This window comes from Drosophila erecta, unplaced genomic scaffold (assembly GCF_003286155.1).
Source record: "Drosophila erecta strain 14021-0224.00,06,07 unplaced genomic scaffold, DereRS2 tig00000021-arrow-pilon, whole genome shotgun sequence".
NCBI classification, from domain to species: Eukaryota; Metazoa; Arthropoda; class Insecta; order Diptera; family Drosophilidae; genus Drosophila; species Drosophila erecta.
Window position 1 is genome coordinate 10,855,785 of NW_020825198.1, and position 136,553 is coordinate 10,992,337.

A 136,553-nucleotide genomic window follows, 5' to 3' on the forward strand; every position below is an offset into this window, starting at 1 on the left:
ATCGAGCATAGATTCAGGTTCAATACGGATAATTTAATACCTGAAATATAATTGCTACATTGCAATGATTAACAGATAGTGTGCACATATCTACACACATCTAGGCAATGGCAATAAATGGGGATATGCAAATTTAATTGGTCTAACAGGTCGTAAAAATGTGTATGCATTTCGTTTTCATATTTTGGATTATTTTTATTTTTGCCACATTAAGGCGATTAACACGTGAAAGGCTTGTGGTTCGATTTCAATTTGTTTGAGAACAAAAGATTTAATTGATTTATATTCGCATGGTGCCTTATGACCTAAACACAATATGATTTGCGGGTAACCGCAAAAAAGTTAGACAAAGTTAATTATTAAATGGAATAGATTTCGTTTAATACAAAAATATGCAACAAAGAGAAATAATTAAAGCCACATATAGTTACAATTTACAGACTATTAATTTGGCTCGCAAAAAGTTTAATCTTGTTACATAAATTAATCTTTTTACAACATTTTTTCTCCAAGCCCCTCGCACCTAACTTTTTTGCGCATTTCGCAGCACAGACAATTTGCATATTTATGCAATCATTTTGCAAGTGCTATTTTAAAAAATTCGCATTAAAATCACTAGGAACAGTGTTCGCTTTATTTTGCACTAAGCGCTGGGGGATATAATTAAATGCCTCGGGTCATTGTCCAGCTCTGAAAGCACTTGCTGGTGGGATAAACTGCTGTCCACTTCACGGACGACTGACTGAAACGCTTAAACGGATTGTCACGGCAAAGGAGCCACGCCAACACACACTTGCACACACTCGGCCAACTTAACACGCATGTGTGTGCATACATGGGCGCCGTAACGTATGCAGCAGATTCGGTGAGGTTTGCAGACAATTGGGGGAGAAAATATAGACTTTAGCTTATAATTCCCTTAATTCATTTATATTTTTGTATGAATTTGACAAACAAAGGGAAACGGTTTCAGTATGCCAACTTTTTTAGTCAAATTAAATATTGTTAAGCGACAAAAGTAAGAAAACTCCTTTTGCTGAAATTCAGTACTTAGCAAAAATATTATAATATAAATATTAAAATAGCTTCCAGTAATCCCAGATTATAATAATAAATATAAATGTTAATAGCTACCTCAAATGCAACACTGATTTGTTATCAATTTATTGGGCATTTAATATATTGGGTATATTTTATATCAACTAATTGATTTATGGCTACCATTATACTGTGCCCTCGTGTGTTATTTCTGCTGACATTGTTGTTCCAGCTGGCATTGTAGTAGTTGATGCTGCTCTGGCCGAAACTGCTGTTGTGTGGCTCCTTTTGACTAACTTCCGACGGACAGCGCAGCCATTGGCAACCGTTTCCATTGCATTCGCATAGATTATTGCATAATTTCCAGGGGGAGTCGGGGGGCTGTGCGAAATGAACATCATTTGCAAGTGCAGATTGCACCGGGGGTCAGATGGCGATGGTGAACTGCTTAGCCGCCAGCCAGCTAATCTTGGCCAGGCAACGATGATAAATCGCTCAGTCCAGCCAGGCATGTAAATACTCCCAGTGGACTGGACTGCTACTGAGAATTTGTGTTCGGACCGCACCGTCGTTAAATTTAATTTGCAGTTGGCTTTTAATTAAAAGCGAACAAAGCTTCATTAAAAAAATAGTTTGCGCCTGCTAATTTTTACCATGTGATTTACATAATTCAATTAAAATGGAGTTATGAAACGGGCGCACATTTTGGCCAAATGTTGTCGTTAGAAGGGAAAATTGGACCAGCTGAGGCGGGGCAGGCAATCCGCTTTGACGACTCTGGACGCCACTTGGTTATGCAAATTATGAACGAATTGCGGACGGGCAGTACGCAATGGGTTTTGTTTGTTGAAGCGGCAAAAATAAATAGCGCAAAAAGAGCGGAAATGGCTTACTGACAATAGAGGAGATGATAGAGTATAAGAGAGGTTGCAAAACAGTCGCAAAAATTATTCAGTTTGTTGGAAATATGTTTGTCTTTAAACAACAAAATAAAGAAAATAAGTTTGGCTTCTGCTGATTTCCATACTTGTTTAGTTGCACTCAAAGTATCAGCTGATATTACGTTAAATCCTGTTATTTTAAATACATTATTATTCACAAATAAAACTTGGAAGCCCCCTCACTAAATTAGCTATTATTCTTTGAGTGTATGCTTGGCACGCAATTGTAAGCGGAGTAAAATGATTCTGCTGGGAGCACTTACAAAGGATTTAAGCGTGAATAGAATATGATTGCGCAAGGCAAAATAAATCATAATAGGATTTCCGGGCACTCTTTACTAAATTCCTCCGCCACACCTGAGTTAAAGTCTCATACCCCAACTTGACCCAAGCAAATGATAATCACAATTTTATTCCCATCCTTTTTAGTCGCACAAATAGCCAGTGTAATCTCCATCTTCATCTCCATCTCCATTGTCCGATGTCCGGCAATTTGACAAGCCGGACACATCGGAGCAGTACTCGATGTACAGGAACACGGTAATGGCTTGGGCCTATCTGCTGGCCAATCTGCAAACGCCCATCGCAGCCAATTTTCCCTCCTTGCAAAGTGTCGAGCCCACACACACAGAAAGCGACACAATTTACACAACATTGAGGAAACACGTTGCGATGTTGGCGAAGGGAAAAACTCAGTGGGGAAAAGCGTAACAGCAAGCTACGCACTCAATTACTTTTATTGTCTTACACACGCTCGGAAAATTCGGGCAGCGTTAGTTGCCAGTTGGGTGGCTATAAAAACGCCCACTGATGCCAATCAATCTGCGGAAAGCTTTCAGTGCAACTTCATCGACGCTAAGAATACGCTTTAATGGTTTTTCTCAATTCCTATTTTGGTCTTTAGAACTCAGCAAATTTCATTACATCAACGGCAAAAAGCAGCGAAATGTGAGAAAAACTTTTTCCCCAAAAACATAGAGGCAAAGTGCGGGGGGCAAAAAAAAAAAAAAAGAAGTGACAAACTTTTCAGCAAGGACATAATTTACGTGAAAGTTGAAAACGAGGGACCGCATGGCGTATGAGTGTTATTTGACTATTCGCTGCTAATGCACATCAGGCTGGCATAGAAAATCGGCTGCTATACATACTACGAGTATATGGGCGGAATATGGGTGGGAATCTGTTGCCACAGCTGCAGGTGAAGTGAAAGTTGACAACGCGGCGTCAGCAGAAAATTTCGCTTTGGCCTCACGTAACTAACACGCGACGCCCATGACGCCATGTTTTCAACTACGCATACCTATCTGTATGTTTATATATTTATATATATGTATCTATGTGTCTATAGGTGTGGTACATGTTGCTTTAGTTGTTGTTGTTGCCGCTAAAAGCAAATGCCAGGCAAAATGCAAAGCCAGCAGGACACATGCGTATGTGCTAGATATCCCGAGCTCGTATGTATAAATAAAATATTGAGCTACATAAATTTAAATTTTTGCGCGTTTCACTCTCCCCGATTTCCAGTCCGTCGGCAAAAGTTAGTCAGCAAAAATCAGTGCCATCAGCGAAAGTGGGAAGAGCCAGGATAGGTCGCCATGAAATGCAGTTCGTTGAAAACATCTTCGTTCTTTTTTTGACAGGTTTACTCAGACAACTTCCGATTCAAAAGATTCCGGTGCTAAAATGTTGAGACCCCGCAGATATGTACACCTGCGAAATGTGCTTAAATATTCAAATAACTTTGAAGCAATGTCAAATCACTTAAATGGTTTTTATGCGATCGACCTAAATATTTGCTATAAGCAATTCTAGACTGTAAAACAAGAAACAAAAAACTGCATAATAATATTAAACTGACATTTTCTTAAGACTTAACCTAAAGTACCAAACATATGCTATTTGTATATACTTTCATTAAAAATAAAAGTTTTTACTGTATTTGATGGGTTCTTTTTATTTAATAACTACATCTGTGGCCTCTGTATTTAATTAATATTTATAGAATATTATGAATATTTTTTTATTCTATTTCTATAAATGATTTAATTTCTCTATTTTTTGGATATATATAATCATGTTAGAGTTTTTGTTCTGGGTTTAGCTGTGGCTGCTGTGCAGAATTAATTAAAGCTGCTCCCCGACTTTGTCAAGGACCCAACTGAAGAAGGGGGTCGAGTTCTTGGGGGAGAAGCAGGTGGTTGGCCTGCTAATTGCGAAATTAATGATCGGACTGCGTGAACTCAAACAATGGCCACAAAGCCAACAGCAATCGAGTCGCTGGATTGCCAGCCACAATGGGAATCATCGGGCAGTTGAAAAGTTTTAGCCAAGACAGGAAAAGTTGTAAATGGCAATTAGCCGGCTAGGAAGTTGATATGGGTATGGTAGCTATATATATATACAAGTATATGTGCGATGCAGCCAAACGCGATGTTCCCTTTAACATTTATGGTATCGAGGTATCGAGTGACTCAGTCACGACTGACCCACTTGAAGCGTCCATTTGGCGGATTAGTTAATAATCAGCGGTAGCCAACTCATCACTAATCTCAGCCAGCTTTATGCTCGTAATTAACGGAAATTCAATGCCTGGCACATAACGAATTTGTTAACGCGAAAACTACAAGGAGGCAGGGTCAGGATACGGCTACAGAATTAACTCTCAGTCCAAGGCAAAGTAATTGTGAAAGCTTTCTTAGGGCCGGGCCAAAATCTTACAACAAAACGTTGGCAGCGCCACACACAGAAAGTGATTACAAGTGAGGAGCGGCGAAGCCAGGGGCACTGCAAAAAAAAACAATAACATTGGGAAAAAAAATACAAATAAAATTTGTAATCATCGAATCCATTTTAGAATGAGTTTAGGTAGCTTATAAATATTATCTATTTTATGACAAGCTGCAAAGCTCTTGAGCCCCAGGATTATATTATATTATAATATGTATAATAACATAGGTTTTCTACATAAATTTCTAACTTACTGCTGACATGTAAACATAAATACGCATACAGGGATAATTACCACTAAATTAACGAGCAATTTGGTGACTTATTTTTTTGCCAGTTTCGCTAGAACTACGGGCGTTGGGGCAGGAGTTTTAGGGGGGTTTGGTGGGTTGGGATGGAGCTGCTCGTTGGAGGAAGTACGCCCTATGCCATGAGCACTAATTACGCCCGGCGAACAAATGGCAGCGGCAATGGCAACTGTGGCGACAACGGAAGCTGCAGCTGGCGCAGTCTTGACTTGGTTAACAAAGCGCGAGCAAAAATAATAGCACCACCACGGCAGCAACGACAACAACATTATTAACAAAGAACAGGCTAAAGCAGTACGGCTACTACAGAAACTAAAAAAATGGACAAAAATATAGTGTAGTCTCAAATCCAACTTTAAAAATAAATAAGAAAAAATAAAAAAACAAGACATGATTTAAGAATCCTCCTTGGTGCTACTGCTGCTTGGCAACTTCGTTCATTGCCAATTTCTGTGCTGCTCTATAAGCCGGAAACCATAAAAAAGCAATTCGTTATTAAAACTGCATAACAGAGAGGCAAAATATCCAATGCGGGTAAAGAAGGTAAAAAGTTTATGTCCAAATCGAAGTGAAATTACCCTAACAGCTTGTTTAAATTGCATGGAAGAAAATGCTCTATGAAGTCCACATGGCGGATGAGTGATATGTTATTATAGGAGTTACAAGAGTTTGAATTCATATTAAATAAATAAACGAGTTTTTCGATGCTAATGCTAAACATGCTAATTTAAATAATAATAACAAATAAATAAAGCAAAAAATCGATTTCTCAATACATTCTTTATCAGAATTGATGCTTTTTCAAAGCCATTTCTTGATTACGTGCCTTGAAATGCACACATAAATAGCAAAATAATTAAAATTTCCATATCGCAGGATCCCCGAGCTTTTTGTGTTGCCCAAATGAAAAGTAGAAGAAAAACGCTGGGAAAATATAAAGCGGCAGGGCGAGCCGTACAATGCATATTGATAATGCACATAACAGCCATAAGTAACTGGCATCCAGGCAGACAAACGTGACCCCAGCAAAACCATGAGAAGCGAGGGAAAAGTGGAAAAGTGGGAAAGTGGGAAAGCAGGAAAAGCTGACTGAAGAAAATGTGCGAGCGGGAGAGCATGCGTGACGAGCGAGCGAGAGGGGGCGACACAGATGCCGGTCGAAGCAAATGACATGCAAATAAATGAGAACAAAGGGATAAACGAATGGCCCAAGCCAGTTGAAGTTGGCACTGCATTTGCTATTTGCCATTTTGCCATCGCCATCGCCATCGTCTGCAGTCCGTAGTCCATAGTCCGTCGCATTTCCAGGCATCGCAAACGAGCCGCATAATTTTTGCCGACTGCACTTTGCGGCCAAGGCGCCGGAAAAGGCCGCCCAGCCCCCATCCCTCATCCCTCATCCTTGGCCACCATCCCGCCTCCCACCAGGATCCTCTGATGGTTCCTGCTTTAATGAAGTATAACGCGACCAAATGAATGGCGTATTAAGCGAACGTCGCCTCCAAATGCACGGGGAAAAAATACTGCCCGATATCGATCTCGTACAGCTTTTATTACGAGTCGTCTTCATTCCCTATATATAAGTCTCTATATACCAAAAGATTTAAAACATAAAAGTAGTCAACAATATAATAAATTATAGTATTATTTTATCTTAATTGTAATAAGCTGGTAGGTAAGTCATTAGCATAGTTGTTTGTTCAATAGAACACTATGCAATGGAGTTTTTATTATTTATAGATTATTATTAAAATAGTACATCCGTATAAAGAAAGTTTACATAATTATACAATGTTAAGTGATACTTGATGATCGTAATCAGTGAAATTAAGGTTACATTTTGCTGGTAATAATAATTGTTCTATGTGTAAATTAGTCCTTAGGACATTAAAGAAAACACACTTTTAAAAAGAATATTAAATCGATATACTAAGTCGATAAAATAGGCCAAATTCATTAGGCATTATATGTATATAATTATAAAAATACCTATTATAAAAACTCGTTTCAGAAGATTTAAAATGCAATTGTGCCATAACAGCGCATAATAACTTTAGTTTGGTTAACAAAACCATCATTTAAAGCGGGAAATACATGAAATTAATAGAGTTTCTTTTCGTTCAGTGGCCGCATTGAAATGTGGGGATAAATCAAGGTGGGCAGCCGCCGTGGCAGAGGCTCCTGCTTCAGTTGCCGCCGTAATTTGTAAGTCGAGTGGGAAACAATATTTTTCCATCCGCCCTGGTGACCCGAGACAATAAGCATAAATAACACAGGCGTGGAATATGGCATATGTATGTATGGATGGCACGCCAGCTGTAATAGACAGCGAGTGGACTGGAATTTGCTGACTCTGACTGGCAGGCCATGCAGTAGATGGGATTCTGGCCGGGATCCAGGAGCTAGTCCCTCCAGACATCAGGACGTCCTGCTCCTTCGCACAGCCGCCCCCGCAATCCGGTCCTGATTAATGCTTGTTTGTTTGCATGGCCGTGTATCACTAATGGAATTCACATGTTGGGACATGACTGATTATGTACACATTAGTCGACTGATTTGCAATTCCAAGTGTGCCCGCGTGCGAGTGAGTGTGTCATGTCCTGTTTAGGGCCGACTTTTCCACTATATGGGCGCCGAAAAACAATGTTGCAAGCCGTAGAATTTGCGATGCGGCACTTCATCGGCGTCGCCGGCCGCGGCAGCTGACTGTATCTACGTGTGAGTGTGGCACGTGTCCTGGCGCCTTGCACAGGAGTCCGCCGCAAAAGGACCCTCCATGACTAAGCGCATTATCGGGCATCCTGGCCGGCGCTAATTGGCAGCCGCTTTGTGCTCACCGCCTTCGCCTGAAGCAATTTCGCTTGCTCGATAATTTGCTCAAGGCGGTGCGACACAAAGTGCAACATTGTGGCCTTCAGCATGCGCGCTTCGCTCAGTGTACTCGTATTCCCCATGCACGCTTAAGTGCAGTGCTCCTTTTTAAATGGTTTAATAAACATGCACCGCAGCCAGCGGTTTGCTCAACAAATTGACTCTTCTGAAAGGCAATTTGGAGTTCCATTTGCCGCAGTACAATGAGTGCTGCTGGCACAGGTGACAAAAGCTATGAAACTATAAGTACAAGTCGCTGAATTCGAAAAAACCGCTTATAGTATAAATGCTTAGTATTTAATTATAAATTTGAAGTACAATTTAGAGATACAATTTTAATTACAGAGTATTTGGGACAACCGAAATGTAAGATTGCGTAATACTTTTTAATACCTATAAATATTTTAGTTTCAGCTTGAATTTATAATATTATATTTGTTTAATATATATTATATAAATTAAATTTTAGTAAAATATTTGCAGTATATAATTATAATAGTTTGTCAAATATCTCTCTTCCGCTTTTTTGCTCTTTATTCAATGCTTTATAAAAAGTATTACAGTACAGGATTTAGTTCAAATATGCGCCGTTTTGTTCGATAATCTGTTTGAGATTTTTGACAATCTTATATAATGCAGTTTCTAGCCTTTTTTTATAAATAAAAGTCATGTTGTTTATTTCTGAAATATTTTTAGTCGCCTGGTTCCTTGAAACTCAGTTGAATAGAAATCCCTTTTTTATTTGGAACATCAAGCGGTACTCGAAATGCAAAACTATATAAACCGTGACTTGAGCTTCCAGCGGCGTCATTCCCGTTTAATTGAGCATGTAACAAGGAAAGCTTTAGCTTTTAACTCGCACACACACACACGTGCTTTGGCAGGACGAAGGATAAGCACACAAAGACACCCAAAATTGTGCCAAAACTCTGCGAACCACCCAAGAGCATATGTGCTTCGTCCATGTTTATGTTTGCCACCACCAGGACTTGTGTTCAAACTCCTGCAGGACCCTCACACACCTACACAAACACCGGGCAACACACACGTGCGTTTGGTATTGGTGTGGCAAAATATTCGGTTGGGTGTGGTGGTGTTGCAGTGGCACCTTTACCGCCCCCTCACCCAACTAATTGCCCACCTTTCCCCCCGCTCATAAAGTATAATCCCGCCCTTTCCCTATGAACTCCACTACAATGGGTAATATTTTTTCCGCTTTTCCTTAACTGTACGTAGCGGAAATCAATCAATTTCCTGCGTAGACTTTTCCATTCAGTTGGTTTTTTTCTTCACTCGCCGCCCTGTAAATGAAATGTATTGAATACTGGATAGTTGAGCGCAGGAATTGATTATTCCAGCAGGTGAGTCAAGCGGCTGGCATGGGAATTCTTATATAATTTAATTAAAATTGCTCGCTGCATTGTGGCCAGGAATGTGTCCGAGGCATTCTAACAAAGAAAACAAATTAGCAGGGAGTAAACACAATAATGAAGAAATATTTATGGCTAGCAAGTAATCACGGAATGATTTTGCATTTACGGTGTGTAAAAGGGATATTAAATCTGAAAAACAAATGTTTTTGGGTAGTAAAAGCACAGCAAATTTGTTAAAACAATTAGTTTTAAAATATTAGGTGTAATAAATTGACTCAGTCGCAGAATCAGATCATTAAGTTTCATTTTCAAAAGCGTTCTACTTGGTCAAAAAAATAAAATACCTTGTAAATATTCCTAATCCTTAAACAATAATTTCTATACCTGTTACTCGTAGAGTAAAAGGGTATACTACACTCGTTGAAAAGTATGTAACAGGCAGAAGGAAGCGTTTCCGACCATACAAACTCATAACTAAACGCATCTTAATCGGATTTTGAAGTGGCATACCTCTAAATGTTTCTGGAGTAATTTTTATTTTAATTTACATTTTAATTATTTTTATTTTATTTTATGAACATTTTTAGAATTTTTTTACACAATTTATACCGATAATGTCCAGAAAATGTAGAAATCTCACGTTTGCACTTCCACTAGCTGAGTAACGGGTATCTGATAGTCGGGGAACTCGACTAGTTGTCGAATTCATTTATTTATGGATTGATTTATACAAAATGTATACAAATTGAAATGTATTTTAAATAATAGTTCATATACACTTTAAAATGTGATTCAATACCAATAATATTTAGACCTTGGCTCTGGTCGCCTTTGGCCCAATGAAATACCTTTCCTCCAGTATCCCCTTCCTCCTGCACGCCCGCCTGCCCCTCCTGCTCCCCCATCACCTCCACTTCCACCCGCTCCTCCTGCTCCTCCAGCTCCACCTGATCCTCCTGGACGTCCAGGTCGCCCAGGAATTCCCTGGCCCGGTCGCCCTGGTATTCCGGTGCCAGGTCTACCCGGCTGGCCAGGATTAGCAAAGGAGCTTACATGACGAAGACTTCTCTGTTGCAGAGGCGGACCTACAGCGCCAATCTTCTTTTCGTCGGCTTGACCTTAAGAAGAACGACATTCAGTTAATCTGATTAGAAAGTTCGTTTTATAAGACACCTTTGGGTATCCAGCAAAGGCAACAAATTAGAAACAAGACGCACACTGTTCGCATTTTCAAGTTGACTGATCCACTTAGCGAGAAAAATTGCCTTATATATAGCACTCAGTCACTCTCTGTTCACAATGGAGAGGAAAACTCACCTCGCCAGAGCAGCGAACTGCTTAGCTCTGTTTAAAAGCAACTAATTTATATTTAACTGATTTTTGCATGACTAAAGTATCGTTTGGATACTTTGTTTATCGACATAAATTCTAGACATAATTGCCAAGAGCACAAGAGCTGTAGAAAATAACTCGATGTTTTTCGATTTTCCCACGCAGCTATTCTGCACCCAATACCCATTTTCCGTTTGTCAACGCAGCTCTGAAATATTTTGTTTGCTTTCATCGAAATATGTTTCATGGCACATCGCAGTCTTAATAAATACTAAAGAGCCATGATGAGCTGCTGCCCGAGCACAAAAGCCATCAAATCCGGCCCAGTGCCACGCCCCCACCACACTGCTGCCCCAATCCGAAATTCTAACTATGACTATGACGCTGACGAGCTGAACTGAGCTGAGTTGAGATGCTGAAATTCTGCGCTATGCTGTGCATTCCCAATGGATTTGCTCGTGCGTGTCGACAAGAATTTCAATTTGCAAACAATAAATTTGAGCAGCCAGTCGCTCCTTCGAGGGCGACCACTGCCAGCGCTTGGGGACCAAAGAAACCCGCAGAAAAAAACCCAACACACACACAGAGAAATATACGTATAAAAAAAAAATATAAAAAAAGAAGTTGCAAAATAAACGGACTTCCAGCAATGTTTAATAAAGAAGAAATATTTTGCTTTTCACTTTGGCATCGCGTTGCAAGTGACAAGTTGACAATCCACGCACTTTGTTCGAAAGCCCGGGCAAATGGAATTAGATGCCGAATTAGGACTAAAACAGCTTGAATTTGATTTCAGCTCGCTGGCAGCTGAGATCTGGAAAACTGTAGACGTTGGAGGAGGAGCAGCAGACAAGAGCGGAAGCGCCGAGCAAAAAACGGAAATGAATCAATTTCCGTGCTGCAGACCATTAAAAACTACAAAGCCCTCCAAAGAACCAGATGAAGTGCAGGAAAACGAGAAACAAGAGTCGGCACAGCAGATACAAAATATGCTTTTCTGTCTGGCGCCGTATGACCGATGACCTATGACCCGGCCAAGCCGCTTCGTAATGAGATTGTGGTACGCTGTACAGGTGTTATGTCCACTGGAAATATTCAAAGATTCAATTCTACATTATTTAGGAAACTTGGAAAGTAAATTTAACAATTTAACAGAAACATGTTTGAATTTATCGCTTCTGATCTGAAAGCATCATAAAAGAATATCTAGCTTTTTCCACCACTTTGGTCTCCGCATCGTTGGTGGCATTGGACAAGTTCAAGAAGATGGAGTAGATAACGTAGATGAAGCCAAACTCAATTGCTATCAAATTAAGGCCATAAAGATCATAAAATTAGTAACTAATTTACGAGGGAAGCCCTACCCATGGTCAGCAGGGAGATCAAAATGTTGGTCAGTGCTTCAATGGCGTCTCCCACGAAAAGTTCGTAGACCCACCACAAAATGAGGAAGACATCGAAGACCAAGCCACAGGCGCACCATATCAACCAGAATGTCATGAGCTCCGGTTTTTGCTGAAAATGAGAATAGCATGAATGCGCATCCACGGGATACTTTTGACTTTTGACGCACAAATGAGATGCCAGCTATCATGAGCAGTGTCACCCCAATCCAGACATTCAGCATCAACAGGTAGCCCCAGAATATCCAAATGTTTTCGCTTTCACTCAGCTTCTTCCTGCAGAAGAGACCTCGAGCACATGAATTGGTTAGAACACTGCATTCGAGTGCATTTATTGAGTGCACTTACTGGGCAGTGAGTCTCTGTGGCACTTTGATTGCGCTTCAATCGATACGACTTCTGATTTTTGTGCCAATCGACGACGTCGCATCATATAGAACATTATCAATTCGAAGAATAGAACTCCCACAATGTCCATCCAGCCAATGGCCATTCCGAAAGCATTCAAAGCATTCATCACGTTCAGCTTTTTCTTGTCCAATCACTCTCCTTTTAGTCGGTACTTAAGGGTTTGTAAAAACATTTTATATGACAAATTTTGCAGTGAACCAAAACGTCTGAAATGAGCATGTAATTTTGCTTGTTCAATAGATTATTGCTTCAAATGGCAAATGCGAAAATCTTATTGGGGTGGACAAACGGGAGTAAAGGAAATACAAATAAAAATCTTAGGAATGCATTTATAAGTTTGCTAAGTATGTGCATTATATTTGTAGATTTTATTTATTCAAGTAACTCTTTTAAATACTAAATGCTGAACTAAGAGTAATAAATGTATTTCTGCGAGTTTCATAATTTATTTGAAATAAATTGAGCCTCCACTTCGGTTCCTCCTCTGCCCAAGTTTTCTGTTGGAAAAACTTAAGCTGCAAGTGAGATGTTTAAAAAGGCTTTGTCGCACCCCAGGGATCAAAATGTGGTCCCACTTTTTCGCTCGAGTTGCAAATGAGCGCGAAAAAAGTAAATTATATTTGTCAACGGGGATTCCCCTCGTTTTCACTACCACACACACACACACACACACGCACTCACACACAGGGCAAGAGTAGTGTGTGTGCGAGAGCCGCCGCACGTATTTCATCAGCATGGCATTATATGCATGGGTATACGCTTATGTACTTACGTACACTATACGGTGGTATGTCTCATTTCTCCCCTGCATAAATAGATGCGACAGCCATAGCAGCGAGACTCGGCTGTCATTTCCGTTTCCGCTTTGATACCGTGTGTGGAGTGTGATCGAACATCGAGTAATTTGATTAGCTTTGGTTAGCAAAAGTACCTAGAATACAAAGAGTATTAAATGATAGAGCACATTCAATATTATAATTATTATATTTTTTATTATATTATTATTATATTTTTATTCTTCAATATAAAATAATTATATTTTAAGAAAAATGCTTGATAATAAATAAACTATAGTTTACTGGCATTATCTTTTCGTTGTGCCAAACTAAATACTTTGTATATTTTTCAAGTGATCAAATGCTCCTATCTTCAATTGCCACAAAAATGTTTCCCATTTTCGACATGAGCCCCAGCAACAATTCGCTCTTGGTATGGGCCTATGCCATCGGATGCTTTGATCTGATCAGCGCCATGCTCTTTTCTATGGTCAGCTTGAAGACAATATGCGATCACGTAAGGCTACCCTTTGCATCCTTGAATAGAATAGAAAGTCTTTGGAAATCTTCAAACTTTCCAGCTGAGTTGGCTGACAATTTTTGCCGCTGTCTTTGGCCTCTTTTGGATAACAATGATTGTGATGCTCCTGGTTGGCATTCATGGGGTATACTCGTATTTAAAAAGCCAGTTCATGGTGGCTGTGTGATGGTATCCTCCGCTTAATTACAGCGCAATGCCAGATGTGTTCGTGCCTGGATTATCTTCTCCTGCGTGGGAATCATGGTCGAGATGTGCCTGGTGCTGTATGCCGTTTTTAATGAGAGCTCCTTCCAAATGGGTCTGGTCAAAAATGGATTGCTGCTCATGCTGGGACTGGGTGAGTGCCATATTAGAAGTATCACCCTACAATTAGATTGATTTTATTGCCTTCAGTTGTGGAGTGCATTTTTCTGTACATCGTTCAACGCTTTTACGTGACTTTGGCTTTTTGTCAAGCGTGTCATAAAGCTTTAACCTCAAAGATAGCACAACAACAAGCTTGTATGGATTATGAAAGGCAGCATTCTAGCAATGGAGAGACCAAAAGACCTCATCAAACCCAAAATCACAGGGCAAACATAGTTCCAAACGCGCCGACTCAACCCATGAAGCTGGGTTTTAATCGAACTTGTGACACCAGCTCGACAACGTAAAATGAAGGCTTACATTTTATTTTATACCTTATAAATGTGTAAATAATATATACCTATATAAATATATGCCTTTAAAAATATGAGGTATATCATATTTATCTACAGGGCACGCGGCTCTTCGAATTCGAAGGCGAATGTATATTTCTTGATTTTTTTTCCTTACTCACTGCTGAGCAAATTATTTTAAAAGGATTTTGTGTTTAACATTGGCGTTCGCGTGTGTGGGTGTGTGTGCGTGGGTGTGTGAGTGGCTTGTGTAGGTGTGTGGAGGTCCGCATCCTGAGTGTGATAAAAGTTGAAGAGCTTGTCGGCGACAAAAAGAAATACTGCGCTGCTTAAAGCTCTAATCAAGGCACTCATTTTAATGTTTATTTTAAAAATATAAAAAGAAGTGCTCTAAATATTAAATTCCTTTACTTTCGCATTTGCTTCTGCAGTTTTTTGAGCACGGCTTTATCCCTTTTCATGCGCTCCTTGGCTTGTTTTTCCATGCGTTTCAGATCCTTGCGATCCAGTGGTGGCTTTTCCTCCTCCTCAGCGTATTCCACTTCACAGCCACTCCTTTCCCTATACTTCTCTTCATAAGGCGATTCTGATGCACTGTAATCAATCATGTCCAGATACAGTAGGTAAATGATATAGACAAAAGTCATTTCCACAGCTGAAAAGTACTTCAATGAAATTCAGTAATGATATAGGCTAATACTTAGACTAACCCAGTCCCACGAAGGGCAGCACTGTGATTTTGACACCCTCCCAGTTCACAGATATGGCCAAAGTCAGGCCGTAGAGCAGTATAAATCCATCTAGGAGTATGCCCAAGCAGGTGAACACCAACCAAAATCGTATCAGTCCCAGCTTCCGTCTATAGATACCCGCCAGAAGAACTATGATTATGAGCATCCAGAAAAGGGTGAAGATCAGGGCTAGCAAGGCGGACCAATGACCCTGCGAATACCAAAATCGAAGCACAATTTCCGTGAAAGGACTGAGGGCTAATTGTCTTACATGCCTGGCAAATACCACTCCTGAGATAATTGCGAATAGCATGGCGGATATGAAGTCCAGCAAGGCGATGCAATAGGCGCAGGGCACTAAATATCCATCAGAATTCGACCCCATCGCCCAGGCCGAGATTCATCACATCACTGGCAATGTTGTCTACTAAATCAAAGCTATAATGATGATAAGCACGTACTTGGCGATAGGAGAGGGGTACCCCCTTCGGGTCTTGGCCTGTTAATCAAAGCCGTTTGATTGCCAACATTCACAGACGCAGCACAGTGGTTTTACGGCTTGGGAAAGTGGAAAATACAGTGGCCAAAAGTATAGGCAAATACATAAATTAATATTCCTCAATATTCCAAGGAAATTTTCTGTATATACACATAAAAGAAACCCAGCTGGGAATTCAACATATTTATTTGCAAGCATTGTCGTAATTTTTTACATTTCCAAAGGAAAAATTACCATTTAATTTATACACACAATTATATGTGCCAATCCATTCCATTCAAATACGAAGCTCGAAAAACTAATTCGAAGTGTATTCCCAAAACAATCCAGACCAATGTGAAGTGCTTTTTGCCGACGAAGATATGAGAAGTTTGTGCGCTGCTCATTTATGGCATTTGTTTTGTCAGCATGTCCTGGAGATTGAATTGTCCTTTTTCCTGGTCCGTGACTACTTATCCGCCTCCAAGGCATAAGAAAATAAATGGAAAGCTGTATAAGTCAATTATTATCATTGCTGATAGGGGGCGGGTTTTGATTTCCGGTGAATAGAAATCCAAACAGCGCATGAAACACATTTATAATTTATTTTAGTAAGCATTGAACATATTGAAACGACATAAATGATTTTTATTATAAAGCTTATTCTCGCTTTTGTCCAAACTAGTTTAATATCCACCAGTACTCGTTTGACTGGTCCCCCTATGTGTTTCTGTTTCAGTTTCATTGCCTTTGCAATCTGCTGTGCCTAAGTAAAAATTTCATATAGTATGTGGCATAAGTCTAAGTTTACTACTTTCACCTTTAGAGGTCACATCATAGTTATCGCCCTCCAAAAGGATGTAGGAATACAGTCTTCTAAAGTATCTGAATACCAAGTACAGGCAAGTGACCTCGTAAACTGCAACGATTTTGAAATCAATATAAGAATTCTATTCAAACTAAAACATACAGATTCCCAAATACGAAATGGTCCAGTGCTTGAAATGCTTCGCATCAAAAATGGGAGACGAAGTAACATTCCATATCAGATAAATAATATCCGTAACAGTTGCAAAGCAAGTGAAAAGTAACCAAAATACGAGCAGAGTTGGTCGCCCCTAAACGATATTATATTAATAAAGTTTTATAAATAAATATTTTCCAGACTTATTTTAAACTCTTACCTTTGATAAACCTACAAACAGTGCAATAACAGTGAAAATCCAAGCTACTGTACTTGAAAAAGCCATTATGGTATACGTATTCGACTAATGCAAATCCAGAAAATTGCTAAAAATATTAAAAAGGGTATTTTAAAGTACTTACGTGCAAAATCATGACTGAAACTGAACTAAATGAGAAATACACTGAACGCAACAGTTCGCAAGCAGCAATAAGAAAGCAAGTTCTTAGGAGATTATCCTTAGGAAAACTCAACTCTCCCGACATTATTCGTGAAATAAATTTATTCTACTTCGATTAACCACACAACTGTTTTAAGTAATATAATAAAAATATATTTTATTTGGGTTGGAAAGACAAAGCCAACTTAAGTTACAGCATATGGACTTATTTTTTGCCTTTCTTCTTAGTGGGGCTTTTGTTCGACTTTTTCTTGTCTTTTTTGTCTTTTTTCCCGCCACCTATAAAAAGTCGATTTGTAAATATCTAATATTAGTTTTAAGTTAAGTTAGCTTACAACATAAGGTCCTCTTCTTTTTCGTTTCATCCATAATCTGATAGTATCGATGTATGATATATATGCAGGTGCTTTCAATAACTAAGATTATACTCAACATTGATATGGTATTTGATTTTAAATTTAAACTTAACTTACATATACCAAGGAATACTAGTGAAAACTCTTCAAGTCGATCCCAATCCACGGTTATTGAAGTCGCAATGCCCCAGAGTAGAAATAGAATATCGGCGATAAAGCCGGCTAAGGAAAATATAAGCCAATACCTAACGAAAACTGGCTTGCGCTGATATGGTAACCAATTTAATTTGAATACCATTAAATGAATAAATTGCAACACACCTTGGAAAGGCCAACCAACAACATGATGACAATTATAACCCAGAAAATGACACCCAAAAGCGCCAGTATAGCAAACACGCTGAACTATTTTTTTAATAAAATAAGTATTAAGTAATTTGTTTTTTAATTAAACAACACCAACCTGTTTAACCAGCAGAATCATTGTTTGGACCGTAAAATATAACGCATGCAGCAGATCGAAAATTGCTATGCCGAAACATATTTTGGGCAAATTGGAATTCACAGAACTCTTTTTTTTTGATTTGCTGTGTTTTTTCTCTGGTGCCTTCTTCTTTTTTGGTGGGTGTTTTTTCTTTTCGGCGGCCATTGTGTAGGCACAGGGCTAAATTCTCACATCTAATGATCATTCGATCGAGGCACATGGGATTGCAAAGAGAAATCTGTGGATAAAAAACTCAAAATAAAAACCTACATTATATTTCACTTTTTGAATTTCCGTTTGAATAGCCAGTGATTCTAAAACCGCGAACAGCTGACGCTACGCAGGGTGGCAAGGTAGTACTTCTAAGTTATCGACTACTGATAAATCAGTGTTGCAAAAGAGTCGAAGCGGCTTTAGGCGGTCCTCAGTGTTTATACGTGATTTATCAACTATTTGCAGTTAAAAACACCAACGCAGCATGCCCATTGTAGTGAAAACGTAAGTAGCCTGAGGTGCAGTGAAAGCAACTATTTAAGTAAGATGAAAGCTAGCAAAAACAAGCAGTATTCTACGGGGCACTCAAGTAGCGGCGTTGCCATACTTGCTTTAGCTTAGTGCAGCAAAGTTTATCGAACGACATCGATATCTTTGTTTAATTTGTTGAGCTCGCGGATTTGTTGTGAAATTGTTGCTCGATTTTTGTTTAAATGGGACCGCCGAAAAAGTCGAAAAAGGATCGCAGCGGCGGGGACAAGTTCGGTGAGTGTGGGACACATGGAAAGCGAACGAACTATGCTGTAACCTAAGAACCATTCCCAGCCAAAAAGCGGCGTGCCGAGGATGAGGCATTCACCCAACTGGTGGACGACAATGATAGCTTGGACGCCACGGAATCGGACGGAGTTCCGGGCGCAGCATCCAAGAATGCGGAGACCAATGACGAGCAGATCAATACGGATGAGTACGGGGCCAAGGATTATCGTTCGCAGATGCAACTGCGTCCGGATCACGGAAATCGACCACTTTGGGTTGCTCCCAATGGTCACGTCTTCCTCGAATCCTTCTCGCCCGTCTACAAGCATGCCCATGACTTTCTTATTGCCATTTCGGAGCCCGTCTGCCGACCCGAACACATTCACGAGTACAAACTCACCGCCTACAGTTTATATGCCGCTGTTTCGGTGGGCCTGCAAACCCATGACATCGTGGAATACCTGAAGAGACTGAGCAAGACCAGCATTCCCGAAGGCATCCTGGAGTTTATACGCCTCTGCACACTGTCCTATGGCAAGGTCAAGCTGGTCTTGAAGCACAACAAGTACTTTATTGAGTCACCCCATCCCGAGGTGCTGCAGAAGTTACTTAAGGATCCAGTGATCCAGAAGTGCCGCCTCATACGCAGCGAGGGAGAGGATTTCATTCAGGGCACTCTGGACGGCAAGGCCATTACTCAATTTGGAACCAAACTGCCACCAGGAGCCACGGATAAGCCAGCAGAAGATGCTGCAGCAGCCGGAGGAGCTGCTGCAGCCGCTGATGGAACCACGGCAGTGCCGGAAGATATCACAGACTTCTACGAGAAGATCGACAAGGAGGAGGAGGACGAGGATGAGGCCAATCTGAAGACCGTCTCCTTTGAGGTGGCCCAGGAGAAGATCGAAGTGATCCAGAAGCGGTGCATCGAGATAGAGCATCCTCTATTGGCGGAGTACGATTTCCGCAACGATACCAACAATCCAGACATTAATATAGACCTCAAACCCGCTGCCGTTTTGCGTCCTTATCAGGAGAAGAGTCTGCGCAAGATGTTCGGCAATGGAAGAGCCCGCTCTGGGGTTATTGTACTACCATGTGGCGCAGGAAAGTCCTTGGTGGGTGTCACAGCATGCTGCACCGTACGAAAAAGGGCCCTAGTCCTGTGCAACAGTGGTGTGTCTGTGGAGCAGTGGAAGCAGCAGTTTAAGATGTGGTCCACCGCTGATGACAGCATGATTTGTAGATTCACCTCTGAAGCCAAAGACAAACCCATGGGTTGCGGTATTCTAGTGACCACATACTCGATGATAACGCACACTCAAAAGAGGTCGTGGGAAGCAGAGCAGACCATGCGTTGGCTGCAGGAGCAGGAATGGGGCATCATGGTGCTGGACGAGGTGCACACCATTCCAGCCAAAATGTTCCGCCGCGTGCTGACCATCGTTCAATCTCACTGCAAGCTGGGACTGACGGCCACACTTCTGCGCGAAGATGACAAAATTGCGGATCTCAACTTCCTCATTGGGCCCAAACTGTACGAGGCCAACTGGTTGGAGCTGCAAAAGAAGGGCTATATTGCACGCGTCCAGTGCGCCGAGGTGTGGTGTCCCATGTCACCGGAGTTCTATCGCGAATACCTGACCACCAAGACATCCAAGAAGATGTTGCTCTATGTGATGAATCCCTCCAAGTTCCGCAGCTGCCAGTTCCTTATTAAGTATCACGAGCAGCGAGGCGACAAAACGATTGTCTTCTCGGATAACGTGTTTGCGCTGAAGCACTATGCGATCAAAATGAACAAGCCTTTCATCTATGGTCCCACCTCGCAGAACGAGCGTATCCAGATCCTCCAGAACTTTAAGTTTAACTCCAAAGTGAGTGCCAACTTTTGAACAGTGCTAGGAACATTTATTAACCACGAATTATTGCAGGTCAATACAATCTTCGTGTCCAAAGTGGCAGACACCAGCTTCGATTTGCCCGAAGCCAATGTGCTTATCCAGATCTCTTCGCATGGCGGTTCCCGTCGTCAGGAGGCCCAGCGTCTGGGTCGCATTCTGCGTGCCAAGAAGGGCGCGATTGCCGAGGAGTACAACGCCTTCTTCTACACACTCGTCTCGCAGGATACCATGGAGATGAGCTACTCCCGCAAGCGACAGCGGTTCTTGGTCAACCAGGGCTACAGCTACAAGGTTATCACGCATCTCAAGGGCATGGATACGGACACGGATTTGATGTACGGCACACAGGAGGAGCAGGGACAACTGCTGCAGCTGGTGCTGTCCGCTTCCGATTTGGATTGCGAGGATGAGAAGCTGCCGGGCGAGCCGGGCTTCCGTCCCAGTGGCTCAGGCGGCAACGTGAGACGAGTTGGCGGACTGAGCTCGATGTCGGGCGGAGATGACGCCGTCTACTACGAGTATCGCAAAAAGAATGTTGGAAGCGTGCATCCGCTTTTCAAGAAATTCAGGGGATAGACTTGGGAAAGTCACTAACCACTGTGAAGCATGAATAAAATTCTGACCAAAATTGAGGACGTTTTTTCGTGGAAACTGGGCTTTTAAGTACACTTTCTTATACTCTAATAACCCAAAACAATGGCTTCATTTCAGGCAAAACGCTGGCAAAGGCGATTGGGCCATTGTAGAGCTGCAAGGTGACCTGGAGGTGAGGAGCAACCAGGATATGCACGACCAGTTCATTGGCGATCTGTACTATAACAAATATGGCCAACCCGTGAGTTGCAATCAAATATAAACTGTATAGTTCGACGAGCACTTAAATAATCTGAATTCTTGTACACCAGATACTCATCATAGGCCATCACATTCTTCAGGGACGCGAACAAAAGTTGGATAAACCGTTTGCGGTGCTGGAAAAGTCCAAGTCCAATGAGGGCGAACGACTCCTGGAAACGAGCATGGCCTCGCAGGATGTCAGTATGCTGAATGCCACCACAGGAGCGGAGCGCACAGTGCTGGATCACACGATTGCCCAGGAGCACAAGAGTCGCCAGAGAACCGAGTACACTGTGCGCGCTGTTTGCACCAAAAAGTTGATCTTCAAATCGCGACCCAAACCAATTATAGCCAATGTAGCCAAATCCGTTTAGGTCTGTTTCCGAAAATATAGTTTTATTGAATTTGTATGATACGATTTTCTTGAGTAGACTCTTTATTAAACTATTTCCATTTCACGCTCGATACCCACGAACTTCAGCTGCTCTGTGGGTCCGTATCTATAGTCAAAGAAGAGCTCCTCGCCGGGCTGAATGGCCCGCTTGGCAAAGATCCCTATGCGATGGTCGCCGGTGACCATCATCACCTTGGCATAGCAGTTGGGATTGATGGAATGATTGGCGAACCGAATCTTGTTGCCCTTTCGAGTGGCATCCACAACAAAGTCGTTGTTCAGGTTGAAAAGGAACGAGCACATGTACTTGTCGTACACTTTGCCACGCCGATCAGCTTCATCTTGGGATATTATCTCGCCACAATATTCCGAAATGAACTCGTTCTTTTGCGCACCCTCCTTAAGAAAGATGCCCCAGCCGGCGATGTCAGAGGGAGCCATGAGCAGGTGTTTGTCTGCAAATGATGATAATCTGTTAGTTGACAGGGTAGAAAATCTACTCCGTTGCATAATTTGACCCCTTAAGATTGTAAACGATTCATGCAATCATATCTCCTTAGGAACCAAAGATGGAATACGGGTATATAAAACAAAGTTTCTTACGCAGTCCCCGCTGCACACACACGTTCTTGCACGTGATCTTGGTCAGCTTAAACTGATCCGCTCCGCAGGCCTGGCAGAGATCGGGATCGCACTCGCGCACCGCCAGGTAGCAAGGACACTGCTTCGTGTTGCACTGAGCCTTGCAGCGGCAGCCGGGGAAACGATTTTGGCAATCGCTGCTGCAGTTGCAGAACTTCTCGCAGAAGTTTTGCGTCTGAATGCAGGAGCAGTTCATGTCGCAGGGATGGCCTGGATGGTCGCAGGGTGTGTAATTGTACACGTGATTCGAGGATGAGTCCTTCTTCAGCTGAATCTTACGGCAATGCAGTGACCACAGGCGTTGCTTCTTCTTCTTCTTGCGCGGAGGTGTAAAGTCCTGTCGCAAATCCTCGAAGCTAAACTCGGCGTCCTCCTTCTGGGCAAACTCGTACACCTGGCGGCAGGTCTTGGTGAGCATGTTGTGTGCAATCGCACAGTAGTTCTTCAAGTAAACTTTATGCAAAACCCTATAAAGTGCTTGGTCAGCACCAGTCCAAACGCACTGCGTGCTGGTGATGTTCATCATGCCAGCTGGAGAGGATGAGTTAATGTTTAATACATGTACCAACCATTCCTGCTAACCAAAAACTGACCCATAATGGAGTTGATCTCAGCCACAGCGGCACTATTCACTGTCAGGCCATTATCCTTGCTATTCTCATGGTTAAAGTCCTTGTTGCTGAACTGACTGTTGCTGTCATTACTGTCCTCGGAGCTCGCCTCATTGCAGGAATCAATGGGCGGTGTTTTGCTATCAGCCGCCAGCTTTTCCTTCATGCCATCCTGCATAATAAGTTAACATTACTATACCATTGCAATCTGTAAAGTACATCCAACTTACGATCAACATGTAGCAGGAGTTACTGCAGGGATCCGCGAAGGTCTTCAGTTCCGGGTAGCGCCGCTTCTGCAGATTGGGGCCCGCATGTCCTTGCAAGCCTGCGAACAGAGAGCAGAGGGATTAGAATAACTCAATCGAGACAGAAATCACTTGATGTCTATGAAACGCTTTTGGATTAGCATGAGGGTAATCGGTTACATTTGAAGAGATAGACAGAAATGGTCGATGCCAAAGCCACGCGAAATGAGGTGAGCAACACCGAGTGGGCAATTTAGACATTTAGACATGACAAACATAGCCAATTATCCACTGATATGAGGGATTATTAAAATTATATTCATAGACAGCGAGATGAGGATGCGGAGGCGTTGACGGGCAAACGGCATGAGAGTGTGTGCGTGTGGTTATCGAAACAACAACTACAACAACGACTCACCCTGCACATGGTGACCTAAATTGCAATTAATTCAATACAACATTTTGGAATTTCGTTTTTTTTGGGTATAAGATAAGGTACAGATTGTTTTTTTTTTTTTTTGGCAAGATAATATTGTTTCCAAACAAGAAAAGAAAAGCAAAAACAAAACGTAAAGTCATTAGGTAACCCAGCTGGCAGCAGTTCCCATGGTTTAACTTACGGTGCAGGAAGCAGTCGTATTTGAAGCAACGCCGGCAGAAGAGCGTGTGAAAGGAATGCATAGTCCTCTCCCGGGAAACGCTCTCGGCCTTGATGCCATCAATGTTGGGTGTGCACTCCTGGGGGCGCTCCGGATCCTGATGCTCCGTCAGCTCAATGTACCTGGCAAAGGGAATTAGCATAACCAATCTATTTACTACCCAGGCTATCGAATTACATACTTTTCTTTGAGCTCTTGCGCAGTGCCCTTGTCTGGAAAGTTGGCGCTGATGGCCTGAAAAATAATGGGGGCAGGGAAGGGCAGCTTGTCCTTGACATCCTCCACAGCGGGCTTAACATCAGCATCTTCAGTCTCCTCCGGCTCCTCCTTTTCCTTCTTCTCAACCACAGTCGGATCCACTTTGCTGTCGGTTTTCTCCAGTTTCTTGGGAGATTCATCATCTGCATCCACATCCACTTCCCCATCATCATCGCCCGTTTTGGGTTTCGCAGATGTCTCTGTTTTAATGGCCGTCGATGACGTACCCGGAGCGGCTTCCTCCAGTTCCTTGCTATAGGAGCGCATGAGGGCGTGCACCAGTTCCACAAAGATGGCATCGTCCATGAACGAGGGATCCTTGTCGCCGTGCACCTTGCCATCGTAGTTTTTGATCAGCTCTTCTATGAACTTGCCATCCTTATCGAGGACCTCGTCGCCCATATAGGGTATATTGTGCAGCACCGTCTCATCCTCCACCATGAAGTTCTGCTGCGTTGGCGCCCACGTGTACATGGTGGGTATGGGGGTGACAGCATTGATCACGCAGATGGGCACCTTTTGTGGACCGCTGGGAATGCCATTGTAGCTGGTCACCTCCGCCCGCTTCACGCAGTCCACATGCGGCGGATCGTAGGGTTTAGCCTGCCAAACCTTCGACTCGCAGTACAGGTCCTGTACATTGTGGTTGTGCTCGTCCCTGAAGGATATATGTACATATAATTGAGTTGTTTTCGATTCCAGACATCTACCATCTCCTTCCCGCGCTTACCAGTTCTTTATCCACGCCTCCTTGATCTCGTCGGCGCGCTTGTAGCGCTTCTGCTGCCTGATTTTGATATATTCCGACTTGACACGCCTCTTCCACTCGGGCGGCACTTTTGTGCTATTCATAATGCCTTCGAAGCACTTTAAATTTGTTGCTTTTACGTATAAATAACCTGATTTTGCAACGTTTATTTTCCGCCTTTTTTGCAACAGCTTCCGCGCAGTGTGACCGTTCTACAGTCGGAAATATAACCTTAACGCATGGGCGTATGCACAAAACCATTTAAAGGGATCAATATTTGTACGGTAAATAATTCAAACATCTATGTCTGAAAAATATTTTATTTTATTTTATTTTTGTATTTGAATACATAAATATAATACTGCGCTTAAATGAGATAAATAACCCTGTTGTACTGGAAGGAGAAAATTAGCAAAAGACTATTAACACCTCTATCGTACGTCCCTGCACTTCAGTGTTGAGTAACGCGCCCCGTTCTCAGTGCTGTCAAACGTGGAATATCATCAAAAACACAAAAAAGGAAAAGAAAGCTATGAGAACCCCATCAAATAATAACAATATATACAATAATATTTAAACTGGACAAATTCAATATCATCAAGACGGCCACGAGCTTTGAGGAAATAGCTGTAATGGAACCGGCAGCCTGTGAAGGTAACTCACCGGCAAAAGAGAGCCAGCCGGAAAAACGCGCAAGCCACTGACTATGTTTACCAACCATAACTGGGTTTGTTTTCCTCGCTTCCCTTGCAGATCTCAAGGCCTTCGAGCGGCGCCTCACCGAAGTGGTTTCATCGTACCGCCCCTCGACGTTCCGCTGGCGCAGTAAGTTGAATCCGGACGACGAGAACAGCAGGGAGCAGTGTACAGCCCGTAATAACCGTAGAACTTCTTGCAGTTGTCCTCTCCGCCATGTCCATGTGCACCGCCATCAGCGCCTGGTACTGGCTGCGCGATCCGCGCACCACCGTCGTACCGCTAACGGAGTCCCTCTGGATCCATCCGATCTTCACAGTCGCCACCCTGACATTGAGTAAGAATCGGGTCACTCTCTACTGTACTCCGTACATAGGTCACTTTATGTAGTCAAAGGCGGCGGCCATTGAACCTTAGATTTTCTGTCTAGTATAGAGGCTAGTTTAGATTCCATTTCAAAATTGACTTTACTATTACCTAATCACATAATCATATCGCAAATCAAGTAGATACTATGTATTCTAGCTGTGAAAAGCATAGTGGCGAAAAACCACTCAATCTATGATATCAAACTTTTCTTATATTTAATCTGTGTGTGAAGTAGAATACACTACTTTATTATTTCTGGGCTTCCATACAGCTATAGAATATAAATGATGGCATGACAAACTACACACATTCTTCACATTTAAGCTATATTAGGTTTTCTTTAAACTTATCGTGGCTCTTCACTTAATCGAGTTCGATTTAATGCCCTCATTAAGTTGGTATTCTACCATATCGCCGTAATATTGATAGGGCAACTGATTAAGAATTTCAGCTAGCAAATACTTCCATTAAACTTATCTAATCCTTTTTTAGTTATAAACCTATTAACTGATATTGTAAACCTTTTACTCGCTCTCCAGTCGTCCTCTTCATCCTGGGCATACAGAAACTAGTCATAGCGCCGCAAATCATTACATCGAGAACGCGAACGGTACTGGGCGACTTCAATATGAGCTGTGATGACACGGGGAAGCTGATACTCAAGCCGCGACAGAGTAACAACAACAGTACATGAGCACCGGCCAGCTTCCAGGACATTTATTTAGTTAATTGCTAGTTCCCTTCTACTTTTCTTTTTGCCTATATGTTGATTCGGACACCCTCGCTTTGTAAGCGTCATTTTAAAGTACCTCTAATTTAAAGCCCCCTTCCCCCTACTTTTGTTTAATTATAGAAGCTCCATTGTACAAAAAACAAAAAGAGAAGAAATCAATTGTTAAGCTTTATGTGTTTCGTTAATGGCGTTACCCATCGCTGCCAAATACACCAAGCGACATTTCAATATAAATTCATTTGTAGCTAATGAGGTGCACCAAAATTGTGCAACGACAAGTGTTTTTGCGTATTTAGTGCGGTTTTCAGAGAGCCGCGTTCTGTATAAATAGCCAGTCCGAGCAGCTCCAAGGCATCAGAAGCAACCAAGCCATCTGTACATCAAGCCAGCTTTACCATGAAGTTCCTACTCGTGTGCACTCTCATCCTGGGCCTCGCCTTCTTCATGGCCTCTGGCAAGGATTGCAATGGGTAACGGCCGGTATCAGCTCTACTTAACTGCTTTCCATACTTTTTAGCTCTTCCCCAACTCAACGACAACGAGGCACCAATGGCTGGCGATGACCACCATCACCACCCGGTGGTCCGCAGCGTTCACTTCGCCGATGACGTGCAGGCTCCGCACAAGCACGATGATGTCGCCTGCTGCGGCTAGACTTCTCCATGTTGTGTAGGGCGTGACGACAACTTCATCGATCTTTAACCGCCTTTAACTTTTAATAAAGAGCAATATTGAACAAAGAATGTGAGAAATTGTTTGGATTTTCAAATATGTTCGGTCGTTCAAGTACAGAACAAAAGTTCAGCCACTTTTAAAATGAATGAAATTACCAGCACCTTAAATATATTATTTTATAACCTGGATTAAAATAAATTTTAAAGCAGCATAAAAAACATGTGGTTGATTTTGCGTGATATTTATTTTGATTCAGCATTATCTAGTTTTTTCTTCAGTTTCCTCTCGCTCTTATCGAATATATAAATCTTTATTTAGTTTGTGTGAATTTTCATTGTTCTTTCATTTTTTTTTTGGTACAAATTGTATGCGTTAAGTTTTGCCATTTTATTAATCCTTTATTTCTATTTGTAAATCTTAAAAATTATTATTATTGCGCAGCTCAAGTTTATTCTGTTGTAGATTTGTTTAAATACGTTTATCAAAGTTGACGGCGTGAAAATATATAAATGCATCCGCTCTTTAGCTTGTGGTTCAGTTGTGTGTAGGCATTTTAGGTCGTACAATTCGTGTTTTAATAATCAATTAGTTTATGCATTGTTTAGATCTTTACACCTCGTTCTACACATTGTCATGTACAAAAAAATACTCTAGATTTGATTTAAAAGTGTTGATTTTTATATTTATAATCTCTGCATTAGTGGAATTTAGGATTTATCTCTTACATTTCTCCCCAACCATCAGTTTAAACTTTGCGCTAATTTGTTTTTAGGTTACTTGGGTTCCTTGCATTACTTAAAATTAGGGCTAGATTATCAACTAAATATTGTTGCTGCTGATATATGTATAGGCGCGTCCCCACTTTGTCCGACTTCTTCGCTACGTTACGTGGAGGCGGCTGGAGTCTAAAACAGTTCGAAACAAATGCTGAAAATGCACACAGGGTAAAAATAAAACTAGAGGCTGCCTCCTGCTAGCACAACACTCGCACACACAATTTTTACAAATAATACAGAAGCCTACTAATTACATAAATAAAAGTAAAACCATTTAAATCGATACGCATACACACAGAAATTAACGTTAATGAACTCTCCGTCCACTCCGATCCCCTCCGATATTATGCGGCCAACAAACGCTGTATATTCTTCGGCGTGTTCTCCCCATTCAAGTGCTTCGTCGTGTATCGCAGGGCATTCAGCAGCGGCTCCGCCTTGATGGCCGGTTGCGCCTGCAGCAGTCGGACGCAGCCCTTCACGTCCACATGGGCGCCCCGCACGAAGGCCCCCTCCGGATGCACATGGTCGTAGAGGATCACCAGGCCGACCATCACGCGCAGCACCAGCATTTTCGTGTCCTCACGCTCGATCTGTTGCAGGAGTTTTCTGCAAGGAATGGTTCCATCGATTAGAATGCTGATTGTCACTGGGAAATGTTCACTTAAACTCACGGATTTTCCAGCATCCTCAGGCACACCTTGGCCATGGTGCCCAGCGTTTCCGTCGTGTTCTGGACATCGTCGGCATTGTCATTGACGAACTTTGAGGTCGCCTCGCTCAGCACCTTGAGCATGGGCGTGGCGTGGGCGTAGAACAAGGACATCCGGTTGGCCAGTTCCGTGCTGACCAGCATGTTCTCCGTGGAGTCCACACGCTGTCGACTGACGATGCGTCTGTAGTAGCTAAAATCGTTCTGTATGGCGGGGGTTTTCATCTGCAAAATAGAAAGTTACAAAACAATTCATAAAAGTATCTCTTTAAAAATGATTTTAAATATTGAACATGCTTGACAGCTTAAAGTTATTTTGAAAACAGATGAGATCTGGGATCATTTGGAAACTTCCGTCAAAATGAGCAAGCCGAACACTAAGGGATTTAGGAGCATATTAAAAAATATTTACAAAGGAGAAGTGCGAGGGTAAATTGAAATTTATTTATTAGTTTCCTAAACAATTTTTTGGGATGTTGATTCGCACCGCTCGCAAAAACAGGAAGAAGAGCTATGACATGGAGGATTCCGAATCGCAGAAGCCTGAAAAGAATCCTAGTCCTGCGCGAAAGGAGGATCGCAAGGAGGATCGCAAGGAGCGTAGGAAGGAGCAGGAAATGGAACGCAAACGGGAAGTGGAACGGCGAAAGGAAATCGCTCGCGAAAAGGAGCAGGAAAAGCAGAATCAGCAGAAGTGGCACAAGGAACTGGAGAAGGAACGTCAGCGTGAAAAGGAATTGCAGCGGGATCACCTGAGGCAGGAGGCATCCACTTCCTCCAAACGAGTGAATGCAGAAATCACCAAGTTCGACGACGAATTCGAGCGGGACATTGAGAAGTTGGAGCGCAGCATTTGCCAGCTGGATTTCCGCTCCAAAACGATGGCCACCATGTGGATGGACAAGCTGCGCCAGCCACCTCACAATGCAGCAGAAGCTAGATCTAGGAACATAATAGCATCCCATCTGCTCAAGTGCTGTGGCGATAACATATTCAAGATGGAGCCCTTCAACCATCCTCCGCCACCACAAAACTTGACCAGCATACGGGAGAAGATGGTGCGTTTAAAAGGAAATCCTTACTTGAATATTTTATTTGTGATATTTATGCCACTTTTCAGTACTTAACGCGCGATAGTACGTGCCACGGAATGCCCATTGCCAGGCCGAAAGAACCCAATGCCAATCTAACCCAATTGTTTAGCGATTCGTACGATGGTGGTGCGTTCCTCCGCCAGCTTCCTGTGCCACGTGATGGGGCATTCTTTATCTATCACATGCAGCCAAATTTATAAAAGTGAATTGGCTTTGGGAGGCAAGCCAGCTAAATTCAATTTGTATTTTTTATACCAAATGTGGGTTAATACTCTTTACGATAGTAAATAAAGCGAGCTCGAGTTGTTTCCAATTTGGATTCGGTTTTAGCTTTTTTGGCAAGGAAAAGGACTAGTAAGTTTTTCTTATAGCAAGCACTTTTGCCCACAAGATCATAGGTATTCAGCTTGCTAACTAACACTCGCTCTTGTTAACCTCTAATTACGGTTGACTTGAAAATCTAATTACTAATTACGCGGTACGTGACACCGCAATTTGCCTGCCGCCCGTGCTGCCAATGCTTCCAAACGGTTTTCCACTTCGGGCCAGGCCCAAAACAACGATGCCGCACTTAAGCTGTCAGGGCTGCAAAAAAACGTGCGTGAGAAAAAAAATATATACAAACTTAACAGAAACGCCGCCGCTGAATTTTTGAGTCAGTCAAAGTCGGGTTGCTCATCCAATCACCTTGACAAAGGCGCTGCAAACGAACATCATGCACTACTATACATTACTATACTATGTACGAGTATACATGCTTTTCCAGAGAGACTGTTGTGGAACCTCATATAAATACGTTATTAGCATAAATCGTTCTGAACAGTCAGAAATGAAGCCGCAAACAGGACGGATCGTGAAGAGCAGTTCGCTGAGCTGGGTGAGTGTTTCGCTAGATTCCATCCGACACCCGAGATGATTAATCTATTAATGATTACATTTACATTAAGCTTTATGCATTTATGCCCCTGATGATCGATGCAGTTGGCGGGAGCGCTCAGTATGCATCACCTTATGGCAATGCTTATGCAATTACCACATCCAACTACGCCAATCCAGATGTGCAATCGCTATGGTCGGGTCCTCCTATCATAGTGAATGATAATCAGTACAGTGCCCAGGAACAGCAGCAGTATCCAAAAGGCAATGGTTATTATGGAGCGCAACCCTCCTATAGACAACCATATCCACACTGGCGGAGAGAGGAGCCAACACGTGCCCCCAATCACAACTACAACAATGTGCCAGGCTACTATTACTATCAACAGCAGGAGAGTACGCCTTCACCACCACTCCGATATCCCCAATCTTTTCCACCTCAGCTCCAGCCATATCCGCAAAGAAATCCGGAGTTGGATACCAGCGATTCGCGTCGCGATGAGGAGCAAGTGGTCCAAATTGGCGGCAGTCGCTCCCTGGCCACAAATAACTATCCAAATACGTACAATAATAACGAGAATTTCTATGAGCCCGCTCAGCCCTGGAGGCGTCGTGATTTTCAGGCCAAATATGCCCAACATTTCGCCGAATATTTGCGTAAATTTCCAAGACGCCTGCAGCCAGTTTACAGCACCAGCGAAGCTTTCGATGAGAAGTAGGGGTAAATACCAAATTGAATAAATCCCCTCAAGAGCCATTAGGCTTTTCCTTGAAAGCGTGCCAAGAAAATAATTTTGTCTGCACTCGGAACAGATCAATTGCATCCGATAAAGATATGGATGCAGCTGCTGTAGAGTCACAAGCAAGTAGAGTAAATATTGGTTTATCCCCTTAAAAGGCGCTAAGAAAGTTCTTGTATGTAATGCATAGATAGTTCCCTAAGAGATTCACAATAAAAGTTGGTTAACAAAATTATTATACAAATTTTAGATTTTTCTAAAAGTGAAATACTCATTTTTGAAGCAAGATGTATGTTCTTTGCATTCCTCGGATTACGTTAAACTTTTAACATCTTTTGGCTGCTCAGTTATCTTGGTTAGCTTACGTTAACTTACATAAAGCAGCAATAAAGCCAAGTTTATTGTTTCCCCAATCACACTGGCTGTGAGTTCCTCTCGAAGCCCGAAGATTTTTTGCAATAAACTCGACATTAAAACGAAGCCAGTTACAAGCAGTCAATAAATTGTGCAGCATACTTTGGGGCGCACTGGAAACACTGGAAGCAACAAAGGCGCAGAAACAATGCTCTTCATCGAGGACCGGAAGTAGCAGTTAGTGGGCAAGCACGTTTGGGCTATATAGTAGATATTTATATGTATATCCGTGTATATGCGACTTTTACATGGGAAAATCGCTGAGCGCCAGGCAGCTGACACTTTGAGCACACAATGAACGTGCAGTTTGCAGCGTTTAACATCATCATCATCGCCATTACTACCATTTCCATTATAGTCGGGAGCAGAAAGTTGCAGACACACTAGACATCAGAGGCGACGGAGCCGACGATGGCGATGACTCCGCCATCCCTACCTCCATTGCCCCCCATTGTCCCCGATTGTCCTAGCTATAGAGCATAGCATAGTGCTCCAGTGCTCCCCAATCGATTTGATGAAAGTTTCGCCAAACGGAAGCGAGCCATGGGAAATGCGCCATTCACAGGGATTTGCCATTAAACAAATCGATTTTGTTTGACTCCGCACAATCAACCTGCATATCCAACTGCCACAGAAACTTGTGTAATGTTTTAACCCAGTGCGAATACGTTTGTTTGCATATTTGGGGCCTTTGGCAGGGGCAAACACTTCAGGTAAGGCAACTTAATTAAATGTTGGAGTTTCATTCAAGACACATCGATTTTGTGCGCATTTTTTAAGCAGTTTATGTTCGGAAAATAATCAGGTAGCTGTGCATTTATTAAACGGAGCAATTAGGAGCCAAGCAAAAGCTGGAAAAATGCTTATAATAGCATTAAAAAATGTTAAAAAATAAATAGAAAAATACTAAACAAATTGGTAAGCGCAACGTCCAATTTTTAAGTTATTAAAAAAATGCTGTATGTTCCTTATATTAAATTAGAATCGCATTACTTTTAAACTTAGTATAAATTTGTTGGATCCAAAAAATAACCTCTAGTTTCCTTTTTGTTTCTTGTGCTGCCTTGTAATTCTTTCTAAAACTCAGTTTCTCTGCTGGGACATACATTTTTAAAAGTTTATTATAAACCTGAGGTATTCTACTTTGATGACCAGCACTGTCAGGCCACCGGAGCCGACATCATTCACTTTACAACTTCATCCGGCCATCGGTCGTTTGTCGTGGGCCACTTGGCTTGCGTGTGCGTAAGTGCCTGCGATGCTCCACTGTGGCACCAACGAATGTGCACGGATGACCAGAAAGATTTTTCATCAATGGGCCGCAGCACGCGCCCGTCTTGGCCATCCAGCCAGTCAGCCAGTCAGTCAGCCAGCCAAGCAAACAGGCAAACAGGCAGTAAGGTGGGCAAAAAAGTCAGTCAATTAAAAATGCAACCACGCGCACAATGAGTTGGCAGTGGGACTTGGTTTGGCTTCATTTGACTCGGCTTTTAGATATTGCTTTGCTTTGGCTCGCCTGTCGACAGCGCCCACATAAGGCAAACAAACAGACAAACTGGCAGTGAAGAAGACTGAATTTAACCCACTAACAATTCTGCAGACAGGCGGAGATAAAATGATTTAAGCCTTTATGGGGCGTTGTATTGTAAACATTTGCTTCTCTGCGTTTTATGCTATTTAAAGGTTTACAGAACTAGCAGTGTGCTTACTAATATCTTATTCCATGTTATTTGCAATACAAATGAACTTTGTGTATAACCCACTTAAGATTTTATGCAATTTTGAACGCTCTGTTCATTCAAATTGAAGTGCTGTGTGTTTAAAATGCATTGGAGCAATGTTTTTGATTCACTGTAAAACGTTTGCCTGTAACTGAAGAGCCGCCTCAATCACATTTATATTTAATTCATTTAATAACCCACTCCTGCCCTGTCAAACGCGAACAATGTCATGTTGTCAGTGCCCGGTTTACCCACCACCAAAGGTAGCAGGCATTAATGGGTTAACGAGGTGGGCGTCGTACAGCCAAATATGGATTTGAGAGCTTGTAACACCCGGCTGTCAAAGCAACTAAACTGAACTGAAGTCAACTCACTCACCTTGTACTCATCGAACTTCAGTACGAACTCCAAGATCTCGGCCAGCTGCTTGACCAGCGCCTGCTGGGTCTCCAGATGCTGGGTGGGATTCAGCTTGCCGCCCACCAGCTGGCCCAGCAGCTTGGGCACAATCTTGTCCAGCTCCATGGAGTGCTCGTAGCAGCGCTTCAGCTTGTTCACCAGCGGCAGCACCGCCGCCCAGGCCTTGGCGGTCACCTCCGGCGAGGGCAGGGCGATGGCTTCTCGGATTTCCTTGCCGGCACCCTGTAAAGATACGCAAGGAACGAAGGCGGAAAGGCGTCAGTCAATACATTCGACTCGAACCAGGATTAAATGTGAGTTTGGCATGCGAGCCGCAGACCTGGAACCCTTGTACACTCGAAAAGTTTTGCAAATCCCTAACAGCTTTTCTAATTCGTATCAACAGACTCTGTGGTTTTAGGTTTCATGTTTAAAGTTTTCAAAGTAAGAAGGATAGAACAAAGTGTGTCCAAAGGTATTTGTTATCAATGCTTATACATTTTTAGTTATAGTTATAGTTTTGGTTTGCAGTGCACTGTTTCTACGCCTGCTGACCACATTTCATGCATTTGTTTTTAACTATCAGCGAACTGCGTGCCAAGCGACTGCCATTGTGGCCATCCAGTTTTCATCGAGGAAAACTGTGCGTCTTTATTTCTGCGGCACATGCAATACAAACAATAACGATGTGGAAAGCCGCGTGCATTGACCGACCGGCGCAGCGATTTTTATCGATGCTTTATGATCTACAAAAATAATGAAGTAACATAAAATAAAGGAAAACCCACACGGCACAGCGGAAAACTAAACTGGAGCTAACGAACGGCCATTGCATGATGTGAAGAGTTCATTTGGCACTCGTACACAATCAGCAAATGGCGTTGATTATTTCAATTGAGGTCTTTTGGCGTTTTTCAAATGCATTTCAAGTGGCTAATAATACGGCAAATATATTATTTTCAAGTGGCCGGCTAAATTGCCAGTGGTTAACCGCAACCAAATTAATGTTGTATATAATTTATGAAATGGAAATAATGAGTGCCATCACTTAAGACTCTCTCATTAGTAGTTATCTTGGTTATTTAGTAACATTTCATGTTCTTTTTCCGCCATTCAATATTTTATTTAATATTTAAGTTATCTGAAAAGAAAGTTCTGACCTAAAAATACTTTCTTACTTTCTTGCCATAAGTCCATCTAAAGGTTTATCAACTGTTTCAAATGTCTCATTTCCTTGCAGTAAATGATTTCTTAAGAAATGCCTAACCTGTGGGATTAATTTAATTAGTAAATGTTTGCTTTTGGAAATGTTTCTCGTCCAATACAAATCATTGCTACTATCAGATGATCCTATATGCTGCTATTAAATCAACTACAAAGTTGGTTAACTTAATTATGGCTTTCCATCCCGTTTCTGTTGGTCAAACAACGCACATAATTAGGTAATTACATATACATATACCCATCTGTTCGGTTCGCGTGTCCAACCGATTATAGGACTATTGGCACACATTATGGGGAATTAAATATAGCCGAACCCCGCCTTCGATTCGACCCAAAACTCCGGTTTAGACGGTTTAGGAAACATGCGAATTACACACGGCTCAGTGGCCTGCAAAGTTCAAGCTCATGATGTCGGAGTGTGAGTACCTCTATAAAGAAGTAAGAGCGTGTTATTTTTGGTTTGCACACCTCTTTGTACTGAAATGGACTAGCACGTGTTGTGTGTTTATAATTAAATCGCTGCGCATATCAACAAACACTCAGACGGAGGCAAAATGCAGCACTACACTGAAAGATAAGGGCGGCCATAACTGGCGCATCTGGCGGCACAGAAGGCAGTTCCATAAAAAGTAATTCTAGGCAAAAAATATCTTGAACAGCTTAACAGACGTCCAGTATTTCCTAAGTTATGATATGATAATTATTATTTTAACAGTGTAAGGTAGCAGCCGTGCATTCTACGCCAAGTTCTTTGCCATAATCATAATAATAAGAATGCAACTGTCTGCAGCTCAGCGCCAAGCAAACTCAGCATCTGTGATGTTTGGCCTTTGTTTTTGGTTCTCGGATGTGCTGGCATTTCTTTTCACTCCACATCATTTACACCTGTCTGTAAGTCAAGATCCCACGTCCTTGCAGCTTCCCAGAATGTTTAACGCTCGCAAACAAGTAAACAAAATGTGTGGGGGAGTTTAAAAAAAAGATAGATATACAAAAAGTTAAGGGGATGAGGACTTCTGTCGTTGACTTGGCCGCAATGGACCCTTGCACACAGCGAGTAATAAGATGAAAATATTTAAGCTGCAGCCCTCAACTTGGGAATTTTGTCTTATAAATATTTGTAATATAGTGAGTTTGTAAAGTGCCCTTAGGAAGTGGAACTTGGGTCTTTCAACTATCTGGATTTCTTGGTTTATAAGAGTTACGCTGCTTTAGGACCCTTATCTTTCATAAAAGTATTTTTCCCTGTGTTCATCCCGCTTTATTCACCGGCATTGTCTCGTTTACGCCAGTGACTCTCTAAGGACTCTTGAAGCCACCAACCAAGCGCACGGTCATGCAACGGAAATGGTTCTGGTTTTGGTTCTGGTTTCTGGCCTGGTCTGCTCAGTTCTGTTCTGGCCTGGTCTGCTCACTTCTCCTCTGACTCGGTGGGTGTATGGTTTTGAAATAAACGTGGCCTGTGTGGGCGCACTGCTGTTTGCCGGCATTCCATTCCAGAGATTGCTGACTGAGATTCCCGGCGAAGAGGAACACTTCTTGGGGTTTCCTACATGTGGCCAAGTGTCGTTAGGCAGCTCACTTTTGTTTATTACCCTTGCGGGGGGCATTTTGATTGGGGGTAGCAGTTCATCCGTTTCTTGGGGGAATAATAATTGATTGTGTATGTAAAAACATTCCACAGTGCGGAGACATTTTATTTCAAATCTGTCCGATGCACGTATGTAACTAATTATTATAGATACTATATGTAATATGGCACATGAAATGATAGAAATATGGGAAACGATCATAAAAATCGTACATGTCTAGTACTTTTGGGTACTTGCAATACCGACAAAAGAAATGTCATATTTAAACTAAAAGCGTTTTTAAATTCGTTTAATAAATATATTTTTTCATAAAGAAATCCTTTAATAAATTCATTTTTTTCCATCTACAAATCCTGTAATAAATTGATTTTTTTCTATATAAAATTCCTGTAGTAAATTGATATTTTTCCATATACAATTTATGCAGCAAATTAATTTTTTCCATATAACATTTATGTAATAATATGATTTTTTTTTATAAAATTAATGTAGTAAATTGATTTGTTTCCATAAAACATTTCTGTAATAAACTGATTTTTTTGTATATTAAATTCCTGTAAAAAATTGATTTTTTTCCATATAAAAATTCTTGTAATACATTGATTATTTTTCATATTTTTCGTTTTCCCCAATCTTCTTGGGGTTGTCGCCTGCATTTTATCTTGCGTCATGTGCATGTCAAACCAAAAAAAAAAAAAAATGAGAAGCAGCAAAAACAAAAGGCGTAGGTGTTTGTTGTGGGGGGAAGTCAAACTGAATCTGTAAGCCAAGTCACAGGAAACGGGATCGAGATGCCGCATTGCATTGCCGCATCTTCTGTCCAGTGAGCAATTGTGTTGATTCATCACTGCATCCCATCTTAAGTTCACAGCAAAACGCCGATGCGCTCCATTTGGAGGAGCACGTGCTGTCTGCCTCGGCGTTTTACCAAGAAAAGGGGGAAAACGAATGAGAATCACCCACAAGACCACAACAAACTTGAACTTGTAAGACTTTAATGCTTTTAAATGCATATGCTTGCTCGGATGAAAAGCAATCATAATAAGGCAAGAACCGTTTTCCTCGACTTGTAACTGTTTCTAGTTTGGGGCTTAATTAAAGCACTTGCGAGCAGCATAGAATCGCAATCAGTCAGCGTTTCACTTGCTCCACCATGCAGCAAACAGCAGAAAAGATGGAAGAAAGAACACAAATCACTCACAATGGCAACCACACAAACCCACATACGAGTACTAGAACTACACTCAGATGAATAGTTAATTACTTTGGCGAGTGTTGCAACTGCCGCAGAATGGCAGCGTTTTTAATTGAAATCGAAATTGGAGGCAGCAATGCGGAAATGCAGAGATGCTGAAATGTGCAGAGTATGGTTGTTGTGCCCCAGATAATTGCCATTGACACTTGGCAAGTGTTGCTTAGCATTAGCGAACATGATCGTGTTTTAATCGCAGCCCACACTGACTAACTAAACTTCGAACCTGCTGCACAGCGGCAGCTTTATCTTGCAGCTACAGCACTGAGAGAAAAAGATGCGCGATCGTGCAGAATTACAATGCTGAGTAAAGTGAGACATACTTTTAAAAGAGGTGTAGTTTTAAATTAACACCATTGTGATTATTCAACTGGTTGTTCACCTAGAAATAATTATAGTTTTTTGAAAATTTGACCTATTAAAAATGTTGATAATACGTTTTTTAACAATATGTAGGATATATAACACTATAATGTCTTGGGAAAATCAATTATTCAATATTCATTCCATTCCAAATTACGTTTTTGGCAAACATGTTAATTTCTGTTATGAACTATTAGTTATGAAGTCTGTTATAGTTAAATACACAATCAAAAGACTGGCTGAAACGATTGGTATAAAAACAGAATATTTTAGTGTAAATGTAATGTTTTTTCGTTGAAATTTCTCCTTGTGCATGTGCTTATCCCAAGTGGCGCTAAAGTGCAACTCCGAACTGCAATTGGACTTTCGCCCACAATGGAAACGCGTGACGCTGTAAAATAGTTGATGTCATGCGTTTTCGAAGCGAGGGGTCGCCGGAAAAGTGTGGGTGGTGTTGCAGCAGCAAGCGAATTGATGCCACAGAAGTTGTTTACATTCCTTGCAGTGTGTTTAACAAAAAAGAAAAGAAAAAAAACAGGGCCCCTGGGAGGGGAGACTTTTAACAAACAGACAGATACGCCAAACATGCCGGGCATTTTTTTGCTGACTTTTGCTGACATTTTCATTTCCATAAAAAAAGTATGCATGTATATGACTGCGCTTTTCTAATTTCCCTATGCTTTGCTTGCATCATCAAAACACCGCATTCGAATTCCCATCACGTTGAACTGAATGAATCGATGAATGAACCGCAGACAAACAAAAATGACAAAATATACTTGCTTGCGATAAAATTTGCGAGCCACAAATCAATGCAAATGAATTCCGTGAATTTCAAAGAACAAAAACAAAAATTTCACAGGGAGGGCAGCTCACTGATGACCCGTAATTTCATATAATTTATTTTTTAATAAGAAAAACTCAAATGAAAAGCAGAGACAAAGGAAACTGATTCCACAGACCCTCGGTCGCCATTCATGACAACCATGACTTACGAAAGGGTATACTCGTAAATAAAATAAAAGAAATTAAAATGAACAAGTGCAAGTGCAATAATGACAGTGAAGATTATGGCGATGTTGAGTCTACAATTTTCTTATAGCGCCCCTCAGATGACTAACCTAATGTTTGAAAATGTTTCATAATTTCCAACAAATTCTGTAGCTTACATATTTCTGCTTCTTGCTTCCCCACACGAGAATCTCTTAATAATTCAATGTTCAACAGGGAAAATAATAGTTTCCCTAGATTTTGCTCTAGTTTAAAACTGAAGTCTCAGCACAACTTATAAATATGTGGCGAAATTTGTATTTCATGGCCTAATGAAATTCAGATTCAGAATTCCTGAAACACTTTAAATAGTTTAAAAATATTAGTAAGCAAGTTACTTAATGTTGATTTCACTTTCAGCATATTTATTCAAAAATGTATTAAACCTTTGACTCAGATGTGTTCTTTTTTTAAATAAATTTGGCTCTTGCTTTGAAAATGATTAGTTTCAAAGATTTGAATGTGCACAACAAAATATTTAAATATGAGCTGTTTTTAGTCTAAGCACATGACCTAATAATATTTATTTATGAATAAACATGATATCTACCAAATTATAAAATAACAATGAATGATTTTTGATGAAAATGTAAAATTCTTAAAGACGTATTTAAATATGCCTTCCAATTTATCTTCAAGCAAATGTTCTTTAATATAAAGGTAATTTGTACTTATTATCAGGACTATTGCTTCATTATTGCACATTTTTCCCCAGTGTAGGCCCTGCAAAATTCTTTGTTGTTGTTGATGTTGCGTTACACTTGTAAAACTGCTGACTCGGACAAGAACTCGCAACTATGGCTTTTGTGACTCATTTTTTGAATCTGAGCGATCGTTGACTGCTGCTTTTGTTGAGGAACAGAGACAGCTAGAGACAGAGAGAGCACTATAGAGATAGAAAACCAGAGGTGCACGTTTATCGTTTCATTTTCAAAAGAATGCGACGATGCTGTGCATCATTAAAAGTCATTTGCAAGACAATAACATTTCGCAATTAAAACGATCACTTTCAGTTGATGCATCGCTCTATAAATAGTGATTTGCTAGTCTACCAATATTGGTAAATCCCAGATGATTATGGTTTGTTTCCACTGAAAATATGAAGTCTTCGCGACCTATTTGGTCATTACACAGAAAATGAAGGAACTCAACTCTGTGTGAATCATTAAGAGCTTTGCGAACCATATAATGAACAGAAACAATAAAATTAAAGTAATTCCGATTCTTTTGGTGCGTGCGTCGTAAATTCAATTACCATTTACATTTGAATAAGCCATAATAGCTTTATTTCTTCAACGGCCAGCCGATTTTACTTGTCACGAGCACGGACATAATTTATCAAGATAATCGAAACGACCGCAGAAAAACAGCAGCAATTACAACAGGCCTGCGATTGCCATAAAGATAAGATAAACCTGGCATTATCAATGTCAGGTGAGAACAAGAGGGGATAATGTGTGCCTTTTCGCTGGAAAGCACGGAAAATTCATGGAAATATGAAATAGCAATGCAAGGGATTACCCTCATCGGTTTTACATAACAAGTGAGTCACATTTTACAGAAAAACCTCAACGATTTTAATGCAAATTCAATGATTTAAAAGCCAAACTTCATCGAGAAAAACTTTCATAATTTCAGAGAAAAACTTTCATGATATTGAAGAATAACTTCAAGATTTTAGAAAAGAACTTTCATGATTTTGAAGAATAACTTGTATGATTTTAAAGAATAACTTCAATGATTTAAAAAAAACTTAAATGATCTGCAGCCGTTTGTTAAAAACACCCATTTATTGCTATTCGCAAACATCGATGGAAAACATAGTTCTTTTAACAATCCATTCGATTGCGATCCGTCAATAAAGTTGACATTAATTAATCTTTAGCCGTGAGTACGTAAAACAAACCAAACGATAGGCAAAATAATAGCATTTAATTAACAACAAAAGTTCGCTTATCGGTAGCCCGAGTTTGACGCACTTCATCCGGGCAGCCAAACAAATGTCAATGTCCCCAGGGGAAAATGCTGTGGAAATGGGCAGCAGGAGTGGGAAAATACATGTGTCACTCCCTCGTTCTCAATTAACTCGTGTAAATCACATTTCCCTGCACGAGGTTGGGGAAAATGGGGGCTCTTTTTGTGCTCCTTTTATCGATTAACAACTCTGCTGCAAACTCATAAACAGCTGTTGAAAATTGGGTTACCAGCGGCATAAAAAACGGAATAACTTCTGTGTTGCTGAACGGGGGAGAAAATAGAAATAAATCAGAGAAATTCCTGAAAAAATACTAATAATCTGAGAAATACCTGAAAAAACAGCACAGAACTGTATTTATTTTGTGCAAATTACACGCATAAATGGAGATGCCAAACAGTTGCTCGTAAAAAAGATATAAAATAATGTAAATACATTTCTGCACAGACGCCGGCAGTAAAAAATAAAAGAAAGGAAAAAGAAAAAACTGCTGAGAACTTTTCGCTGTGAATGCACTGGGTTTCTGTTTCTAAGCAGCTTAGTGGGACTCCGATCCTGCCCAGAAGTCGTAAATTGCCCGCTTGGCAAGTTTAAAGCCATTTCAACAAGGAGTGTATTTCAAATACATTAAACACATTGCTGTCCTGTCCAGACGGCCATAAAAACTAATTTTCGAGGCCATGTTTAGTCGTTTAAGCTTTTGTAACCCTTGCTCAAAGTCATCAAGTGAAATACAATACAAACAGCGATCCTCGGGGCGTTATTCAATTAAAGTAAATTCGGTTAAATGAAATCAGCTCAGTGCCATTTTAATAAATCACAAAAATGTGTCATGCAAACACACAGTGCGTTTCGGTAACGTATGTACTTATAATACAGCGCACTTATGAAGAGGAAAATACATTCATTATATACCGCACGTGCAACTTTCAATTTCGTTTATTTTTCATCATGCATGCAATATTTATTTTTTAATTAACCTATAATTTTGGCGCCAGTGTGCGAGCGCACTGAAATAAAAAGGCACATTTGTGCCTTAATTTCAGGCTACACGAAATTGTTTTAAGTGCACTCGAAAACTTGAGAAAATGATACTTGATGCGTAGCTGTTGAAACAAATTCCTCGTTGAGCTTTACACTCTAAATGTGTACACTTTAATTTACTTCCAATTGTTTACGTTTTAAACTTCTCTATTTTTGGCGCAAGTGATTTGCGGCTGATGACGTCGGAAATTCGAAAATAAATATATGTTAATGTTGGCCATAAACAATTTGGCAGGGGCCAAACATCGAAAACGGACTTGCGGAAAGTGAAATGCAATGAATGATGAATTTCAATTTAAATTGCGGCTAATTTGGACAATAAAGGTTACAGGCATTACCACATCGAATTCAACTGCTTTGGAAAGCATTTTTGATGTGATTGTAAAATTAAAAATAAAACCTCGCTGAGTTCCATTTGCGGATTGGCCTACTTTTTGGGAAATGCTGTAAATGTTTCAAATGCGGAAGTTGATGTATAAGGAAATGGATTGAAAATAATAGATTGATTAAATTGCTGACCTTAAAAGCGGTTTACGTGTTTGTTTACACTTTGATTTGTTTATGCTGTCGGTTTTTCTATTTTAGTCGAAACTGATTTGTGGTTTATGACGTGCATAAAAGAGAAAATATTTATACATGATGAGCTATACAACTTTTATAAATTATACACTTACACTTAGAAGAGCTAAATGCAATAGTGATTATTAAATGGATAGTCATTTTTGGGTAAGTGGCCATAAAACCTCTTTAAGGTTACTGATTACATTAATCAATAATACAGAATGCTTGATAGGTAATATATGCATATAACTTTCCCTTTGAAGAGAACAGATTTTGAGTGCTTGTCAAATGATAATTTATAATACTCAAATGCAGATCTCTGGCACGCACATTATGGCGATTATATCGACTGACCGACCAACTGAATGACCAACCGGAAGTTGGCTTTTATTTCCCGCTCTGTGCTTTTGCATTCGCGCACATCATTCAAGTTATTCGTGGAATGGAAACTGGAAGAGGTGGGAGTGCCGAGATGAGAGGTATTCTATATTCTTTATGGTATGGGGGAACGGAGGTATGGGGCCTATCTAATGACTGCTCATTCCGATTCTGTGATTGTTCTGATTGCCGCTGGCTGCCTGTCTGCCTTTCGCCCTCGAGTGTATAACTCTCATTAAATACTTAAATGTGCATATATTTATATTCATACGATGCCAAATCGTTTCATTTTTTATTTTTATTTTCTGTTCGTATGTGGAGCACTCTGTGAAATGGGTCGCCTGCGCATATATCCAGTTTAAAGTGGGGACTTCTCCCCTTTTGAGTGAAAGCAGCTGTGACTGAGTGGGAAAATGGGGAAATATATGACAAATTATTATATTATTTGACGGGAAAGTTTAAGCTGCCTTAGCTTAAAAAGTGAAATGAGCTGGATGAGTTTTGTTTTGGTGGGATTTTCTGATAAAATGCAGTATTTACAGAATGAAGTATATGTTTCTTCTTTAAATACCATAATTAAAAGATGAAAAATGTACCCGAAAAGGGCTGATAACATTTTAGTGACTCAAAAAACATTTAAATATTTAAATTTAAATGACTCAATTGTGTACAAACTAATTTTCCCTGAGAGTAAGTACATATATCAAATCTAAGGCCATAACAAACGTAATATAGCCATCCAAACCACATAAAAAGCCTAGCTGATATAGAGCACTTTGCACTTGTTTTCCATAGGGGTTTTGGGAAGCCAAGGTTGTGTATTGGATTACTCCATGTGTTGGACATATGTTTGTCTATGACGATACGGCCAGCTATATGTAATCGTTATCTACCCGGCTGTCAGCGGTATGGAAAACCACAAAAATAATGGCTTAGTTCACATGGTAAATAAGTATTTCGAAGCTGTTCATTTGATTTCAATGACTTTGGCCCACAAACCCGATAACTACATATACCACATACACTACACCCACACCATGTTGCTTGTTAATATAATAATATAATATAGTAATTTCACATTTGTTGCTGCTTTTCCCCGTTCCTCAGGTGAATGCGTAAGCATTATCATCATGATTATCGTCTGCTGCACCGAAGTGGGACTTTTTCTGTTATTGTTATTATTTTCGACCCTTTTGTTGACCCTGTTGTGGCTGGTTTATTACGCACACACAATGGGCGCCTTTATGCCGTATCTGGTCTAGGCCAATATTTAACAAAAGCGTCACTAACAAGTACTGATAAATCAGATAGAAAAGCCTATTACCGCTGGGAAAAAGTCGCACAATGATTGCGCTGAATGAAAAGAATGGCATTGTAGATGATTTTTAGGATTGCGCTTATTTTTGAACCATAATCCAGAAGAAATACTGTTTATAAAGGCAAGTTATGTTGAAAATGTTAAAAACGAATGAAAATGTATTATCAGAAACCCCATTAACCATGCCTTGTCGATTTTATCGCAATTAACGAATCCTTTTAAAGCCATATCCATTCGCAACTCAACTTTAAGAAACAAGAAATGCCGGAGGCAAAGAAAGAAAAGTTTTGATTTTTCCACTTTGCCGTTTTCTTTCTATTTATAGCAACCGACTTGCAGGAATAAATGCAACCAAAAAAAAAAAAAAAACCAAACAGAACATGAAGTTTTTGCCATTTTGCCAGCTTTTGGCGCCTGGCCAACTGTTTGTGTTTGGCGAGAGGGCGGAGGGGGATTTCACCTACTCCACAACCAGTTTGTTTGCCTTGACAACCAGTTGTGCCAACCCAAAAGCCACCCACTCATTTTGGGGGGTAACCAAGTGAAGGCGCGCACAGAGCAGTGCAATAAAAGATTGCAATGAAAACGAAATGCATAAATACAGCACGCAAATAAAGCGCATTTTAAATACCTCGGTTTTGGGTCTAGGAACTGAAAAAGATATAAATGCGGAACGGGAATCGGCGCACCGAAGGGTTAAATGCGCCACGAGGTCGTCTTTGTTGGTTTCGGTCCCATTTAAGTGGGTCAACACAAAGGAAATGAGCTCATTGGTATACATTTTCCAGTTCATTTGCGTTGATTAAAGCTTTTCGGCCTGACATTTGTTTGTCTGCCGCCCCTCATTTTCCCCCTACCACCACCCCTACCCCCTTTTCCCTTTTTCCGCTTTGGCCGTCTTTTTTTTGCGTCTGAAACCCAATTAATAATTTGCACACAACAATGTGAGTTAGAATGTGTCGCCAAAAGGTCAGATGCACACAGAAAAAAATTGAATGCTTTGTGGATTTTTGTAATCTATTTAAATAGATAAGAAATAATATACATATTGCATATATTATAGTATTTTCAGTTTCCTTTCAGACATTTTTTATATGAATTTTATGCTTTATAGATGAAAACATGTTTATCAGTTTTGCATAAAGTTGTCATATCATATGAACAAAGTCCTAACTATTTAATGCAGTCAACTTTTTTTGACAGAAAGCGAACTTTTCAAAAGACAGTTATTTGTGATAAAAGAGTAGTACATATTAGTTACCCATCATAGGCGTTTGTTTTCTGTGTGAGTAACGAAGTATGGGTGACTAATTCTTCCCGCAAAGAGGCGGAGAATTATGGGAGAATTATCGGAGTGCGAAGAGCGGCGGCAAAAGTTGGTTAATGACGTCAGTGGGGCGACGATAATGAAAGAAGTCCCATCCACCGGATCGGATCATGTGGGCACGTGCGTGACTCAGGCCATCAAAGAGACACATGGGGATATATTGGTGGAGCCACATTGGATCTATAGAAAAATGATCTTTTGCAGGCCTGTTAATCTTATCAGGGGCAGAGCTTCTCTTTTTTCCCCACTACTTTTACTAGACCAACTCGGAGGAATTGGTTTTATTGATGTTTGTGAGCAAATATTTATTTAACAGATAGATTCTCAGAGTGTATCTATATAAGAGAGCCAAAGGCGTAAAGTTCTATAGTTAACAAAGTAATAACGCTTATAGTCTTGACTTCCTAATCTTAAAGCGGCCTATAAAATTATAGAGTTTATTGCCAAAATAGCATGTACATAATGACAATCAATGGTTTATTAAAATACATTTATTTTTAGCAGTTTCACAGGGTGTGAGAGCAATAAAAGAGTGTAATTAAAGAGAGTAAAATGAAATAACAACAAGATAGCGCTCAGTGGGTCTCTTTTCTCACCCTGCCAAAGGTTAAATACTCAATTTGTTGCTCGTTTATTGTTGCTTTCAATTTCCCGGCGATTGTTGTTATTTTTAGCAAGTTGTTGAATTACTCCTCCCTTTACGGGGAAGCCCAGCCAGAATGAAACTACTTTAAATAGTTACAGCTTAAATAGTTACATTCTTAACTAAACATTGGCCAAGAGCACTGGAAAAAAGGTATAAGTGCCTTTCATATATATCATTTAAAATCTTATTATAATGATTGTTCACATTTAAGGGCAAATAAGGTATTGCAAATGGTTGAAAAAACGTGTTGGTGATCATATAGTGACTCGAACTATGGGAATCATTGAACAAATGTCCAATAACCGGTTGCAGGGGTTGCGGCTTAGCGGTTTAGCCCGTGGCTAATGACGCATGTGGCCAGGCCAGCTAAGACTCACCCGATAGATCTGTATCTCCTCCAGCACCACCTCCGATTCCCGGAGCACCCGCTCCACCTCGTCGTAGACGGCCCGCTCCGTTTCCGTGGGCGCGGCATTCTCGAAGTCCAGGAAGACATCGTAGGATTTGGCGGCGCAACAATTGGAGTCGTCGCGTGACAGCAGGCTCAGCAGCTTTCCCATTTTCTTTGATTAACTAATACTTGATGTGTGTTTTGGGGGATTTCGTAGTATTGGTTTTCCTTCTATTCTGTTGCGTTATTAGTTAACACTTGTCGGTTGTTTTTGGTATTTGTTGTTTTATTTATTTGGAGCACTGAAAGGGAGTGGGAACGCAGAGAATAAAGATGATATAGCAGCTGTTGCACCTGTTGTCACGAAACAAGGGACCTAATTAATGGGCTGGTTCCCCAAAGGGCAGCTGCTAAAGTTGCTAGGGACAGTTGATAGTGGGGGAAGCTGCATTCAGTTCAGGAACTTGTTTCATCTTTTGGTGCACAATGGAAAACGGCAGTTGCAAGGGTGGGAAAAGCGGTGAAAACAAATCCCTGCGTTTTCAATGTTTTCAGCCCCCTTCGAGGATGGAAAAAATAACACAGATGGTTTTGGTTCAAGGAAATTCTTGAATGCTTGACTTTGAACTAGTATACAAAATCTAACAATGGTTTTCTTTTTTACGAGTGTTTAATATTCTAAAGTGATATTCCATCGCTAATTCAAATTTCAATGAATTCAAATGTTAACTTTTTTTTATGAAATGCAATCATTACAAAACTAAGAAAATAATCGAGCATGACTAAGACATCTTTAAGTAACAATTTAATTTTAATAAAATATATTTAAATTATATGTCTACAAAATCCAAACAAATTTCAAAAAATAAATATATCATTTAAATAAAAAATCAAAGGAAAGTGATCATCTCTAACCAATGTTTACTGTATTTTTTTCGACCTCACAAATTGCACTGCGGGGGGTGAAGAGGAGAGCGAAGGAGAGAGGATGATGAGAAGACCTCTCTCTCTCTTTCTCACTCTCACTCTGTTTTTCCTTGGCAATGTGCGTTTGTGTGCGTTTCGCAGGAAATACTGCGAAATCGAAACAGATCGAAATCGGTAAACAAAAAAAGGAGAAGGAGAATCGGCAAGGCCAATTTTCACACTTCGCGCTAAGTAGGAAAAGGCCATTTTCCTGCTCGAGCAGCACATGTAAACACATATTGCGAAAAAAAAGAGCAACAAAAAAAACGGGCTTGTTTTTGTTAAAGAACTGTGGCCATGTGTGTGTGCGGCTTTTGTTTATCTGGCTTTTCCTTATCTCGCTCTTTCGCCGTCCCTTCTCCGCCTGCTTCGCTATTTTGCGCGCTTATCTTCACTTTTATATTATTTATACATTTCACCATGCAAAAGGGTTTCGTCTGCATTGGAATTTCTTCCTTTCTTCGTTTTTCTTCAGCACGCTTATCACCTTTTTTTCCACTCTGCGAACGTTATTATATTTTAAATTATTTGATTAATAGCGCAATGGCGCCTTCAACATTATTGGCAGCTCGCTGGGTATAAATGCTTGTATCAGTTGTTCAAAAACACACGATTTCAATCCAATTCAATTCGATGCGATGCGAATGCGATACACACGCCGCCGACAAAAAACACAACAACAAAACAGCAGTGTGACCGCGGCGGGGCTAGTCGAATAAAACACTTTCGAAAATATACTAAATAAGCCCGGCGAAAAATACTGAAAGTGAAGCAGAAGAAACAACAATTTAGTGATGGCAATAAAATGACAAACAATTTGAAGATAAATAAAAAATTATTCAATGGGGTATGAATAAATTAAAGCTGAAAAGTATAAAACTAACTTAACTAACTTGTCAAAATCAAATAATATATAATATAATATGATAATATAAATATAAAATCATGATACTAACTAACTCAGAGTTACTAACTTGTCACATATAAATTTAAAATTTTCTGATTTTAAAGAACATGTACAATTTGTTTAATTTGTTCTTTTTGTACGGACCCAACATAAAGTAACGATATATCGCACCGCAGCCGGCGAGCAGTGTTGCGAAACGCCGCACATATCGCTGTAAGCCCGTGCACGCCGAAAACAGTGGAGTTTTCTTGATTTCCATTTACCGGAGAGCCCGTTGAAAAATCCAACAAAAACACGACCCACAATGACCGAGGAGAGCAAGAAGAACCAGCAGCTGGACGAAGTGCAGCGCCAGTTGCTGGAGCACCTGGCCAAGAATGACACCAGTGGATTCAAGCAGCTGCTGGCCGGAGTGAGCAATGTAAACTTCGTGGACGACAGCGGGATGTCGTGTTTGGCCCACGCCAGCTTCAAGGGAAATCGCGAAGCGGTGCAGCTGCTCCTGGACATGGTGGGTACACATAGCTGCCAGGCATCCGCCCCTTGGGCTGCTGGCCTGGAAGTTCTCCAAGCTACCAGTTCATCGATCTAAGAAATCCCTAAGTAAAGCTTAGCTATTTGGAACCTATATGAGCAATAGGAGCTACTAGTGGAACCATCAATGGAGGCTAATTAGTGTATAGTTTTCGCATAATAACCGCCTTTTCTTCCATAGGGTGCCGACATAAACCTCAATCAGCATGGTGCCGATTATACGCCGCTGCATTTCGCTGCACTATCTGGTAATACACATGTGTGCCGGCTGCTTTTGGATGCGGGCATCAAACCAGGTTGCATTAATAGTGTCAACAGGACCGCCGCTCAGATGGCCGCCTTTGTGGGCAACCATGCATGTGTGGAGACCATCAACAACTATGTGACCCAGTCGAGCTTGGAGTACTACACGCAAGTGCATGGCCAGCAGACGGAGCCGCAGATACCGCCCAGCTTACTCAAATCGTTCCACGCCTTTGTCACCGAAATCAACCTGCATCCGGTGAGGATTGCCCTCAATGTGCAGTCGCTGGGACTACTTAGGATCCTGTCCAGCCTCCGCAAAACGCTGGCTTTGATGTGCGAAAAGGAGATGCAAAAGTCGCATGACCTCAATGAGCTGCTGGCCTTCAAGTTCCATTACCAGGGCTGGATTCTGGCCGAGCTAATACGCTGCGAGGAGCAATTCAAGGCGCAGCACAAGGAGAAAAGCGGCGAGGAGGCGGCTGATGCCAACAAGAACGACTTCATTGAGATGTTCGTGAAGCGGGTGCTCAAGGAGAACAAGCTGGGCCAGCTGGACTATGTGGAGTACACGTTGCGCGAGTGTGCCAGGGAGTTTCCCGTGAGGGAGTGCACCATCTTCCGGCAAATCGCCACGCAATTTGGCGCCAAGGATGCACCACCAGCACTAACTATCCTGCGAAATGCCATTAATGGGATGCGGGGCTTTGTGGTGGGTCTAACTAGCAGATGATTCTAAATCTTTTCTATATCTAACGTGGAAATGTAATTTTCAGGACGAGGGCAGCTACTGCAGCACCTGCGGCGCGGAGAAGCCGGACAAGAAGTGCTCCAAGTGCAAGGCAGTGCAGTATTGCGATCGCGAGTGCCAGCGGCTGCATTGGTTCATGCACAAGAAGAGCTGTGCCCGCCTCCTGGCCCAATCCCAAGCCCAACCGCAATCGCAAGCGAAGGGAGCCATCGACACTGCCGAGCTTCGCGAGGAACTGTCCAAACTGACTGCGTAATCCTGTGCTCCTTTGTAACGCCAATAAATGTAACATAAAACCAGGAACTAAGCATTTTCGCGTACTAACTTTTTGTTAGTACCAAACTGGCAGTTGACCACGCAAATTAAACTAGATAATAGTAATGAGAGGCAATATTGCAGGCCGCAGATTCAATTAAAGTCGAAACATACAAATATTAAACTGCCCAAAAACCGATACCCATAATAAAGTAATAAAGGGTAATATTGAAACACAACGAATTAACAAAACAAAATAGATAAAAGTATCTGAAATATATTTATTTTTTGTTTTAAAATCGAATCAAAAATTAAGTTTTTGAAAAAGCAGCATTTCGAATGCAAAACTAACAGCATTCATTTTCGAATGTTAAGTTAACAGCACTAGCGGCATTCGACAGTGTGTCTGTTATCTATTTCGAAAATTCGCAAGCGAACAGCTGATCGCAGTTGATTTTTCTGGTTTCATCTATTTGTTGCTAGTTGCTCGTTAAAACCCGTTTAAAACAGTCCAAAATGGTGCAAGTTTGGTATATGGATACTGAGGAAACCGACCAGCGGCTGGAGCACCATCGCAATCCACCTGCCTACTTGGAACTGGATGATCTTTACCAGAAGACCGGCGTGGAATACTTTAAGGCAAGTGAAATGAAACTGCGACTTAGTGAACCTTAACTGACCTTGGGGCGAGCTTATCGTCATTATTCACATTTGCAGATCAACGCGGACGAGTACCAGAGCGATAATACCCTCACGGAACTAAGGGCGAAACGTGGCTACACCTACGATGATGAGGCAAGATCGATGTGCCCCTATATAACATCTACGGAACTGAAGTAAACTACGTTTTCTTACAGATCACTTGCTCGGAAAAGTGCCTTCCAGACTACGCCAACAAGCTGAAAGCCTTTTTCACCGAACACCTGCACACGGATGAGGAAATTCGCCTGATATTGGATGGATCTGGTTACTTTGATGTTCGCGAGTGAGTCTTGTTTACTTACACAGCATTTTATAGTCTGATTATAGTTGTTCATCTAACTAATTAATATCTTTATTAATATATTATAGCAATGAGGACAACTGGTTGCGCATTATGGTTGTGAAGGGAGATCTGATCATTATACCAGCGGGCATCTATCACCGCTTTACTTTGGACACCAATGTAAATTATCCGCACAATCGAATATCCGTACTATTTCTTTAACTATTTTTATTGTGTTCCATCAGAACTTTGTCAGAACTCGTCGCTATTTTGTGGGGGAACCCGTATGGGCTCCACACAATCGTCCTGCTGATGATATGGACTGTCGCAAATCGTACATCAAGCATCAGTCGGAAAACTTTGTGCAATTCAACAAGGTGTAAAAACCTTAAAGTGTTAATATATGTTATCCCCAATTTGATATTTTGATATAAAAATGACGCTACGCTTGTCATATTATTTGGTAACATCTGCATAATAGCATACAATATTGGAAGCTGACAAACCTTGTTTTTATTGCTGAAAATATAATGTTCTTTTTATTTTAATAAATCCCGCCTAAAAATGGATTTCGAATGTTAGCTCCGAATTGGTTGCTGTCCATGCTAAGGTATTTTCGAACTCGAATCCGAGAGCGTAGAATTTGCAGTGTGACCATGCTAGCGCCAAAGAGAAAAACACCGCGATAGTACAAAATCCCTAGCGCCAGCGATAGTATCGAGCTAGCATCGACTCGCGTGCCATCGCTAGGGAGGAAAACAAAACAAACACTTTTTTACTTTTTCATCTCTCGGATCGTTCGGACGTGCTACGCGGTCTCGTCTGTGTGTGTGAGGTAGTGTGCGTGAGCGGAGCGGCGAAAAAGCACAATTGAAATTAAATCGAATTGTTATCTGTGGATTCGGCGGATACAATACAATATCGTATCGTTATCTTTTTAACAAACAAATCGACGAGGATTAATAAAATGCCGCACACGAGTGCATGAAGCGGCCTATCTGTGTGTGTGCGTCTGTGTCGATGTGTGTGTCACTCTCTTTGATATAGTAAACAAATTGCGTATAAAGTTTACAGCAAAGCAAAAGACAAACAAAATTATTTAAATAAAACAAAGTCTATTCTGCAGTGCGTGTAAAATATTTCGATAAAATAGCCGCAAAAAAGCAGCGGCGTCGACGTCAGCAGAGCGCGTGCTGCAAGTGTGTTGGTGAGGCGTATATACATACATACCAACGTATAAGTGCATATATAAGGTGTACATAGGCAGTGTATTTAATTAAGTGAAATCCATATAGTTTTGTGCATGCGAAATTGGAAAAGTCGAGAGGAGTTCCGCAGCAGCAGCAGCAGCGCAGCGGCAGAGGCGCCACCGACTAACGGATTTTCACACGCGGGTAAGTTTTCTGTTATTTTTTTTCCCCCACTATGTTCTTGCCCCAAAACAGTGCTAAAATTTTCATTACGCCAAAGAAGAAAAATTCAATATGTATATGTATGCTCCATCTCCAATCGCTCTCTCGTTCGCCCCGCTCTCTTTCTCTCTCTCACTGCCACTATCCAATTTAACCTCAACCGGTCTGCTGCTGCGGCGTCTCGTATGCATGTCGCCCATCTGTGCGCCTCCTTGTGTGTGTGTGTGTGGTCGCACAATCGAGGTCAATGCAATAGTGGCAATTTGAAAAAGTCTTTAAATCCCAAAGTTCATTAATTAAACTATATTATAACACATACGATGGCTAAAATATTGCCACTAGAATTAAATAAATAATATTTGTATTTTAATCAATGTAATATGAATTAATACTTTTTACCAACGCCTTTAAGTTTCCAAACACTTCAATAGCTTTTCATTGCAATATACAGCACAAATTTAAATTTCTAATTTGAATCTATTTAATTTATCAATAATCTTGCTGCTATGGTTCCGCCCTCCACTGTATGCATCTGCATAAGTGCCTTTGTGTGTGTTGGTGTTTCTGTTTGTGTGCGCTTGTCATTCGGCTCGTTAAAAATGCGCTGCCGACGTCGCAGTTGGCGTTGGCGGCTTCTTCTTTAACTCTCGCGCATTATTTCGCAAAGCTCCAAAGCCTGCTGCTTCTTCTCCGCGTTGTTGTTGTTGCTGTTGCCTGCCTTTCTTTCTTCTATATTGACAATTTTTACAGCTTTTATCTGTTGTTGCTGGGACGCCATGCTTAGGAGCTTGTTTCAGCTGCTACTTTTTTTCCTGTGTCGCTCGACTGGGTTGCCGCGGTTTTTCTTTTTATTTTCGGAAGGGGTTGTCGCCGCTGCTCGTTTTTTCTTTCCGTTCCCGTTATCTATACACACGGTTCTCGCTTATGAATGAGATTTGTTGGCGGTATTTTACAACGCTGTGTTAATGAACTTTTTCCCATTCGTTTTGTATTTCATTGTTTTACATTTGTATATATCTACTATTTATACTTGCTAATTACCCGCACGCACTTTTTGCGCTTTGCAACACTTGTTAATTTCTCGAAAATTACCCCCCTCCACACACACACACACTCTCATGCAGAAATGCACTTGTTTCGCAAACTCTCTCCCATTCGGTTCTCTCGTTTTTGGGGGTCTCCCTCGCCCCCTCTCTCTTTCTCTCCCATCCCCCATCGCACGCATTTTTCGGCAATGTTGCATGCTCCAAAATACAAATACCCAGCCATACAAAAAACCACCTTGCTGGCTGTCTCGCTCCCACAGAAACACACACACACATACAGACGCACGCACTAAAACCCGGTTCGTCGTTAGTTTTAAACTTATTTTGGCATTCTTTATGTGCACTGCATTCTCGACGTCTCGTCGAGTCTCCCCATCCTCTTCGCCTCCGCTTTGCACTTCTCTTCGCCTTTCCTCTTCTCTCCCCTCCTTTCCTTTCCTCTTTGCTTTTGGTCTCGATTTTACGACCCAGACCCGCATTTCTAGTAGTTGTTGTTCTTGTTGCAATAGTGCAGTTGGTGTTGCTGTAATTGCAATTGTTGTTGTTTTGGGCGCACTAAGGGGAGGGGGAGGGGGTAGCTGAGATGTGAACTAGTTCACAGCGGATCAGGTGAAGCCCAAAAGTTTAGATGACTGTTAATCAATTAAACCATCGCTAATCGAAGTTTTCCCAGGAAAATAATTTAAGAAAATTAGTTTTTAGCTATGCAAAACGAAATGATTGCTAAGAAATGAGAATACCTATGAATTTCAAAGAGGCAAATTAAAATGGAATGCAAACAAAAATAGGAATTACACAAATACTGTTACAAAATAAAATATATTTATAAAATGTGTTCGTAATTAATTGATAATTAGTATCCCCCACCAATTAGCCATGAACAAAAAAGTGCTGAATGGAAAGAGGTAAAATATCTGGTAGGTTGGAACTAGAATGCCCGGTTTCTAGATTTATCGCTGTAGATTTGGCTTTGGCGTTACCTTTGTTTGTTGCCGTGTCAGCTCCACACAAGCACAACTCACCCGCACACACACACAAACACATGTGTCGATTTACCTGAGTTTGCAGGTGAGTTTGCGTGTTTGTATGTGTGTGCGTGAGTTTTGGGGGAGCTGCTCGATAGCCGAAATTCTCTTTTCGTCTTTTCGTGCGTTTTTGTTTGTGCAAGTGGAGCAACAAAAGTCGACGGCTTTGCAGTACCGCTCCGCTCTTCCTCTTCCTCATTTCTCCTGTCCCTTTTCACTCCATTCTCCCCTCCCCACCCCCTGGCACTTGCTTCGACATCCGCAGTTTTCTAATTTCGCTTAAAGGGGTCAAAGGTTCAGGAAATAGTAATTTTGTTTAAAAGTAGACACAGCCAGGTATTGATAATTATATTATATTACTGATAAATATATTATAATTTTGATAAATAAATTATATTGTTGATACATACATATATTATATTATTGATAAATATATACAAGCAGGGGTTATCTTTTCCGTGGTTTATTTTTAATTAGTCTGAATTAAAAGTTGGTAACTAAGCGTACTACAACCAGTTAGGATAGGTTAGTTTGTGGCAGTTAGTTTAAAAAGGCAGTAAGTTCATTGTTTGTTTAATTCCCATATAAATTAAACAACGGCCCCATTCTGAATAGATTTTTTTTAACTTTTCCGATGCTTATGAAAACTTTTCGCTTAAGCCAGAGCATTTGCCAGCCTTTTCAGAGTTTCTACCACACAATGCATATAGATAGGCTTCTGTAAACTTGTGCAACTTTCAGATGACAACTGGAATTGGTTGGCGATGGCATGTTTTGGGTGTAATGCCTGTTTTTTTGGCTCAATCAGCCGCCTGCATTGCAAGTGGGGGCTGTGTTCCTGGCTATTTCATTCTGCATTCCGGGGAAGCAAACATATTGCAGTTGTTTTCTATTTCGTTTGCTGCACAAGTAACACAGCCCACCACCACCCCCCGCTGTCGACACCCATGCAATGCTCTATGTACAGCTTGCAACAACAAGGCATCGCAAGCCGAAATGCAGTTTAAAGCGCAACTAAAACTAAACAGAGCTTTCCACTCCAAGTGGGTGTCTCTAAAAGGGGTGGTGGGTAGTGGGTGGAGGGGGTGGGGTATTTTCGGTACTATATACATACATACGTGCACATCGGAAATGTGTGTATGATGTGTGCGAGTGTTTGCTTTTCCATGTATGGGTAGTGTGTTGAGTGTAGTGGATTTTATATCAAAAGTACAGTCGCTTATTGCTGCTGTTGTTGTATTTCATAGTTCGTAGGTATGTATGTGCATATACATATACGTATGTATGCACATACAGAGGTACATAAATTGCATGTTCATGCCTCAATAGTTGCATGCAGCGTCCTCCGCAGCATTGTTGTTTTTGGATGGGCAGAGGAGAGGGCCCGAGGGTGATTGGCGAAGGGGTTTCTGTAGTACCTAAGCCCAAGCCGATGCACCAAACTAAACTCTCTGTTGACAAGTAAAACAAAAGCCCAGCTGCAGCAGCAATAGCAACAAACATCGAGAACAATGAATCAAAGTTCGCAAGCGATTCAAGAGCGATTGTGATGGCGATTACGATAACACCCAAAGCCAGGGAAGATTCGGCCAACTATCGATGCAAAGAACACCTATATTCTTTGTGTTCCGTAAGTGTAACTCAAAGATATTACTCAGTGAAGACTTAAAGTCTGCGTCTAAAAAGTACAAATGTGCTACGAAGAATTTGTGCCCTTTCCCAGAAAATAAACAATAAATCATGGAATTCTTGTAAGTACTTGAGCAGCAAGTCTAAGAATTTTATTAAAATCCCCCCAGCGGAGGGAAAAGGTTAAATGAAAGGGCGAGCCAAAGGAATTCGCTTATTTGGATTTTCCATACTTTCCACCTCAGCCCAACCTTTAGCCAACCCGATTTTCCCCATCTACCCCCAGCCCACATTTTCTGGGAAGTTGTTTTCCTGTCTCCTCGGTTGTTTTTACTTCACTTATACATATATTCTTTATGGGATCCCCACTTTCTGCCTTCGTGCTGCGGATGAGTGGGTGGTTTTAACTTTGGCGCTGCTGCTCCTGAAAAAATCGATTATTCGCGACCAAGAAGGCCGAGCAACTTAAATTTAAAGCAGAATGGTATTAACTAGGTACATTTGTTTTATTTTGTATCACTTTATTTAGGATGTAATTGCAGGTAAACCGAAAAGTCATTGGAAACGGCGCTCTAACTTTGTTTACTAAAGTATTATTGATTTAATATGCAGGAAGTTTGTCATAAAAATGTCACGTAAATATAGTGCACGCAATAGTAGAAACAATAAAAAAAAAGAAAAATTAACTTATTGATTTTGTAATGAGCTCGGTTTTTCTGGCATTTCAAGGGGGTTTCCCTTATTTTCACTTTGGGTGGGGGACTTTTCGTAAGCTTCCGCTTATGTATAAAACTTTTTCGGCAGCCCCAGCAGTAACAACAACAACAACAACAACAAAGGCACCAACAATAAGAAGACGAATACAACAACTATGGCAATATGAGATGGCTGCTGCTGCAGTGGGTGGATGGGTGGGCGGTGGTGTTGAGTGGGTGGCTGGGTGGGTGGGTGCTTCGGTGGGTGGATTGTTGGTTTTTTGTGAGGGGTGGCGCAAGAGGGAGGAGCTGTGCGGAGCCCGTTCCCCTCGACCTTTGTTTGTGTATCGGGTGGCGTTAGTTGAAATGCAGACGTTTTGCATTGTTGTTGTGGGTGGGTCCTGTGCGGGGGTGGCTGTGGGTGGTGCTCGGGTGGTCTGTGGCGGCGGCTCTGTGGCTGTAAAATGCCCCGAAACGGTACAGCTGTGCATGCACATGTATATAAACACACGCAAACACACACATAAGCCAGAGAGCGAGCAAGAGAGAGAGGAGCATGCAAAAACAGATACATATACAAAACAGGATAAGGGGGCGTGGTGGTGGGGCTGGTCTAGGGGACTTTGGGGAATGGCACGACAGAAGGGGTCCTGCTCCTGCTCCTCCTCCCGCTGCTGCTGCTGCTGCTGCTGCTGGTCTGGTCGCCTGGCTTCCTTCCTCGCATAGTTCAAGTATGCATATAATATCCGGGCTCGTCGCTACCCGAAAACGAAGGCAACAGCAACAACAACAGCAGCAGCAGCAGCAACATCATCCGATGAACCACCGCCCCCCCGGAATCGCCGCCCAACGAAGGCCTACGCACAGCTGAGGTCGAGATTATAGCAAATATCGTCGCTCTGATGACAGCAACCTCTGCAGATTGGGAAATCACTTAAGAATTAAAGTTCATACTTTCGGTCATTTAATAAATGTTAGAATCAAATTCGCATCGACTTATCAGCGGTAGCGATTTTATACGTATTAGTCATCATTATTGTATTTTGTTCTTATTTCAGTTATAATTGTACTATACAAGGTGTAACTTATCATCCGAATTTCTGTTTTCAAAGTCGCTTTCTTTAGAACAATTCCATTCCATTTCTTTGAAATCTGCTGTATTTAGGAAGCTACATATGTACATATATTTAAAGTGAACTCTATCTCAGAAACTTGCTGATAAGACTCAATAATAGACATACATACATATATAAAAATAGTAAATGAAGCGAACTCTACCGATTTGGATGCAAGATAACCTGGGTTTCCTAATTTATGGGCCGGATTTTCCGTGTTATTATTTTGATACCAGCTGTACAGTGGCGTAGTGTTGGAGGGGGTGGTAGTCCGTGTGGTTGGGTGGTGGCTGGTGGTCCAATGCCCTGTGTTCGATGTGCTTGAGTGGATTTCCTACCATTTTCGGGTGGCCAGTGGGTGCCAGTGGGTGGCTTACACTGGTGGTACCTTGTGGAGTCGAGTGGCACAAATGTGTCGCCGCGAATGTGTGAAGCCACCAACCCCTCCGCTGCCCCCTCACCCACCTCTCTCTCTATCTCTCTCTCTCTCTCTCTGTAGCCACTGGCGGTATCCTGGGAATAGTTGCGTAATCTATGCGATGATATGCCTAGACCATTGTGTATCAGTGAACTTGCTGCTGCAGGTTGAAGCGAATATGGTTTATGCGTTCGTCGGGTGATTCGGGGTCAGCACCCCCAAAAATATGCAAATTTCCACAAATTGTAATGCCGAAAATCCGAATTGGTTGATGCTGCTCGTATGGTTTGTGTTCCTGTGTGAAACCATGAAACCTTGGACGGGAAATTAGTTTTAGCCACATATACTCGTATGTAGTAGTGACCCCAGGCCCAAACAAACTACACGCTGCATTCGACCATTAATATTACGCAATTTTAATGAAAATGCCAACGACGACGGCAGTGGCAATTAGCGCAAATATCATTGGCAGTTGGGGAAATTGTTTTCGCTCCAAAGGTGGGCACCTCAAAATTCAATATTCCGCAATTATTTATGAAACTGGCTTAGTAGTCTACCCAGGCCATCGGAAATCCAACTATAAATTGAAAGCGCAACTGTACCACCCACCTGCAAATGCAGACTGGTGAGTAATCCTAAGCCGAGGGGTTGGGCTCTGGGTGGTTTGGGCATTTGTGGGCGGTTTGGGGGTGGTGTATTTTAGGGTGGAGTGGGCCGGTCGCCACTTCGATTTTGCGCGTTTGGCAATTATGTGGACATGTGTCTTGATGTGCCGTCTATGTATATCAATATATATTTATATATATACAGCTCCACTTCAATAGCTCCAACGACTAGCATCTGCACTTTCATTTCAGGGGGATTTGGATTACATAGATGGGAGTTTTTCTTTAAATTTTAAGGCTTACCCGATAATGGATTTAGTTTTGGTCAAGAAATGGTTCTTTTAATTGCAGCTTGTTGTCTTTTAAAAGAAAAATCTGCGTAAACTATTATGTAATACAACTTTTACAAGGCATTTACATTCGGGAGAACATGCATATTATTATATTACTTTATTGATATGTGTGTGTGTGTTTTCAGAAGTTTTAAATTACAAAAGTTTTTAAGTTATGATGACAGATATTATTGAATTTTACTGCGAAGTTGTTTAGGCACGTTGCAGTTATGCGAGTTCGACTGTACGTATATCTTGTGAAAAGATTTATATGTGCGCTGAAATAGCGATATCTCCGCCCCACAGAACCACCCAACTCCCGATTTTCGGTCATAGTTTTGTGCCACCAGAAACACGCCCAAAACCGAAACCAAAGGCAATAGCACCAACAACTGAAACCAGAGCAGCGACCATTGTTGGGCGCCGGGGGTGAGGTGGTTGAACCGCCCCCCACCTCCTGTCCCAGCCCCACCCACTTCGCCTATCTGCCACCCCCCTCCAAATGCCCCACACCCCCGCTGAAGAGTTGCCTGCATAAAATATTTCTAGATACACATTTTTGTGTTAGGGCAAAAGGCAAAAGAAGAAGCAGGCAAAAAAAAAAGTTACCCAACATACAGACAGGTCAAAAGGGGAGAAGGGGGTGGGCGGTTTTTTTTAGGGGGCGGCGCGTGGGTGGCGCCATCGGGCTGTGCTGCTATATGGGCATAACCTCAGGGGGCGTAACCGGCGAATAAGGGAGCCCAGACGTAAAGGCTTTCCACGCTCTTTTCCTTCCTTCCTTCCTTACTTCGTATTTTTTTTTTTTAAAGCCCATTTTAAAGGTTCGCTAAAAGTTTCTAGAACAGCAGCCGCCTACGTTTGGGTTTTTCCCAACCCCCTTTTGCGGCGGATTTTCCTTTCCCCTTGGCGGGGGAACCGCATTAAGTGAAGTAACTTGTCGAATCTGTTTTTCTTCTTGTTTTCATAATGGCTCTTTTTTACTCGAGGGTTGCATTATTATCATGGAAACTTAAGAACAACTCGGAAGCCCTTGCCAAACTTTTCTTATAAGAGTTCCTTGAAACTAGTTGCCCATCAAGTAATACCCATTTAAGAAACCTATAGGTTCGTATTATTTGTACAAACCGTTATATTTGTGTAAGACTTCTATAAAATGCAATGCTTTTTATACTTGTTCGAAAAATGTAATCCAATTTTCCCATGTTATTTCGTAATTCATGAACCTTACTTAAAAAAAATACCACACGGGGAGGATAAATCAGTTCACCCCTATACAAGTATTTAATATTATTTATTATTAGCACTTAACCGGACTTTAAATTTTAATATAATGAATGTTTACAATTGGCTCTTAGGGTTAATGGGAATTATCCTCTGAATAGTATAAATGAAATTGAGTCTTGTAATGTCTTGTATGTTTTTTAATACTCAATATCGCAGAATTAAATTGTATAGATATAGAGGGTGATTTATTAATATCTTTTTATAGCTTTTAATACACAAACTTCCCACGAGGCTTAGATATTATAGTCACATGGTTTTTGTGTTTTTTAATATGTGCGTGGTGATTGAAAAATTTGAATTTGTAAGGGTTGCAGGACAACGAATAACCGGTATCATTTAGTCGTGCAGCTTAACTAACAAATATGTGGTATTCTGGTTGCTTTTTGCGCTGTTTTCGGTGGTTGAAATACGTTGAAAGTGCGTGGCATTTGCAGGTTTAGTCCATGGGTGGGTGTTTGAACCAGAAAGGGGGGCGGGGCAGTTGGAAATGCCACCCACTGTCTGCGTATGACAACTCAGCTTGTTTCTGCGAATCGTTGGGATTTTCTTAATTTTGCAACCATTATGTAAACAAGAAAACGGCGGTTCCCATTCCCTTGACGGTTCGGTTCTTGCAACACATTCACTTTGCGATGGCAGACATTATAACCATGTAGTTAGTTGATGGCGAACTTTGCTGCTTCTGCTGCTGGCACATCTGATTGTCGATTCCCACCTCAGTTTTGAAATTGTTTCTCTTTCTTCTGGTTTTTTGTGTGAACCCATTTGTTGTTGTTTGCGCTATTTGGTGGCTCTTTAATTGCCTGATTAGCTGTCCCGATGCTTGCACACACAGCTGTACATATGTAGTGCCCACTGTACATAGTATACGATAGTATATATATATGTATGTATATACACGAAAGTAGAACCCAAACGGCGGAATCTATGTGTGAGTGTGTGTTGCGTGTGCACACAGGCAAACATTCCATGTCCGTGTATATAAGGCTGCTCTCGCTCTCCCTCGCTTCCTCTCGCTCTCACTCTCTCTCCCCCTCTCTCTCTCTCGCTTTTTGTATCGGTCTGTCGCCTTCTCTCCCTGTTTCCACCTATACGGCAACCTCCCGCCCGCCCGCTCTTCTTCTTCTTCCGATTCGACATCTTGGGGCTGCTGCGCTTCGGTAAATTATAATTTATGCACATCCCGATGTGGTTAACATTTTTTAATGGCCGGTTCTGAAGCACATTTGAAGAGTTTTGAAAGGCATCATCTCAGCTGCTAAATATTCATCATCATAACTCACAAGTTGTGATTGTTTGCGGTGGCTTATACTTATACTTATCCCAAATATCTCATATCTTATGTGATCTATGTGAAAAGTATCAATTCACTTGTCTGCATGTTTAAGTGGCCTATATTCACGCATTTGTTTTTTTATATTTCAATTTATACCTCTCTGTTTTTTTAAATAATAAATACACGCTTGTTGGGAAATATACCAGGCACCCTATTTACAAATAATTTATAAATAATATACATTCGTGCCCTTCCATTCACTTGAAAACCAATAACATAGTTGATTGTAATCTTTGAAGATCTAAATGTTATTACATTGTAGATACGGGAATGTGTAACTGATGCATAAATGGTAAATCGTTTTTATACTATGGGTTAAATATGTTAGCATATCTGTTATTAAATACATGCTGTTGGCCATAAAATACGTTTTCATTGTCGACCTGCAGTTTTTTTTTCGTTGCTATTTAAATGGGCAGCTGTCAGCTGCTCTGCCCCCTCTCTCTCGCACAGTGGCCGCCCTCTCTTTCTGACACACTATGCAGTGCCTCTCAGTTTCATTTAGTTTTGTGTTTGGTTTTTGTGTTTTTCTGCTATCGCCCTCTCATTCGGACATTTGCTTTTGGCCGCTTGAGGCAATTGACCGTTTAAATGACTTTTCTGCCGATTGTTTTTTTGAAAACGCTTCTTATTTATCTTTGAAAGCTAAAACAGAGTTCCCATCTTTGATTATGAATAATTTATGGGTTTATTTACGATTTTCATGGTCGTAAAGTTGAATAGCAGTATAGAAAATGAAGTACAGTTGCGAAACTTCCGAAGTTATATTATTATTTACTATATTTTGATTGCTAGTGATAAATGCACTGCTACAATAGCAGCGGTAACCTGTTAAACAAAGATAATAGTAATGAAACTTGGTAGTAATTATCAATTAGCACTATAGCATTGATAGTAGTAAAAATGTTTAGTGATTAATTGCAAAACACGCACTACATGTGTGTGTCTGTACTGTATGTACATTATGTATTGTTTACTTTACGAAAGATAAAGCGCTGCTGTAAACAGTTTGCAAAAGCCTACATCGATTTCCTCACTTTGTGCTGATTTTTCATGGTCAGCTCTTGCTGACTAATTATTTAAAGGGTATCGGCGATAATTATTGTTGGCCAACACCGACAAGAAGAAGAAAAACCGCCAGGCCAATTTGGTTGTTTGCTGACGATCATTTCACTCAAGAAAAAAATTATAAAACAAAAAAAATACAAAAAACAAAAGGCAGACGGCTAAAAAAAAAGTGGCAAAGCTACTTTTTGTTGTTATTTCTTTTGGCTTACCTTTTTTACCTGTTTATTTTCAAAGAGTGCCATCTCCCTCGCACGCACAACCCAGCCACTAGTACATATGTTTGTGTGTATGCTGGCCATCTATATGGTGTACATATGTATATACATGCCAACCCATATATATATATAAAGAGAGCGAGAGAGAGCGCAAAACACGCGCGCGAGCTCGTTACACGTCATTAAGTGCAAAAATAAGAACAAGCGCATAAAAAAAAGGAATTGTGCCGCACATAGAAGGCAGCACAACTAATACTAGTTTTAGTAGCAGCCACTAGTGGTTGTATTAGTCGCTGTAGTTGCAGCATCACTTAGCTCGTTACCGTTATTTAGCTGCATCCAGCGATTTCTCTTTTCATGCAGAGTTCACCGACCTTGAACACTATTTTATTCGCCAAGATCAGATAAAGATACACGAGACTCTACAAGGCTGTGCTATAGATACTTTGAGTTCAATCTAGATACATTTGCATGATCCAGAGTTTTGTTATAGAATGGCCAACTTATGTTATAAGGGTTATTTTTAGATACCATTTGGGTGCTGATAACAAGACCCTAAAGAAATTTAAATGAACATGTGCACGTATATAATCCAACTTATATAACTATATTGTTTCTGAGAAAACCCCATAATTATGCCATAAACCTTATGTTTAGTTTTAGTTCAGCAGTAGCTGGACAACGATAGTAAAGCGAATCTGTCAAGATTAAGATGAAAACTGTGAATCAGCCCTCCTAACAACAGTCAAATTGAAAGTATTACGTACTCTTCAGACCCTAAACACACTCACACTTATGTACTTGGTCCGTTTGTGTGCATGTACATATGCATGTGTTGTACATACAAATTTGTAAGTGTCGCCCTGCTTATCAGCTAGAGAGCTAGAAAAAATGTTTTCTCTTTTTCCATTTTTTTTTTCGCTGGCATTTATTTTTATACGCCATGCATATGCACAGACAAATGTACAAGTACTTGGACTACACTGCATATAATACATATTCAATCGCATATGGCCGAACGTACTATTTAGATCCAAAGGGTTCGATTTGCCAAATACCCAATCTTAAGATTGTTGGGGATACTTATCGGTATTGCTACTCTATGCAGGAAGTGACGTGGCACAGATGTAATTATGTATGCCGCTTGGCTTGGGTAAATAATCACAACAGTAGACGGTCGATAAATGGAAAGGGGTTGAAATCTAGAATTTTATGTATAATCCAAAAAGATGTATGGAATGTTTTGTTGCTTAAGATTGCGGCTTTCTATATAAACAAGCTTTACTAAACTGGGTTTTTCTAATTTTGTATGACTAAACCTTCTTTGTCGCATGTACGAACTTCCCACTATACTAAACATTTGGGAAATAGAGTGGTTAAGTAGATATCTTAAAATGTACCAAAGATTTATTATATTAAGTTACGATACTTGTGGCAGATGTTTAGTGGGCAGGTAGAAAGTATCTCATAAATTCCTGAAAATTTGTATCTCAAAGGTTGCTCGCCCCACTGTTTCCGCATACATACCTTTATGAGAACGTACTCTATACACACCTTATGTGGATTGATAGCCGGCTTGTATACATACCTATATGTACGTATTATATACCCCTCGACTACACGATTAAAGACTTTGTGACCCCCAAGCATGCAGTTTGCAGGCGAAAAACGCGTGCTAAGATACAATTACACGGTAATATGTCTGTGCACATAGGCGAATAAAATAAAATACAGAATTTGCATATTTATATACAATACATAGGTCCCCCTTTATTTATATATGTATTGTATAAAGGAATATTTGTATGTGGTGGTTAGTTCAAGGCTGAAGTTTAATATATTGCAATGCCATGACTTTGATAAGCCTATTTATAGACTGCTATATTCACTTCATTTACTAATGGCAAACGAAACTGAAATCTCTTAGCAAAATTGAATGAAATTCACGAATATTTTCCGCTTTTTTCGCACTTATCATCGTAGTATGTCATAAAAAAAGGTTAACTTTGCGCACGTGTGCAAGTGTGTGAGTGTATGTGTGTCTGTCCGCGCGAGAGAAAAGTATCGGCTAACTGGTTTTTGTTATTTCTTTTTGGGCGCTGCTTTTACGCGTTACTTTTCGGGGTTATTCTTAACGCTTCTTAGCGTTTCTCTCTCATTTCCATTTCCATTCCCATCGTGCAGCATGCCATCTTTGTTTTGCCAACCCGAAACACCAAATAACCAAAAACCGAAAAAAGGTAAAGCACAAAGCCTAAAAATAGCCAAAAACAAAAAGCAAAAAAAAAAAACCAAAAAGCAGGAGAAAAGCATAGCAACGCGTTGGTAATTTGCTTGATTAAGTGGAATTTTTCCAAAGCATTCGAAGTGCAGGCGTCAATTGCTTGGCGAGCAATATAACAAAAAAGCAAAGCACAAAAAGAGCGAGCAAAATAAAACCAGGAAGCAAGCAAGAATTAAGCACGCTGAAATTTTAAATGTGCCAAATGCAAATGCGTAATGATGTACACGCTGCACAGGGTGAATTGTGAATTCTGAATTGTAATAAATAGATCGGTTGCCTTTTTGGCTTGCCGTTTCTCAGCCAAACAGTCAACGGCCACCGAATGCCATAAAATACATGCTGCACACTCGTGGGCAAGCAATTAGGATAGGCGTTTTCAATTTATAGGCAAAACATTACATTACATTACATGACCCTTTACTGTTTTAAATATTATAGTAAATACTTAACATTCTTCATATTATGTAATTGTCTACCACTTCTACATTAAATTTTTGTGGAAGATTTCACCTATATAATATTTTGAAAAAAAATGACGAGAAATATACAAATACACGACAAAACAAAAATAAATTGCTTCTAGATCGAGCAAAAAGATAAAAGTTGCCTTGACTTCTGACTTTATGAACCAATTTAAGTGGTAAATGTTTATAGCCCTTACCCAATTTATTGGACTCAGGTGTAATAGCACTCACACACACGTACACAAAGAACGGCAGAGGGGTGGAGGGGCGCATGGTTGGATAGACAAAAGCAGAGACGGTGACGTTGGCAGCGACGCCGGCAGAGTCGGTCGGTCGTTTGGTTTCATATACAAGTTGAACCCATTGCCTATGTGAAATTCGGGAGTGTGAGTGGAAAACATGCACATTCATGGATCGGACTGCTTATGTACAACAAAAGTAACAACAACAGTAAACACAGCAAAGACGCAGCGTGAACAAGGAGAAGAGTGGAGAGGTGGGCAATTGCATATTTCGCCATATGTATATATGCAATCAAATATTTATATATAACACCGTATACATGAACGTATATAACCCCTACCTGCGCAATTGGGTAAAATTGCAAATTGACATGATATGTAAATTGTTAAAGTTTGGTTAGTTTATTAAACTGAAATATTATAGATGGAAACCATCATTATTGGTAAATTGATTCCGTGTTAGCCTCCTTTAATTAAAAATGCTTGTCAAGCTAAAAGGGGTCTATTTTTGACGAAAAAGGCATTGGGAAAGTATGTGTATACATATATGAATGTAAAAAATTTTTTTTTATTGTGGGGTTTTTGGGCTTTTGCAGGGTTACCATCTATAAAGTTAGCTAGACTAACTACTGCTTGATTGGCTGCTGTCATTGTATAATATTTTAAATACACTTTCTCCATCTGTTTCCCGCGTGCAATGCTTATCTCTGGAAAGCAAAAAAAAAAATATGTTGAATTAAAAATAAAGTAAAAACTGCTTTTCTTACTGATGGAGGCGAACAAAGCATTAAATGATGCTTTGGCATCGCGACTACCTTGCTTCTTCTTCTGCTGCTCAATTTTTTTTCTTCTCATTTCACAACAACAACAGTAAACAAAACCAGTTTGAAAGTCATTAATTTTTAGCTTGTCTTTGCATTGTTGCTATTGCTCCTTATGTATTGTATTTACTGTTTATTTAGTTGGCCACACTGGTCAAGAGCACGAAGAAAAACAGCTGTTCCCAACCCCCTTCGAAAGTTTTTTTTTTTAAACTTGCCAATTACTCAGCAGACATTTTAATTTTGTGTATACCTAACTGATAAGCAAGAAAAATAAAACCAAATCATAATGCAAAGAATCTGTTTCCATTTATGTAGTTCTGTCTGGTTTGTCATACAGTGCAGGCAATTAGTTTGTGCCTAATGTTCAGTTAACCCATTTAGAACTTTTGGTTTTTATGTATGACATTCGTCATTTGTTCGCTGTTTTCAGTGCTAGCAAATTGCTCAAATTCTGCTTATCGGTTGTTATAAATAAACGCAACGAGAAAAGCGACAAGGTACAGTGGGCTTTTTTTGAGGGAGTTGTCATAGGGCACTTAAGTTAATTGCAACAAGGGGGAAACATTTCGCAAAACCCTTTTTAATAGCTCCATTGAAAAAATGTAAGACAGATATTTCGATTAGATTAGTTTAGTTTGGTACTTTTTCCAAATCACTTTGTTTGTATAGATTTTTAGGCATTATTTTGTGGGAGATAAGGTATATAATTGCGAGGCAATGGGAAATAAACAGTCTGCAGTTATCTTGGAATATTCTAGATTACAGTGCTATACAATATGTACATATATTATAGCTAGTATATGTGAAACTCTGATTCATTTTTCTTGATATTGTTGACCCATTCCCCTGAGTTATACATTTGTATCAAGATTATGTCAACAATCACCATAATTCTTCTTGGTTATTCTAATGAGTAACTTGATTTGTAAGAAGCTTAAAATTTTAACTTTCAAGATAAGGTCGTAAGTTAAAGATTTCGAGACAGAGCCTTCTAAACTCACCACATATTTCACATTTCGGTGCAATAGAACTCTTTAAATGCAGTTCGATAGTTTCTCCACAGTTTTCGATGACATCAACTTGACTGCAGTTGTCGAATTGGCCTACGTATGGTTTTGGGTTTGGGATTGTGTTTTTGAGCACCCGATGCACCACCCTCCCAATTCCGATTCCAAATCCCAGCATGGATGAGTAAATATGTACGAAGGTCGGTCGCCACTGTCGCCGCCCTCCACCCGCCGCCCACTGCACCCCATCCCATTCCACCCCACCCCATTCCACTCCACTCCACCCCACCCCATCCATGTACAACAAGTCGTGCTCTTTCGCCTGCTCTCTCGCTTTTTCTCTCAGCAGCCAAGCAGAGACCTACCTCCCTCCTCCCTCCGCCCCTCCCCCAATCCACTCAACTAAACCTCGTACACCCGTGCACTCCAATCCCCCCTCACCCGCCTCGCCGCCCATGTACAATGGCATAAGATATAAGATATGCGCATTTCTTATAATGTCGAACCGAAACGTGGCGAAATAAATGTTTGTTTGCCAAGCTGCGTCTTGCGTTTTGATAATTTAAAATGTTTTCATTCTGTTCCAAATGACTTTTAGGCGGTTTTTACTGAACACTCATATAGACTTTCTTGCAAGAGTTATTGACAAAGACCTTGGGTACTATTGATAATATTGCAGAACAACAACTTTTTACTACTATTCTGTGACTGCAAGTAAATAAATATCAAATCTAAGTGGGCTGCCAGAAGGAAAAGTGGGTAGATTAAGGTTTTATAGTGCCTGGTAACGAAAGCTACAACGTTCTAAAGCAAGTTATAAATCGTTTCTTCTTGCATGAGTTTAGATATCTGTAAATATGTACGCAGTTAAATATGGTTTTCGAGTACTAATATGAAATCAGCAAAACGCTGGTCGCAATGAGCCTTGAAAGCTATATTTCACAGATTAAAGATATGCATTCTTCTTTAAAATAATCAAAGATGAAGTGCTTTGTAATGCAGATGATTCAACAATTCAAAGAAAGTATTTAGTTAAGTCTTTATCTGCAAGGTTGATAACAAACTAATATGCAAATGCAGGGGTGGGAGATGGTGTGGGTGTAACCGTGGTGATTGTGGGGTAGTGGGGGGATGGTGCTTTTGGGTGGCCAGACCCCAAAATACGCCGCCCGCTCTCCTCTTACTCTCATTTGGCGTGTGTGCGACGTGCGCTCTCTTCTTCCATCTTACTCTCGGCTCTCCCGCTTCCTCCTCTCGCTCTCGCCGCTAGCGCTCTCTCTGTCGCTCTCACCGCAGCCACACTCAAACACATTTCGCTTGCTTTGCTGTTGCTCTTCGCTTTTGCTTGTGTTGTTGTTGCTGTTGCCGTTGCCGTTGTTGTTGCTTTTGTTGGTGCTGCTGCTGGCCGCGCTATGTACACAACTGTACTTTTGATTTAACCTTATTTCTTTTGCTTGTTTGCGTCGTCGTCGCTTGTCATTCGCCTCTAAGTTCGTTTCCCCCCTCCCCCATCCGCTTTTTATCTCCTTCGGTCACTTTGATATAACCCCAATATCGCCTTTGCTCACTTAATGCGGATATCTTGGCAGTTATCCCCGTGAAATCCTATCGAATTTGCATTTGAAAATCGGTACATTACCACTTCTGCTTCTGCTAACGACCCTTAAACTTGAACTTGAGCATGGGGTACACCTGTTCGCAACAGGCTTAAGATCATCATCAAATGCTCGCATATCCGACAACACATTGTGAACACAAACTGAGCAGCTCACAAATGCTAATTAAGCACATTTAGCGCGCTATTAAGCACAATAGTAGTCACACAAATGCCAAACGTCGCAACAAATCAATAAAGTCGCTTTGCGTACTCGAAGGCGGCCAGGGGTTAAAGGGTAAGCGGTGCGGAAAGCATGTCCAAGGGGTGGTTGGTTAGGGAGGGGGGTGGAGTGGCACTCATCACGCATAATGCTCGCCAGCATTAAAAAGCATCTATAAAAATTTAAAAATGTTTGCATTAATTTAATAAGGAATAGCTGACAATCATCAAAGCACACAAACTCACACACTTTGACAAGCAAACATACACAATCTCGCGCTGTGGAATTAACTCGCACACACAGGCCAACAACTTCGAGGCACAGTGGAGCTTGGCACACAGCAACTGCAGTGAAATAGATCAACTATTTATTTTGAATGAATATATTGAACCAAACGTGTGCTAATATACCAGCAATATTAAGAGGCCTTTCATAAATTGTTTTAATAGAGTGACATCTTCTAACTGGCAATGTTATTACAAACAAACTATTACAAACAACTTTGTTAAACAAATTATTTTATTTCTCAAAAAAAAAGTTAATACATACACAAGCACCTGAATTATACCAATAGTAATAGTAGTATTATAGTAGTATTATACCAATAGTAATGTCTGAAAGAGCAAGTGTTTAATCTCAAGAAATCAAATTACAGTTTGGTTCGCTGTACCTGTTAACCACTGTAGCCCCTCCGGCCGACGTTATCGTCGCCCACTATCGCACAGCACGCTTTGCCACCTATTATCTGGTACACCCCGCGAATGCGACCCACTGTGCACTGATAGCGGGCAGCGCAATCTGATGACGACACAAGTGTCGAAAGTAACGAGACTCTGCCGACAGCCGCCGTTTTCACGTTGTAGAGTGGTTCGGTGCGGGGGAGGGGGAAAGAGAAAGAGAGCGGAGGGAAGAAAAAAGTAATAAAAAACGAACGAGTAAGCGTGCGTGTTTGTTTGTGTGCTAGCTTTCGAAGCGAGTTAATTTATAGCACATTGGGGACAACAATGCCAAGTTGTTTAATATTTTGTTATTCACTTTTTTTTGCTTTGCCCCAGCTCTGTGTAATTATGCCATTTGACTCGCTCTTCTTCGGCCGGAATCTGCAAAAGTGGAGATCCTCAACTTCAAGCTCCGCTTTGCCAGTGTTGCCACCTGCTTCAATGAATTATGTATTTATTTATTTACGATCCAACGTTTATGTATGTATATTTCATTTTAATTGTGACGCTTATTGCAGCTTTATCGCTGATGGAGTCTTGTTAAAATGATTTTTATTGACATTTTGGTACTGTTTGTGTGCTGTTTGCTTTTCGAAATCAGCAGCGGCGGCAGGTGAATGTTTGTCGTATTTGCTGGGCTTTGTTGTTTGTGCTTTGGTGCAGCTCAAGTTGCTTGAAAGGTTTATTCACCTCTCGCTCTCACGTGTCGGTTAGCTGTTGTTGTTGCTGTTCGACTGCGATTGTGTGCGCCTGTTTTTGCTGGTTTGGATCCCGGCTAGTTTTTCTACTACTAGGTACAGTGGAGCTTCACTGAAACCGGATCGTGTGTTTGGAAAAGCAAATTTATTGCAAAAACCCGTTAACCACGAAATGGCCTTGAATTTTTGTTGTCTTTCGCACCGCCTTTTATGCAAATTTTGTAACCATTAACACTCAAAAGAATTGAGTAAACACTCGAGTGTGTGAACTTGCATAAGAGTAAATTTTTGATACCCTTTTTTTTTTGTTGCTAAAAATAATTTTAGAAACTTAGGTAATTTTGAGTGAATGAACTTTTCGGAATTAACCAATATTTTTATAATCTCTAACGATGATGCAGATTCTTCTTAGCGATCGGCGGCTGTTACAAGTTTCTCCGCCCACCGACTAGCTCAGTTTCCATGTAAATTTTCTTGCAGCCGCAAAAACCAGCGGCTTTGTATGCGAAAATTTGTTAAATCGAAAACGTGACTTGTTTGTGGAAGATAAAATGTCCGAACCGAAAGAAATTTTTCGCTTAAGTGCTCTCACACTCACACAAGCGCCCCAAATCCACTTACACTTGGGATATCAACGATCAAATCCGATTTGATTTGTGATTTAGTGCAGCTTTCTCCCCTCTTTTTCATTTTTTTCATTATCTTTGCCTCGAGAATGGATGGTTATATATCGGTTTCCCCAAACAAGGTCGTCGCCTTAATAAATTGAAATCAGGATATCTTTATTATTTACCAGCACGCAAAAGGGAGAAAAGGTGATACAGATACACATTTAGGGGTTAGACAGTCGTACTTCCGCTTTCAAAGTGTCGTTATGGCGAAACGAAAACAAAACGGGAATAAAAACACTGAAAAGGAAACCCGAATTCAACCCTTGGCAAAAACACGAAGGCCACAAAATTCCCCCTTCCGGGCCACGCCCCCTTAACCCCTATTTAAGCGCAGCTCACTTCTTTGTGTTTTCCGAAAGGGGACAACATTTTTTATTTTTTTGCATATACTCCTTTATAATTTGTAAACACACCTAAAACTAATTTACATTTATTGTTTAAACAAATAAATTTTTTAGAAATGTCAACTTAGTGTATGAAAATGTTGTTTGTCAGCTCACTAATCGATTTGTATTTGCTGGCTCCTTGCAGTTGATCAACATACAGAATCACGACGACGCGACGAGCGAAAATGGCCAAAATGGAGGTCGACGATGTGGTCGACTTGAGTTTGGGGTCCGGTCGTGATCCGGCGTTGACCATAACGCCGGCTCCATCTCCGGCGGCGCTGAGTAATCGGGATCTGCGTGCGCTGACGGCCAACAACGCTGGCCTGACCATCACCCCGTCACCATCGCCGGCGACCAACAATGGCACCACCTCCAATAGCAGTCACACCAACTCCAACAGCAGCACCACCACCACCACCACCAACAACAACAACAGTAGCACTAATAGCACCAACAGCTCCAGCACAGCCAACAACAACAACAACAGCATTAACGCCAGTGAAGGTGTCACAGGTGCGACAGGTGGCTCCATAGGCGGCGGCCAGGATGAGAACAAGGTGCAGCGAAGAGTCCTGCGACCACGAACCGAACCCAAATCCTATGCCGAGGCACCGGACATTGTGTTACTACCCGCTCGCACCAATGGACGCCAGCAGAATGGGAATATCGACTCGGAGACGGATGACGAGGAGATGCCCCCGTATGTGCCCATCAAGGAGCTGAGCCATGCGGAGCTCAAGGAGCGTGAGAAGAGTCTGAGGAAGCTGCGACAGGATCTGCGCAATGAGGAGACCAAACTGATGCTGCTCAAGAAACTCAAGCAATCGCAGCAGGTGATGAAGGAGAATCTGGTGGTGACACCGACCAGCGTATCGCCCAACAATCCACTCTCGGCGATACCCGCCGCCCTCACCTCGAAGGGATCGCTGAGTGTGACGCCCACGTCGGCGGTACCGCTGCCCGCCCACAGCAAGGGCAGCAGGAGCAGCTTGAGCGGCAGCGGCGGTCCGGCCGTGAGCATCAGGTGGGCATATATACTTTGGAGCAAGTTCCTCTTATTAATAATGTGATATACAATCCCCAGCGCCACCAACAGTCGAACGGGAAGCTCGAGCTCAGCGGCGGCGGCTGCTTCGGCCATTGCAGCTGCAGCGGCCACCTTGAGCGGCCAACATCGCAGCGGCAGCAACTCCATACTGCCGCCGCCACGATCATCGCTGCCCGCTGGAGCCACCTTGGCCGCCGGCACCACCATCACGCCCGCCACCTCCTCATCGCACCGCTCGAGCAATTTGCCGCCGCGCACCAACCTGCCGAATCTCACCATCACGCCATCGGTGACCATCACGCCCACATCGGCACCGCCCTCCAGTCTGAAACCACGCAATGTGAGTTATTGTAATGTAATCGTTGCCGTAAGCGCCGAGTTTTTCTCTCACCTTTTGCCCAAAAGCACCAAAGACACTGCACATTCACTGTCCACAAAGCACCAAGCAATGAAACATTCTATGCAGACAAACATGTATTCCAAACACTTGAGGAACACAAAAACTCACGCTTACCAATACAAAACACATTTTATACTAACAAACTAACATTAAAGCAGCCCTAAGTATTTAAAAATTCTCTTTACAATATAGTTTGATTTAAAAAATACTTCCGAAAAAGATCCTAGTCATAAATATACACCTAAAATTAATGCATTTTTGTCATATTCAGCGCAGAGCGTACAGAAAATTTATTATATATGAAAATATTTATTATTAATAGTTAAAATTGGAAAATGATTCCTAAAATTAGGAAATTGTTGGAAACCATTTCATAGCAACATTAATTTGTTACAAAGTATTCCACAGAACATTTTTTAATTTCCCTCAAAGAATAGTCAAATAGATATTTCTATATCTCAAAATATTTCTGAATTTCAAAATGTAACTATTACAAAAACCAGCTGCCCAACACTGAGCAACACAGACAAGCTTACAACACTGCAAACACTGCTGCCCAACACTACTCACCTGTCAAATCAGCCGAAGTCGGCCTCTGTATGAGGATTTTCCAAAAACCGAGGAGACTTCGTGCAAGTGGCACTAAAGATTCTTTCATTTCTCGCATCAAACTAATCACCCGACTACTAAAAATTCAACTTTTGCTCTGTATTCGTATTTGCTATCCTGTAAAAATAACAACCAAACCAAACCAAAACCCAACCCAACCAAATCGTTGAAACATGCAGCCTAATATTTCGGATAATTCGAAGGTACCTGGGACCATAAGCAATTCTGTTTCCATCACGCCGGCGCTACCACTGTCCCAATCGCATCAGAATCTGCACAACGACCAGAAGGTTAGTCCTTCTGACAACCATAATCCCATTCACGGATAGATTAATAAACTTATTTCTTGGCAGAATGATCGGTCCACGCCAAGAGAAGATGCACAGACACCTGCTCAAAGACAGGCGGCTGCTAAAATGGCCCTTCGCAAGCAGCTGGAAAAGACGCTGCTTCAGGTGAGTGCAAAAAGGCTTAGGAAAATTGAGATATTTTGGTTTTATACTGGTTTATCTATGACAGATTCCCCCACCAAAGCCACCGCCGCCAGAGATGCACTTCATTCCCAATCCCAGCAACACGGACTTTGTGTACCTTCTTGGATTGGAAACCGTTGTGGATTATCTGACCGTCAATAAGAAGGCCAATGCTGTGGCAGCTCCATTCCGTTGCGCCCAGTGCAAGATTGATTTTACGCCCGTGTGGAAGTGGGAGAAACAGAGTAAGTGTGCAAATATTTTAATAATTGCGATAAGCAATCTAATGACACCATTTACTTGCAGCCAACAAAGATCCCAAGGTGATTTGCGAGCAGTGCGTCACCTCGAATGTGAAGAAGGCTCTCAAGGCGGAGCACACCAACCGACTGAAACAGGCCTTCGTTAAGGCGCTGCAGCAGGAGCAGGAGATCGAACAGCGTTTGGCCAGCCAGAGCAGTCCCTCGCCGGTGGACAACCATGGATCGAGTGGCGGTGGCAACTCGCTGTCCGTCTCCGCGGTGTCTAGCAATTCCTCATCGTCGCATCTGCAGAGGGAGCGGGAACAGCTGCAGGCGTCGCATGCATCGGCGGCCGCCGCACTGGTCAATCTGCCGCCGTCAGTGACGGTGATACCCACCAAATGCCAGACGCCGACACCAGCGACGCCGCGTCCAACGCCGCCGCCACCACAAAGTCAAGCCACACCACCGCCGTCGTCTGGAGGATCGCGATCCTCGCGAGCGGCTGCCACCGCCGCTGCAGCAGCTATTGCCGCTCAGCAGGCGGGTATCCTAAGTCCTGGGCCGTCACCAGCGCATCACCATGAGCCGACTACATCCTCTAGATCCTCCCGCAACGATCGACTCGATCATCACCATCAGTCGCAGCAGCAACAGCAGCGCGATCAGCGAGACAGAGATCAGCAGCGGGATCAGCAGTCGCAACAGCAGGCCCAAAACTACGATAAATACTCGGCGGCCACGCTGGCGGCGGCTGCTCATCTCAGTGCCCTTGGCGGCATGGGTGGCTTGAATATCAATAGCTTGGCCAGTCTGGGCAACCTTGGCAATCTGGGCAACCTCAGCCAGCTGGGCAATCTGGCTGCGCTGGGGGGATTGGGTAACTTTGGAGGAGCATCGACGGGCTCGGCCAATCCGGCGGCAGGGCTGAGCGGTTCCTCGCCAGCTGCCACGGCGGCCGCCATGCAGGCGTTCCAGCAGCAGCTCTTTAGAGGTGCGTTTTGCTAGATGTCAATTTGAAGTGCCATTTTACTTATTTGTATAAACTCTCTTTCAGCTCTGGGACAAGGACTTGGTGGCAATCCGCAGCATATGATGCAGTTTGCTCCGCTTCTCTACTCTTACCAAATGGCCATGGCGCAGGCGGCACAAGTGGCAGGTGAGATGTCAATGACGTTGGCAGGAAAATTCATAACTGGCTACCAGAAATGCGCCTCAGTCAGTCGGTGGATCTCCAATAGCATGCGAATCAACACTACCCATTGCTTACTAATGTAATGCACTTTCCCATTCTATTCCGCTAGCCTTCAACAATAACAACAAGAAGAGCAGCTCGTCATCCGGATCGGCGAAGAACTCGAGCAGCTCCAACAGCATGGCGGACGTTCAGCGGGCGGCGGAGCTGCAGCGCCAATATTTACTGGAGATGATTCCGCCCCAGCAGCAAAGTGGAGCCAGCGGCAGTCGGCAGAACAACTGGAAGGCCTAAAAGGCCTCCACCAACCGTAGATTACAATTGACAGAAACGTAAAACAAACAGAACAGCAGCAGCAGCAGTAACAACTATTATTATTATTAATATGGTTTTCTTGATTAGGTAATTTTATAATTTTAACAAAACGCAAGAAACAAAAGCAAGAAAAAAAAACAATTTATAAGAAACCAACATCAAATATACACGTAATTATTAATTATGCTACTTGTAAACAATAATTATAATTAAATAATTATACAAAACGAAAGAACGAAGAAACAGAGCCGATCTAAACATAATTGTTAGTAGTTTCCCTTTTTGTTAACCACTGCATTACATATTTGAATTAATTTGCCAGCCAGAATATAGCAGCCGATAAATGAATGCAAACTCTTACGCTCCTAGTAATTGAATATTAAATATGAATAATATTGAATCCTAGCCAGTAAGAAGATTGCCCCGTTTTTCTAGGGGCACACACACACACCCACATACACACACCATTCGCCCAACCCCAACCCACCCAAAAAAAAAAGAAGAAAAGAAAAAGTCCCTCGTCACACCTTTTTGTAATTGTTAACCTTTTTTGGGATTGCTGAAACTGCATGGCTCCCTTTTTTGGTCTTATTCAACAATTTTGTCGTACAATTCGTTTAGTTATTAGCATCGTGAATAAATCTATAAATATAAATATTATATTTTTTAATCAATTTTAAGCATATGCATAGTATTAGTTGTAAACAAATTTTTAGGGTATAATAAATTACAGAAAACAATTAAACCAATTCTTGCATTGCCAGCCACAAACAAAACACCATAACTAAATCTACGTTTCATCACCATTTCCGATTTCAAATCCTCCACATGCCTTATCCATGTTACAGCTCCGATACGAAGTTAGTACTGTTATTTAGTTGAGACCGCGAGGGATCCAGCAACCATATACCATATAAACCATATACCCTATACCATATGATACCAAGATCGTCCTAGGACTGTTTGATTTTGTTCCACTGCAAATGCAAAAAAAAAAAAACAAAAACAGAAACAAGAGAAACATCGAAAATTTAAAGCTAAAATTTAAATGATAATTTGTACATATATGTGACAGATGAGGTATTCATCTTCGGTAAACCGAAATTTATATACCCTTCCCATTAGAACCGAACAGAACTTCAGGTTTTCGATCCTCCATTGAAGATATGAATATAATATTGACTGAATATTAGCATATACACAGATTAGTAGGAATCTAGCAGAAGCAGAGGCTTGCATAAATCCCTAAACATACGAGGTAAAGTAATATATATATATTATATATATATTTGATTTATCGGACGGCAGTAAAGTAGGTTTACATTCAGGCGAATCATTCGGAACACAAACCAAATTCACTTTGGGCATGCGAAATCAAAATGTGATCAAAAAATATGAAATTACAGAAACGTAAGAAAATGAGAATAATGAGAAAAGAATTCAACGGAAACAAGCAAACGAGAAATTCACAATTATTGTAAGCTAAATACAAATAAAAAGTAAAATAAAATTAACTACAAATGCATTGTAATTCAGTCGGCATCAGTTTCAGTGTGTATGTGTGTTTGAAATTCTATGCTAAATGTAAAACAGTATAAGAATATAACAGTTTTTAAACCAAAAGCGACTGCTGTTTCATTGGGAAGCTTGATTTTTAAATAGTTTTATTTTCCAACAATTTCAACAAACATTTCATTTAGTAGTTTCTTTTAAAGATTAAATTAACTAAAATTTGTAAATGTTAAATGAGACTTTCTTTAGTTTTCAAATTTGTTTACTCGTTGCATTTAATTTAATTTAAAATTAACATATTCATGCAAATTTTGAAACTAGGGGCGACCATATTCGCAACTATCGCACCTCACGGCCTATCGATATTAGTCGAGTTTCGGCCATCGCTGGCGCACACACACACACCCACACACTTCTCTTAATTTAGCTAAAGCCGAATAGAAAAAGAACAAAACCAGTTTTTTTTTGGGACCCATTTGTGTTGTTGGTGCTGTTCTGTACGAATAAAAGGCCACGCGATGATAAGCTTTCTGTTCATTGTAAATCGGGCGCTCAGCAGCAGCAGCAGCGTTAGCAGCAGTGCGGCGTCCTTAACAAGAAGCAAGAACAAGATGAGCGCCCCCGGACCACGCCCCCTCGTCTTATGCGGACCCTCGGGCTCCGGGAAAAGTACACTGCTAAAAAGGCTGTTCGCCGAATTCCCCAACACCTTTGGCTTCAGCATATCGCACACCACGCGGAAGCCACGCGAGGGCGAGGAGCACGGGGTGCACTACTACTTTGTGGAACGGCCGGAAATGGAGGCAGCCATCGCCGGCGACGAGTTCATCGAGACGGCCGAGTTTACGGGCAATCTGTATGGCACGAGCAAGGCGGCGGTTAGGGAGATACAGGCGCAGGGGCGAGTCTGCATACTGGACATCGAACAGAAGGGTGTGGAGCAGATACGTCGCACGGATCTCCATCCCATACTGATCTTCAACAATCCGCCGAGCATCAAGGAGCTGGAACGGCGACTACGCCAGCGTGGCTCCGAAACGGAGGAGTCGCTGGCCAAGCGGCTCAATGCCGCCCAGGTGGAACTCGACTATGGCCTGACGCCGGGCAACTTTCACAAGATCATCAACAACGTGGACATCGATGTGGCCTACGAGGAGTTCCGCAACTTTGTCGTCCAGGAGCTCAAGGAGCAGGAGAAGCAGGGAGTATCAGTTAGCCTGAAGTAAGGCCAAGCATCTTGCGTATGCTGGTGCAATGATATTAACCTCAATACGGGTGGTTTGTGACTGATCGTCGTCAGGGAAAGTAACTTATGGAATGCTGGTCATTGGAAACTGCAGGTCGTTGTGGATAAGCTGCAAACCTATAGGAAAACCAGGTACTCTTTATATTTATTGTAAAGATTAGGCTATAAGATACTCAGAAGATACAGAATAGCAAACTTCACATTCTTCGTCTTCTTAAATGAAATAGAGAATATCGTCTTCTTAAATGAAATAGAGAATATTAGTCTTCTTAAATGAAATAGAGAATATTCGTCTTCTTAAATAAAAAAGAGAATATTCGTCTTCTTAAATGAAATAGAGAATATTCGTCTTCATAAATGAAATGAGAATATTCGTCTTCTTAAATGAAACAGAAAATAATACTCTTAACCAATAATCATCACGTATATAAGAGCAATATCAACATTTTAGTTGTATGTAGAAACAGACTATTTTTGAATTCTAGGACAAACTTGCTTATATTTTAAATCAATCGTTTTAATAAGCTAATGGAGAAGTGAAATACTTTCTCAGCAGCAGAATATTAGTAAACAATTGCAAGAAACACCGCCAAACGTGAACCAGTTAGCGCAGCGAACTTGACCCAAAGTTTCCATTAAATGTACACCATAGATTACTTTCCGTGACCCCGATTCCTGAGGCACCCACCCTGAAAACCAACGTTGACTAATGGCATTTATACTTAAGAAATGGCTTGTATTTATTATTCTCCTCCTGTCCACCTCACTGTTGTGCAAATTCGTTGTTCTAGTTGTAATCTTAAGCTGAAAGTTGTTGCGCCGCTTCACGGTCGAGAAAACCGGAGAAGGCGATTAAAGTGGAATCAATAAAGCGAACAGTATGCGGGTATATTGTATTTTCACGAAGGTTCTATATATTTTCTACAAAGCCAAGCCTGCGAAGGTCAAAATGTTATCTATCGTCAGTGGGATTCACTATACAATGGCCGTTTCCTCACGCAATCACTCGATTTTGCCCCCGACTGCCGATGTCTGGAACTCCGCGCTCTATTTGTCGAATGTAATGCGCACTCCCACGCGAAAGTCCTGCTGGGAACCTTGGATTACGAGGGATACGCATTGGTCTTATAGTCATGGTGCAAATGCAGTTTTGCCTGGTATCTGGTGCTGCCCGTACCCGATTGCGTTCCCTGTGTGCGATGCACCAGGCGGGCGGACCCATCGATCTTCGTCCTGCTGTCTGCACTGCTCCACAGACCGGCGATGGCCTCCAGGGCCAGTTCCGTCTCGTCGTCTTTGTCGTCGTGCTCCGCCGAAACCGTGAGATCGATCTGACGACGCTGGCGCGGCACCGATGCCGCCAAACCGACGGAGATGACGAGCAGTAGCAGGAGGTACTGAAGCGCACGCATGTTGAAAACGAACTGAGATCGCAAACGTCGGTGGAGCGATGACTGGAATATGCTTTAACTGAGAGCTGAACTTGTGGCGATGTTCCAGCTTTAGTTATTATCTCACTCGTTTTATGCTGTTTTATAGAAGTAATCCTTGCAAAGTCTAGGATGGGTTGATTAAACACATGTTTATCCTAGTTTTATCTACCTAAACTTCCAATATATTGAACACGAAGCGTAAAATCAAAAGTTGGAACACTCTCACAGACGAGATTTCAAAGCTTCATAATTTTATAGCTGATAAGTCGAGCTGCTTATCAGCGGATTTATTGCTCTCTTCTCATTTCGATTTGCTGTAGATTAATTAGTACTAAGTGTGAATCTTGAGGCGGTCTAAACCTTGGGCTCCATGATCTGGGCTGGTGGCCAGTCCCACTGCTTGGCGGGCGCGGCTTGGACCAACTTCTCCCACGGCTTCCAGCCGAGCATTTTGCGGGCCAGGATCAGCTCGTTCTCGGCCTGGACAATCAGCTCCTCCACTTGACCGCAGCCGACGGCCTTCTCCAGCGCAGTGATGTCCTTGTGCTGCGCAAAAATGATCAAAAATTAGATTGGGAATTCAAAAGCTGTCAATTGTTTCTTGGTGTAAGGCTTTGTACATATGTTAGAAATTCGGAATAACCAAGATAAAGTTGTAAATAATATCTTATGATACACGTAAGAAACGTTTTTATACAAAACGATCTCAACTTCGTTAAATCAAAATAAGTTTGTGAGAATAACTTCTACTAAAAGTTGCAGGATGAACAAGAAGACAACAATCTCAACACCAAATAACAATTGCAGGGATCTGTCTTGGCTTCCTGGTTTTGAGAGGTGGTGCATATGGAGGAACACTCCACTTGGGCAGCCAAAATAAGCCAAGTTGCCGAAGTAATCTTACTTGGGCCACGGAATTGGCGCGCTGCTTGACCAGTTGCTCCGTGTACTTGCGGTAGCTGGCATCCTGTGGCATCTTGGAAACCGCCCGAAGGATCTTGCCGTAGAGAGCGCACAGCGTGTGGTGGGGATTGGTGGACACGGCCAGGCCGGTCAAACCTGTGGACTGCAGAAGGTAGCGATGACATAACAATAACAATTGGCCACAATAACAGCGCCAGGAAACTCGAGCGGGTACAACTTGGCCATTTCCCTGCGCAGTTTCCGCTGCTTGCTGTTACACTCCAGTTCGTTAAACCTACCGCCTTAATGATCTTGGCCATGTTTGGAATAGACTTTTAGCCGAAAATGCTGAATTTTCCGCACGACTTTATTTTGTAACAGCTGTTGCTCAGTGCTCCAAAGTATCGAAGGTATGACACAGTGCTGTGAAATCTACTTCGTAAACTATCGCAGCTAAGCGATAGTTTGGCGGCAAAAATTCATTTAAATTGTAAAAATAGTATCGGATTTTATTTGATAATAATAAATGATATAAGGATTTATTGATTTAATATTATAAATTTAATTGCTTATGAAATGTATGTCTGAATAACTGATTTGTAAATATTATAATATAAAATTATAAAAGTATTGGTTTATGAAATTTAAAAAGTGAGAAAAGCCACATTTCAGCGATTTGAATAAGCTGAGAAATGCTCGTGGGATTTTATTTATCACAATTTAATTTAGCATATAGAAAAATGAGGCGATGAGTGCATTTTAACAAGGACTGAACAATGTGAGTATTATCTAACGATGCGATTTGCTCATAATACTACGAAATCAACTTTAAATAAAAACTAAACTACGAGGTGTTGGCTCCAGCATCTGGTTCTGCCACGGTGAAGGCCGATATCAGAACATTGACCACCGTGACTATAAAGATGCCGATGACTGTATAATTGTTGATCCTGTTCGCCCGGCAGATATCGTACCCTTTCTTGATGTTGTACTGGCCATTCAATATCAGGCCCACGCCCACAGCCACCTGAGATGGAAAAGAAATTCAGAAATTGAGTGTGTCATCAAAAATATGGGCATCGATCAAAACAGTGAAGTCTGGTTAACGTAAACTAATCAAACTAAGTGGTTGCTATGCATCTAAGGAATTCAATTGACTTTCCAAATACTATTTAAAACTTAAACTTGATTTTACGAATATAACTTGATTAACTTAATAAGTGAATTTACCTGGAAGATAATGCTGAGTGAGATGAAAAGCAAACTGGGATAAAAGTAGCGATGCTCGGAACGCGTCTCCAGAACATAGCGCAACTGATTTGCATTCGCTGAAAGGAGTGCCAAGTCCATCATACCCTGCGCCAGGGTTTTCTTGTGCTGATACGCATTCACATCGGGTATGGGTGTCTCCACTCCGTTGATCGTCACAAAACCAGGTCCATTGTATCCCGGAAATGAGTAACTGGGTCGTCTTCCTCCATTGGGAACGTTGATATTCACATTACCATTGCCGTCGTTGCCTCCAACTGGTGTAAAAAGACCATCATCCACGCCGGGATTGTCACCGCCGTCTTTAACAAAGGGACGATCATCGTTGTCATCATCGTCGGTTTCGGGAACTACAAAAAAGGCGTAATAATGCTGTCAATTGAAATTGATCACCACCTGCTTATGCTACTTACACAATAATTGTGGTTTACGCAAAGTGTTTAAAGATCGCGGTTTTAAGCAGCATTAGTCACAAGTACAATTAACATATAGACAAGCAGAGTAAACGGTTCTAGTTTTGTGTTGTTTTCAGATATAAACGAGTAAGTTGCCATACGAACCTGATCTGGTCACTCGCAGATTATTTCGTGTCCGTCCGTCGATGTTATTATTCAGATTTTCCTGTAAAAATTGAAAAAAAGTTTCCGGAATATTAACAACTTTGCTTTCGAATCCATTGTCTCAAAATGCAAATTCATTTATCCAAACAGCACATGATTAATGTGGAAGTTTTGATCAATGCAACTATATGGTAAGAAGCCTTTATCTGTAGGAATATATAGTAGCTATATGTATGTTCATGATACTGATAACATTCATTGACACAAAGGCTTTGAAAAAGTATGTATTTTTCTAAATAATTAAACTAAGAAGTTTAAATAAATATTATTTTAAGTGATAATACAAATACAAAATAAAAGTACGACGGGTAATTTCGGTGATTAGGAAAAGACAGCCATTTCAAATGATTTCTCAAGTCTGCAGTATATGAGTCACAGAAAATGATTTTCCCTGCAGTCAGAAAAAAAACACCTATCTTTGTCCAAAAAAATTGGATGAATGAAACATCACGCTATACCAGCTCAGATTGTTTGTTTTTAAAATTAGTAACTTTAAGGAAGTGAAAATATTCATTGCTCTGAAATTTAATACGAGTTCAATAATCTTATTTCATAAAAAAATGTAGTTTTATCAATCGACTAAGTCATAGGCTATTTACCCTTCAGCAGTGACTTTTCCCGAAAAATTGTTGTTTGTGAAGCTCTCGCTTGTTTACGCAAAAATTAACAAGCTGTACGGAGACTATATATATATCATTTTTTTGAACAAGTGAATAGGCATTTTAACGATATATCCGTAGAGTAAATGAGACACCGGTTTATAGGAATTTGTTTACCTTCGCCAGCTTAATGATAATGAAACATTAACTCACCGTATTTCTCGCCAAAGTTGTATCTTCTAGTTTCACTTTATCCATTTCCAGTGCAATTTGCTCTAGGTTGCTCATTTTACAACTAATTAATTGCAATTAATATGGCTTTGGGCAATTATAAATCGGGAATGCAATGCCAAGTTGCTTTAAGAATATCTTTGTTTATTTTTATGCAGTAGCTCTTTATCTTGTAGATCTTCTCGTGCAAATCTGCTGCTTTTTATTCCTCTTTTTCGGCTTGCGTTTAAAACTCGTGCGCGATTTGCGACTGCTCAGCACGCTATTTCTCAGACAACTGGCCGCTGATATTGCGAATAGTCTCTCGGGTCCACTTGTTTGGCCGGTTGGTCGCCAGCGCTACGTTTTCCCAAACAATTCCCCATTGGGGAATTCACGTTCTCGTTCTACAGAGTTACAAGTTTTTTGTTGAAGATTTCTGAGCACAATAGGAGTTGGTATACATACATATGTTTGTACACAGAAAGATGGAAAGTGCTTTGCTGTAATTACTGTGGTTCATTCATTAAATTAACCTTTTTTGGGTTTTTTATTTTGCAGCTTAAAAATTAATTATAATTATATAATCATATAAGTACTTTCAAAATCTTTATGAATATTTTGATAGCATTTATGTAAATTCCAATCATACTCAAATTATCAAACAAGACATGTAAAAGAAGAAAAATGCCATCTATATCTTAAAGTGATATAATATATAATTCTTAAATCTTTAAAACCAAGTAAATATTTGGTTACATTTTTATTTTTCTAACTGTATGAACGAGCTGTTTGAAGCTAAACCTTCTCTATCTCTTTTTCCCCCACAGCTTACTCTCTTTCTACTGTGATATGCCCCTCTCTTTCTGTTGGTCAATTATTTCCGCAGTGCAGCACGCCAAGTTCCTCGTTCGCATTAAAATGCATTCGGCTTGCAATTAATGCTTCTACGTCATTCCACTCAGCGCGATAACCCAGAGCACTAATATATAGACTATGTAGACAGATGTGCTGCTCTTTTTGCCACCGTTTTAAAAAACGCGAGTTCTTGGAAAAAGCCCAAATGAGCCCATAGCAATAAATGTCACGGGGAATATTCACGTTTCCTCTGATTAAAATTAGTCATCGAGTGAGAGAAGGCAATTCAATGAGGACTTTCACAACTGAAGAACAATCAAGTTCTTTTGCCCTTATCAAGCACAAAACATTGGGAATAAGCAAACCGGTTAGGGAGAGATGGCTACCATTTACATACATTTCAAGAGTTTTTCTCTGAGCATTTGTATGCCTTCGGAAATTCCCAATCGGAATCTGTTGGGACCAACACCTAATGGCTGTAAATAATTCTTGCACAGATTTATTTTTAGCAAGCGAGATTTTTGACTTTGTTCAAATGGATGTCATGCTAGAATTTTGATGTCAAAAATAAGTAAAGATGGTTTGGCGTACATTTACTTTAAAGCATATAATAAAATTTAAAACAGAGATTTATTTATCACAACAAAATAATCAAATAAAATATGCAATGTATAAATAAGTGTTTTAACTGAGTTGATATACATACGACTTAAAAACATCTTTCCTAAATACAAGCATCGCGTGTCAAAAAGAAAATAATTTAAGAACTCACTATTAGCCAAAGTTTGTAAGATGCTTTTAAATTATGGCGGGCTTTTTGTTTGCACACTTTACAGCACTTTCTCTCAAATTTGCGCATCTTTTAGCCATACACCAAATATATATATATACATGCAAAAATGTATGCAACATACATATTTGTTTATTATTTATTGGTTTCTTATTAAATTAAAACATTTTCTTAATTTATTTAGTTAAAACGATCTAAGCGCAGTTCAAAAAAGTGGTGACTTTTATCGCAGACGCAAACCAAACGAATACAATGTTGAATACCGATTGTTTTCCGCGCGCAAGGTGTGTGGTGAAATCAATAAGTTCAAATGAACTATGTGGAGGGTTCATTTAAAAGCGGATTATAAATAAATACAATATTATGTCTTAAAATCTCCTTTCAGCGACAGTCAGTCTCTTATTCTCTTTATTAAAGGCTTCAATTCAGGCTTGCGAGTCATACACAACTTTAGTTAATTAGTCGTTTCGGTTAATATGGTAATTGAATGTGCATACGGAAATTCGCAACTATACATAAGTTTACAAATGCATGGCAATAATCCGGCGACTGTTATGTCATGGGGCTTGCATAAATTATGATTGTGGGTTGTGCGTGTGTGTGTGTGTGTGTGATGAGCGTAATGTCAGGTGGGTGTGCATCAAGTCCTTTGGCCCAAATCGATACAAATATGTAAGTGAAACAGTGTAGGTTGCACTTTTGCCATCAAATAAGAAGACTTTATAAATTGCTTTGAGAATAGTGAGTATATATAAAGTAGGGCTGCACAATTCATTAATATAGTTTTGGCTGAAAGCAGAAATGACTGATTATTGCATAATATGAGTCCCAATATTCCACAACCCATTATTGCGAACCCAGCTGTGCTCGTATCTACAAGGACAAACAATCATGTCCTACACTTGTTCCCACACTCCAGCATCCGTATGCATGCATAATCGGACAGCCCCAAACCGAAATGGCGAGCACGTAAACGGAAATCCAACGACAATCGCACATTTCCCAATAATTATATTTCAATGCATCAGAATTTCAGCACGACAGTTGTCTGGTTTCCGCAGGCCAACAACAAATGGTGAATAATAACAACACCAGCATCAGCACCAGCCCCAAAATCATCATCATCATCATTGGTTTATCATCGTTGGCAGGAAGAACAGCAGCTGGAGCAAGTGGAGCAGGAGCAGGAGCAGGAGCAGGAGCATCATCGTCATCGTCAGCGCCATTGATACAGTTATGAAAGCCGGGGAGCATAACAATGGCCTCCTGGTCAGCTCACGTCCACATGCCCAGCCGCCCACTGAGCTCTGCGCCTCGAAAGTCCTTGCTGTTCTGCGGTCGGTCAGTTCAGTGGGTTTGGTATTGGTTTTGGGATTGGTATTGGGCTCTGAATGGGTGGTGCTGTCCTTTGTGGGTCGTGCACCGGTGTGGAGTGGTGTGGAGTGGTGTGGTTGGTCATTATCTGTTTAACAGTTCCACATTTAACGATGAAACGTCCGCTGGCATTGCCAGCTCGTCATGATATGGCCACATTTGAGTGGGCGGCTCAGAATGGCTCGAAAGCCTCCCACTTCCCGTCCTCGTAATTCCCTTACGCCAATCCGCCTGCTAGAGATGGTCAAACTCAGCAAAGTTTTAATGGAATGCCGAGTTAGGTTTCGGTTTAATGGGTTTATTTTAAGCACAATTGGCTTAGGCAAAGAGTAAATTTCGGAGTAGAATACGCAGTGGAATCCAAGGGATACGAACACATCCAATAGAAACGCAACTTCTGTTAGTTCTTTCGCACTCTATTTCAGAAACCCTCTTAGAAAGTTTGAAACTATATATTTTTAATCAGCAGTTTATGGCGCAATAAAATAATAATAATTTTGTTTACTTATTATATTCGTGTATCTCCATTCCCTTTGTTCATCATTTATACTATACAAAGTATCCGGAAGTATCCTTAAATACCAGTTGCCTACTTAACTATTCTGGTAATGTTTTAGAACTGATTTGCAAAATTATAGTTTGATTTGGTTTCAGAAAGAAATTATTTTTATAGCGCAAAGAGATTAGCTTACAATTTACTTCCCAACAATTCCCAATGTAATGCAATGCAGCAAGCAAACTAGAAGCACTTTAACTAGATTATTCCATAAATGAGTGGCCAATACGCTGGGCCATCCCTGATATTTGCCGCCCCATGTGGCACATCCCGGGCATATTGTGTATTGCAAACGGACAATCAATGGACAGGCATGGGGCCAATAAGTTTATTACTTACCTCGGCGCATTGCCCAACCAACCATGCACGGATCGGAGGAGGAGGTGGTTCCGGATAGCGCAGGACGAGTCCTTGGGCAGGAAATGGACATGCTCACAAACACACGCACACAAACACGCAGATACACACACGCAGATGTTCGACATCGCAACGCATCATCTTGCCGTGTATAATTCATGAAATGCACATCATTGCCTCAATAATGATTGCCGTTACACACACTCAGCCACACACACACTCACACACCCACAATGAGTGCGTATACAAAATGTATTTGCCTGGCATGGCAGGGGGAATCCCAGAATTTATCTGCTCATGTGTGTGTGTGGGTGGGCGGATGACTTGGTATTTGTGAGTATCCCGTTGCTTTGTTGATTGTTGAATTAGATGGCAGATACCCACTAAATTTTATGCCAGTGATTCATACATTTTCAATGCCGTTTGTTGCATAACTAAATGGAGCTAACGTCTTGAATGAGAAATATGGGCTTTGGCTTAACTCAGCCACTCAGTATTTACTATTAGCTCCAAATAGTTTGCGTTTCTCAGATGGTCAGCCAGTAAAGTCTGCTTAAAATGGATTGTCACAATTTCTATTATCAATTGAGGATAATGTGCAAAGGATTATTAATCGAATTGCAGCCAAAGCTTTAACACAATTTCAATATTCATTTTAAGCTTGAAATGCAAGAAATTTAAATCAAAAACTAATTCAATTGCCTAATCCCTGCGAATGAGCCATTCAAACACTGTTTGAATTCAATTAAAAACTTGTCCTTTGCCTTTGTTAATCGATTTTCCCTTTCCCTCCAATTTATTGCAATCGCAAATATTTTATTTTCCCACCTGCCCATGTAAAACAACATGGATCATCAACAAATTTGCCATCTTAACCTGATGGGTAATGAAATAAATTGATTGTTGCTTAATCAGAAGCGTTTCAGCTCAGTTTTCTGAGGGGTTTCGGGCGTGGGAAGATACCTGCCAAAACAATGTGTGGTTGGCGGCCAAAAGGAGTGGCTCTCCCACACATGGCTCGAAGTATTGACGAGTGCAACTGACTGACACTTAGCCTCAACTCCATCATTCACTGGCACCGAAACACTTCGATTGCGGCTAGCATCCTTGCTGTTGAAACATTTCAAGCGCAACACTTGAAAATAATTTGCAAGTAATATGAAATATTTGAAATGTGCTGGCTTACACATGAACTCATGCAATAATATTTGAGCAAATTGTACAAATTTGCAGTTTATTCATTTCAATTATCACAGCTTTGAGGTTCAATTAAAAAGCTTACTTGCTTTATATACATTTAAGTGTTGTATATTGTCAGTTACAAGTGATTTATGTAAAATGTGTTTTGGCTTTTTACGGAAATATTTGCTTGTGATATAAGGCTCATAAATATGAAGAAAGTATGAAAAACTATATAAAATATTGTTTATAATTAAATTTGCAATCAAATCATTTGTTGCAGTGCAGATTTAAGCAACCTAAAACCAGTTCACTCACACACACACTTAAAGCGTCATTATTAGCACAACAGAGGGGATGGGCAAGTGGGGTGAGGGGTGCAGGGGTGGAGGGTCGTGGTGGGCCATTATGCCCACTTGTGAGGCATCGCATTCACATGCCCACCTGCCGACTGTCACGCCCACTGCCACGCCCCCAAGAACGGACATGGAGGCCGAGCCTCCTTGTTGACACACTTCTGCCAACAGTTGATCTTGTGGCCGACCGCAGGCATGCGGATTAAATCCATAAAGGATACGCACACATGTTCATTTGATATGCAGACGTGTGTGGCAGTGTGTGGCAGTGTGTGCCTGTGTGTGCGTCTATGAAATTTTAAGCACGTCCGTTTCATGCCTAACGAGCCCCATTTCCAGGCCCCGAGCGAGATGGCAAGTGGGGCAGCCGCAGTGGGAGCGAGCGAGCGAGTTGCAAGGATATGCTGCGCCCGAAAGTAGGCAACAAATTGTAGCTGCTTGTGCGTACATTGCAATTTCTCGGCCAGAAGGAAATCGGCACTGGCTTGTCAATGATTGAAGATACTCTAACAATCAAGCGTTCATTTAACATTACAATTGGCATTTAGTTTTTGAAGCTTACACTGTAATAAATATTTAGGAATAGAATAGTAATTTTCTGTTTAAGCGAATATAACATTTAAATACCTGAAGTTCGTTAAGCCAGCAACAAGTTTTTATTTATTTAATAAGCTGCGAACGCGTATGTAGCACTCGAAAAGGCTTATGCAACCCTTTGAAAGGATATGTGCATTAAGTACTGCCCGCAAACACACACACACACACGGACACTGAAGTTGTATTGTGTGCTGTATGTATTATGTTTACAAATCACACCTAATAACAATTGAGCAAGGATTTGGCACGTCCCTTTCGCCCCTACCGATGCTCGATGCTCGGAAAATGGTTGAGAGTTTTGTGTGGCTTTTTGGGTTAATTAAAATATGCAAGCAAATAAAATGAAATTGTTGCAATGCCGACCCCTTGCCGTTTCCATTCCTTTCCATTCCCAATTAGATGTGGCGTAAATTGTGGTCGGGTTTTTGTTTACTTGTTGGCTTACACGGGCCTAACAGTAAGCTGTGTGGCAAGGTATGAAAATGCATTTTTAATTTCATTTAATTTGCTTCGCTTTCTGCTCGCCAGAGTGAAAATGAAATTGATTAACGCTGTAAAACTCTTGTACATTTTCATAATAACCCGACCGACAATGGCCGCACAAAAAACGGCCAAACGACACAAACCAAAATGAATAAAACCCAAAAAAAGGGAATAAAAAATGGTTAAATAAATAAATTAAAATCAATAAAAACCACAAAAGCACACACATATGTATGCATGTGCGCTTGTTTGTGTGCCAGGGAGCCATTTTAACATGCACATTATTACAATTAAAATTAATTTAATAATAAATTCCAAAATAATTACATTTCACTTGTTTAAATAAACGTTTCTCGACCGTGGAATGGACTCGGCGTGAAGGACCAACAAATAAAAATGATACCGGTAAATGCCTGTGCGTGTGAGTATCTGTGTTTACAATGTGTTATTGTGTGTGTAGTGTGTCACTGGCCAATTGGCAATCTGCTGCACAACTTTATACCAAAAATGAAAAAAAAGTAGAGCATTTAAATAAATTGTATGCTCTTTGATGTACAAGGGCATGTGCACTCTTCTATTATTTATATTTCCTTAATATAAAACATTCGCCAAATGTAGAAATTTTTTAGAGCATAGTAATATTAAAAAGAAGAAGTTTATTGTAACGATTTTTTAATTTATTTTCTAATTGTATATTTTTAATAATCTAATCTTTGTTGTGAAATAACTTTATATAAATATATGTACATATATGTATATACCTTACCTTAAATTACCTTCGATATATTTTTATCAGCATAAAATCCATTAAAAATTTCAATGTTCCTATCTCGAAATACAAACGTATCTAAGATACTCATAGATCGTCGAGTAAGAGAAATACAATTTTCTGCTTTATATTTGCATTAAAAATTCAACATTTCTCGTGAATCTTTTGCACAGGCATCGCATAAATAAAATGCCACACACCATATATACAAAAGAGGTACATATATGCACATATATGTGAATGTAGTATATTTGTCAGTCATGTGTGTCATGTGTATGTCCCTGTATAAGTAAGTGGAGTGTCCTGCGAATGTTTCTGTGCTGTTTGCTCCTTTTTTGCGTGTGCTTTTATTTGTTAATTTGTATGGAAAATCACTTTTTGCAGGGAGCTCTGGGATAAAAGCAGTGAACATTTTGGGTGTGGGTTCGAGTGTAAATAAAACCCATTTAAAAAATTACGCTGTTTTTATAAGGTAACAATGCATACAACAATTTACACACGTGTGTGCGGATGATGCAAATTTGCATAACATTTTTGCCAGGGACCACAGGGCGGGGGCAACGACCACGCCCCCCTTTTCACACACACGAACGCTTGTGCGCAGAAAAATAATACCTTGATTATGGAGAATTTTAAAAAATGTATAAATTTGTATTCTTTTTTAATGCTCTATAATTTTTACTATGAAAGGGTGTGCAATATTATTATCACTCGACTATTTCCTAATTTATTTTATGCAGATTTAATCAATTATAGTTGATTAAAAACGTTTTTGAAACGTATGACCAAGTAACTTATACTGGCATATATTGTTGTGAGCACAACTGTACTTACATATAGGTTTGCTCGGGCATATAAATTCACATAATAAGGACTTCGTCCTGGCGCCCGTGTCGGGTTTCCTGTGGTTTGCGGATGCTTGTGTTGTTGCTGCTCTTTCAACAGTTGTTGTTGTTGTTGTTCTTGTTATTATTATTATTGTTGTTGTTCGGGTTGCTGTTGTTAACGTTGATTCGCGACAAAAACAACAACAATCAAAAGCAAAAACGGCAACAGGAAAAGCGTATGACAGGGATATCATCCAGGGATATACAATTTGGTGGGTCATTATCCCTGCTCCACCGCTGCTCCGCAACTCCTGTTTTGACTGCGGTTTCAAATATGGCAAATAATTGTGAAATATTTTCTGGATTCTGGCTCTTTGCTTCCTATATTATCATTATCATTTGTATTACGATGGTCGTACGCCATCTGGCGGCTGTTTTTGTTGATCCTTCGAGCCATTTTTGTGTCGCTGCTTATTGTTTATTGGTTTATTGTAAATTACTGAGCTATAAATTAAAATAACATACTGTGTAAATGGGTAATCACAGTTGGTTAGCCAAAATGCTGACAGTTGTGAAATGCACATAGCAAATGTGTATTCCATTTGGGTTGTTCTACATGTTTTTGATTACATTACAAAGTTACAAAGCAAGTGGTGTTTATGAAACATTTAAAACTGTTTCTTTATGTATTAACAGTAACCTATCACTTTGCCAGGCATTTATATTTATGGAAACTGGTTTCTAGCCCCCTTAAAGCAGACAATAGCTTCGCAATAACAATTACAAGAGCAGCGAAACCAAACTGCAATAAACTACCATACAAACTCTCTTGCTGCTGCAGACGGATCTTTCCCATTCTACGGATGTAGCTGCCGCTTTCCACTTTCTTTCAGCCAGCTTCTTGTGTTGGCAGCGAAATTGCGTTGAATGTTACCTGCCATTTGGCAGGACACACATACACGCAGGGTCCAGGATCCCTTTTAACCCGGGATTCTGCACCACCTCTTGCTCTGGGCTCCTTCCCCTCGACTCCTCCAGTCGAGTATTGAGTAAATGTTGGGGCCTAGGACCTCGCTCCTATATGGTAGTGTTTTTGCGCATGTAGGGGGAGGGGTATGCGGGACTATATACAAAGGAGTTGTCTACAGCATGCATATGCAACATGAAGGACTCGTGCGACTCTGCTACTCCTCCTCGATTTCCTTACAGTCCCTTACAGTTCGTTATTGCGTTTTCGTTCTATGTGGCAGACAACAGACAGGACACCGGTGAAAGGATGGCAGGATTGGTGGGCTGCTGGGAGGCTGGCATGGTGTGATGGCGGCTAAAGGTGCTCAACGATGCTCGCTTGGCGTTTATTTGTTGCCCCCTTTTGTGCTTCGGTTTTTGGTTCGGCTTGGTTGTTTGTTGCTTGCCACGCCAGTCAGCCAGCATTGCGGCCCACAGAGCACAACAGCCGACTTTTCCATTCCGGAGCTGCAACTTTTCCATTAAATCTTCCTTGCCACTCCTTGCGGCTTAGAGATGAGCCGTGATCATCAGGTAGATATGTTTAAAGTGCTTCAAATAGCCAGAAGCCAACGCGAAAGAAAATCCTATTTGTATCTCTCACTCGCTTGTCATTTACTTTTGATTAAAAATATACTAATTTGCCTGCAAACCAATTTATTTATTATGAAGTATGGAATTTTATACTAAGATTATTTATTTGAAAGAAACTTCCTTGGTTAGAAGGGCCTTTCATAATAGAAGTTAAGTCTATTAAAATTTAATTTATTAACAACATCCCATTCACATTCTACATAAATTCTGCGAATCTAAAGACTTGAATCTAGATTTTCACGATCACATCTCCAAAGGATATCTAAATGTATGCCCGCCCACTCTTTTTAATTTTGTTTAAGCGGTCCTTTCGACTCGCCGCCATTGTCATTGTCTAGACTTCTGTCTATTGGGTTGATAGCCTGGCTGTGCCCATACTGAAAATTTAAGCCCGACCCTCCATGTCGCATACTTAATATTTGTCTGCTGTAAACTTAAATTAATCATACGCATCGTTGTGCAGCATAAAAATTGGCTAAACTTTTGTGCCTTTCGTTCTGCAACGAGGTTCAAAGGGCAGCAAATGTTCGAATTGAGCCATTGAATGGCTGGCCCCAACTTCAGTTATCCTTGCAGTGCCACCTTGTCGAGCAAACAAATAAGTGTGTCCTGTCCGTACGTGCGTGTCCTTTGCTGTCCCTGTTGTCCCTGTTGTCCCTGCTGCCTCTGTGCAGTATATTTGTTGACATGTAATTGTAACTAAATATTTTAAATTGCTTTAAAATAAAGAGAAAAGCTTTACGCCCGTTCCGCCCTCGTTTCCAAAAAAGGTTATGCAAATGACAAAGTTTGCAGGATGCACACACACACGCACACACCCGTGCATTAAGAGGGAGACGGAATGAGAGTGGATGCGAGAGATATATGCGGCAGGTGAGGATGCAACGTTTGTGTAAATAACATAAAATTCGTATTTATACACAGCATGCAAGTAAACAGTAGAGAGGGCACATAAGGGGGCTGTGGAAGTGGAGGCGTGGCACAGGGGCGGTTGGTTGCAACAGCAGCTGAGGAGAATCATGAAATTTCTGTTTGCATTTTACATTTGACTGCGTGTCGGTGTCAGGATAACTACGTGTCCGTGTCCTTGTGTGGGTGTGTTTGGATATGCGAGCTCATATATGTATGTGTTTTTCGGTTTGTGTGTGCCAGAGTATATTTATAGTGGAATGGGAGTACATCACTCGTGGTGTTTGCGTGTGTGGGTGCGCAGGGGCCTGATATGTGGAAATGCTTTTATCAGTGGCAGACGTAAAACAAGTGAGAAATACTGTACTATTAACACTGATGGTGCTTTTAAAATATCCTGTTTAATTTCTAGATAATTAATAATTATGTGTACACCTATAAAGTTAACACATAACAAGACTTTTTGAACCGGAGAAGTCTTAAAATACATTTAATACAAAGCTGGTGCTAAAACGCCCCACGTTGGGCGCCAGTTACTGCACTCGTTATATAACGCATCATATGATGTTTGTTTTCAATTGAATATCTTCACTGATATACCCAGAAGGCCACCCTCTACAAACATTGAGATAGCATTTTACAGCCATGAAATTTGCAGTTTATTGCCTTCGTTTTTATGTGGGCGGCAGGAGGCAGGAGGCAGGAGGCAGTACTGCCCGTGAAAAAGGGGGAGTTAAACCGCACACAGGCAGGAATGGATGTGAGAGAAACACAGTATTGTTGCCGTTACAAATTAATTGCATTTCGGCAAAGAGCTAAAACATCGATTTGCTTTTGTATTTTGTAATTTCTGATGTTGCGTTTTGTGCATAATAAATGTCAACGCTGGAGGCGGGGGGCGTGGACGTGTAATTAACACCACAAAGGCAACTCCCATCGCACTTGTCAGCGAGTCACTTAAGAGACTCCGCGACCTTCAATCATCAATCAGTCCAGCAACCAATCATTCAATGGTGAGCCAAGCGAAAAAAACAAGTTTCTTAACCGCATTCTTCAACGCAAGCGGAGACAATTTAGAGTCGTAAATAGTTACGGTCGTCGACAGTTATGTGAAAATATGATCGAGAGTTATCGATAGCCAGTCAATAGATCGCGAAAGAGAGAGATATCATTCGAAAGCTACACAGAAAAAAGATTATTGAGAGGTGAAGAGAAGTTAATTAGGCGCCCGTGCTAATTGTCACAGTGTCTTCTCTTTTGCTCCACCTGTTCTCCCAGTTACTTCAATTAGTTTTACATGCACTTTGGCGCCTGCTACTAAAAAACTGGTTTTCCAATCGCCATCTCTCTCTTTTTCTTGACGGAGAAATGAGCAAGCAGAAAGAGGTAGTAATATATGTTAAGAAAGAGAAGGACAGCGTTGTAACTATCGCTGACATTTAAGCCAAGCTCATTGGTAATATTAATTAACGGAATTAATAAAACATTTGTGCGAGTATCTGGAGCCAGCCAGAAATATTAATTAACTCGATTCGCGTTGAGCAACTTGCTTCCGTTGGCACTGCAGCAGGTGGGCCAGGATTCGGTTCGATGGAGGGGTGTTGGTTGCGGCGGTGGCGCGTCGTTGTGTGTTATACAATAATTAAGTTTTCAGCACCTGCGTGAGTCCAAGTTGGAGCCGCTACCGCTGCAGCTGCTCGTTTGCAGCGCTTAAGCTTGTCCAGACAACCAGCCCGATGCCAATGAGCGGCTCCAAAGACTCCAAGGCATTGGGCGCTTTCAGGGAGAGGGCTCTTTAAATTTAAATCATTTTTAAATTCAATATTCTTATATGTTGCTGATCTACTTGCACTGAAATGACGTGAAATGATTATCAAATATCAACAACTCAAAAAGCGACCCACGTTGGGCGCCATCTGCCTAAGTTTATTTTTAAAAATGAAAAAACTCCACGTTGGGCGCCACTTTTGAGCCTCAAATCCGCACCTGCTTTCCAAAAACCGAAAAATTTCTTTACAAAATTGTCGCCCGATCGCCTCGACCGACTGTCGCTCTTTGGTGGCCAGTGTGGCGCATGTTTGGGCCGCTTTACATGGCCTGGCCAGTTTCAAATTTCAGTCCTGTTTGGCACCACGGCTCCCTCATCGTCGCTTCTCGTTTAGCAACTGTTTCTTGATCGTTTCCTTGCTCCTGTTTCGGGTTATGCGTGAGCGGCGCTGTTGACGTGTTTGTTGCACATGCGCATTAACCTGGCCGCAAATTGTAATTACCACAACGCATTACAACATAATTTCCAATTGCCCCGCCCACCCTCTCCGGCTCCCTTGGGTGTGAATTTAATGATACGAGAAAAAAAAAACAATAACTGGGCGAGTGCAGGATCAGACAGATGCCGAAAGAAAGTTCGCCCCAATTGCCATGTCTAAGTGGCAGTGAGGCAAGGAGAAGGGCACCCCTTGTGGTAATAACATAATAAGCCAAAATATTGTTGGCATTGGAATTCAATTAGTCAAAATGCAGCAGAAAAAAGGCAGGCATGTGAAAGGAAGCTGAGAGGTAGATGATGTCGTCCACCACCAACGGCCCGCTTCTCACCCAGTTTGAGGTCAATTGTCGAGAATCTCGGTGTCTGCAGCTGAGGGCCAACGCGAAGACCAACTTCAGGTTCGATCCCAAGCACGTGCACTCGACCAGTTTTCTGTGGGCTGCCCTCTAGACAAATTGACCAGGCTTCGGATTCGGTTGCGGCTTACCAGTGGCCAGCTCCTCCTTACCTGTTCCTGTTTGCTCCTCACATGTGCGCCTGTGTGTGTGCCGCTGTGTGCGTGTGTGTGTGTGTGGATGCCATCAGGTGTCGTGTATTTTGTCAGATATATTTGCGTTTCGATTTTTCCGCCTCACTGCAGACAGAAGTTGTTCGACCGGCCATGTCGTGATCGGCTGGCAGAGAATGCTGGCATTTGTTTCCACAACCATGAGCTGTTAGGGGGAGGATCCCATATCTGGCCAATATCAAGGGGTTTTTGCTTTGATTTCCTGTGAACAAAGATGGTGCATTATCTATAACGCAAACGAAGGTTGTTGGCTAGAGCTTTACACGTGAATAAATGCAAGGTAAAAATGTAAAATTGTTGTTTAATAAATTTAAGTGGCCACTGAAATATATTCTATTTCATTGCAATAATACAAATAAATGGTAAGAACTAACTTAAGATAAATTTTTAATAGCAACAAAAAATGGTAGATGGTATGGACTACCTTTCAAAAAGCTGTATTACTATGATGGCTTAACATTGTATTTCTCGCATAAATTCATTATTTTTAAAGATCTAGAAACTAACAACGCAAAAATTCTGGATTAATTAATATTAAGATCCTTGGAAAATTGAGGGATCAGCCTGTTGTAATAACTTGAGTGTTTGGGACCTTCCACTCCATTTTTCAGTGTTTGCATTTCGGGGCTATTGGATTTCTTTTCTATTGGCCGAAAAAACTTGACCCAGGTCTAGACGACCGAACTGCATTGAAATGAAGGCGACTGGAGTGAAGTGAAGTGGAGTGGAGTGAAGCGGATTGCAGTGCTCTGGCTTGGATGTTTGGCCGTGGTTGCAGAGCCGCTGCTCAAACTCGTTTCAATTAAAATTCTTGGCCAAGAAGCGACAACAACAGAAGTTGGCAGCAAACAAACAAACCAAGCGACCGACCGAGAAGAAACCAACGAAAAAAGTAAGGAAAAAGCGGCCAAAGGCAGCAAAAAGACAAATTAAAGGGGATTATGAGAGGAGCAGACAAGCGGAGGATATATCTTATATATATGTATATATATATTTATATATATATGTATATATACATATATGTATGGGAATGCAACTGGCAAGAGGCTTCTCTTTACTCTTCTGTCGTATGCGTGTAAGTAAATTTTGCAGAAATTGGTGCAGAAGACAAAGGAAAAGCACATAAAATAAAATAATAACAGACGCAATCCAAAAGGAGACCGAGACGATGATGACGACGGGCCAATGACTAAATGACTGACTAAGTGCCAAAATGGTGAAAAGAGGGATAAGAGGGCTACACCGGAAGAAAGTCCGCAACATACTTGAAATGCACACTATGTCTTTGAAGTTGTTAGCACTCAGCAATTTGTTGAATGGTTTTACCAACTTATTTGGCCATTTTCTTTATTATGCCTATATTTAGCATTTGTTTATTTTACAAACGGATACATTTTTCTTATCTCACAAACTCTCCAAATGATTATTTATTTTCGGTGCAGGATGCAGGGACTTTTGGGACTAAATGCGAAATCGAAACGAGATATCAAGAGGTTGGGCATATATGTATGTATATATAAAATACGAGTGCCGCCTTCAACGTCTGTCCTCCCTCTACCACTTTTCCTCTCGATAACCCCCTCCCTTTGAGATCCTATGGTCCCTCGATCTTCTCATCTTCGATCCATTGCCAGTCGTCGCCGTCGTCGCCGTCGCCGTCGTCGTCCCTCATTATAAATTTTTTTAATCGGCTGCGCTGCTGCACACAGGAAAACATCAAAGATCCGTCTGCCAGAAGCGACCATATCCTCTGGCCGTTCCCCACCATTTCAGCAGCAGATCCTGCTGCAAGTTTAAATATTTAAAACAAAGTCTCCTTCATCCTCCCGTTGCTCCTGCATCTGCAACATTCCTGCCGATCTCTCGCCCCCACCTCCACTGGCGACTCCTCCATCTTTTCCTTTTTTCTGACCGCATCCCCGATGCTTCGGCCAAGACCCAAACACACTCCGCACATGGTTAATATTTTCCTTGGGTTCTGTTTTTTTTTATTTTTTATTTTGTATTTTTTGTTTTTTTTTTTGGACTGACCTGTCGTCGTCGTCGTCCGTCTGGAACTTCGACTTTGGCTGCGTTTCGGTTTCGGTTTTGAATTGCCAACTGTTGGTGTATTTCACCTGGCATCGGTCATTAAATGCCCTCAAAATGCATCCGACAAAAGAGCTCAACAAGTTAAAAGGGCATAACAACAGGGCTCATGCATATTTTTATTCATTTAATATTGTTTATGTACAAAACAAATTGTTCAGGTGCAATGGGCAGCTGATCGTGGTATAATCAGCTGAACGACTTGAAATATGAGATAAGGGAGTGTAAAGGAGACAATTCAAAGAACTTTTGTATAATAGAATTTAAAATAAAATTGTATTTTTAAAATATTACATCAAAATTTCCAAGCTCTTTAAAAAAATTACATTTTAATGGCAGTGAACATTTCCCACTTCATTACATGGACATTTATATACAGTTTAATATTATTTATGTATCTGATAGCCAGCAATTAATTTGTAGTTACCTTTTAATTCCTTGTTTATTGTTCATTATACATATTCTCCCTTAGATTGCCATGTTTAATGTTCATATCTGCTTAATGGATTATAATTGAATTTGATTAAATCATTCAGATCATCACTCAATTAAATACAACATCATCTACATCAAAAAATTATCATACGAATTCCTTTCATTCACAAACTCATTATTAATTTTTGAGCATTATCATCTTAATTGCTGCGTCATGTTATTTTTTGTGTTTGTTCTTTTTGGTGGACACATTGCATTTCATATCTTTGCTTTTGTTTTGTATCTTTTGAGTGGCCTTTTGTATCTTTTGTGGCAAGTTTTACATGCTGCAGAAATGGCAGTGAGGATGAGGAAGAAGAATGTGCGTGTGTCGAGTGGCCAAAAAGTGCCAGCAACACAAAAGAGACAAGAAACAACAGGAAGCAGCTGCTAAAAAATTCTTGGAAATATCACATTGCTGCCTTAAAAATGAAATACATGTGCACATGTAGTAGCTTTCATTCAGTGCCTCCAACTCGACTTGCATATAATTTAATAAATTCGAAATGAGACAGAGATAAGAGCGGCGAAAAACAACTTCATTATTAGAGAGGAGAAAATCGTACGACTTTGGGGTCAATAGTATCCCAAGGAATTCAATGGGTTCTTTGCATTTGTTGTGGCTCTGGCCCAAAAGAGCTAAGGCCAAGGCAAGTTGGTCCAAAGCAGAAGCTGAAAGAACGTACCACCCCTCTTTCGAAGCCTCCCAGCGGTACACCGAAAGAAAATAAAGCGGCACATATTTGGCATAGTATTATAATTACTTTTTGATGAAATCAAATAAACTTTCATAAAGATTTGCAGCTGGCTGTAAATGGTAAAGTTGATTTCCTTGTACTTATAATAATAATCTTTATTATGTTATATTTATATTATGTTATGATATTAGAATTTCAAAGATCCCAACTGTTTAGTTGACATTAATCTGCCACTTTCTTTAGAAAGCTGTTTCACTTTTTTTCTAAGTGCACCTCTCACAAGGAAGCGCATTTTTAAATGCCAAAACAAATGGAAAAATTAAAGCCAACGAACGAGGAAGCAAGGGCCAAGAGGGGGAAAGAGATGGCAGCTAAACCTGCCCGCCGCTGAAAGAGCGAGATGCGGCGACTGAGAGTTGACTGTAAAAATGCATCTAAGCCGCTTTTTTTCCTTTTCTTTTCTTTTCTTTCCTTTTTTTATTATTTTTTTCATGCTGCCCAGCTTCTTTTGCTTTTTCAACTTTTACCAACTGGTTTGCGGCCACTCTCCTAAGCCAAGCTCACCCACCACCACCTACCCCCCTGCATCCAGCCGCTGACACAGCAGCCGCAACACTTTTATTATATGCCTTCATCTAATAAGCCAACTCCAAAGACCAAGGCGAGCTTCTGCTGAATCTGCGGCTGCTGCAACGGCTATTGAGCTATCCGTGTCCAATTGCCAACTGCAAACTGCAACTCCAACTCCAACTCTAGATACACACATACATGGCCGTACTTGTACCAATCCTACTACCCAGTTGTAGTGTTCTATCGCCCGACGATGATCACCAAACATGATTGTTCAGCTCTGCTGTTTTAACGCCAAATAAAATAAATCAAATTCCTGAGCGGTCGTCGACTAGACGTATGAGCCTTTTTCGCCCAAGGATGAAAAGAGTGCTGCCACAGAGGTATGTTGTAATTATTATCTAGTATTTATACTTGAGTTCCTTTATAACATGTAGGAATAGTATTTAGATTTTATAACAACTTAAACTAATTTACAGAAATACTTTAATCTACATATGTTAAGTAATGCACTCTTTTGCGTCATTTTAAGACTCAATTGTTCTTTTATTTAATAATAATTTTCAAATTTGGATATTATATGTGCCAAGTGAACATCCACCGTGAATTAAAACATCAATATTGGTAATAATCCTGTATAAATGTGAAGCAGGAATAAAACTAAATCCCCATTGGCCCATCACAGTGCTGTTAAAACGGGGATCCCGACTGGACCGCTCTAAAAAGAAGCCCCCTGGCTTTTTCAGCTTGACCTCACTCAGCAGAACCACCTCCCCGTTCCGCCTCCTGAGATCCCACCTACTGGCCAATGGCACCAAGTGTCGATCGATGTGGATGTGCTGGATGTGGTGGATGTCGATGTCCTAGGCCATATAATAAACTTGAGGAATGCCGCATGAAGATCGGCAGCAGAACGAGGAGAGTCGAATCCAAATGCAAACGGCTACCAAACCGGCGAATGAAGACTCCCAGTTTGGCGGCTCCCAGCTCCATCTCCAGCTCCATCTCCATCTCCAGCCCCATGTCCATGTCCAGCCACGGTTTCAGCTCCAGTTGGAGCCCCGAAACATGTTAAAGGCAGAGATTAAATTCAAATAAATCGACATGGTCGCCTGGAAATGAAAACATTCACAGAACACACGAGACAATAACAACAGCAACAACAGAGGAGGGGCAATGGATCGCATAGGGGAGCAGGAGGTGGGGCCATAGTCACCATAGAGTCACAACAACGATAAGCAGGAGCGATCAGTTTAGAAGGATGTGACTTAAACGCAATCGACGAGAGGAATACCCAGGAAAATGCTGAGGAAAAGTTACAAAAGCTACAGCTAGGATACATTTAAACCTTGCTTTAAAGCTGAAGCTTTCCAACACTATGAATATTTTGTATGACATTAATACATGCAATTTAAAAAAGCGTAAACCATTTAAGACATTAAATATTTTTAAAATGCTTTCCACATCAACATTAAATTTCTTATTTTATTTGCATTCATTTTATTAGATTGAACAACATATATACCTTACAATACCCTGTGTTATAGCCAGCGATCCATGAACATTTTGCCTGCTGCCTGCTGACGATTTGCGTGGCTCAAACACACACTCTGAACGGCTGAAAGAGAGATCCCAAAGGAAGGCAGAATGAAGAGAACGGATTTGCGGAATGAAGGGCTGCAGGGGGGCAGTGGGGTTTGGGGGTAGGTGCCCCATCAGAGGAGGGGGCGCAGCCAATTTGCGAATATTTTCATTTCAATTGCGCGACGGCTCCCAGGATTGAGCCTCCTCGCCATTCCACTCCAATGCCCCTTCCGTCCATGGCTTCATGTCCAGCTCCATTTCTGATGCCCAGTCTTCTGCGGCCATTGACACACAACAAACACATACACTCACACGCGGCGGAGACTGGGATCCCGAAGATGCAGACCCAAACCCAGAGCCAGAGCAAAAACCAAACACAGAAGACAGCTCGGAGCGCGTTCTTCGCGGGTCACACGTTCCGGGCAAGGCCAACCCATCAATAGCAGGGGGAGGGTGGAAGGATTACGGATCTCTGATCTGATCCCCATGCAGGTACCCAAAACGTCACTTGGCGGGATGATCTATGTATGCAAAGAGTTTTCGGGCACCAGTCACCTGTGCTCCCACCGCACACACATACATCTCAGATCCCCTTTGGTTGGGTCCTCGGGTCCGGTGCCTTTCAAAATAAGATCTGCGGATCGAGGCCCCTGAGAAAGCCCATCAAGGCTATCATTAGTCCATAAGCCTGGGGCCAAAACTGTTTCGGCGTTTTATTTCTTCGGCTGGTCATAAGGAAACCAAATACCCTGCAATGGATAGCATAGGAAGCCATACTCATTGCTCTTCACATTTCTTTTAAAGACTAGAATGTATGAGCTGCTTGCTGCTTATCAACATATTCTGAGTAATTTCTCCATGAATATTTGTTCGATAATGCTTTTAATAAATAAATAATAAACTAATAAATCCTAAAACAACTTGTATAAATCATTTACTTCATCTTCTTTCTCAAACTGTTTGATTTACAGCGTATTTTGTAGTCGCCACTTGACTTTTCCCCAAATCATTCTAGTCGCTTATTTCCTTATGCATCATCGCCTTTTGTTTGTGCAAAACTTTCTTAAAAATTCATTTTTGCAGCGGCTTCTGCTGTTTGCAGTCGACGCCGGCAGCGCTGCCGGGGCAGACTAGTTTGGTATCTTGAAGTTGAAATAAAAATTATTTACGATCGTTTTGTCAGCGGAGCCAAGAACTGGACGGCAGAACTCAGAGCTTGGTCCGCTGACCACTGACCATCGACCACTTACCACTTACCACTGACCACTGCCTAGTGACCAGTGACCACCGGCCAACGACGACTGGTGTCCCATGTCCATTGTCCCGTGTCCGGTGTTCGATGTTCGTGGCTTGGTGGCTTTTGGTTGCCTTCGGACCAACTGTCGCCGCCCGTTCCGCCCCCTTCACGCCCCCGTGCCACGCCCTCTTTACCACTTGTTGCTGCTCTTGACTTGTTGTCTTTCACGCCCATCAAAAACATTGCGACAATTGTGGCATCTGTCTAGAGTTGGCAGTGTACTCATGCTAGCAACAAAATATTTCAATTAATTTACATTTTAGTGCACCTCTAAAAATATGATTATATGGTATGTTAACTCCTAGCCCTCGCGCTCATTTCTGAAAAATGTTTGGATATTTTTTTATTAGTCCTCTAAATTTCTTCATTAATTTAATTTAATTTATTTTTTATTTTTTTTAAATTTTTTTTAAATTTTTTTGATGAATACAATAAAGAAATGTCCTAAGGCTGCAGTTCACAACTCCATAACTCAATTTATCTTAATCGGATTTTGAAGTGGCATACCTATAACTGTTTCTGGCGCAATTCTAAAAAAATCTGCATTCAAATTTAGAAATTTATTTTTTTTTAATTTTTTTGTAATTTTTTTCATCATAATGTTGTTGATGTTTAAAAAAATTTAAAAATGAGCAAAAGCTGAAGTTCTAAGCTCCGTAACTCAACTTTTCATAATCAGATTTTTAAGTGGCATACCTCTAAATGTTTCTGGTGCAATTCTCTAAAAATCTGCATTCAAATTTAAAAATTTATTTTTTTTTAAATTTTTGTGTATTATTTACTGATGTAGAAATTCAAAAATGTCTAAAGTTCTAAAGTCCATAATTCAACCTTTATTAATCGGATTTTAAAGTGGCATACCTCTAAATGTTTCTGGCGCAATTCTCATCAAACCTTCATTAAAATTTAGAAATTTATTTTTTTTTAATTTGTTTGTAATATTTTTGATGTGGTTTAAATATGTATGTTATGTGTTATGTATTTTGCAGTATTATTTATCTATTTTATAATAAGAGCACTCCAATTTACTTTGTAACACATAAGAATGATTTTATTTTATATGCATTTCTAGTTTACATACAATTTACCTATGTAAAATTGCATAGTTCTCTATTTTCCAGTAGCTTCCATGATCAGTGCGAAAGAGAGCAAAGTTCCGTTGGATCCTCGCTTATTCCATTTTCTTCCTTTCCTCTAAGTACGCCGTTACCTGCCAGTTGTTAGCTGCGCATTTCTCAGACGGTTGCTTTTTCGCATCACGTGTTTTAATAAGTTTAATTAAACTAAAAGCGTTCGGAATTAGTTAAAACTTGTGTTAATACTAAGTAATCTTTATCTCTCTGTTCAATTAATCTCTCTGTTTCGATTTTGTGTAATTAAAGACCCTGCAAGAAGTAAAAAACCACGTATTCGGTGCACACGAGAGTGTGTGTGAGCTTCAGAAAGTGGCATCTGCCAATTTTATGTTAAATAAACATCGAAAATTAGTTATTCTACTTAAAATGAATGCATTGTCGGCTAGTTAGTATGTTAGTAATAACGTGCGAACGCAAAATGCACAATAATATTCGAATTTACGGTTTTTAATGTTGGCATTCAAGCGGGTGACGCGCGTTTTCATGTGTGTGTTTTTGTCTCGATGAGACAAATTCGCTGTGTTTTAAATCCGCCGTGCTACTACTTCGCCGTATATAAATGCAGCGGTGTTGCCGAAACTCGCCGCAAATAGTGTTTGTGGCTTTCGGCGAATTTTGATATCCAATTTAAATGATTTAATTTAATTCAACGCGTTATTTTTTTTATGTTCCATTTTTTTTTTTATGGTATTTTATATGTATAAATTTATTGAAATTTTAACATCTTGGTGTGTTAAAATAAAGGTAATTCCTCATAATTAGAGGAAAATTTCCCATTGTAAAGTGTTTATTTTTGTTGTTTATTTTAAAGTGTTCAAAAAGGAAAATTTTCTGTTGTAAAGTGTTTATATTTGTTTTTTTTAAAGTGTTCAAAAAGGAAAAAGCAAAATTTTCTATTGTAAAGTCTTCAAAAAGGGAAAGGTAAAATTTACTATTATAAAGTGTTCATTTGGCAATTTAAAAAAATTAAGAAATATCCTAAGACTGAAGTTCTAAACTTCATAACTCAACTTATCTTAATCGGATTTTGAAGTGGCATACCTCTAAATTTTTCTGGCGTAATTCTCTAAACATCTGCATTCAAATTTAGAAATTTATTTTTTTTTAATTTTTTTGTAATTTTTTTCATCATAATGTTGTTGATGTTCAAAAAAATTTAAAAATTACCAAAAGCTGAAGGTCTAAACTCCATAACTCAACTTATCTTAATCGGATTTTGAAGTAGCATACCTCTAAATGTTTCAGGCGCAATTCTCTAAAAGTCTGCATTCAAATTTAGAAATTAATTTTTTTTTAATTTTTTTGTAATTTTTTTCATCATAATGTTGTTGATGTTCAATAAAATTACCAAAAGCTGAAGTTGTAAACTCCATAACTCAACTTATCTTTATCGGATTTTGAAGTGGCATACCTCTAAATGTTTCTGGCGAAATTCTCTAAAAATGTGCATTCAAATTTAAAAATTTATTTATTTACAATTTTTTTGTAATTTTTTTGATGTTATGATGTAGAAATTCAAAAATATTAAAAAATTACCAAAAGCTGAAGGTCTAAACTCCATAACTCAACTTATCTTAATCGGATTTTGAAGTGGCATACCTCTAAATGTTTCTGGCGCAATTCTCTAAAAATCTGCATTCAAATTTAGAAATTAATTTTTTTTTAATTTTTTTGTAATTTTTTTCATCATAATGTTGTTGATGTTCAATAAAATTACCAAAAGCTGAAGTTCTAAACTTCATAACTCAACTTATCTTAATCGGATTTTGAAGTGACATACCTCTAAATGTTTCTGGCGCAATTCTCTAAAAATGTGCATTCAAAATAAGAAAATTATTTTTTTTTAATTTTTTTGTAATTTTTTTGATGTTATAATATTGTAAAAATTAAAAAAAAACTAAAAAATGTCCTAAGGCTGAAGTTTTAAACTCCATAACTCAACTTATCTTAATCGGATTTTGAAGTGGCATACCTCTAAATGTTTCTGGCGCAATTCTCTAAATATCTGCATTCAAATGTAGAATTTAAAAACAACATTTTTTTTTTAAATTTTTCAGACCTTAATTTCGACTATTTGACTATGGGCTAATCTTGAGTAAAAACGAATGGGATTAAGTGCCGGCCGAAAGTACACATTGAGACATATCTCGGTACTGCCCATCACCTGTCTGCACAAATTCTCGATCATCATTCTTGTCTCTGAGTTCCCCTGTCTCTAAGTTCACTTGCCTCTGAGTTTCTCAAAGATCTCGGACTTCGCGACGAGTAATTCTCATGGTGTACAGGTTTGGTCGGTGTGTTGCATGCCGCTTTGGTTAATCGGCTATGAACAGTTATCGGACTGGTTTTAATATTGCTTAGCATTTGTAATGTGTAGCGGCCAGGTATAGAGATACATCCATCGCTGCTATTTATAGTGGATTTAGTGCGCTTCTGATTCGATAAGCGAATTGTGCGAGTTTTAATAAGCGTGTTCGCTTGAACATTTAGATATGCACCGGTGTAGTCGGGAATTCATATAGTTTTCATTAGTTTTCCAGTTTTATCAATTATGAGGCGACTGGGAACTGGAAATTGAAAATTACATTGCGATTGGGACTAGCGAATGAATTTACCTAACTTATACCCTTTTTATTATAGACTAAGTTAGATATACTACTAAATTAGAGCATAGTTTATGGTTTTATTTTTTAGAAATACCGTGTGAACCACTAGTAAACCATAATGCAGTAGTTAAAATAACAGATTTTTTAATCTTCGTTAAAAGCTGAAACTAACTTCAACTGGTATTTGTAGGGTAAAGTTAGGCGTAATTACTGATTCGTTAAATGCAAGAAAATCAGTAGACATTCTTTATATATAACTCCAATGTTAGCTTGACTGACGGAAAAGTTTTTCCAGAGTTAAGATGGTTACTTCGCTGGCCGTTCTTTAATATGGACAGCCCAATGAAATACTATTTCGTAGCTCCCTGGCAAATGGACTTGTGTATATGAATAGTAAATACGCACACACACACACACCCACGGCGGCCGGCACACAGACGGTTGCAAGTTTATCGTATTTATGGGTCGAGGCTACTCGGAGACCGTTGAAAGAGAGCGAAGGTTGCCACCGGTGGGCGAAGGCGTTTAATGGGTGGCCCAGCTAGGTGGGCGAGGTCGTTTCACTCTAACGGTTCTCGGCGCCCTGTGGGTGGGTTGCTATTGCCCCAAGTTGGGTGTACTATGTATATCTGTCCTCTGTTTCAGCCCGCGCACTCACATATTTTTACTTATGAATCCACCGCTTCTAACCCAACCAGAGAAAAGGATCCACTGGTGGTAGGGCAGGTTGGTGAAGGGGGATGGGGGCAGGGGATGGGCGGTGTATTGTAGGTCGCAGGTCGCGGGCTTGGGAGGCGCCTCCAAAGGGGGTGGCTAACTGACGAAGGTTAACAATAAGCTGGCGCGCCATCCTTGCGGCAGTTGAAGGTTAATAAATATACGTGACAAAAACAAACACACAGCAAAGGCAAAATTTGTTTTCCGTTTCCTTTCCACTTGCTTTTGGTACATCCAAGCTTCTATTTTTATATTAAAAATGCTATCTCCAATGACGTCACCGTTTTGGGTGCAATGACGTAACAACTACCTACTCCTTGACTTGTCGTTCTTTTTCATAACGCTGAAATTGGTTGCCAATGGCATTTCACTCACCCACACAATAATTTCCTTTGAATTTAATCACGGTTGCCTGGAAATGAAAGCATTTGAAGATATTTATAAATCCTTAACAATTTTACACGTCTTTGAACGTTTACAAGGTAATAGAGATGACTTTAGCACAATTTAATTGTCACAGTAATATTTAAGGTATTATTTTATTACAATTATTGTACGCATAAGCTTCGCCACTCTTTGGTATGTGAAAATATATGCTTGCTATTCTGTTAGATAGTATCCTTAAGTATTCTCATCTGCTAGGAACATAAATGTAGTGTTAAGAAGGACTTCTAGACTAATTATGGCCCAAATGTATTATCTAAAACATTGCTAAAAGTTCATCCAATTTGCATTCGATAATGAGTGCGAGTTGCACACCCCGTTGGGAAGGTTGAAGGTTGCTCAATTGACATTTTCGCATACTCAGTAGGAAGAGGCAGCAGGTGGCGGCTTTTAAATTAAAATTTCTATCGCTCTGCGTTTGCTAATTAGCAAACCGGCAAAGCGAGACGAGCTTGAGCAGTATTGTTTATCAAGGGTTGATGGGTGGTTGGTGCCATTTAACGAAGTTAGCTTTTTATAGCTCACTTTCTGGGGCATCGGAGATCAACCCCCGCATATATGGAATTTTTACGCCTGCCGGCGATGTCAACACATGCAGCACCTGTCGCCAATTTTGCGCTACCCCAAAACCACTGAATGCCAGTCCCTTAACCCCCTCCATCTGCCCCCCTGGAAAATCTGCAACCCCTTCAGGACCCTTCTTTGCCGAGCAATAAAAGTCGCACGCAGTTCACCTTTGTTAGCCTTCGGGTCTGTATTGCCATTTACCTTAAAGGACGGCCCCCACCAATGCCAGCAGTTTACAATGCACAAGGACACCCCTTTAAGGATCCCTACACGCCCGTTCTGATTCCGGCACACAGGGGAAAAATATTACACAGATCCAACACATTGTGATTATTTAAAAAACATATCCTGATTAGAAGATTAAGTAAAAGATGATTTTGTATTTTGGTTTTTCATTAAAAGTTTATTAAATCATGTGTTTATTTATATAGAAGAGATTCAAATCTTTCATATTAAGAATATGCTTTTATTTACTGAAAAATTAAAATTCTAATACTTTAAGTAATTAAAGTAATAATTAGTATTATGAGTAAATTACTTTATGCTTTTCGATTAGAGTTTAACCACTTTTTCTGTGTACATCACCTACCCGCAATCCAGTCGCACTTGCTGCTTTTTCTTCTTGGCGCGACACAAATTGCCAACGTTTTTGCATCCTTTTTCCATATTTCTTGTGTGCACCCCGCCATCCTGCCGCACACTTGCTCAGTGTGTGTGTGTCTGTGAGTGTGTATGTATGTATATACTCGAGTGGCTGTGTGTGTGTGCGTTTGTGTCGGGAACATAATTACATATTGTGCGCTGTCACTTTTGGCGCTCCCGCTGCCTCGAACAATGACAAAAAACCCAGGGCACTTCTCCACCTCTTCCCCAACTCCCCTGTCCCGGTTTCATTTATAGCACATACATATAAATATATTCAAACACACACATATATATATATATATATATATATATTTATACGGGAGTACCCGTTTTCTCGGGAAAAGAACCCCGACCCCTGGAAAGCCTTCCCCATTTGCCATCTTTGTTTCGCTCCTGCTGTCGTTGTTGTTATTTATGTAATTATTAACATTTTCGCTGTTATGTTCGCTGTTGGCATTGTCACTCCGTCGACATTATCGTCCTTGCCACGCCCCCACATCCCGCAGCCGCCCACCTCCAGCAATTCACTCGTACACTCCACTTAGTTGTTATTGCAATTGTTGTCATCGTCCTTTTGCCAACGCCTCACTTTTCCATTGCTGTTTTCATTTAAATAATAATTTCATTGCAAAACGCCTTTGCTGATGGCCGTGGGGCCCGTCAAGGGGTTAATGTAGTGGCAGTGGGCGGAGGGCGGTGAGTGGGTGTGGCAACACAAAAGAGCAGAAAAAGGGCTAATGAGTGAAATGTTGTTTGCTCTTTGAGCAATGCCAAAATGTATTTAAATTCGGTGTAATATGCGTATACGTAATAATTTTAGGAAGCGAGAAGTTGCGCTGGCAGTTAAATCAATTTAATAATTACAATGGTTTTGGTAGTATTTTTACATTTAATATACTATACATAAAAACATAACATAAAAAATCATACAAGAAACATCAATTCGTTTGCTAGATTTGGTTTTTTGGTTCTAAGCAAGAGAACCAGCAAAAATTTGTTTAATAATTGATAATTGATTTATATACATACAAGATATACAAACAAACATTAGCGATAAGAACACTTAATTTAAATATAAAAATATTATAAATTTAAATAAACTAAACAACAATGTTTTATTTAAATAATATAATTATTTCATTAATCTTTGTATAAATTGTTATTAAATTTCGAACAACTTTAAATTCCCTTTAATAATTGCACAGTAATTTATTCTTATCCGCCGTTCAGTCACACACACACGCACAGCAACCACCTTTCACCCATACAAGTACATACATATGTACTCATCGTTTTTGTTGTGGCATGCAAAATCTGCTCAACTAATGAATTCAAGCGTATTAATTATTACGCATACGCCACATTGTACGAAGGCCGTTGAGCACACAGGCAGCCCAACGCCCCATTTTCCGACCACCACGCCCCACACCCCTCTCCCCTCGACCCAGCCCACTGCCACACACACACATGCACGTACACATACTTGGAAAGGCGCAAATTGTGCCAGGCTTTTTTGGAGTTCCCTTGCTTCCTTTTTCTCTGTTTGTTTTTATTTCCGTTGTTTCCCTTTTTTTTTTTAGGTGGTAAATGGTGTTGGTGGTGGTGCTGCTGGTGATGCTTCCTGCGCTGCCGTTTAGAGAGGCTGCCAAAAAACATTTATACAAAATTTCGCACGGAAATACACACTCACTCAGCCACGCAAACATATATGCACACACACACACAGGCACACATACGAATGGAGCGCATAAAAGTTTAAGCAGAGCGGCAAAAATGCCAAAAAGTTTCGCACACCCGAAAACGAAGACAAAGAGGGAAACGCAAAAGCGGAGCAAAAAGCCGAGCAACAAGAAAAATCTATGAAAATGAAAATTAAAGCAAAACTGTTTTCGGGGATGGAGAATTGGGGTCTTGGACTGTATTTGAGCTCTGATGCAGATGTTGCTCTGAGTTAGGGTATGCAAAACGTAGTTATATTTCGCGAAAAACAATGGAATATAATGTTGCTGAAGTATATACTTATAGTATCACTTATCTATATTAAAAACGGGTCTGTCTTCAGAGAAATTCCATGTCACATTTATTTATGGTTATTTGATTATAAAATATATTAAAAAATTTTTTTTCTTTTCAACGATTCATATATACGATTAATATAGTAAGTTAAGTAAGAAAACTCAACATGATAACTTAGCTAGATAACTTTTTTAATTAAACAGAGTAGGTGCTTTTATCGATATTTTTTAACATGTCTTCCTTTTGGTTTCTATATAGTTTCTATAGTCTTGAGGATATCCCATCTTCGTTGGTATAGTTCTATATGTCATCGTTGAAGGCTGCAAAAGTTTTAGTGGCTTGACTGAAGGAGAAGGACTCTGAATTGGATGCGAATATTATGCATGCTTGTGTGTGTGAGTGTCAGTGTGCGAGGCCGGGCAACTTTTTGGTGACATCGTTGTGTGTGTGAGAGTGCGACTGTATTGTTGTTGTTGTTGCTGTCGTTTTGCCTGCCACATGGCACAATGCAGAGAAGAAGAAGCAGATGCCGAAGGAGCTACGTAGCTGGCTTTTGCTGGTTTGACTGTGGCTGGGTCTCCGTTTCAGTTGCTCCAGCGTTATCATTCAGTGCGCAAGCTGTTTGCTCATTGTCTATTTATGCAAACCCATACAGCTGCAAGTGGGGAGCAGGGGATGTGGAGGGAGAGATAGAGAGAGAAAGCTGGAGAAAGCAGGGGGGCCAGAAGAGATATGGGCACGTAAGGCAGCACACATTGTCTGGCTCAAAACTTTTTTGCAGGTTGATGGCTTTTCCCAGAAAATAAAGAGAGAATGGGGACGAGCAGATAGGGATACCATGAGCAGATAGGGACAGTACTACCCCCCCTCACACACACACACAGCCACACACATGCGGCGAACAGAACAGTTACAATTTGCTCGTATGCATGTGTGCGCATATTCGCTTTCGCAATATCCTTTGCTCCCTTTTTCGGGCAAGTGTCGAGTGTTGTCTATATAAATGTTGATCTCGAAACCCCCCTTTATCCCCATGTGCACATACTATGTAAAACAGACATTGACAATGCATTTGCTGAAACTTCGCCCCCCTCCCCCTTCCAGGCACGCCCCTGTAAACATTTGCCATGCAAATGCAGACAAGCGAGTGGAGGTTTGCTAGTTAGTGTTTGCCCTGATACCAATTGCTGTTGTCTTTATTAATTTCAATCGAATTCGAAAAGGGATAGTGCCGAGCAGAAAGCACTGAAACATTTGAGAGGAAACTGTTTGCAAACCTCAAGAGTGCTGATATTCATTCTTTGTATCAGCCAAAATCGAGCTTATAGCCTTAGCCATTATTGTAAACCTATTTGTTAATTATTTTCTGTAAGCTATAGAACTTAAGATATTTTTCTGTACCAAAATTCTTTGACATTTAACAGAGATTCGTATACAACTGCATTTGCAAGTTTCTCCAAGCGGATTCCATGTCGTATTTTGCCCCTTTCACTTCTCATCGAATGAAACGCTCGCACACAAAATTCTCTAGGGTTAAAGTGAATGACAGTGGGGAATGTGGGAGAAAAGGGGGGAATCGGAATCGAGTGTTGGCTCTTGGATGATACATACATATGTACATCAGTCTGACCTGTTTGATGGTCCTGCATGTATCCTCACTTCCCTTGTCCCCATTTTGGGATTCGCTTGTCTCGTTTGCTGTTCGCCTGGCAATTTGCAAGCAAAAATTTTTAACTTTTTCTTTTCTCGGAAAAAATTTGTTCCTATATGTGTGTGTGTGTGGGTGTGTATGTGTGTGCGGCACATTTGTCTGTGTTGTCATGTCGAATGGCTGGGGAATATGGGGGCCAACAAGGATATTATTTCATTCTCTGAGGCCAAGTCCCAATGAGATGTTTACGTTTTGTTAGTGATTATGAAATGGGTATAATGTGGGCACAGATCTGGTGAGTGGCTGTATTCGTGTGTTAAGCTATAGGTATGGCATATCCATGATGAAGGTGGTGAAATCATTGGGTGAATGAGTTTTAGCTGCGTGTAGAATAGTTTCGCTTTGGTTAGATTAGTAGATTATTGTACAAATAGCTTAGTTTCACGAACGTATTTTTATAGGGCAAAAGAGTTTTTGAGTATTTGAAATCCAAAATCTATATCCATCTATGTAAACTTAATTGAATCTCTGATATTCCCAGAATCGGAGTGCCTCGCTTACGGCTATATAGTCATGTTCAATTTCTCTAAACTTCTTGAACATTGGCATTATGCCACGTGGCAATACATAGATTTCTTGGCGTATGTGTGTATATCTGCATTATTAAGTATTACCCGCCCACATCCACTTTCTTTTGCATACATGACAGGTGCCACAGCGACTTTTAGAGCCACCCACTTCCCCGCACTTTCGTCGCGCTTACCACCTGAAAACTCAAACCCAACTCATCCCAATGCCATTTCCGTTCTCGTGGAAAAGTTGCACCACTTAGCGTTTAAGTGGGCGGCATTCTCATCTCGTGGCGCCACCCCCTCTGACATTTTGGGCAAATCTTCTTTAACAAGAGCCACCGACAACACAAAAAGCATAAAATGCTATGAAAAAGCAAACGAAGCTGCCGACAAACGCACGCACACATAGTGAAACTCAAACATAAGTCGCACACACACACACAAGAGATAGGAGGCAAACATTCTGCGGGGGGCCGGGGGTTGTGGGGGTGGTGTGATTGTGGGTGGTTGGGTGCTGTTGCTGTGGTAGCTAAAGCCACAAGGAGTCAGGAGGCGGCAAGGACGTTGTGTTATAAATTTTATGAGCTTGCCACTGGCAGCGATGCTGTGTCTGTGTTACTGTATGTGTATGTGCATGTGTATTGGTGTGTGTGTGGCTCATAAAAATAAGTTGCACTCGTGCCACGATTCTCACCACCACCCACTTTACCGCCCGTTTTTGCTATAAAAATAAGAGAACTTTTCTCGCTTTGCCTGTGTGCGTTTGGGTTTGCCAACTGTGTGTATGTGTGTGGGTGTGTGGGTGTCTCTTGGCAGTCAGTCAGTCAGCCATTGTTGCTGCTGCCTCCTTCACCAGCCAACCACCCAGCCCACCCACCATTCGGCCCCCCATTTGGCCCCACCCACAATTTCCCAGCCCCCCATTTCCCTTGGTTCGTGTCATCGCTTGGGCTTGACTGGCAAGCGGAAACATAACCAGAAGGATAACGTTATAATGCCCCAGTGTGGCACAATATATACAAAAATGAATACAACAAAAAAAGAAAATCAACATTTCTTGCCAGTTTTCCTCGCCACCCACTTTTCCGCCCTCAGCTCTGCTCTTGGCTTTGGCTTCTCCGCTTTTCCTTGCTTCTTTTTTCTTTCTTTGCAACTTTTGCTGCTGTTGCTTCGTTTTTTTTTTTTTTTTATTTTTAGCCAGCAAACGAGATCCTTTATTCCTTCAGCTTCTTTTGCCTTTCGTTTTGAAAGGCTGCAAATGGTAACAGGGGAGCGGTGAGAGGGGATAGTTGAAGGTGGCATTGTGGGTATGTAAACTATTTTTTGAAGATAGAGGGAAAAATGAGAAATGACTTTTACTAAAGCATTGGATAGCAGCTGATGCAAAATAAAATTGATCAGGAGTTTGAAATGGAACCGCATATTTATTTATTCACATGAATGACATATAATCATCATCGATGATTATCTCAATATGTCTACATATTCCTTGTGTATATTAATTGAATAGCTTTGGCATTCTCTTATTTTTCGCTTTATTTTGCAAATTTTGTTTGTAAAGAACATTGCGGTAGAGAGCATTCTTATGGCCGATCAAAAAAGTCTTTCAGCTAACTTATTAAATGACTTTTCTCGACATCTTTTGCATACTCTGTTTGTGTTTTTTACTTGCTTTCTTTTGCTTATAACTGCGTTGATTGCGTTTTCTGTCGCCGTCTTTGGCTTGCCTCCTCTTCTTTCTCCCCTTGTCCCTTTCCCACTTTTTGTTTCTTTTTTTCTTGCTATCTATAGCCTCTGTCCGCCTGTTTGTGAGTGGGTGTGTTTGTTACAGCATTTTTGCTTTGTTTTCCACTCTTTGTTTGCGTTGTTCCTTACACCCGCTGATTGTGTGCTGCTTTTATTTTTTGCCTTGTTTTTTATTTTGCGTATGCTCTACTTGGATTTAATTTTTTTTTGCTTTAATTTTGTTGCTTCATTCTTTGTGGGTTAAATATTGTGGAGAGCTGGAGGGAAGATGCCTGATCTGGCGAAGATAAAGTGAAATTCTCTTGTTTGTTTTTTCTCTTGCTGCTCGCCTATAAAAGTATGCTACAAAAACGAGCTCTCCTCTTTTGGGAGGCGTTTTGGTGTACACACACCCACTCATACAGATGCACAATAGGGGGCTGCAGTTTTGCTGGTGAAAATGATTTTCGGGTTTTCTCTCTTTATTCTACTGTGTGCCCCTCACCCATTTATCCGCCATTCCCCCGCCCCACCTCATGTTCCACTCGTCTACTTCGATGACGATGACGCTGCCATTTCGCTCACTTTTGTTTTCCACAGGCGGTGGGGGGGATGGGGAAGGTGGGGCAGAAGAAAAGAGGCAGGGCAGAAGAGTAGGAGAAGGAGGTGAAGGCGGCGGGGGAGGGGGAGGAGAGTGGCTGTGACAACGGGAACGCAATGTGCGCGAAAATGAAATAAACTTTATGGGTAGATGAGGATGCAAAATGCACTGAAAAAAGCTAACCAGAACTATATTACGCCTTTATATTAAATCTTATAAAGGAGTATCAAAAGTTTTCCAACACAAGAAGGAGATCTATAAGATCCATAATAAGAAATTTATAACACTATATAAAATATTGGTTTATTAATGGAAAATGGTCATGATACAACGCAACTGTTACTTAAATAAATACTGTGAAAATATTAAAAAATAGTAAGCAACTCGTTGATCAGTGGATGTGGGGTTGTTGGAGAGCTCCTACAGTAGGGACGGACAATAGTCGACATCGATGCCGTGGCGGAGGCCAAGTTGAACAGGCGAGAAGCCTGTGCAGCAAGTGGCAATTTCACGCGGCAAGCTTCCACACTCTAAACGGGCTGAAAAGCGGAACTCAGGAGGGGCGGGGAAATGTTGGAGAGCCACAGAAAACCCATTTTGTATTCAGAGCTCGTAAAGTAGAGAGCGTGGAGCGGAAGGGGCGGTGGGCGGTGGGCGGGGCGGGGCGGAGCAGGAGTTTGTTCAGGCAATCCCCAAGTGAGTGGGAGCAAGGCGGGGATGGGGAAGGTAACTGATGTTTTATGCTCGGGGTTTTCGAAAATCCTGCGTTGCGTGTTGTTGCTATTGTGGTTTCAACGCCCACTCACCAACCCACTTGCTGCCACTTTTCTCCACCACCCTGCTCACCTGGCAAAAACGCATAAAACCAAGCCAAAAGGCAGCAGGGAACAACAGCAAGAACAACAATGGCGGCGTGCAAAATAAAGGAAAATTGGTAAAAGCAAACTAGAAAATGGCGAAATGTTCGAAAATTGCCAGCCGTTAAATTTTCAGCCCCCCACACCTCTGAACCCCCACAAAAAAAGAAAGAAACGCCATAAATGAGAAATGAAATTTGTCTCTCTGGTGAACGAAATCTGCGAAAAACCCAGCCCAATAGCTCATGAAATCTGGTGAAACTCAAGTGAATAGATTCAGTTACTTCAAATGAGGGAGCTATCCACTTGATAGCTACATCAACTGGAGCTTATCACATGAAAGAGAGCTGTAAATAAACGCTGAATATTTTTATAATCTTTATTTAGTAGTCCATGAAAGCTTGGCTGGTTAGGACTCATCAAAAATTTATAATCATAAACTTTCAACTTGATAACTAACATCTAAGGCATAAATTTATTATATCGATGTTACCAAAGTTTTCGGTTTTAATACAGTTTTTATAGTTAAATTTCATCCTTTTATTTCGGTTTTTAGTAAATTTAATCGAATCTTAACTTCAGAGTAAGTCATTACTTTCCAGAAAATTTAAAGCAAGTCCGGAATGTTTGCAATCAGTTTCTGGGATATATATGTAGACAGTAAACTAACACCAAGTTTTTCACAAAAGTGTGCACTTTGCAATATTTCCCTGCGCTTTCATGAATTTTTAAGCCGTACATTATATAGCCATAGCATAACTAAGTATATATGCCCTAATGCATGTGTGTGATGGGAAGAAAGCACATATTTGCCCACACGACGTATACGTAATTTGCGCATATTGCGTATTCGTTGCATTTCGCTATTTAGCCGGCAAGTTGGCAGCGCAGCAAGAAATGCAGCAGGCAAACACTCCTGGCTTATGTAACCCACAAGTGTACAAAAGGGGGCGTGGTTGGGCTGGGTGTGGGTGGCCACCCGCCCACCGGCAGTGTCAACAGTGTGCAAGGCGGAAAAAGCGAGCAGAAAAAAGCGAGTTGTATAAAAAATGAGTGTGTGTGAGGAGAGTAAAGAAAGGAAAACAGTTCAACTAAGTGAGCAGACCAGGGGAGTGGGGTGGTGTTTTTTTTTTTTTTTTTGCTGAATGGGGTGAGCAGGTGCTGGGTGAGGGAGGGGCGGTGGTGGTATCAAACCAAGCCAGCGCAAGGAAGTTGAGTTACAAAATTAAATTGATAATTTTTTCCCTTTTTTGCTCCCTCAACTGCTTCTTCTGCAGCACGGGAAAAAGCAATAAAATTATTTGCACATTGTCAATTCCCATTTTTTATATTAAATTATTATGTTTAAATCGTATTTTGTTAACAGAACATAAAAAGTGGAGTTAATGTGCATGTTACCTAGAAATAATAACGAATTATTTAATATCAATATTGACTTCGATATTTTAATTAATTTTTTAATTATTTAATTTTTTTGCAGGCTCAATTTCTATAATATACGGCGGCCTAATGGTAAGCTAAGCTATAAACATTTAAACTCATTTACATGCTGATTTAAAAATAATTGGTAATAAATTATATTATTTATAAATAGCCAAGCTCTGTAAAATTTGAATTATACACTTTTTAAAGTACCTGTGCATATATTTTAACATATATAATAAACTATTACGATTTGGTTTGTTAACACTAACATTTATTAGATGTATAGTGCAATTTCTTTCAGTACTCTATGGTATAAAGCGAGGAAAGCGCAGAAAAAGTTGACTCTTCTAGGATGGGGAAATAAAACATGAGAGGCAGGGGGAAGGGGATTGTGATGGGGGGTGGGAGTGGGTGGTATGTGCCAACAATGGGCGATGTTGTTGTCGTCGTTTCGAGCTGTTCCTTACTGTAATGTGCACCGGAAATGCTTCAAGTACATTCACATGCCAGAAAGCGGCAACAAGATGGAAAAAATGAGGAAAATAACGTATATATGGCGGAGAAATCTTCGGAGTGCAAGAAAATGGGTGAAGGAAGCCAAAAGGAAGCTGCCAATGCACTCCCTGCAAAAACTGTATGTGCGTATGTGTGCGAAAATCTTCTTTCACTGTGCGTGTCTGTTTGTGTCCGTGTGTGTGTGTGTGCTGGCAAGGACAACAGACGCCAATGCACTCAGGCAAGGATGTAGCAAGATGGACTGAAGAAGTGACAAGGAAAACAAGTCACCGTTTTGAAAATACGCTACTTATGAATTTATGTCTATATCAATAATAATCAGTAATAAAAGTTACAATGCATCGTTCCGTTTAAACAATTCCTTTTACAATGTATTTCCTTATGCACTTTATTAGTTTTGTATTTGAAACAAAATGTAGTAAATTCATCTTAAATGATACACGGATACTTCTCCAAAATGTGCGTGCTATTTGGAATATTTATTCAATGCGGTCTGCAAAACACTTCAATTATTCTAGATATAAATGCAAAAAGAAACTCACTCAGCATTATTTTATTAAGAAATTGATTTAATTTATGCTAAATAAATTTTCCAGCTGGCTGCATTGCACGCCATTTGAGAAAGTGTATCTTTTAGAGCAGAGGTCAACCCCTCGGCATTTTGAAACGCTGGGAATGTTTCATTCTTTCATCCCCTTTTGATTGCTGAGCGATTTCTTTCCGATTCCTGTGGTTGTGGCTTCCCTACATATACAGCTATATATATAAATATATATATATAGATTTTTAACATATTATATATGTCTATGGAAAGTTTAAGTGACCAAAGATTGCGTTGCCAATGATGACGATGATGATGAAGTCAGGTCAGTGGTCAGGGAAACTGTTGGGCGGAAAACTTCAGAAAACTCGTAGCAAGAAATTATTTTTAGCAGTCGCCATTCTGTGTCTGATAACCATCTCTCTTGCCCCCGCCCCCTACCTCCTCCCCGCCACCAACCCGATCCCAGGATTTTCTGCTGTTAATATGACAAAAAGCAAAGGCAAAAGTTTTTCGCTCTTGCAAGAAGGAGCCAAAAATGCAGACAAAGTTTTTCCACCCAATGCGAGATTGCAATACTGAAAGTGGAAAAGGTGGGGGAAGAAAGAAAAGCCAGACAAATTTAAGGGCTGCAAAAAAGTTCTCGAAAACCTCTCTCTTCCATCTCCAACGGAAAAAGAAACTAAATGAAATTTTCGGTGCCGGAAAAAAAGGATCTGCTAGAGATATAATACCCATGTTCATTTGTGGCATGCAACTGCCCCGCTCTCACCGATCAACTGCAAATCGGCTTTGATTTAGCTAGAATGATATTCCTTCGCTCGTTTCGTGGGATGAAAATGTTTGAGAGTGTTTTCTTGTATAACTTTTCATGGGGTTTCATGGCTGACTGGCGTTCAGCCTCTTTACGCTTTTCCTCGGCCATAAGTTGGCTGTTAAATGCTACTTACGACTGGCACAGGAAAATTCCTCCTTACCCTCCAAAAAGACCCAAACCCCAACGTCTTTGCCTATTACTTTTGGGCTCCATAAAAGTTTGTCCTCCTCTTCAGCCATTGACTTTCCTTTCTTCTACTTTTCTGCTCTCTTTATTTTCCCAGCCTGCCGCTTTTTTGTTTTTTTTTTTTTTGCTTTCTTGCTGTTGCGCCAACTTTTTCCAGACATTAAAACATCCGAGTCCTGCTCAAGTATATAAAATATCGAAACTGGGGGGAGAAAACTTGGGTGTGGCACCTTTTGGCGTTTTAATTACAACGGAAAAGTTACGCTGCCTCGGAAGCTGTGGAGGGAAATGCAAATTAATCGATATCATTAAGGTTTATAAAACCGCGCCCCCACCTTTGCTATTTCTCAAAACTTCTCTAACCATTTGCGGCTGTCTTAGATGCTGTCTTGCCACTGAAAATGTGTAAATGAAAATGAAACATTAAATTTGTTCAAGACTGAAATGGATCATCGAATTGTTTAGTTATGCAAATTAATTGACTCGATTGGCATTCGAGAAGTGAAGGGAATCGAATGAGCGGAACCCCCAACTTCGCCATTCCTCACCCCCCATAAATGTTAAATGTTAATTTCTTAATGATCGAATGCCCTGATCAGCCTTCAACGCTGCCAAAACAATACAAATCCAAGAGTATTTACAGAGAAAATTATTGCTTATAACCTTAAAACCCAATCAGCTAATGGCACTTTATTGGTTTCTTTACATGAATATAATGGATGTTTTATTTTAATTAGGCCATACCATAAATAACAGTGTAATAATAATTTTAAAAGTAAAATTCTGGTATTAAAATTGCTCAGAAATACCCTGCATTATATAAGTGAGGTTATTATGTTTTGTTAAAATATAAATACTTGTTTATTCCCAAGGTTTATTCACAATAGTTCAAATAACAAATAGTGTGGAATTTGTTAACCTTATTTAGCAATCTTAAGTCTATATCTCTAAGTTTTCTTTCTCTGTGCATGAGCAATAACAAAACAAGAGGCAAATCTCTAGCCTAATGAGATTTTTCAACTTATGACAAGTTATGCTAATTTGTTGAGCCACCTACGACCAACCCCCCAAACCCCACCCCGCTGATCCACGACCTTCGGCGGTTTCTCTGCGGGGGAGTCTCCAGTTTCATCTCGCCATTGTTCGGCTCCACTTGACTTCTATTCAAGTCACTTCAGTGGCCGCCGTGTGTGTGACCCAGTCTTCACTTTTCGTAGATATAGATACAATTAACGGATGAAGAAGCTCGAGAGCCCGAAAACTCGAGTATCAGACATGCTTGAAACTCGAAGGCGGCGTGTCGGAATCCGGGGCCGAATTATGGGATATTTGGTAATGCGCGGTATGGTAATGAATACCTTAAGTGAAAGCCCTAAATGGGATCAAATCAGGCGGTTTGAGCGATAGAGCCATTAATGTTTCAGCATTGATGAATTCATGTTTACAGCAAAATGATTCTAATGAATTATTGATTCATCATCACACGAGTTGAATTGATTTTTAGTAATAATTCTTATATTTTAGGATCATTGGAAATGTAAATTGAATGTAGTGTATATTACAACATTTTCTTCGTGTAATTTAGTTATTAAAACATTATTGTAAACCAATCCTTTAAGACTTTCATAACTCTGTCATCTTTCTTGTCATAATCTTTGGCCCATTTCCGACACATTGCGATTAAAGCCAAATTTCCGATTGCACAACGATTGTGGCTCGCACTCGAATCTCTTGGCAATATGCGGTTTAAAAAGATTTATACGGATACCGCTAATTTTTTATCGCTGCTTTATTTGGTTTTTGGCAATACCACAAAGCGAGCGACCGCAAAAATATGCGGAGGAAGAAATAAAATCGAATAAAAATAAGTGATTATAAAAAAGACAGGCAGACAAAAAATTTGAAAGAAAAAAACAAAAAATAGATTTAGAGGAAAAAATCGAAAAGTCTTTGACAAGTTGAAGCAAAACGTGTTGCCCATGATGGATTGGAGGAAGGGGGTGGTGCAGGGCATTGGATCATGCGTGGGATAACACCGAAAAAATTCAGTTATTTCTGCTCGAAAAAAAGTCCAGCGAAAATAAAAAAAGCTTGCCAACGAAACCGGATTGAAACTTTATATTGTGTGATTTTTTTGTTTGCTATTTTTTTGGGGGTTTTGTTTCGCTTGATTTGGATTAGTTTTCGCTTGGATGCTCAACGCATTTACACCCGCCACAGGGCCATGTGTCACTCTGTGCTCCCAGTCCCCACTATCCATGTTTTTTCCCCACTTCCGCTCAAGTTTGCCTTCCAGCATGACGTATACGCCATGTTGCCGCAGAAAATAGAGCAAAATTACGCATTTAGTTAATCGAATCGAAGCGAAGGCCTTTTCACAAGCACGTGTGTGTAGATATATTGGCTATTGCCATAATGGGCAATAAAGCATACTCATTCGGCCATCGCAGCACTCACATTTGTATTCACTCTGGTTCATTCATTATTTGTCTGCACGGAACAAATTATTATAGTTTCTGGGCAATATTCACAATGCGTATATAAGCCCAAAAAAAAAACGACTAAAAGATGTCTTAAAAGTAATTGTATATATATTAAAAAAATATATATTTATAAAAAATTTCTTGTTTCACGTCAAATTCAAAATTCTCAAATAGTTGCAGCTATGACGGCTACTTGAATAGTCTTCGTTTCTTTCGGTGTAGCTCAATGAATTGAGCAAATGACACATAGAGCACACAATGTTTTATGGGCAGACTAAGCCCCTTAACCCTCCCCTCCCACCCACAATCGTACACTCAAACACTCACTCACCGTCATATTCGCACTTAATCGCACACACACTCATTGAACCAAGCGTTGACTTTGGCTGCTCCTTTGGCCCAACCACAAAATGCATTTCTAATTAAGTTAATTGCGGCAAATGCTAAACTTAAGTCACTAACCTAAATTAATAAAAGCGGCGGGTGGTGGCAAGGGGGTGAACCGATGATGGGGGTGGTGTTGCGTGCTTAGAACTCAGCTGGAGGCATAACTACAAGTTGCTCCAGCTGCTACAGCTGCTACCTTTTTCTTCTCTGAGTTGTTTGATTTTATAGAATTTTTGAAAATCTTCTAGATTGCAAACTATAAAACTGAATTTTCAAAACTGAAAAAAATTGATAAATTCACCTTATTATCAAGCCAAATAAATGTATTTAAGAGATGATCATGTAGTCAAATTTTCCAAAAATCCAACTAAGATTATGAAATAATATTTTAAGATTTTGTTTATTGAATTCAGTACTTTGAAAATGTAGTTCCAAATAGGGTGTGTTTTATTAACTTTCCTATAATTTAGGATATTGATGTTAGCATGACCAAAATAAATATATATTAATAATATTATTTGTTAATTTCTTGCTTAGTTTAAAATTGCTATACAGGCAATCGCAGCGCATTGACAGTCTTCGTGGTTTTCGCTACTTATCCGTATACTGTTTACTTTTTCCATTTAATAAATGTAGCGTCCTCATTGTAGTTGTTGTTGGGTTTGTTCTTGTTGTTTATGGAAACATTTGCCGCCGGCTGTCGCTTCATTTCAAACAACACACCCACACACGCACACACATGAGCGGGCATGAGCGGAAGCGGAAGTGAGCAGCGCGTGCAAAGTGGCAAGAGGAAGAGGAGGAAGTCGACTAACCGCCATTGCCTCCCGCGGTGTCAACTCCCGCTTTCGATTCGATTCAATTCAATTCAATTCCATTCCAGGGAGTTGAGTCGAGTTCGGTTTGGTTTATTGTTCCACTTTTCGTGTCAAAGTTATTGTAATTGTGTTAAGGCATTTCCCGTGTATATCCTTTATGTATGTGTATCCTACAAATACGGAGAAAAAAAGCAACGCTATAAATAAAAATGTGTGCCATATAATGAGGGATGGGAAAGTGGGGCGACACTTGTTCGACTTTTCCCTTCCCCCATTATGGCGCGCTCTTTCACTCGCAACTCTTGTTCTCTTTCGCTCCTCCTCTTGCCCTCTCTTTCACACCTGCTCCGTTTCTATGCTGCCTTTTCTAACTCGAGCAGAAGTGAAAAAGCTTATGCTTTTTGCCTTAGTTGTTCCTTTGGGCGGTGTTTCTCCTTCTTTTATTCCTATGTTTTTGTTCCCTGCACTGAAGAAAATTATTACATTTAATGCAAACAGGTAAAGAAATATGACATGCTTAGATAACTCTTGGTAAATAGCCCACTTTGAAAACCATTTAATTGAGCATTCTTATATGACCAATATGTTTATTTCTCAGTGCACTTTTTATATGCAAATGTGTGTGTACAAATAACAAAAGGATACAACAAGAACAAAAATCCGACAGAAAGTTTTGACACTTTTATACTTGGCTCTTGGCAAGCGAGCGACCCAAAACTCACCCATCCCATCCCATCCCATCGCACCCACATAACCCATTTTCCACGCTTTTCCCACACCACCCACATTTTCTCACCCACTCTTTGGGTGTTTAATGGAGCCTGGCGCGGTTTTGTGCTTTGAAAAGTCGAGCACACACACAAGTAGTTCGCTCTCTTTCTACTTCCTCGGATGTTTAATATGAGTTTGTGTCTGGGAAATGGGTCTATTTGGGCTAATGTTATCGTTACTTATGGTATCCATTGCAGATTATGCCAGCAAGTCCACAGTTAGCCCATATAGCTTACAAAATCGTTATAACTAATAATAGTTTAGCTTTTAAATGGAATTTAAGAGTGGAAAGGCTTGGTTTAGTACTATATTGACATTATGTTATGACTATGGGATATTAAATATTATTGTGGAAGAGTCTTAAGTAAAGGAAAGCTTTAATAAATTTAAAAATATTTTTTTTTAATTTATATTCTCATTCGATCTATTTTTTTGGGTTTGCTAAAGTATTCATAGCTTTGTAGTTAATTAAAATAAACTTTTTTAAAGTCAAAACTCAAAGCATTCTAAGTCAATTAGCGCTATTTTTGTTTTTAACCTTTTTGGACCTGTAAACTTTATTGGCTGACCCCTTTGTGTTTCTAGCTTGTTTATCAAAAATGATAAATCAAAATTGTCATTCGGTGTAAATTGGTTGCCCGCTAAAGTCCACTGAAGCCACTGGCTACCCAGCCGCGCCCCTTTTCCACCCACTTATGCACAACAAGCTTACCAACCGCCGCCCCCTGTCACCAATATCCTTCTACCACCCACTACCCCACAAAAACACACACACAGGCACATACAAGCACACTAGAGTCTGAAAAACAAACAGCAATTCCGAAATGAATTTCATTTTACAAATATATTAACAACTTTTACACAACAACGAAACAAAAACACAGAAAAAGACAGAAAAAGAAATGGCATAAGAAAAAGCAAGGAAGCACAGCAACAATAACAACAGCAGAAAGCAGTGCACAGCATATGGAAATGGAAAATACAACAGGAGCCGAGAAAACATGACACATGAGGGGTATACGGTAAAAGCTGTAAAAGTCCAACTTTGATAGCTCCAATCGCATTTTAATTTAATTAAATTGTGATTTTTTATATAAAATGTTACTTAAAAACTTATTTTTACAGAAAGCTGAAAGATATACCTACATATGTACATAGGTATATTGTATTAAACTCCAATAGATTTCTACGTATTTTGCTTAAATTAAAAACAATAACAAACACAGCAAGAAAGTGTTACAAAAGTATATTTGACAATATAGCGAAGGTTCCACTGTAAATCGATGTGTGTTCCGGCATGTGTGTGAGTGTGTGTGTGTTTGCACTTGTGGGGCAGGCAGCGAGCATTTATGCCCCCAAAGGCAGCGCTGTTGGCAGCAAAGACAAAAAATGAGGTGGGGGAGGGCAAAAAGAAGCGAAAAGCACAAAAAGCGTTGAGCGACGAAGCCGGCAGAGGCAGCGACTGCGACGTCGGCAACGGGCGAGCGCCAGCAACAACAATCAATTGGCAATCTGTCCACTGAAAAAACAATTGCACTGACATCACACACACACACACACCGAAGCACTTGGATAAAACGGGCCGTTACTCTCTCTCTCTCTCAAGCTCTCTCAAAAACAGTATGGCCGTGCTGCAGACGCAAGTGTATTGGTGTTGCCGTGCAGCAATCCCTCTAACCGCCACGCTCTCTCGCGAGAGAAAGAGAGGGCCGTTGCGCTCTCTCGCTCGCTCAGCATTACAAAAAGCCAATTTTGTTACTTAAATGTTTACGCTTGTGTTTATCTTTTGTATTCGGTTTCTTATTAGGTTCTCATCTCGTTCTCATCGTTTAACAATTTGAGATATGATGGTGTGGCAGCGTGTTGGTGTGTGTGTGCATGTGTTTGTGTGTACTTTGATTTGTGTGGGGAGCCAGCAGAAGAAGGGAGCGAGACGGAGAGGGAGAGTGTGGGAGCGAGAGAGCGAGATGTTGGGGTCAGTGCGATATTCTTGTTGCTGTTGCTGTTGTTGTTATTTCGGTGGGCTTTTGCTAATGAGTGTGATTTAGACTTGTCGAGCTGGTTTATTATTTTGCGGTGTTTGCGCTCTTGTTGTTGCTGTTATTGTTTGCTGTTCTCTTTTTTTTTTGTTCTGCTCGCGCTCTTGTTGTTGTTGCTTTGTGCGCGTTGGTGTGCGCTTTTGTGTTGCTTGTGTGGCTGTTGTTGTTATTGTTGTTGTATTGGCCCCTTTGGGGCAATGTTGTCGTCATTGTTGTTGTTGCTGCTGCTGGCCACTCTGCGGTTTTTTGTTATTTAGATTAAATAGTTTTGACAGCTCCCACAGATTGTTGTTGTGGCAATGCAGCCAGAAATGTTGCACGTCGTATGTACATATGTAAGTGGATAATTGGGAAAGTCTGATATTTTTTGATTTATAATTTTCTTTTGAAAACTAAAAGTGAACATGTACAATTAACAAAATGGTAACAAAATCGTTTTATAATGCATATATCTTACATGTCTAAAACAAACACTGTGATAAATAGCACTTCAAATTTTATAAATCACTAAAAACAAACCCATAAATTAAGAAACATTTTTTGCAATTTTTAATACCGTTACAGCCAGATTATTATTAATCTTCCAATCGGTAAACGACTTTTTATATCGATTCTTGAAAAATGATCGCCAATTAATCAACCATAAAAATCGCAGTACTTATAACTTTTATGACCCATCAATTTGGCACAAGAATTATATGTTAAAATACTAAAGTGTCCCATTAGCATTTAAATAAATAATAATATCGTATCAATTAATTTGCACCCCCTCTCGCTAACTCTCTCTCGCTCACACTCACTTTGGCGGCAAACAATTATCGTATAAAATTAAAACGCAGAAAAGCAAGAAATAAACAAAAGCACAGACAAAAGCAAAGGCAAACAAACACAAGACAAATATTAAAGTCAATTTGCGAAATGAGAACGCTGCGAATGTTTCGCCTTTGGATTTGATATGTTAATGCCTATGCAATGGTCCCTGTGTGTGTGTGAGTGTGCTTGTCTGTGTGTGGAGCTCTCTTTCACATCAACCTTCCACCCACCCCCACCCCTCCCTCTAGTACGAGCTTATCTGTGTAAGCTCTGTGTGAAAACATGGCCCCAGCGCTTTGCGGTCGAACGGTGCTCGATTGCGGGGGCGGAGGGGCGGCTCTCTAGAGGAGGGGTCAGCATATCGGGCATGAAACACAAACCTCACCGGGACACCGGAAAAAAGGGGTGCTTTCACTTCCACTTCAGATACACAATGTAACTCAATCAGTAAAATGTGGTTCAATATAAAATATAAGCCAAAATGTGTTCTATTTGAATGCCTAATAATCTTTAACTAATCAATCAGATCAATTTAGAAATATAATTAAACTAAACGAAATTAATTAAACCTAATTTTAGATTTTTTTTTATTATAATACAAAATTGTAATTCAATTTGTGCAATTGAAATGCCTAGAAGGTTTAATTTATACAACGGCCAAAAATCTAAATAACTTATAAGTTGTTTTAAGTGATCCTATAAAAGTTATTTAAAAATATAAAAAGCCACCAAATATAAATAAGGATCTCCTTTGTTTAATGAATCAATACCTAGAATCTAATAAGAAGTGTTCATTTAAATTTTTTACCTCTGATCTTATGATGTATGTTTTAGCATGTCTATATCAGGCAATTTCTTAAAATTTCTCCCTTAACGGCAAAACGGATACTATATCTTCGTAATGCCCAATTGTTTTCAGTGTACGCTGGCAGCTAAACACTCGACACACTCGCTCATACAGTGGTTCACACATTTCGATTTGTGGATTGCGGGTCGTCAGTTTCGAGGGATTAAGCATATATAGCATATAGCATCGCATCGGATATGTGTAGCATGAAGCATGGCAGCAAGAAAAACAACAACAATGGCAAAAGCTGCAAAAAATACGTCAACACCGTGCTGCCGCTGCCGGCGTCGGCGTCGCAGTCGGCTGCTGACCAAAAGCCAAGTAAAAACAACAAAAGCAATAACGCAAAGCAATGCGAACACTTATTTGTTGACGCTAGAGCTGTTGTTGTTGTTGCTGTTGCTGTGGGGTGAAGTGGGGGCACAAGGTAGCATGCAAAAAGTAATTGGGAGCACAAAGAGCAAAACGAGAGCGTCGAAGGCGGCAGCGACGCCGGCAGAGACAGTGGCCGAGGCAGTGGCAGAGGCAGAATAGGCGGGCGCAAGGTGGCGCAACGCAACAAGTTCGATGCAACCTGCTCTCCCGCAACTCGTGTTTCTCCATCTCTTTCACTCGGCCTCCCTCTGTCTCTCTCTCGCTTGCGATGCGCTCTCTCTTTCCCTTTGTCGATTTTGGTTTGTTTGCGTTTGTTGGATTGTCAGTTTAGTGGGAGCGAGAGCAATTGGGGGTCACACTGTGGGTGGGTGGGCGTCAGCCGGGTGGTGTGGGGGGTAGGGGTGTGAGAGGGAGGTAGAGAAGGAGAGAGACGGAGTGTGAGAGGAAGGGGAAAGCGGGGCAGAGCACCAACATACTGTCAGTCATTATTTAGCGTGCAATGTGGCAGGAAAGTCCACTGAAAACAATTATCGCAAAAGTCTGTTGAAGATACCATTTAGAAGAAAAAGGTTTACGATCTAAAGTCAATATCTTTGGTTTCAATAGCAGCTTACTTAACCAATTTCATACCAATACGCTCTAAAGTTTGATTTTGATTAATTGCACTGTAAGTCGCCAGAAAGTAGGCAAATGGAATTTTTTTAAGCATTTGTAATTAGCCCTAGAAGGACTTATTTAATAGATTAATAAATATAAATAAATAAATAACAATACAAATAAATAAATTATAAAAGAAATAAATATCCTGAATATATATGTATAAATATCCTGAATTTTTTGATGCATGAGCACTGATATCTAGGATCTAAATGGTATAAGTTTAAGTGGAATAGCCAACCTGCAATATATGTATATGATTTGAGTCCCAAGGCATGGATTCTCAAGTGAACTTCCCAACTTATAATTGCAGTGCATCGAATGGGATCGGGAGGGGAGGGGTGGAGTGTAAAAGCTTCGTGTGGCCATCGTCGCTCGTTGTCTCCGCTTTTTGTCAGCGCACGAGAGTAAGTGTGAGTGTGAGTGTGAGTGTGCGTGCGCTTGTGTGTGAAACATATTGAGCAAACAAGTTCGCAGCTTCTGAGCGGGCAGCGCTGCCGCCGAGTGGGTGGTGGGTGGCAAGGGGGGTAGGCAGAGAGAGAGACAGAGAGATGGGTAGAGAAGAAGGGAAGGAAGGGAGGTAGGAAGACTTCAGCCCGTCATCGGAAGTCAATGTAACAACAAACATGCAAACACAACCTGCCCCTTCTCCCCCAACACCACCCCGCCCCCCCTTTCCGACAACAAACTTTTACACTTGTGTGTGTGTGTGTGTGTTTTGGAGTCGCCCTTTCGCGTGTGCGCTTGTGTGTGTGCGTGCGCTCTCGTGTGGAGTTATTTAAGCTCTCTTATTATTTCATTTGTCGCTTTTAGCTTTTGTCTTTCGTGTTGCCGTTGTGTTTGTTGTTGGCGCTGTTGCTTGCCTCACTGGGTGGCAGCTACAACAACAATATGCGACCCAACGGCAGCAAAAACACAAGAACAACAACAATACAGCTACAACAACAACCACGACGAGAGCTACAAAAATGTGGTAATGTGCGAAAGGACTTTCGTCATGCTCGCCGACGACTGCGCTGCGTGTGCGCTTGATCGTTCCGCAAATACCCTATGGCAAAAAAAAGGGTATCACGAACTTGGGGAAAAATATTATGGCTGCAAGAATAACATTTAAAGACTTTGCTGGGAAATGTTTTAATATCTACGATATAAAAACAATGTAAATATTTTCAGATTAAATTTGAAAACTTTTATTGAACGTGAAATTCGCAAAACTTGTATTTGGAATAAGTGTTTTAAGCCGTATTATTTAACACATAGTACAAAATATTATTCCTAACTAAAGTATCTTTAAGCTGAAAGATAATAAAATATTGGTATACTTTAAATATTAATTGATTATTACAATACGCAACTACATATAAAGTATTTTACTGCCCATTCAGAAAGTAGTAGGTTTTGGAGTATTTAAGAGTATTAACCACTTCGGTGGCCTGATCCTTGCAGATTGATGCTGCTTGCGAATTTGATTTTGCTTAAAAGTGTTTTCCTTTTTATTTTCTACCCACCGAACAGTGAGGGCGATGGATGTGGGGGATAAGGTGGCTGGAAGGCAATGGATCCCCAGATGGGGGCTTGGATGGAGTTCGATGGAAAATGGGCAAATGGCAGCTCGACGGTGGCTGCTGCGTTTGTTTTGCTTTGGCCTGTTTGCTTTGAGCTTTGCTTCACTTTGCTTTTGGTTTTGCTTTGCTCTGCGTCGCATTTATTGTATTTATTGTTGTTGCAAGCCGGTGGTTGGCCTGTGGGCAATTCGGCTTTTGTATACAGGGCGTATGAGTGATGCGCAGCGAGGGTTCAACAAAAGGGGGGCACTTTCAATGGGGCCTTGACTTGGGGGAATTGCGCAAATATTTGGATTGAAATGTGATTTATTGTGACAAGTGTTTGGCTTAAATAACATGATCAACCATTTTTTGAATGCTTAATTGTGGCTGTGGCAACGAAAGACCGCCTTGCCCGCAAATTTCGCGGCACGGGGAATGGAAAGCAATTTAAATTAAGATTATCCGATACGGCTCATAAAATTCCAGGATACGTGGAAGGAGTGCAGCCGTCAATTTGTGCAAATTACTCGCAGTGCTCAGTGAATTGAATCCCCTTGGAGGTAGTGATTTATCTAAGGGAGTTCGTACTTAATTGAATCATGATTTAATTTAATTTGTGTAGAATATACAAATATACATTTCATTTCAAAGCTAATTTCTATTACACTTTGATTTCAAAAGTCGCATTCATTATTACTATTGTCGAAGTGTTAAGTGTTCAAAAATTTAAAATCATAGCTTGTAAGGCTTATTTGATTTGCATATTTTTTCCAACTAATATGTATACTTTTGAGTACGCAAAATGTTTAATATTCCGATAGCATTAGCACTTATCAGTGCCACAATAAATTGGTTTTCCCTTAAAAATTCCTTTTGAAAACGCCATTGAAAATGCTAATTCCATATTGGATATAAAATATTCTTGACATCTTCATCCACTTAAACAACCTAAAAGCTATTTTCTTACCCACAAAAATCAGGTGTGATGCGGTATGTAATACACCCCGAAAATCTGATACTCCATCGCATCCGCTCGCACCCCTTAAACAACCTGACCCCAAAATTTCAATCCCTTAGAAGAGGCTTTTGTCGATTTTAGTAGCCTGCTTCACAGCGGCAAAACCTTCTGCCTGATTTTCCCCCATTAGGCTAGCCCACAAAAATCTGTCAGATACCGCAATAGCAACCGAAAAAAGGAAGAGAAAATGGGGAAAAGCGGAAGGCGGAAGGCGAAGGGAAAACGGTTAGGAAAGGGCTTTTCACGTATTGTTAACGCATTTTATCACCAACGCGTGGCTGATTGGATTCTCCCTCGAGTGGGTGGTTGGGTGGCTTTGGGTAGTTGGGTGGCTTGGGTGGTTTGGGTGGCTTTCGGTGGCTTTTGGGTGGTTTGGCTGGCTTTGGGTTGGGGCTTGGGTGGTAGCGGAAGTCACTCTACATGGATGAATTGAAATTTTCCCTGGAACCGAATGAAATGGAATCAATTCGATTGCTGTTTTTGTTTTGTCATTCCGCAAATGTTTTTTCCGCGTCTGCTTAGGCCGGGGAAAGGTAGCTTCACGTGGTTGTGAAGGGGAGCAGTTTTGGTGGTACAAATTCGGTACAAATTTGGTTGGGGGTGTTATAGCCAACTCTCACAACGACTATGCAAAAGTACAGCTCTTGAGCTGCTCCAAAGGCGCAGCAATCGCAGCTGCACTTCGCTCTCCATCGCCGTATATATCTCTCCGATTTACTCTCCTCTGGCTGATTAACAGGTTTTTAAACAGGTCTCTGGGGTCCATCGTATTGCCACAGCCCCCTCCACCTGCCCCCTGGAGCACCAAGAGCCAAAGAGCCCCCCTTGATGTATGTGGCCTCTCTGTTTTGGTTGCTGGGCAAGATCCGCACGCCGATATTGTTCACACATTTGAGCAGATCCGAGGTAAGCTGATTTTAAGCGAACCGAGCTGGGCTGCCTGATTTTTTGTGGCTTTGTGTTTTTTGTTGTGTTTACTCAGATATTTATCGCAGGCGAAGCGCAGAGCGTTGCATTGTCTTAATTTGTTTGTTTTATTTAACAGCGCTTATTGGCGGGAGCTCAAGGGGAATTTGGAGCTAAATGGTTGGCTTCCGAATGGAATAAGCTACGTTAATGGGTCTTATAGGGCTTGTTAAATATTATGTAACTCATTTGGAATACCTGTATTTTTGATCTATTTTTTCCTTTATTTGTTTCCTTAATTTACAAATAAATGCTAGTTATGGGTAGTAAACAGCTTGATATTTAAAATACGTTTAAACTTTTCTACAGCGTTTCACATTAAAACATTTCCTTAAAAACAATAAGTAACACATCATAAATACATTTTAGTTATGTGCCTTTTACATATAAAAACGAAGATAATCGTATATTTCTTTGCTCCAATGATTTGATATCTGTTTAGGAGTTTATTCTCATCAAAAGGCTGGCTCGTAAAAATTTGATTCGTTTCTCTTGGATCGTTAAAGACTGGTTTGTGTGATCCGATGCCACCGACAAATTGTCACTGATCTTGGCGATCTGTCTTCGTCTCGTTTTGGCTGTCTTTCCCCTCCGGCTCCCCTTGGAATCCCCTCGGTATCCCCTGTGATTCCCCTTCGGATTCCCCCTCATCCGCCTTGTGTTTCCTCTCATTTTGCCATAATTGGCAGCCACGCGTCTTCGCATTTTCGCTTGGCCGTGTAAATTTGCGGAATGCCTTTGAGGGGTTTCGCCAAGATGGGGGAAATCTGGGGAGGTTTCTTTCAAAGGGGCCATAGTTGCCAGCCTTAATCAGTGTTGACATTAATTTGCGCTGGCAATGCGCACGTTCCCTTTTTTTTGTTGTATTTTTTCAGATTTTCGACTCTGAGCAGTCTCGGTTTCAATACAATATGAAAGATTATCCACTTAAAATTTGTCATCACTCGCGACGGAGTGACAATTGTCTTCAATTCCCTGTAAATCATTCGAAACGATGGCAGCTCGTGTTTTGACAGCCCAGCGAATGCTTAATAATATTTAACAATAATTGTCTGAAATTGACTCATAAATTATATTCAACGAGACAAGAGACGCGTTCACTTCAGGGACACTCTGCTGTTTTATGCTCATTTTTTGTATTTTTATTATTTCTCTGCCCATTTAGCTGCCGTTTATCTGGCCAACTGCATCTGCAAATTAAACGGATTAAGAACCAACTGTCTGTTCTTTTTCATATTACCATGAGTCTCGCATGTCTTCGTTTCCGTTGACAGAGTGCTGACATTTTGTATTCCGATTCCGATCCAGATTTCAATGCCTATCGCTGATTGATGAACGCTGCTCTGAAGATTGATCATCTTGGAGTGCGGTTTTTGGTCTAGACCTTCGGCATATCGATCAATCAGAGTGGCGAGGCGATAA

General features: G+C 40.7%; 21 protein-coding genes across 27 annotated transcripts; 11 read left to right on the top strand and 10 right to left on the bottom strand.

The window, feature by feature from the left end:
* Positions 1–10,010: 10,010 nt before the first annotated feature.
* Positions 10,011–10,514, bottom strand: LOC26526558 (putative polyketide hydroxylase). Its single transcript, XM_015158813.2, has 2 exons — positions 10,432–10,514; positions 10,011–10,376 (listed from the first exon to the last, which is right to left on the bottom strand). The coding sequence occupies exons 1-2, from the start codon at positions 10,484–10,486 to the stop codon at positions 10,051–10,053; spliced, it is 381 nt and encodes a 126-aa protein (XP_015014299.1). The 5' UTR covers positions 10,487–10,514; the 3' UTR covers positions 10,011–10,050.
* A 1,162-nt stretch (positions 10,515–11,676) lies between these two features.
* Positions 11,677–12,606, bottom strand: LOC6546341. Of its 2 annotated transcripts, none has more exons than XM_001972249.3 (4): positions 12,342–12,606; positions 12,164–12,282; positions 11,955–12,105; positions 11,677–11,893 (listed from the first exon to the last, which is right to left on the bottom strand). In XM_001972249.3, the coding sequence occupies exons 1-4, from the start codon at positions 12,508–12,510 to the stop codon at positions 11,760–11,762; spliced, it is 573 nt and encodes a 190-aa protein (XP_001972285.2). In that variant the 5' UTR covers positions 12,511–12,606; the 3' UTR covers positions 11,677–11,759. The 2 variants fall into 2 exon arrangements, with proteins under 2 accessions (XP_001972285.2, XP_026833106.1); XM_026977305.1 differs by having other exon boundaries at positions 11,684–11,893; positions 12,164–12,269; positions 12,342–12,363.
* A 963-nt stretch (positions 12,607–13,569) lies between these two features.
* LOC6546342 lies at positions 13,570–14,375 on the top strand. Its single transcript, XM_001972250.3, has 4 exons — positions 13,570–13,697; positions 13,762–13,845; positions 13,911–14,058; positions 14,115–14,375. The coding sequence occupies exons 1-4, from the start codon at positions 13,587–13,589 to the stop codon at positions 14,372–14,374; spliced, it is 603 nt and encodes a 200-aa protein (XP_001972286.2). The 5' UTR covers positions 13,570–13,586; the 3' UTR covers position 14,375.
* Positions 14,376–14,726: 351 nt separating this feature from the next.
* Positions 14,727–15,527, bottom strand: LOC6546343. The gene is made up of 3 exons (XM_001972251.3): positions 15,383–15,527; positions 15,091–15,322; positions 14,727–15,035 (listed from the first exon to the last, which is right to left on the bottom strand). Exons 1-3 carry the CDS (start codon positions 15,494–15,496, stop codon positions 14,788–14,790), a joined length of 594 nt encoding a protein of 197 aa, XP_001972287.1. The 5' UTR covers positions 15,497–15,527; the 3' UTR covers positions 14,727–14,787.
* A 648-nt stretch (positions 15,528–16,175) lies between these two features.
* Positions 16,176–17,192, bottom strand: LOC26526522. Its single transcript, XM_015158809.2, has 5 exons — positions 16,916–17,192; positions 16,774–16,857; positions 16,560–16,707; positions 16,410–16,508; positions 16,176–16,355 (listed from the first exon to the last, which is right to left on the bottom strand). Exons 1-5 carry the CDS (start codon positions 17,036–17,038, stop codon positions 16,276–16,278), a joined length of 534 nt encoding a protein of 177 aa, XP_015014295.2. The 5' UTR covers positions 17,039–17,192; the 3' UTR covers positions 16,176–16,275.
* Positions 17,158–17,999, bottom strand: LOC26526463. The gene is made up of 5 exons (XM_015158797.2): positions 17,773–17,999; positions 17,631–17,714; positions 17,427–17,574; positions 17,289–17,369; positions 17,158–17,232 (listed from the first exon to the last, which is right to left on the bottom strand). Exons 1-5 carry the CDS (start codon positions 17,956–17,958, stop codon positions 17,159–17,161), a joined length of 573 nt encoding a protein of 190 aa, XP_015014283.1. The 5' UTR covers positions 17,959–17,999; the 3' UTR covers position 17,158.
* Positions 18,000–18,171: 172 nt separating this feature from the next.
* Positions 18,172–21,697, top strand: LOC6546345 (chromosome transmission fidelity protein 8 homolog). The gene is made up of 3 exons (XM_001972253.3): positions 18,172–18,291; positions 21,162–21,285; positions 21,356–21,697. The coding sequence occupies exons 1-3, from the start codon at positions 18,272–18,274 to the stop codon at positions 21,659–21,661; spliced, it is 450 nt and encodes a 149-aa protein (XP_001972289.2). The 5' UTR covers positions 18,172–18,271; the 3' UTR covers positions 21,662–21,697.
* On the top strand, positions 18,355–21,196 carry LOC6546344 (general transcription and DNA repair factor IIH helicase subunit XPB). Its single transcript, XM_001972252.3, has 3 exons — positions 18,355–18,552; positions 18,613–20,423; positions 20,481–21,196. Exons 1-3 carry the CDS (start codon positions 18,501–18,503, stop codon positions 21,024–21,026), a joined length of 2,409 nt encoding a protein of 802 aa, XP_001972288.1. The 5' UTR covers positions 18,355–18,500; the 3' UTR covers positions 21,027–21,196.
* A 3-nt stretch (positions 21,698–21,700) lies between the features above and the next one.
* Positions 21,701–25,143, bottom strand: LOC6546346 (histone-lysine N-methyltransferase E(z)). Of its 2 annotated transcripts, XM_015157722.2 has the most exons (8): positions 24,830–25,089; positions 24,023–24,757; positions 23,803–23,963; positions 23,601–23,615; positions 23,165–23,262; positions 22,917–23,106; positions 22,285–22,854; positions 21,701–22,136 (listed from the first exon to the last, which is right to left on the bottom strand). In XM_015157722.2, the coding sequence occupies exons 1-8, from the start codon at positions 24,949–24,951 to the stop codon at positions 21,727–21,729; spliced, it is 2,301 nt and encodes a 766-aa protein (XP_015013208.1). In that variant the 5' UTR covers positions 24,952–25,089; the 3' UTR covers positions 21,701–21,726. The 2 variants fall into 2 exon arrangements, with proteins under 2 accessions (XP_015013208.1, XP_001972290.1); XM_001972254.3 differs by lacking the exon at positions 23,601–23,615 and having other exon boundaries at positions 24,830–25,143.
* A 142-nt stretch (positions 25,144–25,285) lies between these two features.
* On the top strand, positions 25,286–26,878 carry LOC6543578 (nuclear envelope phosphatase-regulatory subunit 1 homolog). 2 transcript variants are annotated; one of them, XM_015158429.2, is made up of 4 exons: positions 25,286–25,501; positions 25,601–25,672; positions 25,734–25,880; positions 26,452–26,878. In XM_015158429.2, the coding sequence occupies exons 1-4, from the start codon at positions 25,480–25,482 to the stop codon at positions 26,604–26,606; spliced, it is 396 nt and encodes a 131-aa protein (XP_015013915.1). In that variant the 5' UTR covers positions 25,286–25,479; the 3' UTR covers positions 26,607–26,878. The 2 variants fall into 2 exon arrangements, with proteins under 2 accessions (XP_015013915.1, XP_001972291.1); XM_001972255.3 differs by having other exon boundaries at positions 25,287–25,501; positions 25,746–25,880.
* A 101-nt stretch (positions 26,879–26,979) lies between these two features.
* Positions 26,980–27,388, top strand: LOC6543579. The gene is made up of 2 exons (XM_001972256.3): positions 26,980–27,099; positions 27,163–27,388. Exons 1-2 carry the CDS (start codon positions 27,042–27,044, stop codon positions 27,297–27,299), a joined length of 195 nt encoding a protein of 64 aa, XP_001972292.1. The 5' UTR covers positions 26,980–27,041; the 3' UTR covers positions 27,300–27,388.
* A 153-nt stretch (positions 27,389–27,541) lies between these two features.
* On the bottom strand, positions 27,542–48,859 carry LOC6543580 (protein FAM49B). Of its 2 annotated transcripts, XM_001972257.3 has the most exons (5): positions 48,627–48,859; positions 47,160–47,475; positions 34,032–34,295; positions 28,771–29,033; positions 27,542–28,705 (listed from the first exon to the last, which is right to left on the bottom strand). In XM_001972257.3, the coding sequence occupies exons 2-5, from the start codon at positions 47,340–47,342 to the stop codon at positions 28,441–28,443; spliced, it is 975 nt and encodes a 324-aa protein (XP_001972293.1). In that variant the 5' UTR covers positions 47,343–47,475; positions 48,627–48,859; the 3' UTR covers positions 27,542–28,440. The 2 variants fall into 2 exon arrangements, with proteins under 2 accessions (XP_001972293.1, XP_026832885.1); XM_026977084.1 differs by lacking the exon at positions 34,032–34,295.
* On the top strand, positions 29,238–30,209 carry LOC6543581 (splicing regulatory glutamine/lysine-rich protein 1). The gene is made up of 2 exons (XM_026977085.1): positions 29,238–29,866; positions 29,929–30,209. Exons 1-2 carry the CDS (start codon positions 29,282–29,284, stop codon positions 30,100–30,102), a joined length of 759 nt encoding a protein of 252 aa, XP_026832886.1. The 5' UTR covers positions 29,238–29,281; the 3' UTR covers positions 30,103–30,209.
* Positions 30,690–31,753, top strand: LOC6543582. Its single transcript, XM_001972259.3, has 2 exons — positions 30,690–30,779; positions 30,850–31,753. The coding sequence occupies exons 1-2, from the start codon at positions 30,732–30,734 to the stop codon at positions 31,495–31,497; spliced, it is 696 nt and encodes a 231-aa protein (XP_001972295.3). The 5' UTR covers positions 30,690–30,731; the 3' UTR covers positions 31,498–31,753.
* Positions 48,860–49,224: 365 nt separating the features above from the next.
* LOC6543583 (ankyrin repeat and MYND domain-containing protein 2) lies at positions 49,225–51,068 on the top strand. The gene is made up of 3 exons (XM_001972260.3): positions 49,225–49,557; positions 49,762–50,535; positions 50,600–51,068. The coding sequence occupies exons 1-3, from the start codon at positions 49,351–49,353 to the stop codon at positions 50,828–50,830; spliced, it is 1,212 nt and encodes a 403-aa protein (XP_001972296.1). The 5' UTR covers positions 49,225–49,350; the 3' UTR covers positions 50,831–51,068.
* A 177-nt stretch (positions 51,069–51,245) lies between these two features.
* On the top strand, positions 51,246–52,315 carry LOC6543584 (1,2-dihydroxy-3-keto-5-methylthiopentene dioxygenase). Its single transcript, XM_026976877.1, has 5 exons — positions 51,246–51,468; positions 51,547–51,624; positions 51,687–51,814; positions 51,901–51,994; positions 52,060–52,315. The coding sequence occupies exons 1-5, from the start codon at positions 51,346–51,348 to the stop codon at positions 52,195–52,197; spliced, it is 561 nt and encodes a 186-aa protein (XP_026832678.1). The 5' UTR covers positions 51,246–51,345; the 3' UTR covers positions 52,198–52,315.
* A 240-nt stretch (positions 52,316–52,555) lies between these two features.
* On the top strand, positions 52,556–78,246 carry LOC6543585 (dual specificity protein kinase splA). Of its 2 annotated transcripts, XM_001972262.3 has the most exons (9): positions 52,580–53,208; positions 73,255–74,136; positions 74,197–74,500; positions 75,373–75,459; positions 75,523–75,624; positions 75,689–75,887; positions 75,949–76,878; positions 76,942–77,043; positions 77,189–78,246. In XM_001972262.3, the coding sequence occupies exons 2-9, from the start codon at positions 73,295–73,297 to the stop codon at positions 77,371–77,373; spliced, it is 2,751 nt and encodes a 916-aa protein (XP_001972298.1). In that variant the 5' UTR covers positions 52,580–53,208; positions 73,255–73,294; the 3' UTR covers positions 77,374–78,246. The 2 variants fall into 2 exon arrangements, with proteins under 2 accessions (XP_026832397.1, XP_001972298.1); XM_026976596.1 differs by lacking the exon at positions 75,373–75,459 and having other exon boundaries at positions 52,556–53,208.
* A 1,008-nt stretch (positions 78,247–79,254) lies between these two features.
* On the top strand, positions 79,255–81,048 carry LOC6543546 (guanylate kinase). The gene has a single exon (XM_001972263.3). It carries the CDS (start codon positions 79,425–79,427, stop codon positions 80,130–80,132), a length of 708 nt encoding a protein of 235 aa, XP_001972299.1. The 5' UTR covers positions 79,255–79,424; the 3' UTR covers positions 80,133–81,048.
* Positions 81,027–81,608, bottom strand: LOC6543547. Its single transcript, XM_026977188.1, has one exon. It carries the CDS (start codon positions 81,562–81,564, stop codon positions 81,256–81,258), a length of 309 nt encoding a protein of 102 aa, XP_026832989.1. The 5' UTR covers positions 81,565–81,608; the 3' UTR covers positions 81,027–81,255.
* Positions 81,609–81,828: 220 nt separating this feature from the next.
* LOC6543548 (NADH dehydrogenase [ubiquinone] 1 alpha subcomplex subunit 5) lies at positions 81,829–82,921 on the bottom strand. The gene is made up of 3 exons (XM_001972265.3): positions 82,788–82,921; positions 82,490–82,651; positions 81,829–82,131 (listed from the first exon to the last, which is right to left on the bottom strand). Exons 1-3 carry the CDS (start codon positions 82,806–82,808, stop codon positions 81,940–81,942), a joined length of 375 nt encoding a protein of 124 aa, XP_001972301.1. The 5' UTR covers positions 82,809–82,921; the 3' UTR covers positions 81,829–81,939.
* A 233-nt stretch (positions 82,922–83,154) lies between these two features.
* Positions 83,155–85,570, bottom strand: LOC6543549 (ninjurin-1). 2 transcript variants are annotated; one of them, XM_026977717.1, is made up of 4 exons: positions 85,190–85,570; positions 84,318–84,378; positions 83,719–84,059; positions 83,155–83,515 (listed from the first exon to the last, which is right to left on the bottom strand). In XM_026977717.1, the coding sequence occupies exons 1-4, from the start codon at positions 85,262–85,264 to the stop codon at positions 83,333–83,335; spliced, it is 660 nt and encodes a 219-aa protein (XP_026833518.1). In that variant the 5' UTR covers positions 85,265–85,570; the 3' UTR covers positions 83,155–83,332. The 2 variants fall into 2 exon arrangements, with proteins under 2 accessions (XP_026833518.1, XP_001972302.1); XM_001972266.2 differs by having other exon boundaries at positions 83,719–84,107.
* Positions 85,571–136,553: the final 50,983 nt, after the last annotated feature.

Excerpts from the sequence above, each read along its gene's own strand:
- LOC6546343 (XM_001972251.3), bottom strand. The coding sequence starts at position 15,496 with ATGGGGTCGAATTCTGATGGATATTTAGTGCCCTGCGCCTATTGCATC. Across the intron at positions 15,323-15,382 it reads GAGTGGTATTTGCCAGGCAT|GGTCATTGGTCCGCCTTGCT; the intron begins GTAAGACAATTA and ends TGGTATTCGCAG. Across the intron at positions 15,036-15,090 it reads GCTGCCCTTCGTGGGACTGG|CTGTGGAAATGACTTTTGTC; the intron begins GTTAGTCTAAGT and ends AGTACTTTTCAG.
- LOC6546342 (XM_001972250.3), top strand. The coding sequence starts at position 13,587 with ATGAGCCCCAGCAACAATTCGCTCTTGGTATGGGCCTATGCCATCGGA. Across the intron at positions 13,698-13,761 it reads TGAAGACAATATGCGATCAC|CTGAGTTGGCTGACAATTTT; the intron begins GTAAGGCTACCC and ends CAAACTTTCCAG. Across the intron at positions 14,059-14,114 it reads GCTGCTCATGCTGGGACTGG|TTGTGGAGTGCATTTTTCTG; the intron begins GTGAGTGCCATA and ends TATTGCCTTCAG.
- LOC6546345 (XM_001972253.3), top strand. The coding sequence starts at position 18,272 with ATGCCCATTGTAGTGAAAAC. Across the intron at positions 18,292-21,161 it reads ATGCCCATTGTAGTGAAAAC|GCAAAACGCTGGCAAAGGCG; the intron begins GTAAGTAGCCTG and ends GCTTCATTTCAG. Across the intron at positions 21,286-21,355 it reads ATAACAAATATGGCCAACCC|ATACTCATCATAGGCCATCA; the intron begins GTGAGTTGCAAT and ends CTTGTACACCAG.
- LOC6543548 (XM_001972265.3), bottom strand. The coding sequence starts at position 82,808 with ATGGCCAAGATCATTAAGGCG. Across the intron at positions 82,652-82,787 it reads TGGCCAAGATCATTAAGGCG|TCCACAGGTTTGACCGGCCT; the intron begins GTAGGTTTAACG and ends TACCTTCTGCAG. Across the intron at positions 82,132-82,489 it reads GCGCCAATTCCGTGGCCCAA|CACAAGGACATCACTGCGCT; the intron begins GTAAGATTACTT and ends ATTTTTGCGCAG.
- LOC26526463 (XM_015158797.2), bottom strand. The coding sequence starts at position 17,958 with ATGGCCGCCGAAAAGAAAAAACACCCACCAAAAAAGAAGAAGGCACCA. Across the intron at positions 17,715-17,772 it reads TGATTCTGCTGGTTAAACAG|TTCAGCGTGTTTGCTATACT; the intron begins GTTGGTGTTGTT and ends TTAAAAAAATAG. Across the intron at positions 17,233-17,288 it reads AAAGAAGAGGACCTTATGTT|GTGGCGGGAAAAAAGACAAA; the intron begins GTAAGCTAACTT and ends GACTTTTTATAG.
- LOC6543583 (XM_001972260.3), top strand. The coding sequence starts at position 49,351 with ATGACCGAGGAGAGCAAGAAGAACCAGCAGCTGGACGAAGTGCAGCGC. Across the intron at positions 49,558-49,761 it reads TGCAGCTGCTCCTGGACATG|GGTGCCGACATAAACCTCAA; the intron begins GTGGGTACACAT and ends TTTCTTCCATAG. Across the intron at positions 50,536-50,599 it reads ATGGGATGCGGGGCTTTGTG|GACGAGGGCAGCTACTGCAG; the intron begins GTGGGTCTAACT and ends TGTAATTTTCAG.
- LOC6543579 (XM_001972256.3), top strand. The coding sequence starts at position 27,042 with ATGAAGTTCCTACTCGTGTGCACTCTCATCCTGGGCCTCGCCTTCTTC. Across the intron at positions 27,100-27,162 it reads CGCCTTCTTCATGGCCTCTG|CTCTTCCCCAACTCAACGAC; the intron begins GCAAGGATTGCA and ends CATACTTTTTAG.
- LOC6546344 (XM_001972252.3), top strand. The coding sequence starts at position 18,501 with ATGGGACCGCCGAAAAAGTCGAAAAAGGATCGCAGCGGCGGGGACAAG. Across the intron at positions 18,553-18,612 it reads CAGCGGCGGGGACAAGTTCG|CCAAAAAGCGGCGTGCCGAG; the intron begins GTGAGTGTGGGA and ends AACCATTCCCAG. Across the intron at positions 20,424-20,480 it reads ACTTTAAGTTTAACTCCAAA|GTCAATACAATCTTCGTGTC; the intron begins GTGAGTGCCAAC and ends GAATTATTGCAG.
- LOC26526522 (XM_015158809.2), bottom strand. The coding sequence starts at position 17,038 with ATGTCGGGAGAGTTGAGTTTTCCTAAGGATAATCTCCTAAGAACTTGC. Across the intron at positions 16,708-16,773 it reads TGTTTGTAGGTTTATCAAAG|GGGCGACCAACTCTGCTCGT; the intron begins GTAAGAGTTTAA and ends AATATCGTTTAG. Across the intron at positions 16,509-16,559 it reads CATTTCGTATTTGGGAATCT|TTTACGAGGTCACTTGCCTG; the intron begins GTATGTTTTAGT and ends AAATCGTTGCAG.
- LOC6543581 (XM_026977085.1), top strand. The coding sequence starts at position 29,282 with ATGTTGATTCGCACCGCTCGCAAAAACAGGAAGAAGAGCTATGACATG. Across the intron at positions 29,867-29,928 it reads CCAGCATACGGGAGAAGATG|TACTTAACGCGCGATAGTAC; the intron begins GTGCGTTTAAAA and ends GCCACTTTTCAG.
- LOC26526558 (XM_015158813.2), bottom strand. The coding sequence starts at position 10,486 with ATGCGAACAGTGTGCGTCTTGTTTCTAATTTGTTGCCTTTGCTGGATA. Across the intron at positions 10,377-10,431 it reads CCTTTGCTGGATACCCAAAG|GTCAAGCCGACGAAAAGAAG; the intron begins GTGTCTTATAAA and ends GTTCTTCTTAAG.
- LOC6546341 (XM_001972249.3), bottom strand. The coding sequence starts at position 12,510 with ATGAATGCTTTGAATGCTTTCGGAATGGCCATTGGCTGGATGGACATT. Across the intron at positions 12,106-12,163 it reads TGATAGCTGGCATCTCATTT|CAAAAACCGGAGCTCATGAC; the intron begins GTGCGTCAAAAG and ends TCTCATTTTCAG. Across the intron at positions 11,894-11,954 it reads GATCTCCCTGCTGACCATGG|CAATTGAGTTTGGCTTCATC; the intron begins GTAGGGCTTCCC and ends TTAATTTGATAG.
- LOC6543547 (XM_026977188.1), bottom strand. The coding sequence starts at position 81,564 with ATGCGTGCGCTTCAGTACCTCCTGCTACTGCTCGTCATCTCCGTCGGT.
- LOC6543580 (XM_001972257.3), bottom strand. The coding sequence starts at position 47,342 with ATGGGAAAGCTGCTGAGCCTGCTGTCACGCGACGACTCCAATTGTTGC. Across the intron at positions 29,034-34,031 it reads TGAAGTTCGATGAGTACAAG|ATGAAAACCCCCGCCATACA; the intron begins GTGAGTGAGTTG and ends TCTATTTTGCAG. Across the intron at positions 28,706-28,770 it reads CTGAGGATGCTGGAAAATCC|AAAACTCCTGCAACAGATCG; the intron begins GTGAGTTTAAGT and ends CATTCCTTGCAG.
- LOC6543546 (XM_001972263.3), top strand. The coding sequence starts at position 79,425 with ATGATAAGCTTTCTGTTCATTGTAAATCGGGCGCTCAGCAGCAGCAGC.
- LOC6543549 (XM_001972266.2), bottom strand. The coding sequence starts at position 85,264 with ATGAGCAACCTAGAGCAAATTGCACTGGAAATGGATAAAGTGAAACTA. Across the intron at positions 84,379-85,189 it reads CAACTTTGGCGAGAAATACG|GAAAATCTGAATAATAACAT; the intron begins GTGAGTTAATGT and ends CAATTTTTACAG. Across the intron at positions 83,516-83,718 it reads CACTCAGCATTATCTTCCAG|GTGGCTGTGGGCGTGGGCCT; the intron begins GTAAATTCACTT and ends TTTCCATCTCAG.
- LOC6546346 (XM_015157722.2), bottom strand. The coding sequence starts at position 24,951 with ATGAATAGCACAAAAGTGCCGCCCGAGTGGAAGAGGCGTGTCAAGTCG. Across the intron at positions 23,107-23,164 it reads ACTCCTGCTACATGTTGATC|GATGGCATGAAGGAAAAGCT; the intron begins GTAAGTTGGATG and ends CTTATTATGCAG. Across the intron at positions 22,855-22,916 it reads TGAGATCAACTCCATTATGG|CTGGCATGATGAACATCACC; the intron begins GTCAGTTTTTGG and ends CATCCTCTCCAG.
- LOC6543584 (XM_026976877.1), top strand. The coding sequence starts at position 51,346 with ATGGTGCAAGTTTGGTATATGGATACTGAGGAAACCGACCAGCGGCTG. Across the intron at positions 51,469-51,546 it reads CCGGCGTGGAATACTTTAAG|ATCAACGCGGACGAGTACCA; the intron begins GCAAGTGAAATG and ends TCACATTTGCAG. Across the intron at positions 51,625-51,686 it reads GCTACACCTACGATGATGAG|ATCACTTGCTCGGAAAAGTG; the intron begins GCAAGATCGATG and ends GTTTTCTTACAG.
- LOC6543582 (XM_001972259.3), top strand. The coding sequence starts at position 30,732 with ATGAAGCCGCAAACAGGACGGATCGTGAAGAGCAGTTCGCTGAGCTGG. Across the intron at positions 30,780-30,849 it reads AGAGCAGTTCGCTGAGCTGG|CTTTATGCATTTATGCCCCT; the intron begins GTGAGTGTTTCG and ends ATTTACATTAAG.
- LOC6543578 (XM_015158429.2), top strand. The coding sequence starts at position 25,480 with ATGGAACCGGCAGCCTGTGAAG. Across the intron at positions 25,502-25,600 it reads GGAACCGGCAGCCTGTGAAG|ATCTCAAGGCCTTCGAGCGG; the intron begins GTAACTCACCGG and ends CTTCCCTTGCAG. Across the intron at positions 25,673-25,733 it reads CTCGACGTTCCGCTGGCGCA|AACTTCTTGCAGTTGTCCTC; the intron begins GTAAGTTGAATC and ends TAATAACCGTAG.
- LOC6543585 (XM_001972262.3), top strand. The coding sequence starts at position 73,295 with ATGGCCAAAATGGAGGTCGACGATGTGGTCGACTTGAGTTTGGGGTCC. Across the intron at positions 74,501-75,372 it reads CCAGTCTGAAACCACGCAAT|GTACCTGGGACCATAAGCAA; the intron begins GTGAGTTATTGT and ends GATAATTCGAAG. Across the intron at positions 75,888-75,948 it reads GTGGAAGTGGGAGAAACAGA|CCAACAAAGATCCCAAGGTG; the intron begins GTAAGTGTGCAA and ends ATTTACTTGCAG.